Genomic DNA, 122,500 nt, shown 5'->3' with positions numbered 1-122,500 from the left:
GAGGCCTACTCACACTGGTTGGACTAGGGCAGAGGTACTTAATAGGCAGACTCCGGTCCGGATCCGGACCCAGACTCAATACAATTTGGACCGAAGCCAAAATCAACATTCTAATTTAATCATTTTCATTGGTGTGTGATTTCGCGCTATATATTTTTTCCCTACTCGATGTGGTTTCTATCTTCCGTGTCCAATCCAAAGGTCCAATCAGGAGCTGTAATAAAAACATCACAATGACAACTCACTCACTCAATGTTGGCTGCGAGCTCTGTGGATCACGAAGGCTGTGTGTCATTGGCAACAACGCGGGCAAATCGATTTGTGAACGGTATCTGTTTCTTAGCAAACGAAAATCATGCCGTGCTCTAAACTCGACTAAAAGCGAAAAGTTGATTCCGAAAATCGCAACTTTAAGACAGGGTGGACTGACAAGTATGCATTTGTGCTGCCTGTGGGGAGCACAAAACCGATCTGTTTAATTTGCAACGAGACGGTCGCCCTTGTCAAAAGTGGTAACATGAAACGTCACTATGAAACAAAGCATGCACACTTCGAACAAAATTGCCCCCAGAACTCTGAGGTCAGGGCCAGAAAAATAAACCGACTGCAATCATCATACCAAGCAACATGCAGTGTAATAGTTAGATCAGCCACACAACAAGAGCGTGCATACTCTCAACAGACAGAGGAGCATATTCAGTGGCAGACTCCTGTCACTGTCATGCTCATCGGACAGGCTGAGGAGGTCCTTTGTCCCCAGGGCCATTCAGCTTTACAATGCATGAGTCTACCTCAGTCTGCCCTCAGTCTGACCTCCCCTTCTCATCTCATCTCATCTCATTATATACCAACCCACTGTCCATCCCTTTACTGGCTATACTAGCCCCTTGCACAGACTTAACCACTTATATATTCTGCACCATCTCTTTGCTCTTTGCACTATCCACACACACGCAAGCACAAGGACACTATCTTTGCGCTATCCACACAAGCACATAAACACTATCTCTTTGCACAATCCACACTAGCAGCACAAGAACACTTTCCTCCTGGACATCGACACTTTTACAATCATTGCATTCTGTACCATAGGGTCAGACCCCTTCTTGTATCTGTACCCCCACTCCGTGTGAATATGTTCTCCCTATGTACAGTGGGGAAAATAAGTATTTGAACCCCTGCCGATTTCGCAAGTTTGGCCACTTGCAAAGAAATGTGTGATCTATAATTGTAATGGTAGGTGTATTTTAACAGTGAGAAATAGAATATCAACAAACAAATCCAGAAAACTGCATTTTATAACATTTATGACTTTATTTGTATTTGATGCAGAAAATAAGTATTTGAACCCCTAAGCAAACAGCAAGAATTCTGGCTCCCAATGACCAGTTATGTGCCCAAGAAGCACACAGATTAGTCCTCATTAGGCCTAACAAGGTACACCTGATCTCAACTGGAGAATAAAAGAAACCTGTCCAAAGAATCATACTTCACACCTTCAACCTCACCACCATGGGCAAGACCAAAGAGTTGACCAAGGAAGTCAGAGATAAGATTGTAGACCTGCACAAGGCTGGAATGGGTTACAAAACCATCGGCAAGCAGCTTGGTGAGAAGCAGACAACTATTGGTGCGATTATTCGCAAATGGAAGCAACACCAAACAACTGTCCATCGCTCTAGGTCTGGGGCTCCATGCAAGATATCCCCTCGTGCGGTATCGGTGATCATCCGAAAGGTGCAGAATAACCCCAGAACTACACAGGGGGAGCTTGTGAATGATCTCAAGGCAGCTGGGACCACAGTCACCAAGAAAACCATTGGCAACACACTACGCCGTAATGGTTTGAAGTACTGCAGAACTCTCAAGGTCCCCCTGCTCAAGGAAGCACATGTACAGGGCCGTCTGAAGTTTGCCAATGAACACTTAAATGATTCTAAGGAGGATTGGGAGACAGATGTGGTCAGATGAGACCAAAATCAAGCTCTTTGGCATCAACTCGACTTGCCGCGTTTGGAGGGGGATGAATGCTGAATATGACACCATCCCCACCGTCAAGCATGGAGGTGGAAACATTATGCTTTGGGGCTGTTTCTCTGCCAAGGGTACAGGACGACTCCACTGCTTCGAGGGGACTATGGATGGGGCCATGTAAAGTGGAATATTGGGCTTGAACCTCATTCCCTCATTCCCTCATTCCCTCCCATTGAAAACGCAACCTTAAGGATTTGGAGAGGATCTGCAAAGAGGAGTGGACCAAAATCCCTCCTGAGATGTGTGTAAACCTGGTGACCAACTACAAGAAAAGTCTGACGTCTGTGCTTGCCAACAAGGGTTATTCCACCAAGTGCTAAGTCATGTTTCGCTGGTGGGTTCAAATACTTATTTTCTGCATCAAATGCAAATTAAGTCATAAATGTTATAAAATGCAGTTTTCTGGATTTTTTTGTTGATATTCTGTTTCTCACTGTTAAAATATACCTACTATTACAATTATAGATCACACATTTATTTGCAAGTGGCCAAACTTGCGAAATCGGCAGGGGTTCAAATACTTATTTTCCCCACTGTATATGTGATTTATGTATGTATGTCGGTGAGGTGTATAAGTGTATAAACTACTGGAGGACCTAAATTTCCCTCGGGATTAATAAAGTATCCATCTATCTATCTATCTATCCCTCAACTTACTGTACAGGAGCACTTACATCAGTGCCTCCGCCTGGCCCTCACACCTTTTATACCCAAGTTTAAAGAACTGGTGACACAAAAAAGGTTTTACCTTTCACAGTAATAAGTGGAGCTTTTGTGCATTGTTCAAACGTTTCTGTTGGAGTTCTGTTTTGGGATTTTGATCGTCACTGTTCCTGACCCTGGACTGAATGTACATTTGGTGAGTGGACCTTTTGGGTTTCTAATTGAGTACCCCTGGACTATGGTCTTTACTGTGTTTGGACTTTGAGAGACAGGCTTTGACTGACTGTACATCATTCTGAAAATGTGAAATCAAATATCAGCAAGTACAATAAGGGATGGCTGTATGTTATTATTTATTTACATGAAACAAGGCATTAGAAACAATTTTATCATAAAAGTCAATGGTGTTCCTGATACTAACTTTAGGGGGCACTATTTATCCACTATTTAAACACTAAGCACAACCTCAGCGTTTGTCCACGTCATCAATCCTCTGTATTTATGCACCAAATTATTCATTGAAATGAATACATGTCTCTAACCGAGTATACTTTAATTGGAGACATGTGTTTATAGGTATATATAGACACATATAGATATGTGTGCATGTGTTTGATTCTCACTTTATTCTTTACTGTTTATGAAAACAGATGTCGTCATGATTGATTAGAACCAAAATAATATGAAGGCAAAAGGATGAACAATGTCCTAAGTATTAGGTTCAAACTTAATTTAGTAGAAATGTGGTCTTATAAACCACATCACTGTAATGATACAGCTTCCAAATACCAACAAACTTAAAGGTTTAACTACAAAAACACAGACCAACGCTGCCAAATACAAATAACGGACTCCAGTTTTGGATTAAAACCTTACATCATTTTAGTGCATAGTACATCAACACGTCCCTGTATTTTAGACACCATCACTGTGAAACTAAAAGGAGAACAACAAATTAGATAAAATGTGAAACTGGATTACTTTTCTAAATCAAATATATTTCATTGTGTTTATCAAGGTACTATAATAACTCATATCTGAGAGACCTGAAAAGGTAACTTAGGGTGGGGTTTCATTTCATAAAGTTTTTGTTACATTTCTATAATGACTGGTTTGTTGACAAAATTGAGATTGTTGTGATTGATCTCAAACATACATACACATACATCCAAACACATTCCAAATGAACACAGAAACCAACACAAACAAACAGGTTCATTTCCTCATACTAACCATGATAACTGTAATTGGGGACATGAGGACCCAAAAATAAGAAAATAATAGTAAAAACCTACAGGTCATCAAATGGACAAAACAAAATAACAGCTCACGCACTATCAATTTCAAAGAGAAAGTAAACATTAATATCATTCATTAAGTCTCACTATCATATCTATTGGAACACTACATGATCTAGTACTGGAACAACCTGCCAGAATCACATTTCAGAAGGACCTCTTATTAACAAGGGACTATATATTTGCTATAATTACAAAACTATATAACTAGTTGACACATTTTTTGTAATGCTTTGTAATCTGTGGGGTCCACTTTCAATGGCATCCAAACTGGCGGCGGCCATGTGACTTGGATGAAGGGGAGGGAGATTTGAGAGAGCTGAGAGGATAGAGGGCATCCCTGTCTAGGAGGCGGTGAACTTCCTGAGTGTGATGACGATGAGTGCCAGGAGCACAGACGCCCCCAGAAACACGGCGATGACGATGGCGGTGATGGCACCCGGCCCTAACACACCTACACACACATGACCAAACACAGCAAATCCATTACACATTAATAAACTCACTTTTGAACCATACATGGAATATTTATGAAGAAATAACTTCATTTTTTTATATAAAAATTGATTTACCATCCTATATTCTAAATATTATGTACTATTATGCTATTGCCTAATAGTGATAAGTAGGCCTATGTATTCCTGTCTCTAGTAGCATGTTTTACTAAATGCCATTGTTTAATAGTGAACGGTGTAAAATACTGCACTGCTAAGAATGTTGCCCATACATAATTGAGCAGATATACATACAGACAGACAGTCATACAGATCCATACAGAATGAAAGTTTACCTACAACTAATTATAGTGCACATACACATGGCTAATAGAGAGTGCTCCTTTGTGACGGTGTTGTTGAAACAGTTTGAGACTGCAAATATGAAACCTAAATTTAAAGTGTTAACCGAGTGGAGTACCACTGGCTTCTCAGAGGTTTGGACATGTGCTGGAGTTAAATCTACTCTGGCGAGTGCTGCAGTGGCCTCACCTTCGTCCTCCTCCGTGGCTGTTGGGTGTGTCATGTCCTCATAGTCAAAGGTGAAGGTGTTCTCTGTCAGCTCCTGAAAGGGGTCCTTCGTGGTGACATCTAAGGCACCTCCTCCGGACAGTGTATCCTGGTTATCACTTTGTAGTGTGGGATTAGGATCAGCAACTGTTTCTGTGGAAACAATGGCATTTTAAGTGCCATTTTAAGCGCCATTTTAAGCGTCAACACTCTTCTCACTCATTTGTGAACAGGCGAGCCCTTCATAAAGAGGCTCTTTGGTGTTCGGGGAAGCCGAGTTCTGAGAAGAGAAGACTGCGTTCCTTCAGGATGCTAACAAGGTGACTAAAGTTGTGCCGTATTTACCTCAACATAAAAGTAAGGCACTGGAGGCCAGCGTGGAGGGGGAGCAAATGTTCATCACAGGCCCACTTTGATGCCACTGGGAGGGGGTGTGGGACTGAGTAATGGCTGCTCTGTGTTGCCGTGCCGGCTGGCCATCGGCGACGCTAAAAGAGGGCCTTTGTGTCCTGACGCTAGCTGCAGGTAACTTCAGTCGCTTGCTCCTCTCTCCTCCATTTTCCCCTCATCCTCACATTTCCTCTGCTCCTCTCACATCTACCACCCACATTCCACAGCTCCTGGCATGGAGCAGCCACGCGACTTTTCACACCGACACCATAGCCATGGTAACATGACCCCAGCTTCCCGTGTCACCACTCTCCCCTTCTGCATGACTGACACAAGCGGGGGGTCCTCCTCTCCTCCTCTCCTCCTCTCTAAAGACAGCGAAGGGATCTGGGATCTCTCCTTCTTAGCTGTTCAGGGTCCGTCATGAATAACCCCCATCTTTTCAGCAGCCAGTGGAGAGCATGTTCTCACACACACGCAGCATTTATTACAGGGTACAGGGAAGTTCGTCAACAAAAAACAACAAACACAAAAGTGCTCACATCTCAGGATGTCATCACCCTTTCAGCGTGACACTCGGAAGAGTAATGATCTACTTTAACAAGGCCAGCGGTGTCATTTGGCGCGAGTAGGTGCGAGTGAAGCGAGGGGTATTTTTGATGCTGGCGTGTTTGCTCTCAGATACTCTGCTGCTTCCTGAGCAGGAGCGAGCCGCAGGTACGGGCCGTGGGCCCCAGGCCAGCAGCCCCATCAATAAGGCCTTCACTGCTGGGCACAAAAGGCTGCTTGTGCGGTCAGGGAGGGCAGCTCACTCCTGCAACGGCCAAGCCCAAATGCAGCCTGGGCACTGCATGTTAAACAACCTTGTTTATGAAAGTCTGTGGAAAGGCTCTGACTCTGGGATGAGCAGATTGAGAAATGAAGGAGCGTTGCCCCCCCCCCCCAACATATTCCATTTGCGCTAGCCAGGCCCTGTTTACACTTTTTTTTTGTTGGTATTTTTCCGGTACTCTGTATTTTGAGCTATGGCTTGATGGGTTCAGTATGGTTGGGGTGAGGTTGCATCTTACCAGGCTTTCCTCTGCTGTGGAACATCCATGTCCCAGGTTATTGGGTCTGCTTCTATTACAGAAACATCTTTTTGATCATTTGACTCAGAGCACCCTTGTTGAATAACCTGTTGAGTGACACATACACTGTTCCACAGTGTCAAATAGAGTTTCAAAAGAACTGCAATTGAAGTGCTATGGATTATTATTGATTATTGTTCCCGGCGCTATGTCTGTCTTTGGTCAATGGTGAATGCGATCATTTAGCTGCCACCTGATGACCTCCAGTCAGGATTTCACATTGAGCAGAGAGATGACAAAGACGACAGGCGTGTGTGAAGGCTGCATACGGCCTGAAGCGGGGGGCAAACTGGTTGTGCCAAACTGCCCATGTCCTCAGCTCACCTCTGTTTGTTGGGTGTGGTGACAGCTAGGAACAAAACCAGCAGAGAGACCCTGCTTGTTTGGGTGGTTTCAGGAGCCATCTTTACTGCTAGCCTTGGCCACGCCACGCCACAGATCAGGACAAAAACAAGCTGGATGTTTTAAACTCAACCCACACGGCAGTAGATGGCCGTGTTTGCCACCAGCAGTGGCACAGAACAAATGTTTAGACGTCTTCTAATTGTAGAGTTTTGAAGTGGATTTTGTGTGCTACATTCAGAACAAATGTATACAAATACCTTGTCTTGCACACACCCACACGCAAGAATGAGTCAGAACAATTGAATCTAGCAATCGAAAAGTTAAACGCCATCTGACCCTCTTTTTTCAATGAAATATTACTTCACTATAACCTAAAAACTTACATCAAATTCCATCTTTTCCCCACCATCATTATAAAATCACTTTAATCTCTCTACTAAGAATTTGATGTCATAAGAGTACAATGGCTGCTATTGTGGAAGACTGAGCAGAGTGAATGACAATAAGCATGAAGTTACTGTGCTTTTGTTCCCTTGTTCTGGCCTTCACCTTTGGCCTCTAACCTTTGCGGAGCTGTTTTTGGGAGGCTAACCACGGCTACATGTGCCTCATTTCTGTTCCCACAGCACTTCTCAGGATTAACACTAATATGCCAGGAAGCAGGAGCCCACAAGGCTTTCATTCCATCCGTCCTCAGATAGAACTGCCAACAGTCCAATCTATTAGACATGAACATTTTCTGTAGCTAAAAATGAGACTTCTATTTCTGTGAAATGGAATGTAAAACTAAATGGTATATTTAAAGACATACAAAACAATTTGGCCTAAGATTAGAGAGCGGAGTAATATTGTTTACTTTGTCCTAAATGATCACTGGAGCAGATCGGCAATTTTGTGAAGGTGACCATTCACTTTCAAAACTGTTCCGTCGCTAAGGTGTCTAAGGAGAACGAGAGTGTTCTCCAAATCATACCTTTGTATCAAACGGAGGGAAAAACAACATGCACCTTGAGCACACAGAACAAGCAATACACATAAATATAGACTCCACCCACTCCCACAGTCTCCAGAACAGCTAGAGTAGAAGTGGTCATTCTGTAGACAGAGCTTCACATATCCAATTAGGGCATGAAAGTCCTTCAGGCAGAAAACAGCGAAGAAGGCCTTAGCATGCATTTCCCCCCCCCACAGAATCTAGCATTATGCTATTTGGCGTTGGCTGCCTAGAGCAGGGTAGTAGAAGCACTGTACCTGTCCTTGTGAGAGCCACGCACAGGCCAAGGAGAGCCAGGAGGATGAGTCTGGACCCACTGGAGCTGGAGTGGCTGTAGATGGCCATGGTTCTTCAGAGACGTCTGAGGGCAATCTCCAGAGCTCTTCAGGCTTGGGTCTGGTGAGGGCCAGCCTCCACACGGGAAGGAGGGAGGGAGAGGAGGGGCGCTGTCTGGGACAGTGTGGACTTTGTGAACACCTTCGGCAACAGCCCACCCACTTCAACCCCACTCAAGACACGTAGTGGAGAAGCCCTCGCTCCTCACTAGGCCACCCCCACCCTCTGGGCAGAGACGGTGTGAACTCAGTCTCTCTTCAGCCCTGTTGTGACATCACCACAATATTTTATTGACGTTACTTTTAGACGTAGACTTGCGCACTCCGCCGTTGTCTGATGGCTCCCTCCCCCCTGCACTTGGAGGTGCTGTAAGCAATGCTAGCATTTCTTTAAAACTTCAAGACGTGTGAGAGCACATCTCTCCTGCAAAATAATTGGCAGGAAAACATCCCTCGTCTCTTTAGGTTTCCTGACTTGGTCACACAACTGGACTGTGTGGAACCTTCAGCTACTGATCATAAAAGCGAATGATGACAGACCCATATTTCTTTATCATCACCCAAATATAGCTGTTACACTGTAAAGAATAGATACAATTACTTTCAATTACAGAATGTTTACAAAATATAGCTGCAAGCAACGATAAGGGGGCCAAGCAGCCCATGATGTCATTATGTCAAGTGCACAGCTGTAAGCTCTCACAGCAAGTTTCATGTCAATTGACCAAAGATTGTCTATGGTCGTGTCTACTACTGCGCACTTGTGCACTTCAAACACTGACTTTCAGTGCTTAGGGCGTTCACACTGACAGAACCAGCAGAATTCAGGGCACTGAAAGTACCCGGATGGCGCACTGCAAACGGTAAAAAAATGCAGTGTGAAGCGATGGACGCTACTCGCCCTGAACAGCGCCATCTTGGCTACGTAGCGGAAGAGGAGGAGCCCTTTCGGCAGCTTTTCAGTTTGGAAAGTTGGCTGACTGACGCCTCGCAAATCACTTCAACCATTATTGCTGGTTACAATAACTGTGTTATCTGATAGTAGTGTCTATTTCTCGGTAAGTTAAGGCAAAAGATGTACATTTACATACAAAACACGTTCGTCAGTGGAGTTCGGTCCGACATATTTGTTTAAAATTTCCAGTTGGCGCACAGACTTATGGGTAAAAGGCTTGCACATTTGCATCAGTCAGTGTTCCATTTGAGACAACACTAATCAGCGACAGAACGCACTACAGCTGTAAGTGCTTAGTGTGCACTACGCACTGTATTGCAGTGTACTCCGTAAAGTGCTCGGTAGTAGACATAGCTGATGTCTTGTTTGGCAGCTCTGCCACCAAAAAAAAAAATCTGTCTGATACATTTTGTGAGGCTTTGTCTTAGGCTGATCTGTGCCAAATTTGGTGGATTCATCAAGGTTTTCGGCCACTGAAAACTTGTAAAGCTTTTTGATTAAATCCAATATGGTGGCCACAAATGGCTCATTCTTGGGATCCCACAAGATATCACTAGACATAACAACAATCAAATTTGGTGAAGAATGGAAACTTTGTGTCCTGTGAAAATGTTTTAACCCTTCAATAAAATCCAATATGGCGGCCGCAAAAGTAGGCCAAGTATTCTTGTAGTTGTTATTATTATGATACAGCTACTACTACTACTATTATTATTATTATTATTAATATTATAATGGCAAAAAAATGCAAGGAAGCTCCTACACCATGAGTTCATGTTAACATATGGTTACCTAATGTGCATCGGTGATGACACGAGTCACGAAAGGTCCTTTACAGAGACGCAAGAGATGTAAAACAGCCCACACAAGAGACTGTTGATTTATTTCATACTGCAATAAAAAAGTATGACTCCATTAGTTCAACGTTTCCATATATTACAATACAGATGCAGATTTGAAAGTTTATTCTTTAAACAGCCTAATATTTTACAAGAAATGGATAACTACTTGGAACTTTCAAAAACATGTCCTTAAAACAGGACACTGGTGAATCACATCCTTAGGTCCTACAACACCATCATCATCATCCACGAACAACCGTCAGCATATGGGAAGGACGATGAAGAGGAGGAGGGCATGGCAAAAATGGTTGGGAAAACATCAATAAATAATAATAATAAAAAAAAAAAAAAGATATATCTCTATAATCTTCATCTTTTTTTTTTTTCCTCTTTTTAAACGTATGATCCTCCTCTTCACAATTCAAAAAAACTGATCGTGGGGCTGCCCACTAGCTGCTGGGACTGATGCTGAGGTGAAGTCCTGTCCTGAAGCAAGCACCTGGTGATCAAACAGAGGTCTTCTCCCAACGCAGACTGTCAGTCCAACTTCAGCTGTTATACTGGGTGAAGGCTAGTCTGAGTTGAGTTGGGTTGGGTTTTTTCCCCCCTGGTAAGAATCTCTTGGCGGTGGGGCATGACACGGGCGTCAGGAGGCTCCCAGGATCTGTTCACTGCTTGGAATTTGACACGGGGGGGGGGGGGGGGGGGGGGGGGGGGGGCGGGGGACAGCAAAAAGAAAAACAGAAGAGTAGTGATGTGGGTGGGTGGGTGGAGGAGGTAAGTGGCAGCTGTCCAGATGGGAAATACTCTGAGGGGTGAGTTGAGTTGAGCACTCCCTTCCCAGGTCCTCAAAGGTCCTCCACTGTCTCAATTTCCCCCATGTTCAACCTCTCAGAAGCGGCATTCACTGAAAAACCTGCAGGGGAAACAATGGAGACACTTACATTCCCAACGTCCTCTCCTCTTCATTTTTGAGATGCGTTTATGTATGGATTGTTACTTATTCAACCAAAGAGTATGTATCATTGCAGATGTCTCAGATCTAGGGGCTATAATAACCAGACAAATCCAATTCAAATGGTTTAAAGGATTAGGTCTGAAGTTGACACTACTGTGGGTGAACCTCATGGAAATAAACCACAGCATACTTCAACGCAACACTCCGTGCAGACGGTGTGCTTACCAAGGAGACTGGGGTCTGCTCGAACCATCTTCTGTTTTTTCTTCTTCTTCCCTGATGTCACAGTCTCAAAGCGCTGCTGCTGCTGCTGCTGGAGGCTGGTGTGGTTGGACTGGAGGACCTGTGGTGTGGTCCCTCCCCAAACAGAGTCCTACAGGAGGAGAGTACAGCAGGCAACACACACACACACACACACACACACACACACGTCAGAGCTTCCACCCAGGTGCACCTCACATCTCCTCTCTAACTACACTCTCAGGCTCATCCAGACCAGACTGCCACACCCCAGAGGGTGCTCCGTGCCCAAGAGCACAAGGAATCGTGTTGGTGCATCGGAACACACACACACACACACACACACACACACACACACACACACACACACACACACACACACACACACACACACACACACACACACACACACACACACACACACCTGCTGCTGCTGCCGTTTCTGCTGCTGGATCTGCTGTGGTTTCTGTTGATTGGCATTCTGTTTGGCACGACGCTCCAGGAACTGTTTGGCAAAGTCCTTGGCCTGGGGCGTGTCACCGAGGTAGGCTCTGACGTAGTCGTGCACTTCATAGGGCGAGTCCACCTCCTTCAGGAAAGAAGCGAACGTGGGAACTGTGGAGGACAGAGTCAAACATTAAAACAGCCAATCAGGAACAACCCCTGCATCTGCCAGGAACACACTGCTAATGAATACTTCATTATTCAAATCAAAAAGTTAGAATTGTGATACTGTCTTCTTTTAGAGCATTAAACTTATGTAATGAAACATAACCGCCTCAATCTAGGCTAAGATTTATTTGTCTGCGAACAGAAACAAAGATCATAGTCAAGGATGTAGTTAAGACTACCAAAGCACAGCCATACCCATTACTAACTGGGGCTCATTTAGAAGGTCGGAGCTTCAGGAGGGCGACATTTGAATGTATGCGTCACTCCAATGTGATTTGGAAATGGACCAGTTATGCCAGGTTAACTGAGACTCACAATCATTGAAACACTGAAAGATACAAAAATAAACCAGTGCCAAATCACCCACAATCATCATCTTATCATTGACAGCACTTAAGGAGGGTAGAGGGTTGACCTGTGACCTTCAGGAACCACTTCATGTGAGATGGACCCAAACAGTAGGCAGATGTTTCACCCTAAAACCCCAGAAGTGCGTGAGCGTGTTTCAGCTCACCGTCCAGGTTGTTGGCGGTGTTGAGCGTGTGCAGAGTCTGCTCACACCACTGCATGAAGCCATCTTGACTCTTATTGGCTGTCTGGAACAGTTTGAGCAGCCTTTCCTCTTCCTCCATCTTCTTATTGGCTTTCGCACTCACCGAGTTACTGCCACACACACACACACACACACACACACACACACACACACACACACAGCGGAAATTAGGGCAAAAATATACACAAACTTCATGTAAATGTTTTTAATGCCATTATTACAGCACAACAAATACTACACAACTGAGAAACAAATCCTGTGCAAGAAAACACACACACACACCCCCACCACCACCCACACACACCCCCACCACACACACACACACACCCCCACCACCACACACACACACACCCCCACCACCCCACACACACACACACACACACACACACACGTGATGCATGACAGAGCGGCCTGAGTGTGCGTAAGCACAGGCCTGTGGCTGTACCTGAGGTTAGCGTTTCCCTTGTTTTTCTGAGAGGTGGCCTTGCGTGTGGGCGGTGGAGCGGCCTCCTTCACAGCCTCGTCCCAGAAGCCCACGTTGGAGTTGGGACTGTCCCCCCAGATGCTGCTGGTGTCCGAGGCCCAGGTGGACCCCCCGCCGCCGCTCACAGAAGCCCACACCGAGCTGCTCACAGCGTTCTGTGGGGTCAACACACAAAGCCAGAGGATACGCTCAGTCAGATCACCATCTATGATTTCTTGCGGTAAGCACAACACGGACTATAAAACCACACCACTCATTTCCTCTAAAATGTCAGACTAGCTGGCAGGAACCCTAAACGCCCACACAGGTCTCTGCTGAAATGATTCTTTTTTTGAATGCTAATCTGAAGTTAAAGCCACAGAGCTTCCTCAGTTCCCCAACTGAACCTCCACAAGTGAATGTTACTTCAACTGAAGCTGTACTGTATGCTAATAGTCCAGGCAAAGTGCAAATTAGGACATATTCAATAAGTGTGGAGCTCATGTGCATATTCAAATTAATTTCAAAAGAAACTTGTAATACAAAAAAAGTTACTTTTCATGTATACTTTTACTATGTAAAGTTTTATTGTGGTAGGAGTAAAGGGGAAAAAAATAAGCCTATTTGGGTGTATTTTGGGCATATTCGATTAGTGTATAGCTCATTTGCATATTCAAATACATTTTTATGAAACTTGTAATACAAAAATGTTTCTTTTCATGGGTACTTTCATTGTGTAAAGCTTTATTTTGATAGGAGTGGGGTGTATTGTCATTATTAGCACATCTCGGATTGATGAGAATTAAACATATTTCCTCAACTAGGATTTCTTAGGACTTTTAGTATGTTGTTCTGGACACCTCATAGAAATGATCTATGCTGAAAAAAAATTATTTTACAATTAGTTCTATTTTTGGCTCCAAAATGAGTTACTTTGCCTGGACTATAAGCCCTTCATACATCCTCAGTTCCCCAACTGACCCTCCAGAAGTGAATGTTATTTCAACTGAAGCTGTACTGTATGAAGCTGTATTATATGAAGCTGTACTGTACTGTATGAAGCTGTACTGTATGCTCAGCTCTTCATACATCCTCACATGTTGGGACTCAGGTCTGTGAAACATCCCATGAGCTGCTCTGAGATGGCATTTCACCAGAGATCAGAACACAGTGCATTGGATGCACTGAACAGGATCCTCAGCATGACTCGAGACCATATCATGTATAATTCAGGCCTTTCAGCTAGAGTGGCCCTGATTCCCAAATCTCTGAATTCTTCCACTTCCTCAGACACACCCCCCCTACCCCCTAGATTAAAGCTCCAAAGTATATTTGAAGAGTGGCGCTGGACTCACGGTGCGGTTCTGCTGGACAGGCGGCTGCGGCTGCGGTGTTGGCGGCTGCGGCTGTGGTGCCGGCTGCGGGGGTGTCTGCTGCTGAGGCTGAGGCTGAGGTTGAGGCTGAGGCGGTGTCGGCTGCTGCTGCTGCTGCTGCTGCTGCTTCTGCTCCCTCTTCTGCTCCTTCTTCTGCTCCATCTGCTGCGCCTCCTCCTGCTGGATCTCCAGGAGGGACTTGGTGGCGGCCGGCTGCTTGGCCACGTTGCCCCAGCCTGAGAGCTTGGCTTGGGGCTGCTGCGGCAATTGCAGCTGCTGAGCCTTGAGGAGCTCCTGCTGCTGCCGCCGCTGCTGTGGAGGACGAAGGCCAGTCAGATCAGAGGGGGGCACGAGGGCAGATGGGCACACATGTTCTCAACTCAAGCTTGGAGGTGAATAACGTTAAACAACTTCAGTGTGAGGAGCACGCGCACACACACACACGCGCACACACACACACACACGCACGCACACATATACACACACACGCGCACACACACACGGACGCACACATACATACACACACGCACGCACACACGTTAGGGGTGTAAATCTCTCATGACAAAGACGATCCGATTCGTATCTCGATACATGGGCACGATACGATACAAGAAAAGATGCATGCTGATAAAAACGATTCAGTACGATTCGATGCGATTCAATAATTGAAAACACAGAGTTGTGAGGAAACAATGGACCTCATTCTCGAAACATTTTCTTACTTGTCTTATTCAATATCTTCTTACCAACCTCAAAAGAACAACCTCAGAAAAGATCTCGGCTGGATTCATGAACGCCTGGAAATGTGTTCTTAATTGAACGCGCTCTCATGCACCTGAACTTGCATACAGAAACACCCCGCCAGCTCCTTATATGCTATTATGCGCACACTCCACAGGCAACGCAAAAGCAACTTCAGAGACTGATCAAAATCATTTCAAAGCAAGCACCGGTAAACCCAGACCTAATTACACCAGGGCAGAGGTGGAGGTACTGTTACAGAATGTATTTATGTCCATTCTATTCCACTATGGCTATATCCACGCGATTGAGTTTAGTGGTTATTTATTTATTCACTGCCATTTCCAGTGTTCATATAGTGCTTTTATTTATGTTAGGACATCACGATGGCTCGGTCTCGGAATCATGACTATAAATGTTAAACATAATTGTTAATGATACAAATATTCTCCTATTTATTATTATTATAATTATTGAAATCCGAGGATGTCTGTAGAATCACGCAATCAACAACGATGTATCTTCCTTGGCTGAAGTAGCTAGCATAGCATTGGCTGTTGAAATTAATGGGAGTTGTAATCTGTCATTCTCTCCAGGTCTTGGCGTTATTTGTGAGAATACAGCCTGATTGGTTTATGCTATGCGGGCTTTGGCCAATGACAGGCTGTCATTGTTCTGACTGAGATCAAATGCAACAGGTCAACGCTTGTGAACCGGTTCATAACCTATTAAATCGGGCAAAGACCGGTTTATGCCATTTTAATACCGATACGGGATCCCACGCATCGATGTAGTCGTATCTTACACGCTAAAAACGGATATCGATACGTATCAGGCTTTTTTTTACACCCCTAACACACATACATATATACACACACACACACACACACACACACACGGGCACCACTGTGACTACGGACCTCCTGTCGTGCCTGTCGTTCTTTTTCCTCTTCCAGTTTCTGGATCTCGGCAAGTGACAGGGCATTCTGGGACTGGGGGGGCACGGAGGCAGACTGTTGACCCCACTTTGAAGACGAGGGAAGCTGTGAGAGATCGCAGAGAGAGTGCAGCAAGAAGTCAGCATTGGCATATACGCACACGCATTTCCTGTTCTAGTTTCCACTTCCTGTTCAACATCAAGAGCCTGCATGTGGTGGCAGACAAGTGCACTGATTGCATTCTGAGTAATGAGCATGAGAGTCCAACAGGATTAACAGCCAACCTCAAACACCTTCATGCAGTGAGCTGTGCATCTCCCCTGGCTGTGTGTGTGTGTGTGTGTGTGTGTGTTAACTTCATGCAGTGAGCTGTGCATCTCCCCTGGCTGGGCTGTGTGTGTGTGTGCGTTACCTTCATGTGGGCGAGCTGCTGCTGCTGCTGCTGTTGCTGCAGACGTCTGAGGGCCTCCTGTTGCTGCTGCCGCTGCCGCTGGGCCTCCTGCTGCTTCTGGGCCTCCTGTTGCTTCAGCACCTCCTGCTGCTTCAGCACCTCCTGCTGCTTCTGGGCCTCCTGTTGCCGCTGGGCCTCCTGCTCACGCCGCCGCTGCTCCTCCTGCTGGAGCTGTTGCCGTGCCAACGCCACAGCCACAGCGGCTGCCTCCTCCTCCTCACGCCGCTTCTCCTCCTCACGCTTCCGGAGGGCCTCCTGCTCCTCCTGTTTCTGGCGCTCCTCTTCCTAAAGTCATGGCAACGCAGAAGCCATGTTTAACACCACACTACAACTAATACTCAACTGTTGGGTCCAGGCCCATTATATATGGGATCAGATTAGGCAAGGTTCTACCGTCAAGGCTAACTGCAGTCCTAATAAGGAAAACACATCATTGCCATTAAGACTGAACACTAAACGTTGAATCGTTAATCGATCGCGTGCCCTTATTCACTAATGTGACACTGATATCAGAAAGAGCCCTTATTCACTAAGGCCCCGTGCACACGGAGTCCAGTTTGCCTGAACCCGGACTCATTTTTCACACGGATACACTTTTTAATCGCGTGCACACAGAGCCGGGTAAAGAGAAATTTGCGTGCATATGAACCCAGCGAATCCGATTGAATCCGCTGTAGTACATCCCCCATGCCTGTTGGTGGCGCTTGAACGGTGCTAGATGTAACTGCAGAAAACGGAGAAGAAGACAAGAGCATGCTAATAAATTGACATATGACAGTAGTCGAAATCCAACTAGCAACGTTTAGCCTAGTCGCATAGCCTACATTTAATCTGCACAGTAACACATTATGGTGGTTATTAAAATCAGTGGTCAGAGCAGACTGTAGGTTAAGCAAAAAGTAATTATATTTTGTATTTTTGTAGAGCAGTGCAACAAAGCGATGTGCAACATGACATGTCTGAGTTGTTTAAATGCCTGTGCTTTATGGAGATGCTGAGCTTGAGCACGAGAGACCACAATGCAAGTGCTGTGGATCCTGGATGTTTCATGGTTTACAATTGCTTCCAATTTCATGGTTTTATTACTAACAACAAATGTAGGCTATTGTTGAGGGCTTTGTCCTTCACGTACTGTACCTCTGAAGTAATGTTAACGCTAGCTAGTAGCTATCGCTATCGTTGTCTGACAGGACTAGAGCTAAGTAACATTCATCTTTATTACAGCCGTTTTGAAATTTCCGTCTATAATAAAAATCTTTTCACGTCAGATTTGCTCATATAGGCTATTGCTGACACTTTTTAAAAACGATTTTGTAAAACGGTCTGATGCAAATAGATTAAACAGTGATAGATTAAAGTGTGGTTTGTTAATGTCATCCCTTTCCTAACAACATCGATTTAGATAGATAAACTTGTATTAATCCCGTTAGGGAAATTCACGTGTAATAGCAGCAAGGTAATAGATAGATTTAAAATGCTATAACAGGCTGCCACACTCTGCGCCATGGCAACCCATTCAGTTATTTAATAATGACGGTGGTGTCCGTTGTTCTGGCTGGTCTCAAAAATTAAGTCCAACTGGCTAAGTAAGACCACGAAAATTATCCACATGTAGGTAGAGCAGCACACTATCCCAATACAAACAACTAAGCACAGTAGAAAAATGTAAGTCACGAAAAAGGAGCCACGTCAGTGGGGTTAATACGGGTTCAGCCTGAGGTTGCGAGGCGATCACGTGGGGCAATGACATGATCAGATTAGAAAGGGTTTGCGGATAGGGCACGCGTACGAACACCAACCCGCGAACAGATTCAAGTTTACTCACTTTGGACCCCCGATTCGAAGGAGTGCGGATACAGTGTGCGGATACAGTGGGTTCGTGTGCACGATAGGGCTATCCGGAGACGTTTCTCTCCGGGTTCAGGCAAACTAGACTTCGTCTGCACGGGGCCTAATGTGACACTGATATCAGAGAGCCCTTATTCACTAATGTGACACTGATATCATTATTTAATGTCTATGTGAAGCCACTTAACATCACCTGCCAGCGGTTGTCTAGTTATGTTTGCCAAGAACACTTTTTTAGAACCTTAAACGGTTTAAATGGAAGAGTTTCACTTCTAACAGGATAGGATAATAGGCAGTTGAAGACCGTCTGCTGGTAATACACCACATCTGTTGCTTGTTTTATCCATCCCATTTAGTGTTTACCTGTTACATTAATGGGATTCGTATCTGAAAGGGCGAGAGACACCCTCATGCTTCCCTTGCAGCGTTGCTATGCATGTTACTAACAACCAGGCGGGGAAAAATGAATTCCAGCGTGTAGGACGCACCTGAGTATTAACCACAGGGCTGCAGGAATTTAGCTCAAATCAATGTATAAACCGCAGTTAATAGCAAGGGACGGTTGAAGTAGCAGCATGTTCAGATTTTCTGGAAGGATCTACCTGTTTGCGGAGGAACTGTTCCCTTTGCCTCCTCTCTTCCTCCTCCTCTTCCCTCCTCCTCCTCTCCTCCTGGGCCAGCCGCTGCTCCTCCTCCTCCTTCTGCCGGCGCTTAGCCTCCTCCTGCTCAAGCTGCCTCCTCAGAACCTCCTCCTGTGGAGACGGACCAGTCAGCACTCCTCACTACTACAGATCACTCCTCCTCTCCTCTGACCAGTAAACACACAGATCAATACTCCTCCTCTGACCAGTAAACACACAGATCAATACTCCTCTGACCAGTACACACACAGATCAATACTCCTCCTCTGACCAGTACACACACAGATCAATACTCCTCTGTAGGGCTGAACGATTTGGGAAAATAATCTAATTGCGATTTTTTACCAAAATATTGCGATTGCGATTCGATATGCGATTTTTTTTTTATCCTCTTTTTTCCCCAACAAAACGTAATGAATGATTTAAATATGACTAACACAATATTAGATACATTTAGTGTCAAATATTCTTTCCCACATTTTACATTTTTATTTAACTGCTCATTACAGAAACAAGAACAACAAATCGGTGGCTTTGCCACTGTGCATTTAAGTAATTTTAAAAAAGTAATTTTAAGTATAAACACTAGGCATGCACTTTTTAAACACTGTGTGCAAAATGTACCATCTTAAAAAAAAATATTTAAATTTTTTATTTATTTATTTATTTGTGACCACGTTTTTTAATCGCGAACGTTGCGGTTAGAAAATCGCGTTCTATCATATCGCGATTAAATCGCAAATGCAATTAATCGTTCAGCCCTACTCCTCTGACCAGTAAACACACAGATCAATACTCCTCTCCTCTGACCAGTAAACACACAGATCAATACTCCTCTCCTCTGACCAGTAAACACACAGATCAATACTCCTCTCCTCTGACCAGTAAACACACAGATCAATACTCCTCTCCTCTGACCAGTAAACACACAGATCAATACTCCTCCTCTGACCAGTAAACACACAGATCAATACTCCTCTGACCAGTAAACACACAGATCAATACTCCTCTGACCAGTAAACACACAGATCAATACTCCTCTGACCAGACCAGTAAACACACAGATCAATACTCCTCTGACCAGTAAACACACAGATCAATACTCCTCCTCTGACCAGTAAACACACAGATCAATACTCCTCCTCTGACCTGTGCAGTTCACACTGGCGGAGGAAAGCCAATTCCATTCCAAAACAATTATAACGCAGAAGGTTGCTAGTTTGATTCCCTGTCGAAGCGTCCTTGAGCAAGACACTGAACCCCTAATTGCCCCTGATGTGCAGTGTGCCATCAGTGTAAATGTAAAATGTGTATACATCCTTGTAAGTCGCACATATGTAAGTCGCTTTGGATAAAAGCGTCTGCTAAAAAACAAAAATAAAATAAATATCAAAATGCTATAAGTTCCATTGCATCTCCTTGTGGGAACATCAGAGAATGGGAACCCAGTCAAGCCGCCAGTCTTCGGCTCCTCACCTGTTTCCTGCGCGCCAGCTCCTCCTCCTCCTCCAGACGCTTCTGCAGCTCTTCCTCCTGCCGTGCTCGCAGAGCCTCCTCCATCCTCTTCCTCTCCTCCTCCTCACGCTTGGCCCGCAGCTCTGCTTCACGTCGCTCTAGCTCCAACTGTGAACGTGCACGGAAGCACACAAACACAGACTTTACACACAGCCTACTCCACACAAACACAGACTTTACACACAGCTCACTTCACTCAAACACAGACTTTACACACAAACATAGACTTTACACACAGCTCACTTCACACAAACTTTACACACAGCCTACTCCACACATACATAGACGTAACACACAGCTCACTTCACTCAAACATAGACTTTACACTTTACTTTGGGAATGGGTTTAATGCTTTGAAGTCAAGAGTTCCTAATCTGAAGACCCCGAGTTCTCCTCACCTTCACAGCCTTGGCCTTCTCCAGCTGCTGGATCTGTTCAATGGTAGAAGCTGGTGCCGTCGAATCGATGGGCAAATCCCACACACTGCTGCCTTCCCACGCAGCTGAAACACATAACTGAGTTTCAGTACAATCAACAGAAACGGAAGTGCATCTTGCTGTTCAATTGATAATCAGTTTCAATTAGGTTGTGGTTCCTTTTCACAAGTTTAAAACACACCACTATCCATGAAAGGCTATTTCTGCAGCGGCCATTTGAGTGATTTCCACTTTTATGAATCTCCCTCTAGCTGGGCAACATTACTAAGGAACAGAAGTGTGTGTGTGTGTGTGTGTGTGTGTGTGTGTGTGTGTGTGTGAGAAACATACTGCTGGGCAACATTACTAAGGAACAGAAGAGTGTGTGTGTGTGTGTGTGTGTGTGTGTGTGTGTGTGTGTGTGTGTGTGTGTGTGTGTGTGTGTGTGAGAAACATACTGCTGGGCACTGCAGGCTGCAGGCTGGGGGCACAGGAGGCCTGAGAGGGGGGGTTCTGCATGTCCCACACGGAACCAGAGTCTGGGACAGACAGGGAGCGCGTGACGGGGGGCAGCAGGGGTTCAGAGGGCCTGAGAGGAAAACACTTTGAGTTCAGAGAGGCAGCGCGCCGTGCACACACACACCCCCGACGGACGTGCAGCGGATCATCATCAGCAGCTAATCACCATGGCCACATGACCTTCCTGCCCTCGCTACACCATGACAGACACTCGGAGCTCTCACCTCATCTTCAGGGCCTGGTGGAGGAGTAGGTTGATCTGCTGCTGCGGTGGGGGGGGTGCCGGGGTGAGAGCTGCTGCTGCTGCTGCTGCTGCTGCTGCTGCTGCTGCTTTCTGCTGGGCAAGGGCCTGCGCCTGCACAAACTGCTGCCTACAACACACACACACACACACACAAGTCAGAGATGAAGACTTTCAACACTACACCTCCTTAATAAACTTCCGTTTATTTCAGGGATCAATGCGGTTTCTTTTCTGTATGGTTCAGAGGAGCCTCTCAAACTTCTTTATCCTGAGGGCCACTCATGTCAGACACTCTAAGAGTTCTAAGAGCCACCCACACTGCCCCATTACTATTATTATTATTATTATTATTATTATTATTATTGATCTATCTGCCCCTAGAACATTATTAAAAGTAGTCCTCTGGCTGAAACGGTTCTCATTCACGCTTGAATACGTTTAGATATCCAGATCTGACGAAATCCGCTCAACGCTATAGAAAATCCAGGGAGTTCTCCACTCTTATAGCAGGTTCTTATCGCCATGGACCGTTGGACACCAACCTCACTCTAATTATTACATTTTTCTTCTTATTGGTCAGAAGAACAGTTGATTGACTATTTTTACGTTCCCAATAAGCTAGTCACATCATGAGTAGTATGTGCTACCAAGCAATTTGCTGCAACAAATAGAATTCCACCATCAAATTCGACCATGGCATCACTTGCTTTGTGTGGTAGCCTACCACCAAATGTTCCCTGCAGCTCCAGCGGTCTGTTTCTCTGCTAGAGCCCACACACGTTGCATAAGCGAGCGGTTGTGCTAAGCTCATGAAGAGGGAACACTGTTCTATGGTCCTACGACCACTACACCCAACTACCTATAGAGTACCTTTATGTTTGACGCCGCCTCATTAGTAGGTATAATTCCTGATCGCTAAACTTCCTGATCGTTTTTGCCTTTCAGACAGTCGCCTTGTGTCTTAAAAAAGGCTTATTTTTCATGAATACCCTGGCCAATCAAGGGGTCTCCGCTAGTGATGTTAACTGGGCAGAGTAAAATAGAATTAACCAACTTATCTGTTAAACTCGGTGGAGTTTGGGTTAGGACATTTCCATGACAACACAGGCACACAAACAAGCACAGCAAACAGGAACAAAGGACCTACCTGATAAGGTACTGATACTGAAGCTGCTGCATCTGATAGAGATTGATAGCAGTCAGCTCCTGTTGCCTCTTGAGTCTCTCCTGATCAACACCCCCCTACACAAACACACACAAACACACACAATCAGGATGGAAGACATCTGATGGCACCCAGGGTGTGGAGAATGTAAAACAACATGCATGCAGACTTTGAGCTTGCTTACCAGGATCGGCGGTGGCGCTGGGCCAGGTGTAAACGGAACTCTCCCCCAGATCTTGATGATCTCCCCCAGTGGTTGGAAGACCTCATCACAGCCCCTCTTGACCAACAGGGTCATGGTGAAGTAGCCAGCCTGAAACCACTCGGTCATCTCCTGGTTGCTGAAGGGTCCTGGAGAAAGGTGCAGGCGAGTTGAGGATTAGTTAGGCCAGGCTCGTTAGACCTCTCATCACAGTAACCCATTATTAGAACTCTAGTTCTATAGTAGTTCTATTGTGATTGTGTCATTGGACCTCCAATAATGACCTCTACACAGTTACCCATGGTTATACACGATCACTGTTCTGCAACTTCAAGGGATATCAAGGGATTGTGGAATTAAGATGAACCTACTATGGTTTGAAACTACACACTTTCTCAAGCTGGTGAAATAAAAAAAAATGTGTGCGTTTTTCATAATTCTTAAGGCTAGGTTTCATGCAAACTTCCAGTTGAAGCGTGTTCAGTCTTTCAGTAGGACTGCTGGGACAGTGTGCCTCTCCTCTCCTCTGCTCTGCTCTGCTCACCCTGAACCTCCCCCTGTGGGTCCTTGTAGAACCATTTAAAGGCAGCCTCGTGGCTGATGGGCAAGGCGGTTGGTTTGGGCCGCTCTTCGTCCATCACACCGTCCTGAAGATAAGCCACCATCTTCTCCGCTTCCTGTAAGGTAGGGAGGGTCAGTCACATTCCTCTCTCTATTACAAAGCCTTCAGTATCCTGACTTCAATCAGCAATCTTACTGCCAATCGAACCAAGCGCATGAGGCCTAGCTGAGTGTGAACCTCCTTGCCCACCTGCTCAAAGTGCTTTAGTCCCTCATCTTCATCTGCAAAATGCGGCATGCCGCCGGGCCTGCCAAAGGGTGGCATACCGAGCGCTGTGAAGGGTAGACCGATGGGCACTGCTGCTGGCTTCTCCAGAGGCTGAGGCAGTGCTGGCTGTGGTAGTGTGGCTTTGGGTGTGGGGGATGGCATGTCTGCGGGGACACAAGCCACAAGAGAAGTTATTCAACACAGTGGTTTCAGCACACCCATCCATAGGAAGACTCCACTGAAGCGATTGCACTGACCTTTGATGGTGGAAGTGACGTGAGGGAGCGAGACGCCCTCCACCAGGCCAGTGGGTGTGGAGGAGGGCTGGGGGGCTTTGCAGAGCTCAGGTGGGACGTCTGGGGCCCTCTCTGACGGCCTCTGACCGTCCTCAGCTGGCACTGGCGGCTGGATGGGGGATCGAGGCGAGGGAGCGGTGGGCTTGGGAGGGGTGGTGGCCACCGGGACGGGTGTGGGCGTGGCTGCCTCCTCCTCGGGTCTTCCCATGTCCAATCCTGAGACAGAAACACGTTCAGAGAAACACCACACGTCAGGGGCAATTCATCCTGCTTGCCTAATAAGAGCACAAATACCCCAGAGGTGGGGCAACTACTGCGGAGATGCTTCTGCCATTTACACGGGAAACATTACTGTGGGCTATGGGTCAGGCTTCCATTACTGTGGGCTATGGGTCAGGGTTCCATTACTGTGGGCTATGGGTTAGGGTTCCATTACTGTGGGCTAGGGGTCAGGGTTCCATTACTGTGGGCTATGGGTCAGGGTTCCATTACTGTGGGTTAGGGTTCCATTATTGTGGGCTATGGGTCAGGGTTCCATTACTGTGGGCTATGGGTCAGGGTTCCATTACTGTGGGCTATGGGTCAGGGTTCCATTACTGTGGGCTATGGGTCAGGGTTCCATTACTGTGGGCTATGGGTCAGGGATGATTTCTTGTCATGGTCATTGTACTTCTGCACTATCAGTAATGTGTCAGACACCTTCACCTCTGACAAATTATTTGGGGTCTAAACCCAGATGTATGCATGCATACAATGGCCAATAATATTTCACGTGCATATTTCACTGAACTTCCTGTGGGTTTGTGAAACACGTCAGGTAAGTAACATTCACACCGAGTTTCGCGGTTTTGAACATATCCGCACAACCCTTTAGGAGCAGCAGACTTCAGTGGGCACAGTGTGCTCACCGTTCTTCCTGGCACTCCCCTCCTTTCTGGCCTCAGCGGCCAGGTCTTTGGTCTCCTCCGACTCGCTCTCGTCTCTCTCAGAGTGCTCGTCACACTCCTCCAGAGGTCGGAAGTCATGCTCTGCCTCCTCGAGGATGGGCTCTTTGGGCCCCTTCTGCATGAGGGGGGAGAGGGGGAGAGGACAGCTGTGAGGCATCGCCAAGACTCAACAGAACAAGAGACGCTGGATCAATTCACCACAACAAGCCAGAACAATTCCTAGAGAATACAGTATAGTATAGTTACTATGTGGGGTATAGTTGGATGAAGGTTTCTGAAAACAAAACTCCTGCATTTATGCAAGTCATGAATAATTCGAAAAACACCCGTCATGTGAGGCCAACATAAACCTTTAGTTATGACTATACAGTCATGTGACTATTTAATCACACAACCCTTAGACACTCATCACACAAATACTGTGGCAAACATTAGGCATGTGCCACGAAACTCAATTGCCCAAAGAGGAAATGAAACGTTTCATCAATGGCTAATAAAATATAAGGTGATTAAGTAAATCAGAGTTATTAGTATAGTATATAGTATAGTTACTATCTGGGGTATAGTTGGATGAAGGTTTCTGAAAACAAAACTCCTGCATTTACACAAGTCTCATATTGATGAATGATTCGAACGAGAATCAAAAGTAAAACACCGTCATGTGAGGCCAATATAAACCTTTAGTCATGACTATACAGTCATGTGACTATTTAATCACACAACCCTTAGTCACTCATCACACAAATACTGTGGCAAACATTAGGCATGTGCCACGAAACTCAATTGCCCAAAGAGGAAATGAAACGTTTCATCAATGGCTAATAAAATATAAGGTGATTAAGTAAATCAGAGTTATTAGTATAGTATATAGTATAGTTACTATCTGGGGTATAGTTGGATGAAGGTTTCTGAAAACAAAACTCCTGCATTTACACAAGTCTCATATTGATGAATGATTCGAACGAGAATCAAAAGTAAAACACCGTCATGTGAGGCCAACATAAACCTTTAGTCATGACTAAATAGTCACATGACTTTGTATAATCACACAACCCTTAGTCACTCATCACACATACTGTGGCAAACATTTAGCATGTGCTGCGAAACTCTATTGCCCAAAGAGGAAATGAAACGTAATAAAATATTTGCTGATAAGCAAATCAGAGGTCTTCATTTGTCTGATTCAAAATAATAATAATAATAATAAAACACAATAATGGACTAACTCCTGACTCCTAAATGCTCAAATCTGTGTTGGACAGAAAGCTAGTAGATGACACCAGGTTAGGGCAGGCCTTCACCTTGAGTGAGTGGAAGGCTCCGGAAGAGTCAAAGATGCCCGTCTCCTCCTCGGCGTCCTCCAGGCACCACTCGGGCAGAGCATCCCGCTCGTCCTCCAAGCTGCCGCTGCCAGAGCGGGGCCTACGGTAACCGCGCTCCTCCTCCCCCCGGGCGTCGAACGGGAACCGTCTGCGCTCTGGGTGTTCCCGCCACCCAGCGGAACGAGGCGTGTCTACTCAGAGAGACAGCGAGAGACAGCGAGAGCAGAGAGAGAGGAGAGAGAGAGAGCAGAGAGAGAGAGAGAACAGAAAGAGAGAACAGAAAGAGAGAACAGAGAGAGAGAGAGAGAGAGAGAGAGAGAGAGAGAACATGAGGCTACAGGAAAATGCATCTCCCAAAAATACAATAATAGGGGAAGAGTGCCAAGCATAAGACAGTTTTAGACCTTGTCATGTTGAACTGTGGACCCCTTTCAAAAGTGTGCTACAGGGCTAACCATGGCTACATTTGGCACCATCTCAGAGACACACATCCATTCTCCACTGTGAACACTGTGTGTGTGTGTGTGTGTGTGTGTGTGTAAGTCTAGTGCCCAAAGCACACAGGACTGAGTTGTCAGATGTGGGGAGGGGAGTATTGTGTCTGCCCCATGTATTCAGTGTGCAGCTCAAGTAGAGCTCATGCTGCTGAATGTGCCATCGGAATCTACCCCCTTATCGGTCTGCATGAGGGAGGGACAGTAGGCAGAGGGAAGGGAACATGGGCCATCTTTGGTGCGGTGCATCAGCTGGTGCAGACGCGGTGTGTGTGACGTCATTAACTCAGTCACTGCCAGACTACCAACACAACACCTGAATGCCTTTGCAGCAATTCTTCTCTCTCAGCCCCACTTCAAACTATCCCAGAGATAAATAAAACATTGGATTTCCTTTTATGCAAATGTGAGGAATGCCTACGGCTCCATGCTGGCACTTCTGACCCCCCCCATCTACACACCCACTGTTCAGCAGCAACCTGTGACCAATAGGATTGGGTTCAGCAGCAACCTGTGACCAATAGGATTGGGTTCAGCAGCAACCTGTGACCAATAGGATTGGGTTCAGCAGCAACCTGTGACCAATAGGATTGGGTTCAGCAGCAACCTGTGACCAATAGGATTGGGTTCAGCAGCAACCTGTGACCAATAGGATTGGGTTCAGCAGCAACCTGTGACCAATAGGATTGAGTTCAGCAGCAACCAGAGGTCAGAGGTGACAGGAAGCCAATGAGACTCAGTCAGCCCCAGGGAGATGACACCAACTCAATGACTGACTGCAGAACAGACTACATTCACTTCTGTGTTGATAACACCCTACACACCAGCCAGGACAGTGCAATGCATCCCCAATAATAAACCCTGGATCCCCAGTGACCTAAAGGAGCTGATGGGACAGGCAGAAGAGAGATCGCAGGCATGGGGACAGAATTACTGAGGCAGGTGAACGTGAGACTGAGAGCGATCAAGCTCCAGCAACACAACGCGAGGGATGTGTGCTTGGGAATGAAGATGATGATCACTGGGTTTAAGGTGAAGGGTCATTAGGCTGAAGCCTGAACAGAGCCTCAACCAGTTGAATGTGTTCTTCAACAGGTTCAGTACAGGACCTTCAGCTGCCTCCTCCCTCTTCCCTCCCCCCAGCCACACAGATCGCGCACCTCCACAGCTGGTGAAAAATTACTGTTTCTACAGTTTCTGTAGTTTCAGTTCCTGTAGAAAGTCATTTCCTACATTTTCTTTATAGTTAATGAGGTCAACAGACACAGGTATATCTCTGTCTGATCCACATTGTACATCATTGAGTAGATGTTTTGTGATTGCCGCTTACAGCATTCCAACTCAATACTGCAGCGATTTAGATCGTTAATTGTCCTTAGTCAAATTTTGGACCCAAAAAGATCTAGGGTTGAAGTTGTTTGTTTAACAAGGGAAGCAAGGGATGCAGGCAGACACCTCCACAACCTGCTGAATGATTGACTAGCTCACAGGCAGACCACAGTCTACGGGTCTGAGGCGATGTGTGTCTGAGGAGGTGGTTAGCTGCACACGAGCACCGCAGGGGACTTTCCTCTTCACCCTGTATACCCCAGACATGCAATACAACTCGAAGTCCTACCATCTGCAAACATTTGTGGATGACTATAGTTGTGGGTTGTGTCGATGGTGGACAGGATACTGGGGAAAGTGAACTGGTGAACTGCTTTGTAGCGTGGGAGACCAACCATCTCCCCTTAAATGTGACCAAGACGAAGGAGATGATTGTGGATTTTAGGAGGACCAGGACTGAGCTGAACACCGTTTCAACCCTGGGAGAAGAGGTGGATGGCTAGATACCTAGGTGTTCACCTTGACAACAGACTGGACCCCTGAGGCGGTCTACAGGAAAGGACGGAGCAGACCATTTATTGAGGAAGCTTAAGTCCTTCAATACCTGCAGCAAGATGTTGCATATCTTTGACCAGTCTGTTGTTGCAAGTGGAATTTTTTTTGCAGTCCTCTGTTAGGACCGAAATCATCCGAGCCAATGACACTAAGAAACTGAACAAGCTGATAAGGAAGGCATGCTCTGTGCTGGGGACTGCTCTGTTGAGTTGATGGTGAGAGGAGGATGTTGAGAAGAAGAAAAAAACACAACTGCTCATTCTGGACAACACTTCATATGCTGCTCGACACACTGTTCAGGCAGCAGCAGTGTTTTCACAGTTAGAGGCTCCTTCAACTCCGCTGTAAGACGGACGGCAACAGGAAGTCATTCATGTCCACTGCAATAGCAATATATAATGACTACCCTCTGTGCAGGGAGAGGAGGCATATCCAATGAGTTGCAATGCACATTTCATTTGCACAGTTAGAGTTCTATCTTTTGTTATTCTATTTATTTTATCTAGTAGTAGTATGTATATATACATATTTGTTGCTTCAGTGTCTGGTTTTGTGTGTGTTTTGTGATTATTTTGCTGTCTGTCTGTCTGTCTGTCTGTCTGTCTGTCTGTCTGTCTGTCTGTCTGTCTGTCTGTCTGTCTGTCTGTCTGTCTGTCTGTCTGTCTGTCTGTCTGTCTGTCTGTCTGTCTGTCTGTCTGTCTGTCTGTCTGTGCTGGGGACAGCTGGGCGCACCTGGACTGGGGGGGCACCACCGGTCGCCATCCCGCCTTGAGCCCGCTAGCAGCCAACCCCCCTCGTCTTCCTCACCATTTTGCTCCTCGCGTGATGAGCGCCAGTTCTCGATCTCTGACCGTGTGGAGTCGTGCTTACGCACAAGGCCCGGCCCTCCGTCCTCACAGTTGGCCCGTACTGCAGAGGCAGCAAACAGTGCTTATTACACCTGACCTGATCAACTGGATCACACAGATAACCAACACAGATTCTGAGAGGTAGCTATATCTTCCAATGGTCTCAGGAGAGTGACTTACTGTGATTAAGCTGATAATGAGCTGGGGCTGCCTCTACAAAACGAGAGAGAGAGAGAGAGAGGAGACAGAAAGGTGAACAACAGAGACTACTTCTCACAGCTAAATATCATAGAATCATTTACTAGGTCTATACACAGAGTACACAGTATACAAAGTAATCTCAGTGTTTTCCCACATACATACATTACATACTCTGAATGTTTCCATACAAACCTGGATCTTTTCGTCCTGGCTTTTCAAACCTTCGGTCTCCCCTGGATGGAAAAAAACACACAAAACTTGTTAAGGTGACTTGATCTGTGCAAGTTAGCACATACAGCTTCAAAAAGCATTGATCTAAACTAACCACTGGCATTACATCAGACACGCAAAAACATCCAATGTTGTCTTTCTATGGTCTTGTGTGTGTGAATGCTATGAGGAGAAACACGGTAAGGGTTTGCATGATAAAACAAACTCAACAGTGTGTGGACTACCTCTCCTCCCAGCTTTGAGAGCGGTGCATTTCCCTTGCTCCACGGCCGAAGCCTCCCTCCACATCGTCAAAACTTCTTTGGTAAAACCCTCCGTCTCCTCTGCCCCGGCCTTTTGTTCCACAGATAGACACAGAAAATGGAATGAATCACCAACGATCAGAAACTCAAGAGATGTAATATAAAGACAACTGAAGAGACCTGGTAGTGTTTCAACCAGATGGGATTGAGTGGTTATAATCTAAGACAATTACAAAATATATATATTTGATCTATTTGAAGAAAAACGCACCACAATTTAACAGTTTGTCTGCGAAAGTGGCAATAATCCCAATATATTGCAAAGCTCACCTCTCTTCTCCTATTTTTCTGTGCATGTTAATAAACAGGTGACAATGTACAGACTAAAGAGTTTTCCATCCAGTCTTTTTAATCTAGATTTAGTAGTAGGCCAAATCAGAATATTAGTAAACAAAGAATTTGAGGCTACTTTTCCGTGTGGTAAGAATCTTGCGCTTAGCAGCGAAATAGCTAAGTGACTGAAAACTCTACTAACAAACCTCGGCAGCTAGCAGGCAAGATGAAGTGAGATGTAACACCAAATTTAAATAAATCTAAATGTTTAGCTTTACACTATGCACTGTGTGAATTTAAGGGTGTCAACGTTTATTTGATGGGCTCCTTCACTTATCGTAACAACTTTACAGAGTGTACAGGAAGATGTAGTGTAGGACATTTCATGTACACATCATTCAAATGGTTGAATCAGATCAGTGAGATTGTCCATCAACATACTGTTGAATTACTCAATAAGTTAACGTAGGCTGTTCAACTAACATTACATATGCAACATAACAAAAGGTGGGGTAATTGACAGAGCAGTCAGGGAAATTAACTGTTAAACTGTTTATATAGTAGTTAATCATTATCGGTTTATAGCTCAAACAGACCATGCCAAAGGCAACAGGTCTTACTAATTACATCGACCATTGTTGCAGTAGACGTGGCGTCTGTGTTTGTGTCTGGTGCTTTTTGGACGAATTATCCACCCGTAAGTGTGTATGATGATTTGGTGTACAGCCTACAGTTGTGTAGTTGTGTCCACTAATGAGACACTGATGCAGCTCATGGATAATCAATGAGGGCCCACTTGCAACTCAACCAAATTAATGTTCAATGTAACGTAGAAGGTGGATTTAAACAGGCATTGACACACCTCTGCTTTGACTGGTATAAGGTGAAATCCCCACATACCAAGTCTCTTATATGGAGACAGCACTCACTCACTTAAATAACTGGATTCCCAGCAGAGATTCTGCTACCTATTTCTTTTTTTACCACCTCGTTTATAGAACACTCATCTTCAGAGAATATTTCAGAACTAATTTACTCTTTACCCTTTTTTTTTTTTTCAAATAAAATAAATAGAAAATGGAAAACTCTCTGAATCGAATCAAATCAAATCGATCTGTGAGAAACACTTGTACTTGTGCAAGTTCCATTAGGCATCAGCTCAGTTCAATGAGGATCTCTGAAAACTGACTCAGCCAAAAAGAGGATAAGGCGAGCTGTAGTCGAGGAGGCACTTGCATGAGCTCAACCTCCATGTTTACCTCGTCCCCTCGAAGAACTTCGACCTCTGGGCACCCCAACTACAGGCCCCCCACCTCTTCCGGTCAGCCGAAGCACAGCCGAACTGTTTACAGACATAGAGAAATTTCTCTGTGGAGACAAACAGACAAAACATCAGCACAATCTTCACTTTCCACACATATTTTCACCCATCATGTTTCTAAACAACAAATATGTGTTTATGTGTAACTGACGTGGCATGTGTAAACTCTATGGTGTGCATGTTTGTTGGTGCACAGAAATCACCTGCTCCTCTTCTGTAAAGGGTACAAGGGCCAACGGTGGTAAGGGATCCTCTTGTAAAATGGGAAGAAATTCCTTATCATGTAGATCGATGGGAATCTAATGAGAGCAAGAGGTTGGTCAGCTAAAAACAAGCAGGTACAGTGACAACAGACAACCAAAAATTATCACAAGACAACACTTTTATTTATTCAATAATTTCCTTACCTTGTTATCCTTTACATAAAGTGCTAACATTTCTTCCCTCCCATAACGGTAGTCTGCTAGTTTATACTTTGGCAAAGCAGGGGAGAGAGGTGGAGAAGCAACACTGTTGTTAGCACCACCACCTCCACCAGACAAAGCCCGGAGCCTGAGGGAAAAGGGCGAGGGGGACAAGAACAGTGAACATGTGAACAAGTCCAGACACATACCAAGGGAGTCAGAGCTAGAGTTCAACTCATGAAAATGGCACAAGCAGAAGATTTTCTTTACCATTCTGGTCCAAAGTTAAGTGTCTGGGTTTCTGCCATTGTTCTTTTCCTAGATATTCTGTGGAAGACAACAAGCATGAGAGCAAGGGTAAGTGTTCATAAGCACAGCTTTTCAGGCAAGCCGTCAAGAGGGATGCGCAGTATGAGGTTTCACCTATCCCATTCACAGCTGACTGCTTAACGGTGCAAAACCATGACAGCGACGCGATACGCTTCCATCACTTTGAGTGGGCGTGTTGTAACGTGTGGAAATAGCATTTTCAAACTGTCAGAGACGACACCAAACATTCTGATTGGCCGCTGCGGGAAAAATCGCTCCTCATTTGCATAGGATTCAACATTTTTCAACTTTTATCGGTCGCGTCGCCCAAAAAGGTGGTCTACGTCACAATGGATTGGCTCCCGTTGAAATGCATGGGATTAGAGTATCGCGTCGCTCGTAACGGTGTCATGGGTTTCCACCGTAAGGTGCCTAGGGAAGAGGGGCTGAGGTTAAGCCTGCTATAACCAGACCCAAACTCACTTTGTGAATAGGTTGGGTCTGGCCACGCTCAACTGGGGATTGCTTCCAGTCGCTGCATCCAGCTGCTATATTAGCCTGTTCCTAAATGAACAATGTATTTGCCCTTGATGAAGACATTTACACATTATTTTGGTTCTGGCCTCAATTCTTCAATGTTTGCTAGTGTTGCTATAATTGTTTCTACTGCTTCCAATTGCTACAACTACATTTCAAACCAACGCTTCACTTCTACGTCATCGCACTTAGCCATCCACACTGGTCCCTGATTGGAGGGCACAGAATGGCCCAGTTATCCATTTTGCAAACAGAGTTTCCAGACTAAAGACCCTGTGAAAACTGAGCTGTGAGCAATAGGTGTGTGAAGGCCAGTTAGCTGAGGTTGACACTAGACAATGGGACTGTTGTAGGTTTAGCAGGGGGGGGTTTCTATGGTATTTAACAATAAAGGCCCACGAACACCCCAAAACTGAGAAGCACAGGGGAATTATGTATAAAGCAAATCTTATACTTCATCTGCATTCCCTGTCAAGACAGCAGCAGCCATCATCAGACTGACATAAATGACAAAGTTAAGTGAAGCATACAGGCTGTCTAATTTATTTTCTTGCCATGTTAAAATAATCTGGGGTACCACACATGCCAACGCTTTAAGACAACTATAATCATGATGAACAACACATTTTAAGTCTTATCTGGATCACATGAATTTGGTTGACATGGGTATCGATTCAGACCTCACAACTATCAGATATTCCCCCTCACTGTAGGGAGTAAAGCTGCCCTCTCACAGGGCAATGAATATTACAACACACTCTAAAAGTTATTTTAAGATCCCTTCCCGATTAGGAAGGGAGTTCTCTGAGAACCCTGTTGAACAGAGGGTATCCCTCACACTGCCATTACCTTGTCAGTCTGCGAGACTTTACGAAGCACAATGACTACACCTTAGCTTTCGATGTTATTTACAAGTATTTTGCAACATATTTGGTTTCAGGTAATAAAAACAAGAAACTGACGACTGAAACAAAACATAGTTCATAGTGTTACTGTTCTGTATACGATCATTCAAAATGAGGCTAGACATTTCATGAAGTGGTTATCGGGCATTTATCAGTAGAACGAAAGCAGTGGCGTACTCTCCACCATACTGACAAAAAATGTCTGACGTCTGTACAACATCCAACTAGCGTAGATCCTAGGACAGACCCTCCATACTTGAACCCACGTGTACTTATATCTCAGTCTTTACCCTGCCAACAGATTACATGGTTGCAGGTACAGTCCAATCGCTTCAACAGGCAGATTAAAAACAATTAGGCTACTCATTTTGAGGTAATGGTTGGTGAGGTGGACAACTGGAGGCCACATGCCAACTTCCAAGATAAACCCATGGCTGAACGCCATGCGCCAATGTTGCTCACTCGGTTATGTGCAAATTAGTAACTTAGTGACATCCTGCGTTAATGCAAGTGGCTTATAAATAAAACGGTAACATTAACTGAAATTGCGTTCAGTCGAGTAAGATATTTCTAAACACTTAAAGTTACCTACCTAGCCTAGCATTAGCTACCGTTAGCAGGGGTCTATCTAAAGCTAGAACCGGTTACAGCAGATGACTGGGTAGAAACACCCTTGCAAGAGGCCCTTTTAACTGACAGTCAATGTTACATAAAAACTGGCGACGAAGCGAACATCTAAACATCTTTCAGCGGTGCATATTGAGACATTACATAACCAGCCAAAAGAACACATATTTGTCTGATGTTTATAAGGCAAAGTTAGTGTCCAAGTTACTACCAAGCTAATGATAAGTTGGCTTCACTGGCACCATGCTAACAAACTAGCGAACCAAGTTATCCATCGCTACAGCTGCTATTTGTAAACTAGCTAGACTTGCGCGAACTAAATTAACGTTAACTACGTTATTCTCCATTTGGTAACAAGTAACTTAACACTGCTTCCCATTGACAACCATGGTTGGCTTGCCACATTTCCAACAGTAGACATAATTAAGTTATGGATTTCAGCTATCGTTACTGCTAGGAACAAAATACGCATGACATTCTTTGGCAACGCAATTTTTAAAACCTGTCAGATTAACCAGCTTGGTTAGCTAGCTATCTAGCTAACAAGGATACATGAGGTTTAAATGGTTCTATTGTCACCATTTACATGATCACACCACACTTTGCTAGCTAGAATCAACAGCAATGTTTTGTGTCTGACTAAAGGTAGCTGACATTGACCTGATGTTCGTTAGCTTCCTTGAAGTACTTTGCGTTAACGTGGCTAATACAACGTGGTGATTGCTAGATGCAGCACCATGGACTGTTATGGTTAGCCAGCTAATGTCGCGGTCACCAGATTTATCGTAGCTATTGCTAAATTCCTTCTCGCTGGCTAGCAATAGATATGTGAACATACTACAGTGTGCTTATCGAATACGATAATTAGCAAGGCGAGTGAAGTTATTTACCAATAAAATAAACAGTTTGATTGCTAGTCAAGTAATTTCAATGTGTTCACCTGTAACACTTTAAGGTGGGAAACGTTATCGTTAACTAACCAAATAAGTACATCAGCTAACGTTAGCTAGCTCACATTGGTTCATGTTCAGAAAACAGCTGTTGTTAATTGTTTTACTTCAAGTAAATACTAAATACGTGAAAGTTGGTAATGCAACCAGCATGTCGGTTGATGCCAGACGTTTTATCACCCGTTATAACTGAATTACACGCAGGCTAGCATTACCATAACGTTACCTAGCTGATTTAGCTACGGTAAATACACGTCGTCGTTGCTAGCGGATGTTAGTGTAGACTACTGTGTCTTCAGTCATTAGAATACATAGGCCAGTTAGCTAGCATAGGTATTGGTTAGCAACCCAATATTACTTACTGACAACTTTTCACGCTAGCGTTAGGCTAATTAAACATAGCAACATTTAAATGGCCAACTGTAACGTTAGCCATGTAGGATGGGTGTTTACTTCAGCGTCATTCTGCAAATGGACATGTCAGGGGAATACTAACACTTCGCAGTATCTTCATTTTGCCAGACAAATCAGTAGCGTTGTAAAGTGACTTCACACGAGTTAATCCTTAACCCCCAACCCTCCGTGAGGCCTAAGAAGCCTACCGCAACAACAGGTTTTCCCATTAGCACACTTCCACCACGCTCTAATCCAAAGCGGCTACTGTATTTCACTTGAGACCGACGCTTCAAGGCCAGGCAGCCATGCGGATGTCAACACTTCGGCTAACCACATCGCAGAACTACGGGATGGGGGCTACACTACAGTAAATTAACTACTTAACAAATTAGCTTTATTTTACAACTAAATCGTCTATTTCAGCCTCGCTGTCTTACCTCTGCTTAAACTGACAGCGCAGGGTTTGTATGCGAGTTGACTCTCTCTTCGTTTCCACAAGATGGCTGAATTAGGGTCACATGACAACAAAACTCCCGGATGAGCAAGAAACTGGATCTGCTGACTAGTGCGATTCGTGGATCATTTGTATCACTTCATCCCAAATTGCCAAATGATCATGATGCGTTCCCCCTGTTATACTAAAGTTTAGGATTATTGTAAAACATTTCTAATTTATGTATTCAACTGTTACATTCTTCAAGCTAAAATACAGTCAAGGCGAATTGGGTTTCTGTAGCCTTAAAAGTTTTTGTAGGCCTACCCGAGTTTAATTTTGAGGATTCCTTCAGCCTAAATTGAGTTGACTAGTTCTAGCTATCGTGAAAATTAGATGAGATAGGATGGGTGATATTGAACGTCAGGCCAAGAACCGTTGAGCCCACAACATTTTTTCCTACTGATTAGGCCTATTCGACTGGTGCATAGAATTTCTGGTAGGAAATAGAGAAAGGGTGTTTCTCAAAGTCAAGGAAGGATCTTTGATGGCTGCGTTAGAGGATACTACGCCATCGAATCCCGCCGGACTGTTCTGATATTGTTGTAGCGAATTGACTTCTTCAAATCTTAAAGTTGCTACTTCAATGAAAGGCAGACGACCGAATGCGATGAACTGAAGTTTATTCAATCTTGCAGACTTCCATCCAATTTGAGCATTCGTCCATGAGCCAATCAGAATATTTTGCTCAAACCTAAACATTTATCCAAGTTGAGCCAATCAAAATATTCTGCTCATTAATTGACGAAGAACCTTTCAAGACATTGACGACTTATAATGAGCAGATGTGTCCTGGTCCATGTTTTCAAAACTCTGTTTACGACTGTTTTGGGTACTTCTGCCTGCCCTTGACTAATCCCGAATCCCCTATGCATAAACCCTTTAATTCATATTTGTCTGTCCCTGAAAGCCTGCACCTGTGGAAACAGCACTGTCATGGTTTTAGAAAACAGTCCTCTCTGTTTGAGCTGATCTTCATCTCTGCACGTAGGCCTCTCCGTCTTACCTTACATAACACTTGTTCTTGCAAAAACTTGCTAGACTGTTCAATTGTTTGTTCTCCAAATGCTAGGAAGAACAAAAGAACAGAAAAGATCGCTCCCTGTCCGTCCCTGACCAAGATTGGACTGAACACTTGGCCTGGTCCCCGGGCGCCAAAAAAAAGGCTGCCCACTGCTCCTGGCTGTCTTGAGGAAGGACAAGGACTCCAGGATGGGTTAAAGGCAAAAGGCAATTTTCACGGGCGACCTCATCAGCATGTGTGTGTGTGTGTGTGTGTCCTGTGTCGCCGCCAAACGCATGTGTGTGGTGTTGTGTGTCATGCTGTGTGACAATAAAACATGACTTTGACTTTGAAGGAGTCTTCCCTAGCCTCTGAACGACCCGATATTGAACTCAGAAGGACCCATCCTACCAAGGAAGCATCCTTGACTTTGAGAAACACCCAGTTTCTAACCTCTGTTAGGCCACACCCACCTGCGCATTGAACCAAAAAAATTCCACTCAACCTGACCAGTCAATAGAGTATGAGAGTCGACCAGAAGTTTATAGTTTTTGCATTTGAGCACTTCCTGGTTCCAAACAAAATCCCTATGGAAAATGAATGGGTTTTCACAATATTCTAAAGCAGAAAAAGAATGTATTACATCATGTCACAGGAAACATGAGGGACTCTACAGTGGTATCCATGGTTACAGACAACTCTTAACTCACACCCTGCAGTTTCTTATGAAATTTAACGTTACAGCTCTAGCGCTTAAAACATCAGATTTATTTTATTCACTGGATTCTGGATATCAAATCCTTAAGTAATCAATGTGCTTACTTAAGCTGATTTTGTGGTTGTTGTGAGAACACTTGCAATCCCTGTAAAGCTAGCTATGGATCGTTTCAGAGCTCTGGTGGGGAGCTTTGTAGGGTGGTGTGACACCAATCACGTCCAGCTCAACATCAGAAAGGCCAAGGAGCTGGTGATGGACTACCGGCGGAGCAAGAAGAGGCCCCCAACTCCTAACTGGATAATCTGGAGGCAGTTGCGGAGGAGAAAATGAGGAGGAAGCTGGACTATTTTTATTTGTATTTGTATTTATATATTTTATTCCTATTACCTTGCTGCTATTTCTCCTAAATATACCTACGGGGATTAATACAATTGTATCTATCTATCTACCTATCTACTGTATCTTTCTGCTCACCTTGTGAAATTGGTGAGACATTAAGCTCAGTGACTTGCCTTGTTGTTGGTTATTTTTCACCGGTATCAGAGAGGGATAGAAACACACATATTTTGGAGATATAGGTCTATGGTCTATACAGAGCCATAATGGGTCTGCGGTCTAAACAGCATTTGAATGAGCATAATCGAATGTGGGGTCATGATTTCACAGTTATCAGGTTGAAAACCACTAGGGGAAACCAGTCCTGTTTTCAGACATGTTTGTCACGAATGTCACGTAGCCTGTTGTAGTGTTGTAGGAAGTGCAGAGATGGCATTTTACTGTGTCATTACTATTTCAGAAATAATATGTGGGTTTGTAATGCAGTTACAGTGAAGCTTTAAAGTATTAAGGCAGTTAAAGCTTTTCTATTACAGTCCTTATCTTCAATTTGAATTAATTTTATGATAATTTCCCTAATCTGAATTACAATACAGTCTTACTTCGCTAATTACATTATTACATTTGTTATATAGAATTGTACAGTATCGTCCCATGATGTCATATTTTGCAATAAAGGAAGGTTGGCGTGAATTGAGTTTAACCAGTCACAATCTAGCCAGACATCAACAGAAGAAGGAAGTGGTCAAAGTGAACAGACGCTCTTTTAGCAGAACTGTTTCATCCTTAAACAAATGAGCTTTTGCTTTCAGAAGAGAAGAGTGGCAAGGCGTTGAGGTAAAATACTTTTGAATGTGTTTTCAACATGAGAACAGCTTCATACTGATATACAAAGTGACAGTGTTGGATTGCTTAGAGGATTCTAAATGTTGAGACAAATTATACCAAGAAATAAGTGGTAAAAAATGTGTCTGTAGTATTCATGCCGCGCTGACGATATTCCAAAGTGAACACTGATGTCTTGTTTGCTACTTACTTGGTGGAAGCTACTGCTTCAGTTATATATAAAAACACTACTGAGAAAGGGATGGAGATCATTGATGTTAAGCAGTGTGGTTACATGACTCAGAGACCCATCCGAGCCCATCTCAGGGCTAGAGAAATATATTATGACTAAATCAGTGAGCAAAGAGATTTACATGCATTTCTGTGATTAATCATTGGGGCTGTTCAGATCCACTGCATCAATCTGTGGCTGGTGTAAACCTTGAGCTTCTTGAGCATTGCACATAGAGTTAGATTGTGGGATCTCACTGTTACTAATATTAGTGTAATGCTTGTCAAGTGTTCTTGGTATCTCAAACAGATGATATTTACTGTATGTACATTTGCCATGCATTTGATTTTGACTGTCATCTGATTAATACGCTGGAATTGATGTCAGTTTATGCCAATTCAGTTACAGTTGTGTTTAAATGACTGTTTTTTTTTTTACATTTTCAATAAGCATTTTCCCATTGAGTTAACTTTTAGAATTTATTTTGTGACTAACTTGTAAGTTATTGACCCCTAATAATGAAGTATAAGTACAGACTTATAAGTACAAACAAAACATTTCAACTGTACCAGTGCATTTGCCAGAAGCATTGTATTTTCATGAATACAATATGTTTAGAGTTGCAATATGTCATTTTTGTGAAAATCAAGAATATCTCTGAAGATGATGCAACTCTGATGAGACACAAAAAAAGATAGTGTTAGTGTCAGATAGTGTTACGGTGCCGTTATGCTCCTACGACTGCGTTACTGCATGGTCATGCAGTTGCTTCGACGTGCTCCTGAACATTTAAGCCCAATTTATGCTTAATCTGGCGACACTTTTGAAACCGTCGCCACCAGAAATTACGTCTTGGTCGACACTTTTAACCGTCACCTGGAAGTGTCTGCTACCAAGAGAAAATTCTACTGTCGCTGACTACGTCACATAGTGTCGCGCAAGTGTGATTGGCTAGATAGACGGCACGCGCTGTTGACTTCCTGGTTTTGGTTTTCCTCGCTCAACAGCTGTTTTTTAAATGGAGGGGATAGAGGAAAGGCTAGTGGAGCTAGTGAGGAAATATCCCCACCTGTATAATGCCTCCCTGCCCTATTATAAAGATGCCCAAATGATTTTCCCTGATGAATCTGACACAAAAGACAACAATGTAACAGCAGAAGAATGGAAAGCCAGCGTTGGCGTCGTCCGCCTATGTCAGTATGTCGAGTGTCACTCGAACCGTTGAGCGGAGGAGACTGTTCGCTGAAGCATAAATGCAGCAACATGAGCGACACTCTCTTTTTTGTCGGCGACCATATGCTGAGCGACACTTTCCAACAAGTATTGGTTAGTGGGTGTCGGAAAGCAAATAAAAAAAAGATGGCGGACCAAACTCCGTAGATGGTCGTATTTGTACATTAAAGTTGTTTGTTTAATTTGTTTTGCTTAGATTTTAAAAAAAATACCGAGAAAGAGACACTGTGCTCGGACAGGGTTTGCAACGACGGAGAGGGCTCTGAGTATCTGCGTAAACGGACGACCATAAATTGGGCTTTAGACATTCCTGTGGCTTCAATGCATCTTGAGTCTTTGGTTTGGAGAAGGGGAGGGGAAACAATCAGAAACATGGCAGAAGAAATCATACACGTATCTGGATGAGCAGGCTAGCATACATGTGGTAAATGTACATAATACATACAAACATAACATGGTATATACATGATACATACAAAATTCCTAGAGGATAAGGTGGGGAGAGCATTCAAGTATTGTAGGACAGCGTAGTGGGTATACAATGTGCTCGTAAGGTTAATATTACAAGGGTAAGTAGAGTAATGGAAAACCATGTTGATTGTGGCAATTATTTACATTTGCAGGTAAATGCTAGTGCATAGTATGGTGTAGAATAAGTGCATGACACTGTGGTTGGGATGGGTAGGTGTAGGCCGAGGGTTTCTACAAGTAGATCAGGTGGAGAGACTACAGCAGCAAATTACATATTGCTTATTGCAGGCACAATATATAATAGGATATCAATGTAGAAAATAACCAAAAGAAATATAGCAATGTGTTAGTGAACAAATTCCTTTGATCTGTCATTACAATAAATATATAAATACAACAATGTTTTCCCCATTTCCAAATACTTATTAATCTATATTTTTCCACTAATTTTGTAGTGATATAATGACAACCAACTGCTCATTTAAGGATGTGGACGAGCTGATGCAGTCTGTGGAGTTGGTCATATATGTGCCAACCTTTGTGTTTGGGCTGCTCCTCAACACCCTTGTCCTGGCAGTCTTCTGTGTCAAACTTCAAAAATGGAATGAATCCACCATTTTCATGACCAACTTGGCTGTGATGGACCTGCTTTTGCTCCTCCTGCTGCCGTTCAAGATGCACGCCACACACCACTGGTGGGCAGCCAGCAGGAAGTTGGCCTGTTCTTTCTTGGAGACCATGTATTTTGTGGGAATGTATGGAAGCATTTATACCATTACCTGCCTTGCTCTGTACCGCTACATTGTCATTCGGTACCCGATGCGGGCCAAAGAGGTTCACTCTCCAAAGGCTGCCATCATTGTCTGCATGACCATCTGGGTTCTGGTACTGGGAGCCACATCACCGGTCTACAGTTTCCGTGACAACTCTGACCAACCCTTCCACTGTTTCCATGGCTTCTCAGACAAAGGCTGGAGCCCTGCTTACATAGGCTGCGTGGAAGTATTTGGCTTCCTACTCCCAGCAACTGTGCTCATGGTGTGCTCTTTACAGAGCATCCGCACACTCAAGCAGTCACACGAACGGAGCACCAAGAGCCGTGTGGGCGAGCAGATCATGTACAGCAATCTCTGTGGCTTCCTGATACCTTTCACCCCCTGTCACCTGGGAATCTTCCTGCAGTTCCTCGTGCGCCAAGGAGTTATCACAGCCTGCCAGTCTCAGACTGGGATTGCCTTGTTTCTCCAGGTTGCCATGTGCTTGGCCAATGTAACCTGCTGCCTGGATGCCCTCTGCTCCTACTTCATCATCAAGGAAGTTCGCTCCCCCCAAGGAAATCGCCAGACAATCTTCAAGCAAGAGGGGGACCGACACATCAGAACTGTAGTGCACTATTGTGAATCATTTATGATAAAAGACGAGCGACAGTGGTACAGGAGGTAGAGAAGTCGTTTAGTAATCAGAAGGTTGCTAAGGTTGCCCTGTCGAAGCGTCCTTGAGCAAGACACTGAACCCCTAATTGCTCCTGATGTGCAGTGTGCCATCAGTGTAAAATGTGTATACATTGTAAGTCGCACATATGTAAGTCGCTTTGGATAAAAGCGTCTGCTAAATGTAAATGTAAAAGCACCTTTTGTCTCCTTGTTTCCTCAGTGTGTTGACACTGTCAAGAGGGCCAGTAGACTGACACAATGACAAACATTAAGCATTGTACCTTGTGTCATTTGCAGTTTTTCTGAAATGTACACGAAATTCAAATGCATTAATGGTCATCTTGTTCACTCTACATTAAAGAGCCATAAACATTATTTTCATTTGTATGATATTGATATATAAAATTGTGATTGTGACTTGGACTACGATTATCGCTGCTTGCGGCTATATTTAAACTTGTGATCCGTTATAAATGTCGATACTCTACACTGCAAAAGTTGAAATCTTAGTTAGTTTTTTTTCTGACAAGATATTTCTTCTCACCAGTTATTTTTTATGTTAGAGCATTTCACTAGCCTTAAGTGTTACAGTCCTTAATTATCCTAATAAGGTATAATAACTGAGATTTTATTACTGGTTCTGAGCAAGTTCATGCTTGAAACTAGTTTGATCACCACTGACAAGTACAAAACTGCTTTGTCAGAATCAAGATAAATGTACTTGGTTTTAGTCTGGCCAAGTCAAATCTTCTGTTGGTAGAGGAGGTTTTTTATTGCTCTTAGCTCTAAGCTTGACTGTTCTCTCCCTTGTACGTCGCTTTGGACAAAAGCGTCTGCTAAATGACTAAATGTAAATGTAAATGTAAATAATTTTGCTTATTTTAAGTAATACATTTTTCCCTTGTTTTTGAAAGCTGAATTTTAGCAGTGTATATTAAATATGTTTCAAACATATTCTTGCCTTCAACCAATAATCTTACATTTTTCCCCACGTGCATATTTCTCAAAATGTGTTCCTTATGCATGCATGTAAATTTCACAAAATGCTCAAATTTAACACAAGAAAATGTCTGTTATAAATTCACTGTCATGCCTCATATTCACTAGCCTGGATACCAGACAGAACTTAGCCCCGCCCACAATTTTTTTGGTTGGGAAGTTCGGTCTGGCATTACTCCATTGGGGAGAAATTATCTGCGGCTCGATATCGGCCGTACCAATCAAATTGTTAAGGCGGGCTTTATACGATGATGGACAGATGATCAACAGTAACGTAACCAACCACGTCACCAACACACGAGTTGAATTCGTTTTCAACAAACATGGCTGCCGCTGGAGAGCTGAAATGTATAGATTCGAGTCCATTTAGACATTGACAGTGCATTCATTTTGAAAGAGGAACAGAGAAACGCGATTAAGGCATTTGTCAATCGAAAAGATGTTTTTGCCTTCCTTCCTACGGGATCCGGTAAAAGTTTAATTTATCAGCTGGCCCTGTCACATACTACGTTGTTCTGATTGGTTGTAGGTAACCAATCGAGCGAAGAGGCATTTTTTCTCCTGGTTCGGTTGAAACACGCCCCATAATCACAGCCCAATGGAGCGATATCAGACTCATATTCTGACTAGAATTATGAGTATGACATCGTCAGGCTACATATTCACTAGACAGGTTGCACAACCACAGAACGTTACGCACAGGTACGTAACTTCACACCATACAACAAGACATATCACAAACTTTTCAGTCTATTTCTGCCAGAAACATTATCATTCAAGGTAACACACTTTTCTTGGAATGGAAAATCTCTTATTCCACTTCATTCTGTTCATTCCCTGGCCTGCATTAGTGCATGGCCACAGGCCCAGGGACCCTAAAGACCTGACCCATGTATGTTTACTGATGTGACTATATAGAGATAGCCCTTACACCAACACTTAGCCTATGGTGCACTAAGGCCTATAGTGACTATCAAAGTGAAGGTTTCTCTCTCGCTCTCTCTCTCTCTCTCTCTCTCACACACTCTCTCGCTCTCTCTCTCACACACTCTCTCGTGTGTGCTCTCTCGCTCTCTCTGTTCAATTAAGTTCAATTAGACTTGCTTTATTTACATGACCATAAGCAACAGTCCTGGAGAAGCAAACTAGAGGAACAAAAACATACATATAGGCTACATATAGCCTGTAGTTGATTCTCCAAGGGAGGCGCTCTCCTTTGAGGGCCCACTCCAGCACCACGTGGTAGGGCAATCGACTACAGGCACCGAATGGGGTGCTACATCAGAGACCAGAAGAAGAGACTTACTGAACACTGACTGTGCAAACACTGAGGTAAACAGAAGCAGGTGTATCTCTGTAGGGATCATTTCCATGGCGTCAGACCCTTAACATAACATTTACGAGCCTGTCAGTGTCGATAACGAGCAATTGACTTTGATGCGCTGGCTTGCCTCATGGGATTCCATTGTACAGTCGGCTTTGGTGTTCTAACTCAACACTGGACCTATTTCGATCATTAATTGTCCTTTGTAAAAGTTTGGACTGAAAAACACCTGCAAACTGTCCCTTTCATATAGCTTACTGCATCATGTGTTGGTGTGGTGTGACTCCTGTCGGCAATCTAGAGGGATTAAATATGTCACGAAAGCACAGGGTGGTTGGACTGTGAGTTGCTGTGTGCACACCCAGGAGTTGGAGGGCCCAGGGCCCCTGATGTCATAATGTGTCCATGCTCATTCTCTCAGTTTGTGCGGCAGTCATACTACGCAACGCTAAACGTCTATAAGCTTATAGCATATGGAAAATATTGGATACATTTCACTATTGTTTTTTTATTGGTAATTTATTAAAGAGGACATTAGTGCACTGAAGAGACATTTGCAATACATGCACAAGAATGGTAAATGTGCGACTAAATGGTGCAATGGTAGTTTTGAGAATTTTACTGAAATGATATGAAAGTATGCTGAATGTGCTGTATATGGCATTGCTATGGTTCAGTTTTTTGTGTATTTTTGGAGGATTCTTGTTGTTTTGCTGAGACCTACATCTTCGGCAATATTCCTCGATTTACCTCTGAACATTGGCTTTGATATGGTTTTTGACTTTCTGGATGACTGCTGCCATACACACTGACCTATGTGTGCTTCCAGCTTGTGTCTCGAAGCTTCCTTTGTCATGAAGCAACATTAGAACATAAGCAACAACTACTATTAGCAACAATTATTTTCTTTTTGCCTTCCATGTTAGAAATGAAGTATACAGGATATTTTACTAACATCTCATCAATGCATGAGATGTAGTGACTTGTTAACTGCCATTTTCTGAGCTAGATATTTTCCTTCAAACTAAAATGGTATGGCAAACTCCTAGAGCAAGCTGAGAAGATAAATTCACACAAGAAAGTTTTAACATTAATTATACCGTACTCTGTCCAATACACTTTTGGTTAAATTCATTGAATTTCTCCCTGTGGTCCTCTAGCTGTTTTTTGCACACACTGTGTGTTTGCTCACAGTCCAGGCTCAGTAACTGTGAAATAAATGAACTGGTCAGACTGAGCAATACACTCCAGCCAAACAACAACACGGGCTCAGGAGCACTGAAGGTAAGGGTGTATTTGATTGGTTGTTGTGTTCAAACATCAACAACCTTTCACTGCGCCTTTAGCAACAGTGAATGATGGAGGAGTGTCCAGCAGATGGCGCCATTGTGTAAGTATAGGAATTTTGTACTTACGTGTCATGGATTAAAAATAAAAAGGTCGTTAAACTTGCTTTTTTTTTTTTTACCAAACTAGGTGCAGAACCATTTTCTGTGTAGCATTTTAAAAATGAGAAGTATTTAGTCTGTTTTATCATCAAAAATATGGGTATGGGTTTAGACAGTTCCTGGAAGTTGTGGTAGAGTTTTAATCTCTCTATCTCTGCACGAAATGTGTGCTATTGGTCTGCACTTTATATTTCCTGTCAGTCAACACTGAGGGCAATCATCAAAGAAGCAAAGCAAAAAGCGGAAGAGTAACATGAAGGACACAGACATGTCTAATGGCACTTGCAACATATCTCATTTCAGGTATCCACTCTTCACAGCAACTTACAGCTTGGTGTTGCTTGTGGGCCTGCCACTGAATGCTTTCTCTCTGTGGACACTTGTCCGTCGACTGGGGCTGAGGTCAGTACCAGTTATCTACATGACGAACTTGGCACTGTCAGACCTGCTCTTCACACTTTCTCTGCCCTTGAGAATCATCTACTTTGCCAGGGGTATGTGGCCCTTCAGTAATGAAGCCTGCATGATTCCTGGGACGCTCTTCTCAGTGAACCTCTACTCCAGTTCCTTCTTCATTACCTTCATCAGTGTGGACCGTATGCTGGCTGTGGTGTACCCTCTACGCTCACGCCCCTGGCGCACTGTGTCTGTGTCCTGGACAGCAAGTGTGGCGGTGTGGGTAGGCATCATTGGCCTGTCTGTTCCAGTGGCCTTAAACCACGGAGCCAACTGGGACGAGCACTGCTCTGTGCGCCGCTGCTTTGAGAACTACCCGGAAGCTGCGTGGCAGAATGGTTTTATCATCCTATGCATACTATCTGTGGCTGGGATTTTCATCCCTTTTGGAATCATCTTCAGCTGCACCATTGCCATCATCAGGAAGCTAAGAGATCAAGCTCCGTCCACCTCGGAGTCTACATCTGAGACCATGCTGAACAGGAGCAAGATGGTGAGGCTGTTCCAGATCAATTTGTTCATCTATGCCGTATGCTTTATCCCTTTCCATGTTGCCTTTGTTCTCTATGGATTGTACAAGCTGAAATTTCTGGAGTACAACTTCTTTGACGTCCAGACTGTGACCATGTGCTTGGCCAGCACCAACAGCTGCTTGGACCCACTCATCTATTACTTCGGCTCCAAAAGCATTCAGAGAAAACGAGTGGACACGGCAGTGCTGAGAACGCTTGGAACAGGGAGCTGAGTTAGGACACGTGTTCTTCACCTAAATACGTAAAGAAACTTTGAATGAATTTCACTGGGTAGGATTTATGTCACGCTTAAAACAAACTATTATTTATCTCAAAGGTAGTTGTTCCTGTTAACTTGTGTATGGTGTGCAAGATACCAAAAAAACGTTATATATTTTCTTCATTGCAGCTTTCTTTGAGAGAAACATTTCAGCCACGTAGTAATGTCGTTGCAGTAACGTAAAACAACTATGCAGTTTCTGACATCTCAAACTCAGTGAACTTTTCCTGGTGTTGAAGTGTATTAGCCTATTGTAAAAATCTAATCTTTGTTCATCATGTGTTATTCTAATCTGCTTAAATAAAATACAGTAAAAATAAAGTAAAATACTTACCTGAAATTCACTTATTGTGTGAACCTTTGCGTGCACTAAAGAACATCATTCAAGCCTCATCTATTAAAACACTGCTCATCTAAGTGTCAAACATCATCTATTAAAACACTGCTCATCTAAGTGTCAACCATCATCTATTAAAACACTGCTCAAAAGGAAACATTACTTTCAGTGGTTTATTTCTAAGTAGCAAGAATTTTACAAGCAGGTGGAACAAAAGAGAGACGACCAGTAATAAAAATAGGACTTTACATTTCCTTTCACCCATACCTTCAGCCCTAACTTTAGAGTCAATATTCATAAAAAGAATACTACCTAGGGGAAGGTGACAATCCAGGCCTACTCATACACAAACTTTCTACATGAATATATACACACGTACATATTACAGATATGCAATCACCACCCCATGACCCCCATCCCACGCCTTCGCCTGCTTCGTACCCCCAGTGTGACAGGCGGGTCTGTGACCAGCGCCTACCATGGCTGCTGGACCGGATGGCTGCTCGTTTGCGCTGGCTTACCTCCATCCCCCCTCCCCGTTGCAAGTCTTGAGTTCTGTCATGTTGTAAAATGTATGTGCTGAGGTGTTTTTTTCCTGCTCTCACACTGTACTCCTCTAGGAGCATAGTCTTGGGGTTGCCTTTTTTTTTTTTTTTCTCCCTTTCATGTTATGCTGCAATTCTTCCCTCAACCTTGTCTTCCCGTCCTGTCTACCCCCTTGTCAGATGTATGTGTATATGTATGGACGGGTGGATTGCCATTTTCGCTAGTTTACTATGCGACAGGCCATGTTGCTGGTACTTGTGTACTTGTGTGCTGTAACAATAAAGGACTACTACTACTACTTTGCAAGAGAGAAACATTCTGCCATGCAAAAATCAGAAAATCAAGAGGGAGGCGTCTGATAGCGAATAGCATTCTCCACAGTTGCAGATACCAATCATGGATTAAATCACATGAGGAGAGGTATACTTGACCTGAGAAGAGCTACCACAGCCTTCACATAGGGTTTCCCCTCCACAGCATTTAGAAGTCCGATGAGACCGCACAATCAACTGTACAATGATATCATGTACCGCACATAGTCTACAGTACTTCAAAACATTTACTGACAAGGTTGGGAAACTGCTTGACTGGAACCGGCGTACTATGTGAAGTTTTTGAAAGCGCGTTAGCACATAGAAAAGTGGGAGAAAATATATTAAGCTACCATTATGCAACACTGATCTTGATATATGGAATTCAAGATACGAAAATTTAAATATATTGCTTCTGTACACGGCAAAAGAATATTGAACTTGACAATAGGCAAACAAGTTAATTCTAAAATATGAGGTATGTTTTGGCTTCATGACAATATCTTCATATTTTGGATCTCCTAATAAACAGAAGTTTACATGCCTCCAGAAAATCTAAACCTGGAGGAACAGACAACATAAAAACAAACAAACAAACAAACCAAGGCCAGTGCATAGTACATGCAAAATGTTCATACTAAGAATCCCAATACCATATAGACTTTCCACATATTAAATCAAAGTGGCAAAAGAAAACAACAGAACACATATATAAAAATCTTCCCTAAATGTTAAGGAATATAAATCCACTAGCCAACTTGGAGGGACAGATTACTGTGGGTTCAAATGACTACACATCACACTTTACAGGTAAACAGAGTTTAAAAACAAAATGGTTATGAAAATCAGTCTAAGATTAAATTCTAACTCAGGTCAGGACAAACTAAAATAAGTACATTACACAACATTAAGTTTAACATGCAGTTTAAAGTGCAATAAAGCTGAATGGACGAGAGATCCAGTGGACAGTTTGGGACGTCACTGGATGGAGTGTGGGGAAGAGGAGAGGAGAGGAGCGTCTTTACACCCGCTCACAGATGACAGTCTCCACCACAAATGTGTTGGCAAAATGGCGAATACTGTGACATTCTCTGGCCTCACGTCTGTCGATGCCTGGAGAGGGAACAAAGCAGCTGTGGTCACTTGACCTGTGCTGCTGGAACAACAAGCACATCCCTAAACATTACCCATTTCCCCAAGTGTATTACTGTATACCCAAGATGACATCATCTGGCTAACTCATGTGAGAGTTCATAGAACATTCAGCGCATGAAGCCGAGGAGTTCCTGTTTGGTTTATAATACCTACTCATCCTTTTCAGAATTAAGCATTGGGGCCACACCGTTTCCAGTTTCCTGCTTCTAAATTTGATTTGATATCACAAATCCTAAACCTCAAAAGATATAGTTCCTTCCTTAGTGAGAGTGTACTGGAGAAGAGTTCTGCTGATAACAGATATAGCTCCTTCCTTAGTGAAAGAGCACACAAGAGAAGAGTTCTGCTGATAACAGATATAGCTCCTTCCTTAGTGAAAGAGCACACAAGAGAAGAGTTCTGCTGATAACAGATATAGCTTCTTCCTTAGTGAAAGAGCACACAAGAGAAGAGTTCTGCTGATAACAGATATAGCTCCTTCCTTAGTGAAAGAGCACACAAGAGAAGAGTTCTGCTGATAACAGACCCGTGCCGCCCCTGCAGTCTGTTGTGAGTGAAGCTCGCCCCCAAGCACACACGTACATGCAGTGCTTCCGGCTGCGCCCACACATCATGGCAATAAGGAGGTCCACAGCGTACTCTACTCCATGAATCACCCACTCACACTCGCCACTCACTAACAGCCCTGCCAAGACTCCTGCGTGACGTGAGCAAGCCACTGGTTGGCAGCCAGGCTGTCTTGTCTGTGCCTACGCATGACTCGGGGGGGCGGGATTCCTTGTTAGATCCGTCACCATTGAGAGGAGGATTAACCATTTCCTAGATCAAATCACCCATCCCTAAACGGACGCTCTCCTGTCCTGGCCACTTCTCTGGAAATCTTTTGAAATCTGCCACTGAAATGGCTCAACACCACGCCAACAGAAGTGAGATACGGAAGTGAGTACTCACGCCTCCGTGAAGTGCGCCTCTTCAGTCTGTAGGTGTCTTTGCCGTAGCAGAGCCTGTGGATGAAAGGCCCCAGCTGCCGCAGGTTACGCACACGGCCCGTCACCATCATCTCCTCCTGGATGATGTAGGACTGGGGCAAGTATGTACCCTTCTGTAAAACACACAAGTGCGTCACCACCTGGGAGGCTTGATCCAGTAAACCAACCTCCACCTAGCACTGTTGCATCTCATGTCTAAAGCCCATGGTAAAGTACATTTAACAAACACTTCCATCCAAAGTAAATTAGTGTGTAGATATGGCATGCATTTTATCAGTATGTGTGCTGCCTGGCAATAAAATCCATGACCTGACTGTTGTTCATTCTTTGCTCTACCAATCAATCTACAGGACACTCCCATAGAAAGCATCGGTGTGAAAGAGTTTATATACATCCCCTTACCTTGACATTAACAAGTAGCTCCCACAGATTTCTTGGCGGCATGACGATAGTGGTGTTGAGCTCGATGACGTAGCACTTGTCCAGTGCAATATCATAATAAGCAGTCAGGCCCTACAATGAGCAGGATGGAGAAGGACACCAGAAACAATGTTACAACCCTCTAGAGGAACACAACTACAAAAACACACTAAGTTGGAGCACAAAACTACATAGCAAAAAACCTGGGCAGCTTTACATAATATATATTTTTTTAAAGTTAAAACACTGTAAAAACCTACATAATATTGCTTTAACTTTCAAATCAGGGGTGACAAAAAGACATACTTTCTATCTAGCTTTCTTGGAAATCAAACTAACTAACTAACTAACTAACTAACTAACATCACTCCTTGGGTTGCAGAAAGCAGCGTACCCGACGAAAGTCATGGATGATATCCGCAGGGTCGCTCCCACCAAAGTCGGGCATTGGGACGCTGATTTGTTCATAGTTGTCTTGGAGGTAGATGCCCACATTCTCTTCCAGCTCCTGGCGGCCATGCAGTGGTGCATGGACACCCGTGTCCTCGTACAGCATGTGGCAGTTGAAGAGCACATCCTCAGGCATTTGAGAGAACTTCTTTGATAAAAGGGGGGTAAACAATATAAAAGTTAAAATTGGACACCTAAAGCAGGACTCACTGCATCATCGTTAAATGTCTGAAGCTCACCTGAGAAATAAAGTAGAAGCGGTACACATAGATGGAGGCCAGGACCAAACCCGACATGAAAACCACAAGACCAAAGGTGAGACAACACAGGCCATTTATCGGGGACTTCTTGGATTGAAGGGGAAGCACCAGCTCCTCCTGTCAAAAAAAATAAAAATAAAACATCATTACTAATTAACTGTACTAGCCTCCTTCAGGTTGGTCTACCCTGGTTGCTTCCGGTTATAGGCTAGTAATTGCCACCATCTTACACAGCAGGCAAACTTGGGCACCGTTTCTTAGTTAGATTGGATGTGTGACGCAAGCACCTCAAGACGTCAGCATGAGCGTGAGCGTGAGCAATAGCTGCCCACTACAGTCTCTCGATAAATCTGCCACCGACAGACTCGTCCCACGCGGGTTACACCGAGGATAAAAACGGCGAATAAAACAGACTGCCTACAGCGCCACTAGATTTGACTGGATGATATTTTTAGTTCTGTAGTACATCCACACTCCATATTTGTACAGAGGTTTCAAATACGTACGCATTCCGGGGAAAATGGATGCATTGGTGAAAGGACGCATTGCATGAATCGAGGTAAAAAAAAATATTTATTTAACGGTATTAATTATTTATTTAGCTGCAACCTACGTACTCATGATGGTTTACTTCCTTGAGCCCACTTACCCATTTCGCCACAACCATAATATCTTCACCATTTACGCCTATTTAACAGTAATATGCAACTAATGTCAGGTTCACGATTATGGCAGAAAAATATAACATGGCATAAATATCAAATACGATAAGAATTCTCTAATAATGAAGTAATACAAAAAAACAACATTGAAAATAGACCTTTCAGTCTACGTATGCCCAAACACACACACACACACAGTTTACCTACTCATCACTGGACAGAAATCATGGAATTAATTACACCAGTTCTAACGTTACATCATAGTTATTAGCAGGATACACTCAAAATGAAACGCAGCCGTTTTCTTACCCGCCAAGAAGTCAACCACTAGGCTACACAGTTCAGGGAATATGAAAACGCAACATTCTTGCATTGTAAAATTCCCCTTTTGACGTTTAATAACAATGTACTACATGAGTGCGTTTCACATAACGTAAATGACAATATTCTCCATGGCAAATAAATGAATGTAGTATCTACCATGTTGTCTACCTCAAACCGATCTGCAGTGGATGTGATGATGTAATGTCAACGTTGCAACCCAATCTGACACAACCAAGTTTCACAGCACAAAGCAGGACTATAACGCTCCAATTAATGAAAAGGCACCTCGTTACTTTTTATAAGGTATGTTGCACTCCTTTCCGTTGAAACTAAGTTACTGTTGGCCCCTGAGTATAACCTTCGAGAACGTAACATAGCTAGCCTGCTACATAACAATAGCTGTTATGGAAGGACGCGTTCCTGTGACATCCAAAAAGGGGATCCGCTGACGGTCATAATACGCCTCGAATATATTAATTTTAATTAATAACTCTATAAATATTCTACAAACCAAAACAATTAAACATTTTTTTGAAAAAGGTTACGTGCTAACTTTTGTTTTCACAACAAAGAGATGGCCACGTTAAAAGCGCTAACATAAGCAAGGTTAAGTTAGCGGGTTACTTACATGTGGATAAGGTATATGAACCTCCTCTTTATCTACATCGTTCTCCTTGTCAGGCTTTTGTGCCGACACCGGTTGAAAAGCTATCTTCACCATGATTTCTCTTCAATACCTTGATCTTCTGAATCGCTTCAAGTGTGTTGTTCAGACGAGCACCTCCACCAACTGAAATTAATTCTGTGAAGCTGGCGAGCTCAGACAGTTTTAAAAGAGCGCGTACACTTCCGGTACAATATCAACATAAAAGTCACAGAGCAGCGTCCTCTGTGACGTCAGACTGATTTCTCTAGCTCATTTGCTCTCTTTCTCTTACAGTTTACACTATATTCACCTACTTAAATATAGGTAATACAACTTTAACAATAGACTAAAGCCTAAGTATTTGATCTAACTGATGGGAAACAATTGTAATATATGAACTGCCTGTTATGGTCTAACGTTTGTCTGAAAAGTAAAGTAGGCTATAGCAGCGGTGCAGATGGGATTTTTGAACTGGGGGGGACGCTAACATCGCCTAATCAGCTGTGCAGAGTTATTAACTGATGATTGTCGCCTTACGTAGGGAGAGTGGTGGGGACGGATCGGGGTCACTATGAATCTGGGGGGGACATGTCCCCCCCCGTCCCCAGTGCTATCTGCGCCCCTGGGCTATAGCCTATAATATGATTGTCTTTAAGGTTAAAGGAGCCTGGTCATCCTCATTAATTTAACGACGTATTAAACCGCTAATGGTAAAAACTTTTAACTTGAAAATGACCAGATATGGTAGTGGATGCCGAGCCTTATTTAGGTGTTTATGGACTGGCGTGTCGTTCACTACGCCATCCGGAAATGATAGGTCTATTAATGGATCTGCTGTCTATGTTCTGAAATAGCATACACCTTGTTGTGCGCATAAAGATCACTGTTGAACTTTACATCACTGTTTCGGTGTCACTTTATTTAAGGGAGGCTGCTTGCAGATGGGAGATGGTCCCAGGCTTTTCCTGACGAGTTCCTGTAATTCCTGTAGACCTATGTGCTAACGTAGGTCTACTTTGCCACTTAGACTAATAATAATAATAACGCGTGTTATGCATAACCAAACAAAAAACTCCACTGGGATTTGGGTGATTATGTGGTCATAGGCGCTAAGAGTATGGGAAACAACACTGTTTGGGAGGCTTTGGCCTGTGTCGAATTCCTATAGTAGACCTTGGCAATTACAATTCTTTGCGGCCTGTTCCAAACTAAAAGTGGTAATTCAAATTTTCGGTAGCATATTCTTCCAGATTAGCATAAAAATAATAGGCTTGCAGTATGGTTCATCCTTAGTTTACAGTATGAACCAAGGGTGACACAACATCATTTTTATTCTGAATTGGATCTCTAGGCACAGCCTACGGTTTTGCACACGTTTCACTTTTCTCAGATGAAAGCATAATTCAGAATTGGCTGATAACTTACTATAGCCTAATGATGCGCTGTCTTGGTAAGAAACTAGCCAACTCCTCACAAACATTCAAAAAGGTTTAAGTCAAGCCTATCGATGTTTATTCATGACGCTTTCCATTGGATCTGGCTCCTGTTGTAAGGCGAGGCGATATGTTAGGTATTTTCTGCTCTGTAGCCTGTAGGCTTCAATTAATAGCCTAGCTTGGCTTTGTCCTATAAGGACAATCCGAGATGATGTAGGCTAATGAACCGTTTGCTATCAGTAAACTATTAACCGAGTTTTGGGGTAAATCGTTTTTTAACACTTTTTTATTCGTGTGCGTCAGGAACGAACATGGGTAGTTAGGCCACAACATAAAAGTCTCGTCTAATAAAATATACTAGCTAACGGTTGTAAGGTGTGAAATTGCTAGGGTGTGTTACTACCACTCACTAATAGTAATATCCAGTATTAACTAACCGAAGGCAGATGCCTACGTACGCATTTTAAAGAGCTATGGTTAAAAGTCTTGTCATAAGGTTGGACCTTTTAGATAAAGAAACAGGTTATAATTACTTGCGAATTGGCAAGAAAATATTGATAGTCCTTTGCATGCAAACACAACCCTAGGTGTAGCTTGTCTAACACGATTATTTTTTGATCGAATCATTAGAAATGCGACAAGGTAATGAGTGAAATTCGATGTCATGAGCCACGATTAAGACCATCTGCCCTTGGATTTTCATGTGGAGAGCTAGAGAAAAGTTCCCGATGTGCACAGGAAAGCACTTGGCCGAAATGTCCTTACACATTTTGAGCTTGGATAAGGAGACAAAGGCTCTGCCGTTGATTGGTTGGTCTCTCCACGTCCGCAGTCACCTCGTAGCGCAGGCAGCCAAGCCTTCCATTCACATGTAAATTGGGCCTCATAAATGCCTTCTACAATTGCCCACTTGCACAGAATCTGTAGTGCTTGTTAGCACGCAGTGTGTGGATCTTTGTCTCTAACGGCGCTCGCCTACCATCTGCCATCTGCACCATTCAAGGATCGTAACGGTAGTCTGCATTCTGTTCTCGACTCCTTTCCTTTCCACTGTACGGGATAGCAACATGGCCCCTGCCTCGAGCAGTGGTAAAACGGAACTCAGTCGGAGCGAAGATGAATATTACGGCATTAAAGGAGACAGAAAGGTAAGAATACATTTTCATAAAAATACAAACATCATGTTTACTGGTCAATTTGATTTGAATAGTGGCTCATCCGTTAAAATAATTTTACAGACGAGAAAGCCACTGGTGGAGAAAAAGAGAAGGGCACGCATCAATGAAAGTTTGCAAGAGCTCAGAACACTGCTCGTAGACGCAGAGGTAAGTTATTATTTTCAATATACAGATTAAAGTGGCCTGCTTATCCAGCGTCTAACGTTACGCCCGACCACCTCATACAGAGTTGATTCAAACCTCTATTTTAATAGTTCTCATATAACCTTTTCATTCTCAGGCACCATCAAAAATGGAGAACGCCGAGGTTTTAGAGATGACGGTTAAACGTGTCGAAACCATTCTTCAAAATCGTGTTAAAGGTGGGTGACTGTTAATATGTTCGGAAAACGCAATAGCCTAAACGCACCGTACCGTTCCAGTTTCTAACAAGAGTGGGTTTGTATTCGCGTGACACTCTTGTTTTGGTTTCAACAGAGGCGGAGAATGTTAACCGGGAGGCAAGCGAAAGGTTTGCAGCTGGGTACATTCAGTGCATGCATGAAGTCCATACGTTCGTGTCCAGCTGCCCAGGGATGGACGCGACGATAGCAGCAGACCTCCTAAACCACCTCCTAGAATGTATGCCTTTGAATGATGAAGATTGTTTTCAAGATCTTTTGTCGGATTTGATGTCAGAGTCATCAAACAGCTACAGCACTTGGTCAAGTGAAGCAATGCCGTCACCTGGGGGGAGAAGTGGGTCTAGTGGAAGCACCTCTGCCCTCTCCCCGTCTCCCTCCACTACCTCCGATGACCTCAACTCAGACCTGGATGAGACGGACAGTGAGCAGAGTCACATATCTACAGATGTGGACCACCAAGAGAGCCCTAGCACTGCAACCCCGTTTTATTCTAAGTCTATGTGGAGGCCTTGGTAGCCCAATTGTGACGGTTTTTTCTTAGAATAAGGATGATAATTAATTTATGAAATGGAATAATAAGTTAGCCTAGACAGTTTCAGGCATTAGGCCATATCTGAACATGTTCGCTTTATTGAATTTACTAATTTGCCTAGTGGGCTCTTAAAAGCTCTTTTTAATGTAAAAAGCCTTGTATGCATTCGAATAATCGTTTGTATTTAATGTTACCTATATGTAAACATTTGTTTGGTCTTTTTGTATCATTACTGAGCACAGATGTAAATATTTAATTGTGGGACTTTCCAATGTAGGCTGTTTGTAATTTGAAATTGAAAATGTCAACAAACTCCAGTAGGAAGTGTGTTGGGCTACTTCTGTACAGTAGAGTTGATGTTGTATTAGTTGCAGCCTAGTTGTTGAACCATTTCACTTCTTTCCCTCCCATGACCACATGACGACTTAATTTCTTTGACACAAAGATTCACTTTTGGCTTCCTTCATTAAATGCATTTCCCTAATCCACGTCTCACTTTGAAGTTGTTCCTTTCATCGTGCAAATTAGCCTACTCATAAAACACGTAGGTATATCTTACCAGAACATATTATGTTGTTTATGTGTATTAGGTAGACTCACAAGCCCATCACAATAGCTTGTAAATGGTTGTGTACGTCCACAGGCCAACATGTGGGCTACGCATTCAACATAAAAAAAAAATATCCTGTTCCAACATGAAGGGACAAGTAGTCTCGAGCCATGTCGCCACATCTTTTCTTAAAAGAGGTTTATGAGGTGTCAATGTCCGTTCTCTAACGTTTGATCTGGCAGAAGTGTCAAACAACACACTACACGCACATATTCGGAACTGCAGGGTCGATACTCAGATGGTAAATAGCAGGGCTTTCGAAATAACCAGGTAGTCTGTATCAAAAGAAAACTGACTAGCCTGGATGTTGCGGAAACATCGTGCAGCCTATTTTGGGCAGTTGAAAATCAGACTTGTCTTTCTCTGTCTGTCTTCGTTAGACTAGCTAGCACTTCACAAGACTGACATGAGCAAACCATTCTCTTTTCTTACTGTAGGTTAACTAGGTTGAATGTAATTGCCAGTGCAAAACATTACACAATCTCGTACAAGTTACACAGCCCAGTTATCCTTTAAACACACATAGCAATAATGTATTACATTTTCCTAAATCCACATTGTACCTTAGCCAATACCACAGCCTGTCGCCAGTTTTAACTGTGCATAGTTGTCAAATCCGGATCAGCGGCGTCCACAAGGTGGTAATCCTGGTAGGAGGTCTGTTACATTCGCATGTCGCCCCTAAACGTGAGAGGTGTGAACGGCGGGACGTGTAAATTACCTAGACCACTTTCATCAAAGCTACTGCCGGAGTCAAGTGTCACATTAGCTACATCTTAACCCTAAATTACAACTATGAGCGTCCAGATTCGGGATATTTGACGGATATAAGCTATGTTGTAAAAGAAGACCACTGTCTGCTCAGTTCCGAACAGATGGGATTTAACGGTCTACCCTGAACTTTCTATTGAAACATAACGGTCACTCTGCCGAAAGAGATTGATTTCACAATCACGTTTTTGACCCAATATTTAAATAATACAGAAACAGATAACATAAAATCACAGATGATAAATCCAATTGCAGAAAACATCACCAGGTTGTGTTTATAAACTCATTACCTTATTAGCCTATAACCTGCTTATTAGCAATAAAGACAATTAATTGATCCTACAGTGTAAGACATAGCTATTTGGTTGCGCAGCTTAATGAGGAAAGAAACCCATGGCATAGGGTCTGCACGGGTATCCGTATAACCATTTAGCAGCATATGTAATAAGTCTGGGTTTCTACTAGTCTATGTCTACATACACAGCATGGGAAGTTATGAGAAAATATGGGAGACGTAAACAAATACTCACTTAAAATAATTCTATTGTTAATTTGTGGAGATGGTAGAATGGTTAGGCTATATTTCCCTGACAATCAACCACATGGCACCATCAAGAACCCTTATTTCTAAGAGTGTATGCACACTCACAACAATTTTGTAAAGGGGGGAGCCGGAACGAAAGTAAAACTTTTTAAATGTGATTTAGCGCTACAAAGAGATTGCACGAGACTGAAAGCCAATATTATGTGACAAATTGGACAATTGTCCTCTGTCAAATGCAGTTGCATTTACAGACCTGGACAAAACAGTTTAGGTATAATTTGAGCAACTGTGGAACAACTGCAGTATCACTTCTGCACTTACTTCACTTATTATTATGTATTCGTGAGTCAAATTGTTGCACATCCAAATAGGAGCCCATCTTGACATAAGCCCACCTGTCTCCATAGGTTTTGGCCACTAGGCCTATACATGAAACCCCTAAAAAATGCCCAAGGATATTTACATAATCACAAACAGCTCCTCTATTTCTCACTTCCACGAAACACGGTATAGACCTGCATATTTATGCATTTGTTTTGAATATCTGGTGGTATACTACTGCATTGGTGGGGTAATAACAAGGGTTACTATCGTCCCTCCAGTTTCCAGTCAAACCCAGCTTGAATCCAGGGTAAACAAACACAAAGGTGAACCTTTAGGCTATACATGAAAACACTCTAGTACTCGAAAAAAACAACCGCTTATATGACATTTTCAGAGAAACGTCATCAATCTTTTCTGGACTATAACTCTGTGACAAAATGACATTAATAGGAAGATGCTTGGCAGATAGCTGAAGGTTAAAATGCCCTGTGTTGACCTAAGGATGTGTGTCTATGATCATTCTAGCCTGCCCAGAGAAAACGAGTGTAACTTTCGACCCAGCTCTCCCCTACATTGTGGAGTGAGATGAGCTGTATCGGTTGAAGTCACAAACCATATAGGGGCCATATTGGCAAGGAAAAGTTCAGTGGAGCACCGTTCTGTCAGCTGGAGTTCAAACCCTCTTTTACTGTCTGTGTTTCAAACCGCTAACTAGTAAGACAAACTGTATTGTCAAGATGGTAGACAAATACTGTGCCCCGGAATGCAACAATATACGTCGAGTGTCGTTTTCTTAAAGATCCCCCTAAAAATAATCAGTGGATTCACCTGCGGCTTATTGTTGGTCATTCATTGCGGCTCTATGGATAATTTAATGTAGCTGTTGTACACGAAATCATTAATGATTTAGATTGAAACCTTTAGCTAGAATATATGCATCGGAAATAACACCATGGCTGAATCAAGTTTTAGAAAAATAACTGCAAGCGTAGACGGAAGGGTGGTTTAGCAGTCAGCCTAGGCCTATATTTTCTGGGTAACTTTACTGGATGTCGGGAACTTCATTTGGACTATCAATTGATTTGAAAGAATGCCAGTATGGTCGCGAATAACCATCGCACACTCCTAGAAGGCTCATAGAGGACAATCCTTTATTCGTTATTTAACAAATATTAAACAACACTTTGAATGACAATAAGACGCACACAGAAAAAAAAACACTGAGAATGCGTCCACTTTATATGAAATAAATACATGTTTATTAACTTAACACATGTACAGGAAAAAAAAAAATCTAATATCTTGTCTCGGTTTTCCACTAGATGCCAGTGTAGTTAAAATCGCCTTACATTTCCCCACCCGAGACAATATCAGTCTTAGTAGGCCCTGGTCTTCAAGGATGCTGTGACCACAAACAATATAAAAAAAATGCTGTAACCAAGCTAAAATTGAGCCTACCACAGATTATTGATACTGAAGATATGAATATCTCCATCAAAGTCATTGTTAGGAGACTGTCATGTTTAGGATTTGTCAATCCAACAGTTTTAACCACAAAAAAAACAAAACATGTACTGTCAAATGCTACAGCACAATTTGGTCCAATCTTTTGGTCAAAAGATTATAGCTTTAGGTTCAGCTTAAGGCCTTTTTTCACAAGATCATTTAACTATCATGTATACATTCCTCCAGACAAGAAACTGACTACAGAAATGTGCACCTTTGTCGTTCATGGGCCTACAATCATCAACCAGACGCCTTATAAAACTAGCTTTCTGGTAACAAGTAAACCGCATTCAAATGTGTTAAAACCCCTGAATACCTTGCTCCACACTGTTTTATACATTGCTACCTACTGCACATTCTCAGTTTCTTCTCTTGCGAGATAAAAAAAAAATGTGCACGTCATTGTTTGTCACCATTTGTCTCTGTATAAAAATAAATACATATTTCAAGATTGAACTTGCTCATACCATGGACCAAGCAGAAAAAAAATCCATAGGAATTTGTCTGAAGGATTAAAAAACTAGACATAGTAAAACAGAGAGAGAGATAAACCTGTGAACAGACATTTAGACACATTTGAAAAATAAGGAAACTGAAGAAACAGTTGATTTCTAACATAGAAAAGAAAAGGGAACACGATCATCGTCTTGCACTACTGGTTCCTGGCAGGATTGCTCAAGATGGGTCAGCTGAGTGTTTGCAGTCCTCAAACCAGTACAAACGGGGACATTCTACATACATTCAAAATAACTGCTTACACAACTGTGTGCACATGCATTGTGCGCACACACACACACACACACACACACACAAATGTACAGTCACACTGTCAGTCACAACACCCACAAGAGTAGAATGTTTAGATTTTTTTGCCAGAATATTCTGGTTGTGGGTGTTATTCCGTATTCAGTCAAATTCATTCCTTTAATGTCTGTGTTGGTCCTACGTCCCTGTGGTCAGACCCAGGGCAGAGTCTGGCTGCTGCTGCTGCTCACTGGTCTTGTGTGCAGAGGCCTCCTCCCTTGTGTCTGCCTCACCCATGTCCGAGTCTGGCGACTCTTCCTCAATGAGACTTCCGGAGAGATGCTCACAGCCCACACATGCCTGTTCAGGACACACACACACATATCCATGACCAAACAGTCATTCAGCACCCTTTCAAAAAAGGACTCCATTGCACAGCACACATTATGAGAAGTGATTAAAAATGAGGCAAAGCTGAGCTGGTCAGGGAGTCACCTTGACGTCAATAGTTTTGGGCAGACCCCCTCTCCTCATCCAGGGATGCACCTCCACCAGTTCCCTCTTCTGGTCCTTAGTGAAGCGCGGCTGGCTTTTCTGCATCTGACGGAGCTTCTCGCGGTCGTCTCTCAAAATCTTTTGCATGTCACTGAGGGAGAGATATAAATAGACACTCAGCATACTTCTACTGCGATACACAAACAAACCACACGCTGGTCTGTTTGCACAGCCTCTGAACAGAGGAAGACTAGAGCGGTCTTCATCTCATCATCAGACCAGCACTAGGATATTATTTACAACATTTCACTTGTTTTCTGGTGATCTAGGGTCTTTCAATGGAGCGTGGTAATTGGTGTTATTTAGAAAAGAGCAGTTCACACTTCACTGCTAAGAGGAAATCAGGGCACCCACCGAGGTGTGAGCATTGTCTAGGCTGACAGTCACATTTGAAAAGTGCCTGGGTGTGTAGAGGAACACCTCCACAACGTTCCTTCATGCTCACAGCTAAATTACCATAAATACTTGGCTAATATTGGACATCTATTTGACACCTCACAGAACACTTTGGTCTCTTAGAGCTTCCCCTAAAATAGTGATCAACAAAAGCCCAAGCAGCATGGATAGAGACTTATTTAAATATTAGATGACAATTTAGATTTAGGTTATGCCAGACTGATCTTACCTTACTATTAGTTAGGTAGAACTTTAAAGAGCTTAGAATAAAATGAGGTAAAACGATATTGTTCTAGTGGTCTGAATGATCACATTACTGATTTAAAATGGTTGATTTTGTTACTCGGAGTGTTCCACCTGAATAATGACAGAAGTTATTAGGAGCTCATTGCAAAGCTGTCTGTGATGTGCCAGAATGTCAGTATTGAGCAGGGCAACATTTTCACGCGCGACTAGTCTGATCACAGCTCAGCCCAGGCCCGAGGGGAGCGGGAAGCAGGGGTGCAGTGGCAGGGGTGGGGCGGGGCGGCCTCCTGTCTCTCCTCCCGCTCACCGCGGGGGCATCTGGTACGTCTGCGTGATAAGCCCATCTACATTAGCCGGGAGAAGCCAGAGCGGATCCTGCAGTACGTACTTGGAGAGATGCTGCTCCTCCTCCACCTCCATGTCCCCAGAGAGGCCTATCGTCATGCCTGCATCAGGCTCCTTGGCTCGGCTATGGCTCTTCTGAGATGAGTCCACACTGCCAAAGTAGTTGCTGCTGTGGTTGCTTATATGGCTGCTCCCTGAAAGTGGAAGAAATGCAAGCAGGTTGAGTTAGAACAGTGCTTTGGTAGGGTAGCTAATGTGGGTGGCAGGTTGAGTTAATACAGTGCTTTGGTAGGGTAGTTAATGTTGAGTTAATACAGTGCTTTGGTAGGGTAGTTAATGTTGGTGGTATGACAGTGTTTTCTCAATACAAATTCTCTAACTGGCTCCTGGATGTCTGTCAAAAGTGTAAGACTGATTTCAAAACACTCCTTAGAAAATGTAAAGCTCTGAATGTACGTCATGGATTTAAGGGCTTAACAGTTCCCTTCTGTCCACCGTGTTGTTTTGTGCCGTCTTTCAAGAGTGGCGAATGCACACTGTTACGCAGAGCCACTTCTGTCACCAAACCCTTCTGTGGAATAATCACCCTACCTCTGTTCAGGAAGTGAACACTCTCACTCTCTCACTCTCTCACTCTCTCTCACTCTCTCTCTCTCACTCACTCACTCACTCACTCACTCACTCACTCACTCACTCACTCACTCACTCACTCACTCACTCACTCACTCACTCACTCACTCACTCACTCACACTCTCTCTCACTCACTCACTCACTCACTCACTCACTCACTCACTCACTCACTCACTCACTCACTCACTCACTCACTCACTCACTCACTCACTCACTCACTCACTCACTCACTCTCTCACTCTCTCACTCTCTCTCTCTCTCTCTCTCTCTCTCTCTCTCTCTCACTCACTCTCTCACTCTCTCACTCTCTCACTCTCTCACACACTCACTCACTCCATCTTTAAGTCTAGAGTTACACCACTCATCTTAAGTGTATCCCAAGGACATTTCTCACTCATTGTAGAGCCTGGTGGAAAGGACGGTCTTTGCTGTAGCCTTTCTAGGCCTGGCCTGCATGTCATAGCTGGGTATAGACATGGTTCTCAGGCCTGCAGCTCCACTTCTGTCATAACTTTATGAGCGCAATACATTCTCAATATTGACTGACACTGTTGTTTTTTCACTCTTCCCTAGGAGTTATCACTGGCATTTTTACGGAGTGTGTATGAAGGTATCTTTGCATGTATGCTTATATGTAAACTTCTTGACTGATATATGTACCAATGATCTGCTTGTCTTTGGATACCTTCTCTGCTCTTCTCCCTTCAATCCCCCTCTTTCTCTTTCTCTCTCTCTCTATAGGGCCAGCCTCAGCAAGATGGGCCCCCCTTTTGAGCTAGGTTCTGTTCAATTGAAGGAAGTTTTCCCTGCCACTGTCACCTGTGTGCTTGCAATGCTCAGACAATACTAATTGTTTACGACGCTACAAAAATGAATAAAACTGAATTTAATTCATCAACTCTGGAAAGGTGATAAAAACTATGAACTATGTACATCAGTGCTGTAAAATCATGGCATGGTTACGTCTCTTTGAAAAACAATCAGATGCTGTTACTGTTTTACAATGGTGTTACACTATGGTGTTGTGGTAAGTATAAATACCTGTTCCACTGGCAGATGCACCACTGGTTGAGGTTCCGTAGGCAGAGGTTCCGCAGCCATTAGAACCAGAAACCATGGAGCCCGAGGTGGCAGAGCCAGTGCCCGAGCGGGAGTCCAGAAGCAGGATGTCCAACATGTCACTGGATGAAGAGTTGCCATCACTCTGGTGACTGTCAGCTGGGGAGCCCACCTCCTGGGAGCGAGAGAACAGATGGCTCAGTTACAAAATATGGTCCTCTAAACTCCTTTAGTTCAGTGCAATGTTTCTCCCTCTCTCTCTCTCACTCTCAACCCATTTGAGTGGCGGAAGTTACAGGCCTCAGTAGTTTACCATGACCATCGTCCTACTCAATCACAGTTCTGTTTCACCAAATCATTACTTTACATAGTAGAGTTTCACTTGAATAACATTCCTCCATTTAAACCTTTGGTATATGCAGAAAGACTGGCAACCAGCACAAACCTGGTACTCCACAATCATTTATGAAAGAATGTTTACCTCTATAGACTTCACATAAAAAAAATGAAGGGGCCTGAATACTTCCTGAATGCACTGTACATACAGCATTCACACTTAACAGTCAGTCAGAATGTGGGGAAAGGAGGAGTACTGTGGGCAAAACATACGGAAATGTTTCTACTTCAACCTTCTCAATGCATAGACACTCACTGTGTCCACCAACACACAAAAAGGGCCCAGATTTCAGGGCAAATAAACGTCCACGATACTAATAAAGTTCCTCTCCAGTCTTGTGTGAATATTGTATTCCATGGGTGAATGTGACAAAAAGAGCGCCTTCATACACACACACACACACACACACACACACACACACACACACACACACACACACACACACACACACACACACACACACACACACACACACACACACTTACAGTGCGTAAAGAATGGAAGTGTGTGTGGCTGCTCTCCATGCAGACCAATCTTAAAAGGGGGGAAGGGGGCAGAATGAGAAATCAAAGATTGTGCAAAGTGCAGTGCCAAAGGACTGCCATAGCACCTGTCCGCCCTTTGGCATGCAGTCGGAAGGGATTCACTCCACACTCCACACTGTAATTCTTTTTTTTTTTTTTTTTAAAGATTTGTTTTTGGGCTTTTTGCCTTTAATGAGATAGGACAGTGAAGGTTTGGGCAGGAAATGAGATGGAGAGAAGAGGTGGGGAGTGGGATCAGGAAATGACAGCAGGTCGGATTCGAACCCGTGTCCCCGTGGGCGTTCAAGCCCGTATATGGTCGGGGCTACTGCTTGCGCCACAGTGCCCCCCTCACACTGTAATTCTGACAGCCAACAACAGTAGTTGCAGCCAGTGTTACACCCATCTCCAGATACATGGAATAGAGTTGCTGATGGAGAAGTGATGTAGATGCATGCCATGCAGAATCCAGGCTCAATACAAACACAGGCCACAAGTCTGAAACAGCCAGACCTTCTTAACTCAAGCATATGACATAAACCAAGGAAAAGTGCCAGAGGACCAGGAGACTAAAAACCCAAAGGGAAATGCAGTCTCATGGTCTCATGACATGGGAGAGGGAGGGGTGGGAGAGTGGCGGGCTGCGATGTTGGCCTACCTCTTTGCTGTAACACTTGAGTTTAGGGAAAAGCTTTTCCCAAGACAACCCACAGCCATCACTCTGCCTGAGGCCGCTGGGGCCCGGGGGGCCAGGGGGGGAGGCTGGGCGGGCCCTGACTAGACCAGGCTGTTTGAGGGTTCGCTAAAGGGGGTAAGGGACACATGTATTAGCATCCATCTGTTGGGACACTACATGCTCTGAATCATTCCTCCATGGGAGGGAAGATTTAATATTGTCCTTCAACATGGCAGTTCAATCACATTAGCATAGGTTATTTACACTGTATGCACAGAGACATTTGATAAAAGTATATAATACAATAAAAGGCTTTTAGAAGTCCTTATCCAGGTTCCTCAGATCCATTCCAATGCTTAGTGGTAGAGTATTGCACATTGCAATGTGATTTGTAATCTTTTGAATATAGAATATTAATCACATCACTATATATCAGGGCCTATTTTATTAACAAACACACAAGTCATATCAATGCATTTCACTTCAAATTATATTATATTGGTTTACTTTTTTCCTTGAAAGATTTAAAGCATGCTTAAATTGAAGGAACAAAAACTGTTAGTGCTACTGCAACCTGAACACAATCGTTTTCTACATTTGTGTGGTTTGTGCAGTGAGCTGCCTGTGACAGTTTAGCGATGACACAAAGCCCAAGACCACTTCAGTGGGTTTATACTGCCAAGCTGCAGGGCTTTAGCTCAAAGAACGCACGGGACACAAAAGGAGAAGCACTATGAGGACATGTTCTTGCTCACACACCACACACTGTGGCTCACTAACACTCTTGTGACTCCATGACGACAGTGTAGCCTCACAACTAACGTACGACAGTGCCATCTACTGGCATGCTGAAAGAGCTGCACTGTCATGATAATTACAGAGAGAAAGAGAGGAGGACAGAGAGAAAAATAGGGTGTGTGTGTGTGTGTGTGTGTGTGTGTGTGTGTGTGTTAGGGGGGTGGGGCAGAGAGGAAGACAGAGAGGGGAGGCAGGCAGTGTTGTATAGTAACAAAGTAGAAATACTTCGTTACTGTACTTAAGTAGTTTTTTGGGATATCTGTACTTTACTTTACTACTTATATTTCTGTTTACTTTTACTCCGCTACATTTTGCAAAGAAAACTGATACTTTTACTCCGATACATTTCCCCTTAAACCTTCGTTACTCGTTACAAAATCAAATCATCTTTAGAAAAAAAATTAATCATGAGAGTGACGAGACCAACGTCGGGGACTGTGGTAGAACACAGACTGCAAGCAGGTTTGGCGAATCAGTGGTCCTAGCGCACGTTAATGACAATCTAAAGTACAGTACAGTAACGTAGCAGTGTGGAGCAAAATAGCTGCTAGTAACGTTATTGTTCAAGGGATGTGTGTGCATGTTGCTGAAAGTATTTCACAGTCACTATACCGATAACTTGCTTGTAAAACTGATGATCCTGATGTAATGCTATGGCTTTGTATCAGATCGCCAGGTTATTGCTCTCAGGTTGTGCCTTATGCATACCTTGGGATACTCAGGAGCCCATTCACAAAATGTTACAAAGATTAAAATTGCTTTTTGGGACGTTTTGTTTGAAGATGAACAACATTTTTTTCAGTTTCAAGTAATGACTGGGTTGTTACTTTCGGTGCTGCTTTAGTATTGCCTATTGTGTTCAAATTGTGTTCAAATAAGGCCCAGTTTATAAGTATGCTCATTCTAGTCGGAATAAACTTCATAATTCTCAAAATTCTGACCCTTTGCTTTTTTATTAACAGCATTTACTTGTACTTTTACTTTCAATACTTAAGTACATTTAATATCAGAAAATTACTTTTGGTACTTAAGTACAGTAAAGATCAGATACTTTAAGACTTTTACTCAAGTAGTATTCTAAAAGGTTACTTTTACTTTTACTTGAGTCATTTTCCAGTAAGGTATCTTTACTTTTACTCAAGTATGGCTTTTGGGTACTTTATACACCACTGGAGGCAGGGATGAAAAGAAAGAAAAAAAAGAAGCAAAACCAGATAAGACTCTACCTGTTGCAGCTCTGTGTCAGGTTTGGTTTGCACACTGTTGTTGGCCTTTTCCACATTGGCACTGCAGTTCCCCTGCGCCCCAGCAGGGGGGGCTGCACTGTCCTGTCTCTCCTCCAGCTGCAGCAGGTTGAGCTGGAGCGGCGAGCTGCAGCGCGACTGGAAGAGCGGAGGCGAGGCCTGGTCCCGGGCTCCCAGGGACTGTGGTGTGGAGCAGCGCGACTGGCCCTCCCTCATCTCCGGGGGATTCGGGGGCTCAGCCGGCAGCATGAAGGAGAAGGGTTGCGGCGTGAAGGTCGGCGGCGGCGGCGGCGTGAAGGGGTTCTGCGTGGCGAACTGTGTCTGCACCGCAAAGGTGGACTGGACCGGGAACTGGGGCTGGGCCTGGAAAGCGGCCTGTGTGGGGAAAGGGCTCTGCTCGGGGTAGAAGGGCTGGCGGGGAGCGCTGGCCATCTGAGGGAACACGTAGTTGGGCAGCACCAGAGCCACCATGGGCGTCACCATGGGCGCCACCAGCGGAGCGGGGTAGGTCGGGGGCTGGAGGGGGCAGCGAGGGTCCTGGCTGCACTGGCTCTCGCCAAAGCGGGACAGAGATGGATCCACCTGGGGAGCCATGGCACTGGTGCCGGGGTACATCTGGAGCGGGTAGGCAGGCATGACGGCGGGGTAGGCGACGGGGAACGTGGACTGGGACGTGTCCGAGAGGGACCAGGAGGTCTGCTGGAGGCCCTGCAGCGGGGGCCGGTGCTGCTGCTGCTGCTGCTGCTGCCCCCTGTGTGACAGCGTGCTGTCAGACGACTCGTTCTGTTTCACACGCTTGGACTTGGTCTTCTTGTGGCGGCCGCCGCGCCGGGTGGTGGGCTCGCCCTGCTTGCACCCGCGCAGAGCTGGGACAGCTGCAGAGGACCAACAGGAACAAGACAGCAGAAACCAGAGTGAGTGAGCCTCATCTCCTCATCTCAGAAGCCTCAATTTCCCCTTTCTCACACAGCGTATGAGCCAACCACAATGCCCCCCATAAAGAATCATCAAAATGAAAAACCATGATGGTTTTGAGTTTTATATCTAATTTATTCTGAGGCTACAGCAATTTTTGCACCACAAAACACACTTATAATGCTCTAAATGGGAGAAACCTGAGCTGCTGTAAGATGAGTGGGAAACTAGTCTGGTAGACAGTGTCAAGGTCAAGGTTTAAGAGCGAGAGTGTTATTCTGTTCTTTTCTGCCTTCTCTGTTAACAGACATTGCAGCAGTGTCTGTCTCAGAGCAGTCGTTGCACAAATATTCATGTAGGGTTGGGACTAATGATTGACACACCTTCCACACCTGCCAGCCAGGAAGGATACTTAGAGTTAGGCTGTTTTCCTAATGGAATCCTCTATAAGGAAATTTCTTTAATGCAAATCATTGTAAAGAACAAAAGCATGTCCCTGCTTGAACCCCATTCCCAGGAGTGTCTGTTCATCTGTGGGATTGGAACCTTACCATCAGAGGCCATCTGTCCCTTCTGTCTCTCCAGGTAGTGAGAGCAGTCCGCCTTGAAGGCATGGACGCCGCGCAGCTCCCTGAAGCGGCTGAGAAACGCCTGCTCTTCCTTCTGCGTGTGTGCTGCCAGCGACTGCGTTGTCAGGCCCAGCTTCTTGTATGCCTCCCTCTCCTGGCTGGGAGGAGAAACTGCAATCGGGGGGATGGATGTCTGACACTCCACTGCCTCTCCACCACCTGAGACATCTTCGATGATCTCTGCACAGATGAAAGGAGGGAGACTATTACAAGACACAGTACAGACCATCAGGTGAAGGGCAGCTTCACTGCTCCAAAGACACAGTCCACCATCACCATTACCAGTCATTGACCATATCCAATGTTAGGCTTGACAGGCAAAGGTACCTGATTCAGGCTGTGGCTTCTTGTCTCCAACATGAACGATGGTGCTGCTGTAGCTGCACTGGCTGGTGATGGACACCACGCTCTCGGCTTTACTGGGCAGGGTCAGGGGGGCCAGGGACGTGCTCACCACCCCAGGGGCTGGGGTCTTCTTGGCCACTCTCAGAGTGGCCAGACTGGGCTGGGCTTTCAGCAGTGGAGCCTCTGCTGAGAGGAGAAGGGCAACAGTGGAGTGAGAGGCAGGCGTTAGATCATTTATCATCAATCCTTTCATTTCAACCACCTTAGACCTTAGTCACCTGTCTTAGAACACCCGTCAAAGACGTCATTGGCAGGTTACGCTACATAACAGGCTTAAACATACCACAAACACAATACAGCAGCTATAGCAAGAATAAGGGACATTTGCGTTTCAACCAACGTCCCACAGGTTAATCTAAAGGGGTAGGCCATTTTCAATAGGATTTTGACCAAGAATATCAACTAGAGGTTAAGACTTGCTGTAATGAATGTTACCATCCAAATGCCAAGATACACACACACAGTCAACTTTTGTCACTCAATTTGAAAGCTCAAATAAATATACTAGTGGGTTTCAAACGTGTGGATTTCCGATAAATATATTGGCAAATACAAGTCCATTTAGTCTGTATGGGTTAAGTCACTGTACTGAAGAGAAGGCTTGGCCAATGAAAGAAGAGGAGCCTATGGTACCTTCAGCTGCTGGCCTGGAGCTATCTGCTTTCTGTTTGTCCTCATCTGAGTTGGAGGACGCTGTGTTGGAGGAGGACTGGCATTTCCTCTTCACGGTGATGGGGATGTTACAGCTCTCCAGATATCTGGATGAGAGCACACACACAGAAATGCTCATTCACAAACGGCCCATCTTTTCTGAACACACCCACAGAACGGACAATAACAGGAATGTGAAGATGAATTAGCTGAATTTGAACCGAAAGTGTACTGGATGAGAATTGTGGACTGAACCTTTGAGGAAAGCACACCCATGGGTAGTGCGTCCTCACCTGATGACACTGTCCAGGCAGCTGATCTGCTGGTAGGAGTAGACGGTTTGGTCCTTGAAGGCCAGCTCCTCCTGCAGGGTCAGCCGTTCCTCTGGGTTCCCTGGACTTTCCCTCCAGCACGCCGGAAGGGCCTGAATGGCCGTGTCTTTGGGCCGACCCAGCGTGCTCTTCTGGGGCGGTTCTACTGGAGAGACGGCACGGTGATTGTTGGGCTCAGTTAAGCAGCAGGACATGGCTGCCATCATGACGTGGCTGACACTCGTTCTGCTCTCCGTGTTTCTACTTACTGTTGGGGCTCCTCTTGGTCTGCAGCTCTTGGTTCTTCTGCATGTGCACACCCTTACAGATCTCCTGGAACGAACGCTGTGGGGGGGAAAAAGGACAGAAATGTCACCGTGATAACCACACCATCACAAACAATAGTAGACAACCTATTTCCAGACCCCGGAATGAACTAATCCAGACTTAATTTTCAAGATGTCTTATTTCAAGGTACCAAAAGCGACCAGGAACAAAAATAGAATTGTTCACGTCCACCCACGAATTTTGCGTGTGGATCATTAGAACAGCTTTGGGAAGTGGAGTAGTTCGATCTGTGACTCCAGGCTATTAGTGGTGCTGTCAGGGAAGTGGTGATGAGTGCTACAGGCGACAGTGGTACAGGAGGTAGAGAAGTCGTATAGTAATCAGAAGGTTGCTAGTTCGATTCCCTGTCGAAGCGTCCTTGAGCAAGACACTGAACCCCTAATTGCTCCTGATGTGCAGTGTGCCATCAGTGTAAAATGTAAAATGTGTATACATTGTAAGTCACACATATGTAAGTCGCTTTGGATCAAAGCGTCTGCTAAATGACTAAATGTAAATGAGTGCTGTTCTGTGTGGATGGGGGACAGATAGACAGACAAGAGTGCTGACTGACTGGCTGACTCACGGGCTTGGCCTTCCCACGCTCCTCCTCCTCCTCCTCCTCCACCTCCTCTGATCGGGCCCGGCCGCCGTTCCCCGCGCTCTCGCCGGAGGAGGAGGCCACGCTCATCAGGTGCTCGTTGCTGCCGCCGAGGCTTCCGTAGCCACTGGAGCCGTTGGCGTGCACTGGCTGCGGGGGGGGGCAAGTAGCAGTGGTCAATAGTCAAAAGCTCACAATGCCTTCTTCCCAATCACCTGCCTGTTGTTCCTTCAGTTAGCTTTGGTGTTACTTTGAATGACTGAACATTAGGTGTTAAAATGTGTATATAAGTGTGTAGATCGAACAATGACACTATAGAAGTGTGTATCTCTAACAATGACACTATATAAGTGTGTATCTCTAACAATGACACTATAGAAGTGTGTATCTCTAACAATGACACTATATAAGTGTGTATCTCTAACAATGACACTATAGAAGTGTGTATCTCTAACAATGACACTATAGAAGTGTTTATCTCTAACAATGACACTATAGAAGTGTGTATCACTAACAATGACACTATAGAAGTGTGTAGATCTAACAATGACACTATAGAAGTGTGTATCTCTAACAATGACACTATAGAAGTGGCGTCCATGATTCTTGAACCCACTGGTCACTGGTCACCGGTTCCGTCTCTGTGTGTCTCACCTGCAGGAGGAGGCGGTGGATCTGCTCTGTGATGTCATGGATGTCTGAGTCCATGGCCTTCCCCTCGGCCACGGCGGGAGCGGCAAACACATCCTCATTCACCGGGCCACTGTGTGACAGAAGGGTTGAGTGAGTTTCTGACACAAACACATCCTCGTTCACCGGCCCACTGTGTGACAGAAGGGTTGAGTGAGTTTCTGACACAAACACATCCTCGTTCACCGGCCCACTGTGTGACAGAAGGGTTGAGTGAGTTTCTGACACAAACACATCCTCGTTCACCGGCCCACTGTGTGACAGAAGGGTTGAGTGAGTTTCTGAGACAAACACATCCTCGTTCACCGGGCCAGATTTGATTAGGGTGCGTTTGACTTGATGTGGTGGTGGTGGTGGTTTGTCATTAAAAATGTCCCAAAATGAAACCCCCTCTTCTTGCACTCACATGCGGACTTTGTGACGGCCAATGACAAAGGACACTTTTCGGCTCCAGGGGTTGACGAAGCTGGACCAGCTGGTGTCTAGGGTGACGTACTCCCCGCTGCGGGTGCAGAGGCGGATAGACTGGTCAAAGGGCTGACCTGCCTGCTGCAGGACTGAGGAGAGGAGAGAGAGAGACACGAAGTGCTGTTACAATCAGCCCCTGATGCTGTGTGCTGGCGTGCAATGGAGAACTCAATAGAAAAGCCTGGTCATGTCCTGGTAATGTCTCAAACAGAAGTCATTATATTCAGTCTGTGGTGTTGTAAGTGAGAAACAGTACTCGGTCATCCAATCCCTTTAGTGACATTTTAGGTTGAAGAACTCTGGCTTATGCTAATAACAAAAAGTCCCCATAATGTGATAATAATAATAAAGTCCCCATAATGTGATAATAATAATAAAAGTCCCCATAATGTAATAATAATAATAAAGTCCCCATAATGTGATAATAATAAAAGTCCCCATAATGTGATAATAATAAAAGTCCCCATAATGTGATAATAATAAAAGTCCCCATAATGTGATAATAATAATAAAAGTCCCCATAATGTGATAATAATAATAAAAGTCCCCATAATGTAATAATAATAAAAGTCCCCATAATGTGATGCTGAGACTCACTCTTCCTGTGGATGCTGAGCATGACTTGCCGGTCGCTGGGATGCAGGTGCAAGAGCACCGGGGTACCTATCAGATCCTGAGGTAGGTATCCCAGCAATGGAACAGCCCTGAAGTACACATGAATCATTGTTTTACAACAGTTCTTAACCAGTACACATGAATCATTGTTTTACAACAGTTCTTAACCAGTACACATGAATCATTGTTTTACAACAGTTCTTAACCAGTACACATGAATCATTGTTTTACAACAGTTCTTAACCAGTACACATGAATCATTGCTTTACAACAGTTCCTTGCAATATGAGAAGTACAACAAACCTAATGCAAGAACATCATCATCACTCACATCTTATATATAATGTCTATATGTACACAACATAGGTATTGGAATTTGGATATAGACACAGTTACATACTGCATCATCATACAGGTGACAGGACTAAAAAAACAAGCATCTCACCTCTCATCCACGTCCTGGAATACACAGTTAGGAGTATGTGTTGTGGTAAAGATCCGCTTGTCAGTTGGGATTCTAGGAGCTGGAAGCAGAAATCCAAACCAAATCCAATTTTAGAATGAGCGGAGTCAATGCATTGGCGCAGGATTTCTAAAACTGCGCAGGTTGATGGTGCAGTAAAAACACATCTGCTGGTTGCGGCCTTACCTTCATACCCGGAGTGCACCCTTTCAGCCAGCAGGAGGCAGCAGAACGGGTCCTCTGCATGCACCGAGTCTTGCACCTTCATCAGGTAGGGCGTCATTCGAAAGGGGTAGTACTGGAGGTCTCCCTCACGCTCCTTACCACCACTGAGTGCAGAACAGGGGAATAGGGCAGGTTGGCATCACATCACATCACACACCCACACACCATGTGGCTCATTATGTCAGTGGTGACAGCAGTGGGTAAATGTTTACAGGTGTTCACCCTGCCACTGCTATGAAATTCTGTTCAGTTTATTTTTGTCAGTCTTAAGTGAAAATACAAAATACACGATTCCTGAAACTAGCTCTGGCAGCAGTGAACTTGCAGTGATGCAGATAATTATTACTGCAGTTAGGATTGAAATTGATCAGAGTGACTATTGGTTAAGGTAGGCTCTAACTGATTTGTGGACTTTCTCTGTCCTTTAAACAGTCACAACAGTAATAATTTCTGCCACACTACTGTGAACCATAATGACACTGGAAAATGTGGAGCTTGCAGAAGAATATTATTGTTCTGTCCGGCTGCAAACCCACTCTATTCCCTCCTCAGAAGAGCACACGGATATCCATAAAGTGGTTGTGCATCATGGTCCATTATGGATGGTGTCAATGTGCATTCTGCCTGATGTCCTCAAGGAGGCAGCATTGGGTTTTTTTTTTCACCACAGTGAAGGCAGGTGTTTATCTCTCTATCTCTATCTATGTATAAACCAATTTCCTGACTCTGATTCAGAGCCAGACTAACAAATGAATAAAACCCTGCAAGGCAGATGGTGAGCGGGAACAACCCTCTGTGTAAATGCGCACGCACTCACCTGATACGACAGAAGAACGATTTTTCCTGCATGCAGTCTGAGGGGGATGACTCTTTTGAAGGAAAAGAGGGGAAAGGGATGTCATTAACATGTACGAGGGCTGATCTCTGACACACACGTCAGTTTTTCCCCTCTCCACTCAATCAGGTGACGATGTGTCACAAATGTGCCAATGCATGAATTAAGCTCCACACAGACCAATGAATACAATGTTTTCCAGGGTAACAGTTGCCTGCGAGAGAAGACCTAGGTGGTCTGTGAATTTCATCATCAGGGGCATTTATAATTTATTATATATTTATTTGGACATTTTTCTTTATCCTTATCTAAAGGCCTTGCTAGGCATGCAATGAATTGGTCTACTTATCACAACATACTACTTTATCAAAATAACTGACACTGAACCAACATTAATGTTTGTCTGTGATTATATCTGTGTCTATTATATATGTACATGTGCTCCTGTGTGTGTGAGCGTGAGAAAGAGAGGGACATACCTGCTCCAGTGCACATACTCCAGGAGGGCAGACGATAAGGCGTGGTGAAGCTGTAGAACACACTGACATCCTGAGGTGTTAAAAACTCCACAAACTTGGCGTTCTTAAACACCTCCCTCTTGCAGTTAAGAATGGAAGCTGCCTGGTCAGAAATGTACACAATCTTTCCTGTGATGAGGGACACCGCCACCGCAAAAATATCCTGCAGAAAAAAACACAATTTCATGTCAATGCAAAAGATTACACACAGCTCAAATGTCACATGTACAGCTTCACATTTACACTTCAACCACACTCTGGTTAAAATGTTTGAATCATATCATTTGGAGGCCCTTTTAGACCAGTTCTCAGCACCATATGTCAATGCAAATATTACACACAGCTCAAATTTCACATTTCAACCCAACTCTGGTTAAAATGTTTGATTCATATCATTTGATCATTTGGAGGCCCTTTAAGACCAGTTCTCAGCACCTAGTGTTGAGATATTTATGGCTCACTTTTTTTTTGACAGTTTTTTTGGTGTGGTTCCATGTAGTTCACTGAGGGAACCGATACCCATTCCGAAATGGGGGGTCCTTGTAGTTCGGTCATGTATAACTATACATGTTCTGTTGGTATACTGCTGGATAATGACAAAAACCCAAAAACCATGCTTCCAATTAGGGATTACAGATTTGGGATTACAGACTTGGGATTACAGAATTGTTTCTTTGTCCTGCTGATGCGTGCAGCACTAGACTCAAGACCCAAAGGGTGGAATCCACTTATGATGGTCATTTTGTTAGTCCTAAAACAGACGTGAACATGTTGTTCTTATGAATGAATGCAAATAACAGAAAACATCTATTTCAATTGGCAGGTCAATGCTTTATGTCCGAGTCTGACATTGTTATTAAAGTCAGTGGATCTGAACCTGCATAACCATATTCAAGGTGTTCTAGACCTAAGTCTAGGTTTGAAACCAACTTACAGTGTTTTTCAGTGTGTACTCGGAGGTAATACTGTCGATCTCCTCTATGGTGTACGAGGCCACATCCAAACCAGACGGCTGACTGTCGTTGTTCATGAGCAGCTGGTAGTACTCCTCATTGGCTGAAGTACAACAACACAAAAGGTTAGATGTGATTACAAGAAGAACTAATGAGAACAATGAGATCAGACTTTCACTCCATTTTCCACCAAGCATTGTTTCCATGCCTTTATTGCCCCCCCCCCCCCCCCCCCCCCCCCCCGCCCCAGCGTCAGGCAAGCCCACTGTCATGTGTTAACGCAGCGCGTACGTGTGAGCGCCCCGTGCGTCCCCTCCTCAAAGGCTCCTTACCTTCCACCTGTTTGACGCAGCGGAGGGCGTATTTGAGAGTGCTGAGGGTGTTGGACTTTTTCCTCTTCTCCGAGGGGAAGTGCCTCTTCAGATCCTTCAGAATCTTGATCAGCTCCTTCCGTGTTTTGGCCTTGGCAGACTCTTCGCTGCTGCAGGGGCACCAGAGGCACAGATGCACAAGCGCGTCAGTGGCGGTGTCTTGGTTATGTCAAACAGGATGTGCTGTTGTAGGTGTTGTTCACACACTTGACAGAATGTCTAGGTGTGATTTCACAGGAAGTCACAGCCGTCTGGGCTTCTTCCCATTATGCTAACCTCAGTGCTCAGAGTCAGTGCTAGCGGTGGGAAGGCCAGGTGTGTGTTATTGGCCACGGATCACACTCATGTTATTGGCCACGGATCACACTCATGTTATTGGCCACGGATCACACTCATGTTATTGGCCACAGATCACACTCATGTTATTGGCCACGGATCACACTCATGTTATTGGCCACAGATCACACTCATGTTATTGGCCACAGATCACACTCATGTTATTGGCCACGGATCACACTCATGTTATTGGCCACGGATCACACTCATGTTATTGGCCACGGATCACACTCATGTTATTGGCCACAGATCACACTCATGTTATTGGCCACAGATCACACTCATGTTATTGGCCACGGATCACACTCATGTTATTGCTGTTGTGATAAATAATGCGGTCATAAGCTCGCTCATTAAACATCCCTTCCTGCTACCAGTGAAAACAGCTGAAAAATACACAGGTTTCTTTCTATTAAAAAAGTGCCTGCTGTGTGTGTGTGCGTGTGCGTGTGCGGGTGCGCGTGCGCGCGTGTGTGTGTGTGTGTGCGTGTGTGTGTGTGTGTGCGTGTGTGTGTGTGTGTGTGGCACTAACCTGCAGCCACTGGTGGAGGGGTTATCCTGTTCAGAGCTGGCACTCAGTAAACTGAAGGCATTGGAACTGCTTGGTGGTGAGGAGCTATGAGAATTTGAGCTGTGAAGACAAATAAAAAGCATTTATTACAGTTAGTTCTATCCACACAATTGAACTGATAGTATAGCACCCTACTCTTATTATTTCATGATGACAGGAATGTGTCACCAGATGAGTCTGTACCATTTAGCTGGCTACCAAGCGAACATGTGAACACCATTTATTTCTTGCAGAGGGCCTGAGCCATGCATGGAGAACCACACACGCTCAGGCCTACAGGATGGAGAACCACACACGCTCAGGCCTACAGGATGGAGAACCACACACGCTCAGGCCTACAGGATGGAGAACCACACACGCTCATGCCTACAGGATGGAGAACCACACACGCTCAGGCCTACAGGATGGAGAACCACACACGCTCAGGCCTACAGGCCTGCTCACACCAGTGCTAGTGAGCTAATTACATAAACGAATATGTGCTAATACTTGGACCTTAGTGGACTAGTAGGTTAATGTAATCTCCTGCACTCAGCCAGTCCTGCTGGTAAATGCAGAGAGAGAGAGAGAGAGGGCGAGTGAGAGAGAGTGAGAGGGCGTTTTTACACTGCAGGAACTGGTTTGTTTTAAAACCTTTCTGCAGTTTTCCATTGCAGGAACCGCCCCTGGAGGACCTTTTTCAGAGCCGTTTTTGGGGGCAAAATAAGTTACACTTATATGTTATAAGTACCAACTTCTGGGTGAGGTAATTCTTTCCAGCCTTGAAACTGCTGAGTGGTGCTTGACGCTTATTGGTTAAACACAATGTGAGTGGAAGCGTACATTTTTAAATTCAATTTAAAAAAAAGATTTACCAGAGGTTATGCTGTGAATCCAGCAAAATAAAGTGTAGTTTACATAGTTAGCTTGTTGAGGTGACTGAGGTCACTGAATGAACACAAGCAAAACATCTGCTGATATATGGGCTCTAATGAATCATAGCGGTACTAGTATATTCATTTCTAAAGTAAATACAGCCGTGATGAAGCCATTGACACTCTAATATTGTTGCTGCTGCTTGATAAAATGTCGTGCTGGGACTGACATCGTCATCGAAGAGCAAGATATTAGGCTGCGTCATTGTAGGTCCGTAGTTCGCACCACCTGGGACGTGTCCAGAGACCCCTGCAGTGAAAACACCTAGAGCAAGACCACAAAAGGGCTCTCCAATCTTTCCAGCAAGCAGACAAATAGTTGGTTGCCCTGAGAACCAACTTGCTGATGATGGCATCACCATCTGGGGCAAAGTAAACTATCTCCTTTCACTCTTTGGCATTGGATAAGGTGACTCATGCTGCTTGTTCAAGTAAACTCCCACGGTGAACCAGTGAGGGGAATGGCTGAATAATGCTGTGACTGCTGAAAGCACCCCATGCCGAGGGACATTAGAGTCTCTGAACATCGACAAAAACATTCCCATTTTACGAAGAGGGGAAAAAAAAAAACATATTTCCCACTCTTCACCCACACCCCACTTGGGTTTGATAAAAAAAGTAAATACGTGTCTCAATCTGAGGCCTGCGCTCATCAAAACCCATCACAAAATGGATACTCTACGGGAGAAAACAGCAACTGTTGCTGCCAGCTTCACAGAGACGAGGTCAAGCATGAGTCAGTATGCTGAGATCAGCCTGCGTCATGTTCTCAATCATGAGAGGTGGAAAATGGAGCAGTGTGACCTGCTTGCTGTGTTTTGCACGGCGGCCTTTTTCACACAATGGGTCCGGATGAGACTTGACATAGGAGGACTCTCTTTCAATTCTGCAGGTTTAAGTGCCTACTGTCTCTTCACAGAAATCATTGTTAAAACTTCTATTTGCAAACATCAATTTCTACACCCCCGCTCACACACATTTCAGTGTGCCCGAGCATTGGGGGTTCAATGGAAGTATTTGCAGGTAGACCATAACTATCCTCTAATAAGGACCCTGTTGACATATGTTACATCTCAGCTCATAGTACTCAGAGGTAGCATCTAAAGAGATCAGAGGATGCTCTGACAATGTACAATTCAGTCTCAAAAAGGCAGCTGTAAATGTTTAAAACTTGCTGTGTGTTGTGTATATATATTTTGTTTTTGTGATTTTTACATATTTAAAAGACATTTTTCACTCATATTTGTTTCTAGTAAAGTTGTTGTTGTGAAGCTCCAACTCAGACTGACCTATTGTTGCTCCCGGACGACTCCTGCATGGCAGAGTCCTTGCTGTGGCCGTTTGAGCTGCCCGACGACTCGTTTCCATGGGACTCGTTGCCATGGGACTCGTTGCCATGGGAGTCGTTGCCGTGCGACTCTGACCCGCTGCCGCTGGAGCCGCTGCTCTTCATCTCCACATCCTCCTCGTGCAGCGCACGCGCCATCTTCCTTTTGCTGTGGGGGGCCGCCGGCGGATCCTGGCTGCTGCTGTCACTGCCCTCGGAGGAGGCCATGGAGCTGCCGCCGCCACCCTGGGCCTCCAGGGAGGGGAAGAGGTAAGGCTTGGAGAACGAATCCTCAGACATGACGCAGACGGAGCAGAAGTGTGGAGGACCAGTGGAGCACGTGGGCCACGTCTAATTACTCCATCAGTTTGTGGGTACGCCTTTGAAAATGGTGATGGTGCAGAATCTTCTGTGAATAAAAACAAAGGAGAATATGAGAGAGGCCTATATGCACACGATCAAAGGTTGTGACAAAGACACAACAGTTAAACACAGATGACTATTTGAAACCACACAATCCCCCAGTTGATTCTGGGGGAAAGTCAAGCATCCATACCAATGCCCTTTTGATACCCTCTTCTATAATTGGCTATAAGCTGAGCGATCTAGCACTACAGTCAGTTGCCCTTCTCACAGCAGACACTAGACACACATCAAAGCCTGAGAGGACTCCATGTTCATGCCTGAGCTCCCTACCGCAGGTTCAAACCCTGAGACCTCGCCAGGCCCAGATCACCTGCCATCAAAGGGGCCCCATTGGAGAGCTCTGGGCTGCCCTTTGCCTGCTGTTTACTGGGGTGCACAGGCCACCGTTAAGGCCTCGACACCATTTAAATGCACCATGTGCAGCATCCCTGCACCACAGACATGAAAGACGACCAACGCCAGTCTAGACAGACGTGTCTGGCAGTCTTTTTTTAAACATTCACCAAGGGAGGCCCTAAAATGAGGTCATGATCGATACTGACAATGGTCAGCTTTGAGAAGTAAAACATTGTCAACATATACATACAGTATAAACCTACGGGAAAAAAGGTTACATTCAAAGTGCAAAAGTAAATGTATGCATGCAAAACTGCTCCGGTAGCTGCTTCCTTATTTGGTATCAGTGTGAGTTAAGGAGCACAACATCTTGCATGTTTAAGGTCTGATTAAAGCTCTCTGCAGCTCCACATTCAAACATACAATGCATACAAATGACCATACAAATGAACACATGCATGTGAGAACCACATAACTCCCGTTGCAAGTTACGCAGCCTTCTGCCTGAACTTTGCTCGAGAGGCCTGGGCTAAGCACTCCATCTGACCGTAATAAGAGACACGCACGGCGCGTTAGCGTCTGGCACTTGGCCAGGGTAACCCAGTAACCCACAGAGCCGAGGGCGTGGCATGCCGTCACGGCTGCCACTCTACTACAGCGGGCGCTCAAAAAGATAATACTGATTACGTCATAGTTTGACACGAGGTTATGGTATAAACAACCTCTGACAAATGTCTTTTACCAGTTTTCTTTACCAATTATACCAACTTGTGTGACAACACTGTCTGCATTCACGCTGCAAAGCCAATTCCAAATGTGAAGTTTGGCAAGTCTGTTAGAAGGTCACCAGAAGGCAGAAAGAAAGCACAGAAGAAAATGAAACTTCTGCACTTGAGTGAGCTCCATGCATCATCACTATACCCACTGGCTGACAATGACAAGAAGCTAAATAATCATCTTTATGGGCAAGCATGACATCATTAACTCATAGGCCATAAGACATAGGCCAGGCATTTGTCTTGCAGAACCCCAATAAGCCCCAAACAGACACCTCCTGGCCTCGGGTGTATTTGTGCACTACTCACACGGGAAACTACTGAGTAAGCATGCGGTCTCAGCTAAGCACACTTAGCAAGCGAAGTAACGTGTGAAATTAGGAAAGTTAAAAGCTGGTCAAAGAAAGGCATGTGAACCTTGTCTATTTAGAATAGTATCCAGTAAAAGATCTTGGATCATTAAGATATAAAATGAGCCTAGAACTTCAAGATGTGTTTTCCACTTGTATCAAACCTGTTCATTACACAACAGCCATCCACATTGAATGGCACACGTTACATAAAGACAGCAGATACTTGAGTGCCTGGTGAGCTCACAGACACTCATGCTATTCTAAGACCCCACCGTGGATTTCATTACAATAACAAATGAACTTACACAAGCCTATTCATTAGTGTTCAGTATGAATTGAGTAATCTGAACATCCAGTGAAGTTGTTTTATAACTCAGCAGCCGGTTGGAGGCGTTTATGTAATTGAATGTGTAGCAATACTGCTCCCCACAGGCTCAACTTTATATAAGGTCTTACATCATTTGAGACTGGCAGAGGGGGGGCAAAACGGGGCATATTGTCAAGTTAATATGTAGGAATCATTCAAAACAAACTGGTGACCGTACTGTTCACAATTAAGATCTGTTTATCCTCATTACACATTACAAACATTTCATCGATTCTTCCTCCACTACCCTCAGATTATGACTGTTTGGGTGTCCCAGACTTTGCGTTCTCTTGATCTTCACTTTTTATTCACTATCTATATTCAGCTTTCATTGTCATAGAACAGTTGTCAGTTTAATCAGTTTTTCAACTTCATAATTCCAATTGTTCATTTGTTCTGTCTGTCTACACTGAAAAGGTACAACCACTCTGACATTGAGCAAATGTATGCAGAGTATCCTGCTCGGCTTGTACCCCAAAAAAAGATCTGCTCTTCAGGAACTAAATATGGTTAAACAGCCATTGATGAACAGTGATGAGTGGAGCAGGCTTCATCACGACTCTGTACAAATGGTGTGTGGCCACAAAAAAAAACAGAAGCCAGAGATTTCCCTCAGCATATCCCAGTGTGCGTCATCATACGCTCCATGCTACACCGTGGAATGTTCCGGGTACTACACCCGCATGACATAGCAACCGATAAATCATTTCCTAGCAACTCTTTAAACACTCAACTCAACTTCATCCATGTCGGCTCAGGCAGTTGTGACAAAGCATCTAGTAAAACTAGAGCAGTTTAGAAACAACTCAAATTACAGAATGCTTCCAGATGCAGATTGTAATAAAAAAACTAGAGCTGAATTTCCACAAGACAATGCAAGTGCAATTGGCCGCAGCAGCAGCAGCAGTCGGCTGATGCATACCATAATAACCTATGCAGTCATGTGGATGCTAACATACCATAATAACCTATGCAGTCATGTGGATGCTAACAGACCATAATAACCTATGCAGTCATGTGGATGCTAACACCTCACCCTATGGAAGAAAGGTTTGACTCTCCTACTACCTGTTGGACAAGCAATAAATATCACCTAACAAGGTGCAGGACAGCGATCCTCTAACACCAATGACCCACTGACATTCTGGCACACGTCGGCAGACACAACACTCCGCTCTTAAAATATGAATCAGTCAATGTTCAGAATTAGTTGACTGTCTCCATTCTTTGTGTGCAATGCACCTTATCGAGATCTGAGAAGAACTCAACTACTGGGTTCCTCTGAGGAGCGTCTGTTGTCTTTGCCTTTCTCTCCACAGCAAGAGGTGGCAATCAAGACTCTTTTCATTATTGGTACCTTGGTGGTGGAATGACCTACCTAATGCTATCCAATCAAGTGACAGCCATGGTAGCCTACATTCAAGGCTACATTTATTGCTGTTAATTTATTTTACTCTGATCTAATTTATATTACTATTATAATGCTTTAGTTGTTGTTCAAACTGTTTTTTTTTTTTTCAAATTGGATTTGTAGATCACTTTGGACAAAAGTATTCGCTAAATAAGGTTAACCATTTTCATTCTTTGGGACTCAACAGCACAGCTGACATAAGTTAAGTAATACATGCAAGGCTTGCACAATTACATAATACATGGGATTGACTAAACACTGTGTCAATGCAGCCTGGATATTAAAGAGTAAAATAGCCGGACCACAATGCACTTCAGCCCGGCCACACTTCACTGGGGATTGCTTCCAGTCGTTGCATTGCCTTTGGGTTCATTTTTAACCTCATGTAGGACTAGGTCACCTGGGTAGGTGGCTAGGTAACCTGCTGCTATTGAGGGGCTGATCAGTGTAGACCAGTGTCATTTCAGTAGGCCTATATTTCTATCAGTAGAAGGCTAAAACATTTTGTCTGAATTTTGCCTATAGCTGACATTACCTAGCATATATAAAGTATATGAGGCTAGGCTGTTTGTGCTTTAAGCAAAATGGCATGTCCTCAGGTGACATTCAATTACAACAACTGCTGCAACTACAACTTTTACTGGTAAATAATGGGTTTCAGAGTTCTTGAATGCAAACAGTTGAGGTGTAACTAGGGTAAGTGTTGGCAGAACTGGGCACAATCTGAAGCACCACTTCAACATGCAGTAGGCTACGCGATTCTGTTTAACAGCCAATCAAATGACAGCCCTCCCTTCAGTGCTCCAAGAGCACGGTGTTGATAGGATGGTACTGTTTTCCATTTAAAGGACAAGGCGCAAACGCTAAATGGACTACAATACTGTAGGGGACTACTACTACTGTAGAAGAGCAATTTGCTGAATTTGACCCAAAAAAGTGTATGGGATTACAATCGCAGAAGGCACCTTTAACACTTGCCAGATACTATTGCTCCTTCTTTTAAATCTCAAAACAGGTAAAGCACCTAAGTTATTTCAATTTACTAAGGAGACTGCCGTAAGAAACACTCTTACCTAATTTATTCAATTTTAGTGACTTCTATAAACCCAATGTAATCTAAAGGTTGGAGAGGTTCGTCAACTTTTGAGAACTTCCAGGAACGTTATGCAAGGTCCCCAAAACTACCACCACTACTACTACTACTACTACTACTACTACTTTCCTACTGCGTGGAAATCCGCATATTCTTCAAAAACATGTTATAACAACAGGGGGGAGGGCAATAAGTGTTTCTTTCACATGACTTCTCAATTCACTGGAGGTAAAACACGTTACAGTCACAACTCTCTTCGTTATGAAGCCCGCATCACATTATAGTTGCCAACATAAAACACATCCTTGTGAAGCCAACAATCATTTAAAGAGTTACAGAAGGGACTAAAAGAAAGAATTAGTTGAAATCAGTGGACAGGTCTAGCTCTACTCCAGTGACCGGCATTGACCTGAGCAGTGGCACAGTTATGCAACCCAGTTTTTCAATTGAAATTAAACGAAATGAGAATATATTTCCCTGCATTTTCTTCATAAATATGATCAAGTATTACAGTTTACGTTGAACTACATAAGAGACGATTCTTCCCAAGGCTGTTAAAGTGAGCAATGATCTCGTAAGAGTCACATTGCACTCAATGGATGTCAATATGTTATACAACTTCATCCTCCTTAAAACATAAAGGTTCTAACACGACCAATGAGCGCCAAAAACATACCTTAAAAAACACGTAGGTTTGCTGTGTGTCTTGAAAAGATTCCTCTTCCTGCAGTATTTAAATTCTTCAAACGCTTAATATCTTTCCGAATTCCCTCGATCCGGTAGTCTGCTACTGCTACTGACACACTGCACTCGCTGTCACGGTTCTGCCCTGAATCTTGAGCGCTCAGCATGACCTCAATTCAAACTCCGCCTACCGCTCCTCCTTCATAGTGTCTTCATTGGTTACAAGTGCTAGGTTACCAAAGGAAACATGCGGAAATGGAAGAGTTGAAAGGCGATTGGTGTATAATTCTGCAAGTCTCATTACATAAAGATGTCAAACGCCTCACGTGGAAAACCACGACCAGTGACCACATGCTAGACGCGTGGGCAAATCAGTAGTAGCGAGCGCTGCGAGTGAATGAAACTGTGGCAGGGGAGGAAACTGGTTGGTTCAAATCTGTGTTATCTAAACAGTTATACAAGTGTGCGTGTAGTCAATGTGGACGATGACTTTTCAATGTGGGGCATGTAACCAACGCCTAGAGGTAACCTAAAACGTTAACGTAATGTCTATAGAACTGAATAAGAAGCATTTATATTTGCTCGTAAACGCCTATTTGTCATCTCTAGACGATTCCACTGCACAGCAGTTACGCCATAAAATATATACAAGCTACAGCTTTTGCTAGCCTAAGACATATTAAAGCTTTTGCCTTACCTGCAAAATGCTTTTATACACTTATGCTTTGTAATGTCGTTGATTCCACAACACACCAATTAGGCCATAAAACAGGCTACGCTCATTTTATGTTAGCCTAAGTTAAGCTTTAGCCTGGTAACTTGTACTTTATCTGCAAAATTAGATTCTTGTGACGTAGCAGAGGAGGTCACCAGCCCCACGTCTGCAGTTTGATTGACGGCCGTCACAGCCTTTTTGCCGCCTTCACTACCCTTTTCTCAGGGTGTTAGAAACTTGGCTATGTGCATTTGTATGAGACAGGTTGCTGCTTTTGACAGCGCTATTAAATAGAATAGGAACCATGTTGCAACAGCATAAGCGGCTCATGTGCCGGGTGAACGGATCCATGTGATCTTATTTCTGACAATAAAAAACTACATGACCAATGAAAATGCGGGACATTACCTGAATATGTGGTCAGAGGGATAGAGGTTCAAAATGCAGTAAAAGGCAAAGGGGAACACCAAATCACCTTAGAGGAGGGTGGGTGGGTAGGGGGTGACTACAGTGAAGAAGTGGCCTCCTTGGATGGGGATCAGGATGCCCTGAAGACTGAGGCGGTGGATGCAATGGCATGTCAAAACGTTTGCCTCTGATATTGTGAGAATTTCTAGAGAACATTACATAACCCTCTGTCAATGCTTGCAGAATAAGGTCTGGAGACAGGAGAATATTGCCTGGTCGGTAACTTTGGGGTACAAGGCGCAAGACCTCTCGCAAGTATTACGTAATGCTTTATGGCACCCCCCAGGCAACAACAACTAGACCCATGCGATGAAGAAACCGAGGAAGATGTTGTCGGAGGAGTGGAAGAAAAAAACAGAGTAACCGAGCAAGAGACTGAATAAGAGTCCGTCTCGGACTGGCTTTCACTCGTTGGTGAGGGCTAAAAGAGTCAGTCTCGGAGTGTCTTTCACTAGTTGGTGAAAGCTAAAAGCTACAAGAGGATGCAAGTCAGATGCTGAGCCGGCCTTCTTTCTGTTGGACTAGTCAGTAATGACTTATTAGCTGTCTTGCTATGTCTTGTGTTGCGCTTGCTTGATGTTTGGCTGTGTTAGGAAAGTTGTCGACTCGCTAGTTTTTCATCATAAGCATCACTGCCAATGTTATTTATGAAAGAAATCGACATAGGCTGTAACTTTATTTTTAAATAATCTTATGGTGTTTTCCCTGCTATATGCTGTTTATAAGCCTAAAGATGTTTTACTTTACTCCTTTCATGCAATACAAACCAGGTGCCTTAGTGTCTCACTGTGATCATGGCCAACTCAGCAGTGAGATGTTTCATTCTTTCATTGTCTTCTCTGACACACAAGTATACTCTCTTTCGTGGTCTCCATCCCTGTCTAGCTCAGGGGTTTTCAACCGGGGGTCCGTGGCCCCCTGGTGGTCCGCGATGGCATTGCAGGGGGTCCGCGACATGAGCCTATGTTGATCAGTTCACCATTGAATTTTTTTATTTTTATAAATTCGCTTTGATATTTCAACACATTTCCAGATTACTCTTGAATATCGTGAAAAATATCGAAGAAATTACACTGACAAGTGCTACAGGCGGAATATGTGCGCAGAGGGGAGGGGGTGTGGCAACTGCGGTTACAACTGCGGTTAGTGGCGGCGGCTAGCGATGTACTGTATGCAGGCACATCAGTGGGCCACAAATTACGTTCTAGTCAGAATGGTGGTCCCTGGGACAAAACCAGTTGAAAACCCCTGGTCTAGCTCATAATCATAATTTTAAAAACAATCCCCCCCCCCCACACCCACACACATTCCATCTCTGAGAAAATCTGAAAAACAAACAAAAAACCCTTTTCACAGTAGGAGATGGTTAGAAATGTTGCCATCGAAGAACAACACATTGTTAAGAGTTCTCTGTCGTCAGAGAGCATGATGACAATACAGTCAAGCACAGCAATGAACAGTTCAATAAAGATTTAGAGTCCTTTGTCACACCTGATTTCAATACAGTATAGTATGATTGCAGTGCTCTGTATGCTGTGATTATAACTTACAGCTTACAGCCCTTTGGAGTCGGGTCGTTCATGTCAAGAGAAGCGCATTATGAAAAGTGCAATTAAACAATGCATTCTGTACAAGGTATTCTGGCAATACTAAACAGTTCTTTAAGGGTATTGTTCAACTAAGTGACAATTGCTTCTATTCCTGAGGAACTGGGTAATCACAAGCTCTCTTCACTGGGCCGGAAATGCTGGCAGCCTTATGCAAACATGCAGGGGGACGTGGGCGCTCCGCAGCAGCCTGGCGGAAGCACTCTGGCGAGTTCGCCGTGGCAGAAATCCGTATGACTCACTGATTTAAGTGGGATCATCCACTACAGTTTGATACAGTATGCGGCACATCATAAATAGGACTGCGCAGCGATGAGAAACAGGTAACTAGCCTTGTGGCTTTTGCAAGAAATGAAAAGTTCATCTCAAAGCCTGTTGTGGTCGAAATACAGGTCAGATAACACCCAGTAGTTGCTATGATTATGTTAGGCATGATATATTCAAAGAAATCGCTGTACTTTCTGCCATGTCAATGGTTAAACAGGGTTTTTTTGTACGACTGTCGGGACGGGATGGACTTGTGTGAGTTGGGCACAAACTCGGGTCGAATTCCAGGATTACATCATAGAACACTTTTTACAGAAGTAGACATGAGGAAACTTACTGGAGTTTGGCCTGGAATGAGTTATGTCTGCGGCTAAAGAGCTCTCTGTTCTCCTCTCCTTCTTGTTGGCAGGCATCCTGATATGGTAGAGCTACAATGCCTGTCCAGTTTGTGGACCTTCTCTGTCAAAGGCAATCCAAGTAAGGCACAATGACTCAATTCCAATTCCGACTCACCTTCAATTTCTTCCCTGTATGAAAAAAGACTGAAAATAAAATTGTATGAATGCAAGGCCACCCTACCAAATTCTACGTGCTGTCTAAGTATTATACATTTGAATTGTATTTCAATTAAAAATGTAATTGGTTTCTCTCTATACTTTTATAGTCTATAGAAATATAGATCCAGATAAACTGTCTCTAACAGTAACACACTGTCTATCAAGAGAGCGTGTGTGTCAGGGAAAAGGCCTAGAGGAAGAGTAAAGTAAACCTGAGGAAGAATGAATGACATTTTGATTAAAGGGAGATGATTGTTGGCATAGGAAAAGTAAGTCAACGCAGGACAGCAGGACATCTCCATGACGATACTGACCCTTAAATCCTTTAGGGTAGGTCTTTCCCTCTCTCTATTCCTTCTCATTCCTCTCGCTCTCTTTGACACACATGCACACTCACGTAAACACAAACACACACACACACAAGAGGCCTCCACCTTCAGTGTTAAATTAGATTTCTTGATTTATTTTTTCCCATCAGATTATTATGTAGATCAAGCAAGACTATTATTTGTATAATGCCTCCCTGACCACCTAAGGGCAACACAGAGACTGGACTCTTTTAAGACTGGCCTAAAAACCTTTCTATTCAGGAAGGCGTTTCTTACATTATGTTGAATCGCTGTCAGCTATTTCTTCTGTGTTTGTGTTCATTCACTGTTTTATATTATGCTGATGTTTACTAGTTTATTTTTTTATTTTGTATTATAGTTTGTTTTAACTATGTTTTTACTATGTACGGGCTCTGTGGCACTCTAAGATTCAACTGAATGAAGGGTGCGCCACAAATTAAATGCATTATTATTATTATTATTATTATTATTAACTACTTAATGTTTTGTACATAAAAAGTAGGCAAAACACGCTGGCTTTCATCATGATTATCAAGTATTGCCTCCATCAAGTATTCATCTCAGTGGTTCGCTGTTGCTAAAATGATGAAGCACATCTAATTGCACATGTGTCCAGTAATTCATTCCACATACGTACGTACATGTTCAGGTTTTTGGATAGGTGTGAACAGGTCATGAGCTATTTCTGTTTCTTTTAGAGGAAAACGTGTGCTTCCATTTCACAGCTTGTAGAGCAATGTGGTAAATTGGCATGTCACCCTGACATCACATGGCATCTATCTCCATCTTGTCATTCCCCCTTCCTTCCTTCCTTCCTGACCTCCATTTCAGGAGTGCCTGTATGCTGGAACCCAACATCAGAGGAGCACAGGAAGCCATTTCAGAATAGGAGAAGAAGCCTGTGACAGACAGACAGACAGACAGACAGACAGACAGACAGACAGACAGAGAAATGAAAGAAAGAAAAAAGGGAAGAAAGAAAGAAAGAAAGAAAGAAAGAAAAGAAGAAAGTCCAAATTCCTTACCTGAGCCCAACCTCACTCAGGGACATCTCCAGTGATAGGTCATTGAAGGCACAGCTGTCCTTGCCACGATCACTGCAGGAACCATTGGTTGGGAGTGTTTCATTTCCTCTTCCTGATGTCCTAATTACAGCTATTCAACTGGGCTCTCCTCTTTGCTCTCAGCCACTCTGGAATGGGTAGGGCTTTGGGCCGCTGGGGGGAGCAGGGCACGACACCTTTCCTCCTGAGTGAAACATGTTTGGGCCGCTGGGGGGGAGCGGGGCTCGACACCTTTCCTCTTGAGTGAAACATGTTCAGAAGAGTTTGACTGCTGAGGCCATGGGGCTGCACACATCCTGTTAGGCCCACGGCAGGTCACTTGGGAAGTGTTCCTCCATCCTTTTAATCATGACAGAGTCCATATCTGAAAAGTACCATTATCTGGGGTTTTTATTTTTTTTAGCAAAAGCTGACATTTACATATGTTAACCTTCAACCATCAAATACCGGCTGTCTGTGAAATAAGACATTTGAGTGAAATGAAAATGGATTGCACTGAATTACATCATCACTGACATACAAGTGGTAGATTAAGCCATTTACCTGCCCATTGCTGTTACGGAGTGCCATGTTCGCTCATTTTCTTTTCTTCAGAGTTGTGTCAGCCCTTGACTTATAGTAGTTGACCCCTACAGACAACCCCCTGCTGTGTTGCCTGGAAACAGAATGTATGATTCACTCTTTTGGTTGTGGCAGTGAATTGGGCATTGGGCAGCAGATGAAAACACATGGAACACTTCCCTTTGCTTTGCTGTGGTATTCAGCATTGAGCTGCAGTTGTAGTTTTCTCTCTGCCACACATAGACAAATAATGACCATGTTGTCAGTGCCTCCTCTGCCCAGTGTGCCTCATGCATATGCTGATAGAAATGCTGATTTCTGTCTGGTCACCTGCTCTTTCACTGTTTCTCCATTTCAGCAGTGAGCTCATCTGAACAGCTGTTGTGCCAGTTCCTCACACTACACACCAAGAGCATATCGGATGCGCCGTATGACTGGCTAGACAGCATTTCCCTTCTAAGGTGGTCATTATATGCTCCCAAACAACTGTCTTCTTGCCTCCCGCAGAGGATGAGCAATCGGAAGTGATTCAACCATCTGCCCCCCCCCCCCCCCCCCCCCCCCCCGTCCCCCCCATGGCGTGCGGGGAGGCCATGCTAACAGCTCTTTGACCTTGATTGGATGCACACAGGGCCCTGGCCACACAGGGGTCCTCCATCCCACCTGCTTGGAGAAAGGAAGCATTCATCAGTGACTGATCTACATACATACGGAGGAACATAGATTGGACTATGATCATACCCGTCACTGATCTATCTCTGCCTCTGCTATTGCAATGAGATTACAAATGCACCAAATTTCATAGGTTACTGGGATTGTGTAAAGGGCTCAAACATCAAGTCCTGCGCACTTTACAATGGAGACTCTATGTTCACAATGTTAGCCAGACATCTTTGAGCCAAAAATGAAAAAAAATATGCAGTGACCAACCAAAAACAGCAAAACGTAATGATAATAAACGTACCTTTCTATGATCTATTGAAAGTTAACCACGTAGCACAGAATTAAATCCACTGTTATTTCAGTTATGAAGCATAATGTGTGCTAGACATGAACTAGCAGATAGCTAGATAGTGGTCTGTTAAATGACTATGGAAGCTAGAGATTAGCCTGACCAGAGCTACACCAAATCTGACTTTAATGCAGCAACACTCTTTTTTATTTAGACTTGGCAAACAGAGACACATTTGCGATGGTAGCAACACTTAGAAACTCCGTAAGAGCATTTTAAAACCACATAAATCCAGGAGGACAATGTTTCTGACATTCGATAGAAAAGCATACAGCTAACAGCTAACAAACTGCTTTCAACTTTGTTTGAGAGGCTTTCTATACACCACAGGGAGATTTTATTTTCAATTTTCAAAGATGGGGATGAAATTGGTGATTGCAAAAAGTGGTGGGGACATTCACCCAGCCTAAATTACACCTATGCGTTTTCCTGCAGCAAAGATCAGGTGAGTTTTCATGTCTTTCATAATGAGGATTTTAAACATTCGTTTGACAGGCGGGGGCAGACAGGGGTATAGTTTGATCATGCCTCAAGGTCTTGTGTTGCACAGGGCAATAAGACTTTATTGACAGGAAGTGAAAATTGGAAGATGACTATATGTTCAGGTTTGTATAATTTGTCTTTCTTTTTTCTAAAAAGCATTGAAAACAAAGTATAAACAATAGATATGGACAAGGCTTGGAGTTTTTTTTTCTTCAAACCGACGGTAAAATGAACCCAACCCAATTAGCACCAATAAACATGCCAAATACGGCTGAGGCATTTGGAGAGTGTGTGCAGTGTACCGCAGGGAGATACTGAAAGCTGCACCACCTCGTATAGTGAAGCTACACCAACAATCTGCCACATACACCTCAAAGGCGATGTGTTACACGCTAGTACTAAAAATGGGTGAACATTCCCACAAAGGGGACTGGTTTGCGTGGTGCACAGGGGAGACGCGTGCTATTTGACGCAGATGGTGACGCGTTTTGTTTGGCAGCTTCTGGGATATCAGTCACTCGCCCACCCATCTAGCAAATATGCTGTGAACTGCGTCAAAGACCCAGATATTTCTGAACAGGATCATTCTACCATGTGACACATTTGACAAAAAGGAAAAAGTCTGATTCTGTTCCCCTCATTTGCATATCATTCTCATCAATCTCATGTCATCCGCCTGGTGGTCTGCTGATTTATCCTTTGCCAAAGCGCTTTGCTAATTGCCCCTCTATGACCAAAAAAGGACACATTTTAACAAATGTTAAGATAATGATAATTCAGTGATATCCAGTAAATTGGTTGAAGTACAGTATGGGGCACAGCTCATAGAAGTGGTGTAGTCTTTGTCTCAGGGCAATGTGAAACCCAAATAATGTAATTAGGCGATTATGAAAGATAGATACTCTTATTTCTATAACTAATTAAACAATACGTTGAATTTTCTTCAGTTGTTAAATCATTGGCTAGTTATGAGTCAGCCTGGTAAAATCTATTTTTCCTCTCAGGTGATGACATTGATTTAAGAGCTTGAAACCTATATTTAAAGGGCAGGACATCCTTCCTGAAGGTTGCTCTGTCTGTAATATGCCTGGTTATAACATCCAGGTTAAGAAAGATTTGTTATTAGTATTTTGTACCCAACCTCCAAAGACCAGTTGACAATGTAAATACAAAATATAACACAATTAAAAAGAATCTAACAACATTGCAAGACACTATTTCAACAAAACAAAATGACTGAATTTCTAAGAGTTGAGGTTGTTATCCTGTTATATGGCAGTGTATGCCCTTGCATGCAGTTATCATGTTGCACGCCTCATTTCTCCAGACGTAGTATCTCTCTGGAGGCTTTTTTGTCATTCCTGGAATATGGCTGCCTTCTAGTGGCGCATTTCTTCACTGCATCAAGCTGAAAGGCCCTCTGATTATTCTGATGATGTAGTTGGGCTACATCGACAATTCAATGGCCCTGGTTTATAAAATACCTCGGTTTTTTGCAGTATGTCCACAAGGAAATTACGAAACTATAGGCTACCCGTGATTGGGACCGTCGTTGCTTGAGAAAATGTCATGATGGTTCTGGCACAGACTCTTCAGTGATTGGGAACAGTAATGGGTACATTTGAGACGACTATGGAACCGTCAGATGAAGCCTACAATAGACCTATTAGGCTACTATGAAACAAATAATGCATAATTATTAAACACATTTTTTTTATATTTGTTGAACGAGTTATGCTTCTCTCACAAAGTAGAAAGCAGATGCGTGTGGCCTTGACCTTCACCCGCGGAATAAATTCGTGACGGAACGCTGGACTTGACTGTGGACTTGACTGGGACATTGTAAAACACATAACGTGAAAAAAGCTTCATCTGGCCTAATGTTCCAAAGCAGCGATCAATGTTTACCAAATTTCCCTCTTTCATCTCTTGTCAGAAACACTTTCATCTGTCAAAAAATCAAACCCCAAATCCAAAGAGAACCATTATAAGGAAAAGGCTTAATATGGCTTAATATCCCATAACAGCGATCACTGATCACTAGATTTTGTCTGAAATTTCACATGTCGTGAACACCATCTCCTATCAAAAATATAAAACTAAAATACAATGAAAGGGGTAAGACTAACTATCTTGCGTTAAGCCGTTCACTCTCCATTCATCCCTAGATAAGGAAAAAGCGTAACATAACAGTGGACCAACAGTGAACCAAAACAGCAACGTATCAGGACTACAATTCTCAAACACATTTCTGACCAAGAACACGATCAAGAACCACTACGATGAGCCCCTGGGTTTAATATAAATAGGCCTACTGACATTTACATTGAAGTTTAGCCCATTGGAACTCATCTAAAGACACCAGTTAATGTGGCTAGCCCACTGTTGACCTATTGGGAATAGTTTAGCGCTATTCACATCACTTCAGCTACAGCCTACACTGGGGTGGTGATCAGCATTGGGTATGGCGAATTTGACATTTGTTGTCTGGCCTACTGTTGCAATAAAGAACATTGAGGCTTTTCCGCATTAGGCTGTAAGAAAAAAGCTCAACGTGGCTTAATGTAGCCTACCTAAACATCCGTCAAACTTCCCTCTTACATCTCTCGTCATAAACACTTTCACATGTCAAAAATTGAAACCTAAATTCAAGGAATGTGGTCGTTATCTTACGACAGGCGTTTTCCTCTCCATTGACCAAATGTACGTATCTTCCATTTGACATGTCATAAACACTATGCCATATCAAAACGCAAACCTAAATCCAATGAAAGGGGTAACTATCTTGTATTAAACCTTCAACTCCAAGCCTTTTTCCTTTGGGCAGCAATATACAGATTTTAATGGAGCATTAATGAAGGCCTGACTACCATATTCCTTGGATTTCATTTTTAAAATTGTTGTTTTTGTTAATAGGAGAGAGTGTTTATGGCATGAAAGATGTCAGACAAATTTGGAGATGTTTTGGAACATTAAGCCACGTCAAGCCCCTTATAGCTAACGGGCGTCAGTGGAGATGAAACGCTTAACGTGAGATAAGGCTACACTCGTAGGATTTGGGTTTTGTTCTTTTTGACAGGTGGGAGTGTTTCTGACAAGAGATGTCCGAGAGACATTTGGTGATCAACAACTGCTGTTTTGGAACATCGAGCCACGTTAAGGTTTTTCACGTTAAGCGTTTTAGAATGTCCCGACTTGACTCTGTGTGCGAAAACGTCTCAGCAAGTACCCATTTTTGCCAGTAGATGGCACCCTGAGTCTTGATGTTGCAGTGAGAAATTAGCGTGCGACTGATGCTTTCTGGAACTGATTACGAGCACAAGAGATGAATCCCAGACTGCTCGTGTGTGGCTCAAGGATATGGCTTGTCACATTTGGACTCAGATATTGGAAATGGGTGAGTGCGGGGGGTGAATGTTAGAGATGAAAAAAAGTAATAGCATCGGCATGATCGTTGCTTGAGGGCATTAGAACATGTCATGATGGTTCTGGCACAGACTCTTCAGTGATTGGGAACAGTAATGGGTACTTACTTCCCCTTTCACAATGTGTAATGCCAACCATGTTTATCTAAGATATGCAATCATGTTTTTCCACTAAAGCTTGGCTTTATCTTGTGTAGTGGAGATCTTAATATTAACTTGAGTTGTAGGTTAGCTTAGCTTTAAGTTTTTTTCTATTGGGTAAAATTGACTTTTTATTATAATTGTTTTATTTTAGACTCTGGCAGCATTGTCTGTTGCCCTTTGCACTGTGTTTAGGCACTGTGTTGGAGGATGATAGATAGGCCCTTTGATCTTTCTCTCTCAATCATCTTTCCCATCCACACAAACACACACATGGAGGCACCCACCCACTTATGCAATATTAGTGTGTGCGTGTGTGTGAGTGTGTGTGTGTGTGTGTGTGTGAGTGTGAATGTGTGTGTCCTCCCATTTTACATCCAAACCATTACCCCCACAAGCAATCAGCACTTCAGAGAAAACTGGCATCCTTGGAATTTTTGTTTTTCATCAAAGTGAGGTCAAAACATAGAGTGCTAAGCTATTTGATTTGTTTTGAAAAAAAAAAAACGAACTTAAAGAGTAGCCCAAATCTGTGACAAATTGCCGTCAGAAGGAGACATTGGAATAAGGGGACAGAATGTACACGACACTGTGTGGCGTGCAAGACAGAGCCGCTGCGGCCCAAACCCCACTGCTGAGACGAGAGAGAGACAGGCTGGCTCCAGGACACGGCACGGACCTCACACCCCCGCAGCCCCACAGCCCTGGCCCATAGCACATGCTTTTTGACACTTGTCATTGGCTGTTCACCCCAGCCATTCATCTGGAGCCTCACAGGGCTACCCCTGGCGGCGAGACTGAGAGGGGGCAGAAGGAGTGAGGAAGGGAAGAGAGAGAGAGGCTGAGGAGGTTAAGAGGATGCAAATCATACCCATGTGCCCTGTGCAGTCAGCAAGAGGAGAAGGAAGTGTAAACTCAAAATACAGAGAGGACGGGCGAGCAGTAATAAGTTGCAGAGCTCAGAAAGATAAAGAGAGAGGACAATGATATGGAGAGATTGCCAGGTAGATGATGTTTTGGGTTAGATAGATTCAGATTGATTGATTTATTGATTGATTGATTGACTAACTGACAGACTGCCTGACAGATTGATTGAATCATTGATAGATTGATTGATAGATAGCATGTACCATTACCCCCTCTGCTCAGGTGTGTGTGTATATGTTGCTCGTTTAGACATTTGATCTGATTTGACTTTTCCTTGCCTGACAGAAAGAACTGTCCTCTGGCACTCATCTTTGACTCTTAAAAGATGCGTGTTTGTTTGCAGACACACTTCAAGCTGCTAGAGGGATGTGGAGTCTTCTGCCAATGGACAGGGGATGCAGAGATGCCAGCGCTGCACATTTAGTGGACTTGATTGCTTTGGTTGAAACAAGCGTGTTTTATTTGAATGAGATTTTTTTTTGTGTATGTCTTTGCAGGTTCTCAACAATAGCCGGATTTCTCAAAACTCAGCCTTTCTCTTGTGTTTCCATTGGTGTTTACTGTGTTATAAATAATGATGACCCCTATTCTTTCATTTGAATGGGACTGAGGTGAAATGTGCAAAGTCCAACTCAAACACAAGCTGAGAACGAGAGGAGGGAAGAGTCCTTCGTGAAGCCCCTGGGAATGCCGCATTAGAAACAAGTCCAAGAATGTCAAGAATTCAATTGTAAGGGGCAATGGTATTAACCAAACACATTGCATTTATATATCTAGACGGAACAGTTACATCACACACCATTGTCTGCATTGTTGTAGTCTGCACACACACATGCTAAATCTGGTGCATCAACTTGAAGACGAGCCACAGGACCACGAGCATGCAGTGGTCCCACTATCAGAGGGGCATCGTGGGATAGATGTGCAACACGGGTTAGTTAGGGGAGCACAGGAAAATAACTTGCTTTTTTTCATCCGTTACGAGACGTATTTTCGCAATATGTGAAGAATAATGGATGCAAGCTGTGATTATTACATTAGCCACCATAAAAACCCAAACTCTACTGTTCTACCCTGACACAGTGGTTAGGCTGCAGTAAACAGTGCAGAATGTGTCCAGAAAGTAAAAAAACTCAAATAAGTACCAAACAGAAGACTTTCAAACATAAGGCCTATTTCCTGTGAACATGACATTTTGTTGGCGTTAACATGTGTTACAAGAGTACAAAAAAAATGACATGTAAATGATATCTCAGGCTTGAGACAGGAGCCGGGCAACGAGAGCCTTTGCAAAGTGAGAAGCGTCCCCTTACCTCCGAAGTGCCTAGCCGCCCCATCTGATTCACCTCTGAGATGTTGAGAGACATTGGTCTTGCTCAGACCTCATGCACTGGCAGAGAATGTCCGACAAAGTCCATAAACACAGCCGGGGTCTCGAGGGAGCCACTATCTGCTCCCCACACACAACGGACACACTCTCATAGGCTACACACTCATACACACACAACGGACACACTCTCATAGTCTACCCACTCATACACACACAACGGACACACTCTCATAGTCTTACAGGCATTCATACACACTCATACACACTCACATTTTTCCTCTTCATTTTTCGCTGAATGATAAAAACAGATCATGACTGTGGCGAGAGGGAGAGGGAGAAAGAGATACTGTATGTCACTATGTTTGCTTACAAGTGCACTAAACAAGCCCACATCTTAAGCAGGTTAGGAACTTTATTTGCTTTTTCCATCAAACATCATGAATATCATATTATTATTCCAAATTATATATTATTCCATAAATTACATGAAATAATAACTGTCATGATCTAAATTTGAATGAAGAAAGATGATTTTTAAAGTATTTTTTAAATTATGAACAAAATAAAATGGTTACATCTCTACTGGTTATTTCACTAAAATGTGTCATAGAAGCCTACAATATACAGAATAATACAAATAATAGAAAAATTATAATAAATAATTGACACAAGAAGCGAAACCGACTAGATAGTCAATAACTTTTTCCCTTTTATAAAACGAATCAATAATGTATTGTAGAGTTGTATAGGCTTTTAGACTACTGTTATTGTTTTGTTCTTTTTGTTTAACGTTTCTCAGTACAATGTTTGTTTTAACTGGGTTCATTTGTGGGCTACATTCAGGGTAGATTACCACAATACAGTTGTTCTCCATTGGGCTTACTTCATTGTTATTAGAGAGAAGAAATATTACACATTATCAGTGCAAAATCTATGTGGGACGATGAAACACTGTATAAAAATGTGTTGATAGATTAAACACTCCTGAAATTGAGAATGTATCTGGGGTTTTTAGAGCGCACTGAGTTTTACATAGTAAGTTTACAGTTGAGTTTACATGTACATAATAATGTACAGCGCCTAAATTCGAAGGACGTGTCCCTGGCCCATCCTGAATGCAACAGTTATTAAATGTTCGAAAAGTATCCGCAATATGACGCTGGAGTTCCTGTTGTAGCGAAAATATTTTATATTAAGTGTTTGGTATTTGAAAGCAGTGGTATTTGGAAACAGTGCGGCATTATCACACATTATCATTCTCAATTACATAGACCCATTTAGCTACTTTACGACTTAAGAGCCAAATTATTAGTTCCACATTTACATAACAGCAGAATATGCTTGCACCCTAACGCACGACCATGGTGTTGTTCGCATATAAGAAGAACACAAAACGCTCAGATTTAAAAACACCATAAAAACTGCATGACGACTTCTTTTACTTTTTGCACAAATAACAAGACAGATTACCAACATAAACAGCAACATACATGGTCATACAGAGCTATTCTGTTCCACGTATGAAAATATGGGCCTTTACCTTTGCGACACCTCGAAATATTAAACACTATTAAACGCTATTACGTTGCGATTTTTTTATGGTTATCTTATGTACAAATAAAATGTCAAATTTAGGATGTGTATCATGTATAGAGCATGTGCATAAAAACCGCTAAAACTGAAAATGATCAAGGGTGACTGCGTGCTGCTGACCTGTCAATCAACTCCTTTCTGTTTTGGGGTAAACCCCCAGGAATACAGAGATTTTAAAGTCAAACCAAAGCTAATAGACTGATTGATTGATTGTATATTTTCGCATTACCCAGTTGAACATGTCAAAACACCTATATAGCCTAGAAGAGCAACTCCCTCGACAAGGACAACTTCGGCGCCTGCTATGCAAATAAGTTTTAAGAGGCCAAAAAAGCCATTTGAAAAGGATATTTTCGAGGATATTTCTTTAAACGTCAGTCCCTGCGTGTCATCAATATTTAAAGACATTACATATTTTTGTATTTTTAAAAGTATTTTTAAAACAAGCAATCGCATCATACTCTCATCACGTGTGCGTCTTATTCACGCTGCAAACCATGTACTGGGGCATTTCTGCATTAGTGCATGATATCTGTGACATTAGACTGAAGACCGATGTTATTGGGCAACAGAATTATGTATCACTTTGGAGCAGAAACCCGTTACACAGGGGCTTGGAAGACAACTGTTATTTTTAAGCTCAAATTAAATACGTGTTTTGTAAAATTGTAGGCTATGTTTGCCAAATAGGCCTTCAGTCTATTCAGAGGATATTTACAGACAGATGAAAAAACATAATAATAATAATAATTTAAATACAAAATAATATTTTGACTACCACTTTAAAATAGACTAAATCCCTTAGTGATATATGGCATCTATCAAGCAGGACGTTCAGGCCTACTGTAAAGCTTTATAATATAGAAATCAACTAAAATAACTGAAATAATTATTTTGTGAAGTAAAAGTTGAAAACGATACCACAGGAATTTCGATTGAAAATCGCATTTATTAAGAACTTCGAATTATAAAATAAGTGCTGGTTTAACATGGTCCCAACATTTTAGAAAGCATAAATCGACTTGACAAAAAAGCAAATCAAAAGGTAAGTCGCCAACTAAAGGGTTCTAACAAAACAAAAAATGAAAATTATTCTATTACCATCAAGAGACAACTTGAATTTAAACAAACAACAGGCAAAATTCTCAAATGGTCTAGACTCGGCTACAGGCCAGACATATATGTAATTTTTAAAACACAACCTAGAGGTAGACTGACATTCAAACAATTACCATAACGTCTTCGTGTAAACCAATTAGCTCATTAATAATTATACGAAGGTGTGCGGTTTCAAGTTGTGTACCCTGTTTTCGTAAAACGGTAAAAGTTGTGGCTTTGATAACTGGCGAGTGGACCATTTGTTCGCTTTTGGGGTAATTGGGATACAAAACAGACCTTTGTCAAAATGCAGGATAACCAGACGAGAGGGCCTTCTCTGTCGTTCAACCTGTACTTGAACTCTTCTTGGCAAGATGTAAGAATTACTTAAGACTTCCAATGTGTTGTATGTTGATTTCGACAAGTATTACCTTTCCAACCTCAGAAAACGACCAATTAAAGAGGCCACATATAAATACTTCGATCAAAATTCAACACGCCTGCACCACCTCTTGCATTTGATTTACATCGAAGAGGCTCCGTTTATATGTCAATCCGAGAGTGCAGCGAGGAGTGTTTAGCCTCATGGTCCCAGTACGAGTAGAGCTCGCTAGGCTGACGCGCGCAGGCAAACTGCAGGCCCGCCGGATTATTGGTGGGGACCGGAGAGGGTGCACCAGTGGCGGCGCTCAGCTGCTGGGCTTGGTGAGGATGCTGATGGTGACTCATTGTGTTGTAAGAGTTCATCATGTTCGGCAAACCCATAGCCTGCATTCGGGAGTAAGGGTTGTACGACGGGGCTGACAACCCTTTAACATTGATGGGACTCACGTTGCCACTTGTCATCTGGCAAGACGCGTAGGACATTGGCGCAGGCGGCTGACTGAGCGGCCAGGAGTTGTTCATGAAACTAGACTGGATGTACTTCGGAGGGGACAGGTAGCTGTATCCATCCCCGCCAAAGAGAGATTTTCCAGGTTGAAAGTGAGCCGCAGGAGGCCTGAATGGCCGCTTCATCCGTCGCCGCCTTCTGTAATTTCCTTTCTCGAACATGTCCTCGCAAGCTGGGTCTAGGGTCCAGTAATTCCCCTTTCTTTCGCCCCCGCCTTCCCGGGGAACTTTGATGAAACACTCGTTCAAGCTCAAGTTGTGTCGAATGCTGTTTTGCCAGCCCTTCTTGTTCTTCTCATAAAACGGGAACTTGTTTATGATGTACTGATAGATGCCAGATAAGGTGAGCCGTTTCTCCGAGCTGTCCCGAATTGCCATTGCGATGAGGGCGACGTAGGAGTATGGGGGCTTCTGTGACGGGTCCACTTTCTCCGAACTCTGCTCTTGAGCCGGTTCTTCTTTGATAAACTCCTCGGTTTTGACTGTGCTGGTGTCATGGACCATCAAAGCCATTGCGTCATCTTCTAGGTTATGGTAAGATGCCATCGCTTCTGAAACAAAACAAACAATACAAAACAAAACATCAAACAAAAAAGAAAAACATACATCAAGCTGTTAAGTAACAACTATAAGGTGGTTGTGAAGACAGAAGACGTGTGAACAAAAATGTGTGGCGGAGGAAGACATCTACCCAACCTACCTTATACTTTGAGCTTTTGTCTCCTTTTTGCATGCCTTTCTATGAACTGGTTATGAGCGCCACCATAAACAGGCGCATATAACAATGATTCCTCTGTGTTCTCCAAAAAAGACCTTCATTCGATTGTCTTTAGCACCTCCGAAATGCACGTAGTCCATAAAGTTCCCAGTTTTAAGGTCCGACTTAGTTATCCTCTCCCGAGGCACTCTGACGCCTTCGTCAGCCTCGCTCAAGTATCCAGTGGATATATGCGCACTAATTTGTGTGATGCTTTGTTCCGCTTTCGTCATTCTGTCGTTCAGCGAGGAGAGGGTAGAGTAGTTTCCCCCAGACCAATGTGAAGTCGCCCTAAATATTCCAGCAATTAGTTTTCAATGCAAAAATATAATTTGAATGGCTATTTCGGAGTTCACTCTGAGGTAGGTGTGTTTTAAAGTCTGGGAATATTTATGGACAATATTGACTGTTTTTTGCAGTTATTGTAACAACGAAGGTGATGGACTGAAAACATCAGCAGTTACATTTTTTTTTTAAATGGACGATATGGTTAAGACGTTTTATTCAATAAACAACAACTGCAGTGGGGCTAAAACAATGCAATTGTCCCAACGCTGCAGTGTTAGCCTTTACACAAATATCTCAAAGTTGTATTGACCCTTAATTGTTGTGGATGCTTTCATTAAAACTGTACTTTCGCCAGACAGATTAATTGCAATTCCAGAACCTACAGTGCCATTAAAAACAGAAAGGTACGGAGGAGTAGAGTTTCCTCGGCCACCCATGCCGTCCCCCCGGGTTTTCAGCAGGGCATTTTTCCCCAACCCACGCAGGTGCAACAGCATTGTTATGTGTGTCAACGCCTCACCGCCGACCTGCCGCGCGCGTCCTAGTTATTACCCAGCTGCTCCAGGAAACTCTGTAAGACGAGGAGAAGGAACCACTACTCCAAATTCCATCACTGCCAGTCCTAAAATGTAACTTTTAAACAGTGTGTTGACCTTTTAGTTTGACTAATATTATTGACTAAGGTAGGGTTTGGTTCGGTGTGTCGGTAAATCGATGCAATTATTAACTGAGCAGTCGATTGTAAATACAATGAACAACTAAATGTATCACTAATTCATAACGACATAATAATAATAACAATAATAATAATAATAATAATTTTCTACAGGTAAGAAATTGCATATTAATATGGTAACTGATTATTAGACATTCGTTCTACGTCCGTACTTTCAACTCAGATATGGCAGATATTCTTGGTTCTTCGTTGAAGCTCCTAAAGGCTAACTTATTTGCTGATTTTATACTGAATTCTTGGATCGATCGGATTGTTAGAATGAGTTTTTAGAAACATAGCCTACAGATATGGGCTATGCATTTGGTAAATAACCAGTAGGCATATATGAAATGTGCTAAACATTGTTATCAGAGATAAGCTATTTAAAGGTATAGAAACGTGTGGTATATTAAGCTCTTTTCAAATTAAAAGCTGAGAAAGTACAAACAATATGCCCGATAAACATTTGCCGTATCGTGGCTCAGAATTTTCTCAAATGAACGCGGATATCAGAGATTTAAATTCCTGTCCTTACAAACTTCCTGCCCTCCTCTTTGAAATGAGGATGTTTATGGTTTGGAGGGTAAGAATGTGGAGGGATACGCGCACCAGGTCATCAGGACCGCGAATATGCGCTTTATTTTGACCTAGTCTAGTTCAAGACACTTTAGACGTGCACAAGTCACAATATATATAATTATGTTTTTTATAAGCGCCATTACATTACAACTTCTTGATTTTCATTACCTGAATATAGAACTACACGGCCTGATAACGTATACATTTTGGTGCACCTTACAAGTATCATTGACCCATAAAGATAAAGTACTTTTAATAACATTATGTGAGGCTCACAAAACATTAAGCTACTTTTTTTTTTAAGTAACTTTTCCTTCTGCACTCTTCCTGTTTGTACCTGTTTGTTAACTGGTCAGTATTTCATGTCAAATTAGTTGGTGAGCGCTTAATTTAACACTTAAATTAACATTCAGATGGGGACTTAAAGTAAAGCAGGCAAAATTCAGTCCAGATACGACCTTTGTCGCCAAGTCTTTAAGAACGATCGAAGGCAAAATCATAGATTTATTCAGGAATTGAATGATACTGTTTGGGCAACCCTTAGGCCTTAGTGTCTGTGTTTGCGGTATAAATCTTAAAGCTTGAAGACTGAACATAAAAATTCCATCATAATTACAATATCCACATTTGAAATATAACACCTGAAATAACGTCACTCATCAGGCTCTACCCTTAATGGTTTGTCTGTAAATATTATGGTGACCCTGTTGTTTGCCTGTGATTAAGTAGATCTCTGTGGTATCACATCAGGCCTCATCAGTGTTCAGGAGCTTGTACAGGAGATTGAAATCATCAAACAGTTCAACTCTCACCCTCACACAGGTCGTGCATGTCCAGAGAGTGGGCCGGTGTGCTTAAGAGCAAGGCCTCATGACTCAACCTTTATTTAAGTAGGAGCTGACCTGTCCCCCTCTGCTCAAGTAGTGGGGTGAGGGTGTAGGGGGGGCTTCCTCACTTTGTAAGCCCCACACTGACCCCTGCCTTAAATTACAAAGCCCGCAGAGCCCCACAGCTCTTCCTGAAGGTGGCTGGGGTTTTTGTCAAAGCGCAGAGGCCGTGTTTACTTTTCTTATCACCTTGAGGAAACTTATGGGAAGTTCTAAGGCATTTTCCTAACAACTCCCCTGTCAAATTATTATAATGCATTGCACCCACAGCCAGTGCATGTTGCAGCACAACAGTGGATCGGTGCTATATGCTGCATTTGTGCAGTCAGGGGGTGTTACTTTATCATTTGTGCTCGTGTACAAGACTGTAAGACTGTTGCATTTGGCACTTTTTATGATAGTGTGCTGTGTGACCCACCTGATACAGATCTGTGATGTTGGATATTTAGAATGAGGTAATGGAAGAACTATTGATGAACCCATAAACGGAATTTGACATTTGAACGGGATCAAAACAATCCTGTCTGTCTGGGGTGATGATGGTTCTATTCGTTCAGAGATCAGCATATACCTTGTCATGTTTTTGAGCTATAAGAAAATGGAGAAGCTGGGTCGCTGTCAGTTGTTTTATTCAAACTTGGAAAAAGGCAGGAAGTGATGTCAGTCATGGAGAACCAAACAGAAAGAGAAATAGCGTATGCTTTTTGTATTATATTTCCAAGAGCACAAATTCACTAAGACATGCTGTTAAGATATGCAATGTGAGGTTTAAGACGCGATCCTTATCAGAGAGCAGCAACCATGGGGAGCTGCCGTACAAACAAGCCTTTGATCGCCACTATTGGGGCTGGGGAGGAAGTGTTCTCACCACGGCTATTTTTGGCTGGCCTGCACTCTTTTGTTTCACAGGAGGAGCAGGTGAAGCTCCATGGTTGACAGGCTTTGATGGGGAGGGGCCCAGTGTCACTACACACAGGGACCGTCGTCCACCTAACCCGTGCGACTCTACCATATCATAAGTCACTCACCCTTAAGCTTAAAGAGGTGTGGGCATCCACCTAACCCGTGCGACTCTACCTTATCATAAGTCACTCACCCTTAAGCTTACAGAGGTGTGGGCATCCACCTAACCCGTGCGACTCTACCATATCATAAGTCACTCACCCTCAAGCACTTTGAGCTGCATTCTTTTGCATGAAAGGTGCTATATAAATAACGTTTTATTATTATTATTATTATTATTATTATTATTATTATAAGCTTACAGAGGTGCAAAACACACAATAACCGCAGTGATTGCAAAAACCACAATAATTGCAATGATACTAACAAAAAAGGCACAAATTATAATATAATAATAATAACACTGTTATTATATTAGATATGGTCATGGATACTTGGATACTTACTATGGATATTAACAGTAATGCTTTCAAGTCAAATTAATTAATTAATCACTAAATCATCTAAATAATATAATTTGTAGACAATAAGGCCACAATCAGAGATTATTGAATAAACACCCTTGAAGACATTGGCCTGAGACATCATCAGAATTTCCTTATTTTGCCAAAGTAGTAAAATGGGGGGTTTATAAATATTGAGTTTTAAAAAGGTTTAAAAAAAAAAAAAGGTTTCAACAAAGAGTCAACCAAAACACCTCTAACTGTTTCCCAGTAACAGGTGTCTCTTTTTCTCAAACCCCAAACTTTAAGCAAACAGAGACTCCCGGTCTTGAATTATCACATGTAAGTAACGGTGTTGATAGGACAAGAAATAAAGATCAAATAGCATGAGCCAAAGCTGTGCTGTGAGATGTGAGTGAAATGTGAATGCATGGTCCTGAGGATCTGGACGTGCTGAGAAATGTAATCTGTATCAGCATAGAGGGACATTTTCTTCTTCATGACATCATGCCACATCAACCCTTACAGTAGTAGAAGGCAAAATACCTTTCATCATGCTGTTTTTTTTACACATACTTGGTTTTCCGAAGATTTGTGTTGGCATCCTTGATATCAGTCTGCAACAGAACTTAAATAGTATAGGTGTACATAACATTAATATCAACGTGTATGAATTTCGTTTTTTCAGTGGTAAGCAAAACAGTGTTTTTGTGGGTTAAACAGTCTGACCATTAAAGAACTGCAGTATAGCAGTGTCCAGTGCAATTTCAGTGCTACTGACAATCGTGATTTGTATCTATGGAAATGGGAGAGGGAAATTAACCTCATATATAGGCAAACTCATTTGAATAGATAGTAAACAGTTGCTGGAATTGAATCAAATTTGTAAATATCAAAAGTCTCTTTTACAGGTAACCCACGCTGATGCAAGTAGTCTTCTTTAGAGCTGGTTTCAAATGGTCAATGGAGTGACATGCAGCCAAAGCAAAGGCGCTGCTCAGTCTCAGCCGAGAGCCGTCCAGGTTAGCCGACCGATAGTTCCACAAGACATGAAAGCGTAGTGAGGGAAATGACCTTAAGCCGTCCCTTAAGCCGTCCCCCGTTGGCTCTGCTTTAAGCACAGCTGATGAAGAGCCGAGTGATAATGTTCAGACTTTTATTAAATCACCTAAGCTTTGGGTGAGAAATCTTTCATAAAACTAGTCATGAGGTGGAGGTACATCTATCATATTTCCACAGTGAGTAAATGAATAGACAGACAGACAGAGAAACAGACAGAGAGACAGACAGAAAGACAGACAGACAGACAGACAGACAGACAGACAGACAGACAGACAGAGAGACAGACAGACAGACAGACAGACAGACAGACAGACAGACAGATCGATTAATTAAACAAAATAAAAAAAATCAGCATGGTCACCCCAACTTCAGCCTTGTTTTTTCTTGAGGATTCACAGGGGAGTGTAACATGAGAGACGCTTCATCCAGCAGGGACGGGAGGTTTCCTGTGTCCGGCTTTTCTGTGGCAGAGCTGAGGCGCTCCTTGTGTCAGGCAGATGATGCGATGTCCTGTTTATGTTGTGCCGCGCTGCTCTCTTCCTGAGCGAGGCCGCGCCATGCTGTGCACCACTCTCCACTCTCCCTCACCTTTCTCTTCTTCCGCACATCACACGGCACTAAGCAAAGACAATTAAGTGCACACATGAAAGATCATACACAATGAAGTTCACATGCACACACACACACACGGACAAAGAAAAGCGCACGGGTGAATACACACGTACATGTACACACACACACACACACACACACACAGACACACGTACACACACAAGTTAGTATTAATGAAGTGCTCGTTCATACAACCTGTGAGTGTTACCATAAATACGAATACAAATTCACCTCAGCATTTCACTTCTGCACCCACAAATAAACCAAGCAGTACAATACTTGGTATACTGCGGTGGTATACTTATATAGTCTATACTTATTAGATAAATAGGACTGTACTTACTTTTTGTTTGTCCGACTATAAAAATAAAAGCAAATTGTATATAATACCTGCATATAATTAAATCATATGATACATGTATATATGAGTTCAACTGACCCAATCACAAAAAGGACACTTTCCCAAAGCCTATTTAGCAAAGATTTTGGAGGTCTATAATCTTTTCTATTTAGAATGTCATGTCTGCAAGTAGAGATGAACTTTAGTGTCACTGTGAGCAGAGCCACTCGTGTACATATGCATTCTTTTAGAGCCTTTTCTTACTATGATGGACAGAGGACAACACAATGAAGATGAACTGCTGAATTGCTGAAATATCACCGTTTCCACATCCTCACCATTCAAGCAACAAGGACATAGTGCATTGACCCAGATTTGGGTTTATTCAACAACTCAGTAAGTATCCATGCCCATTTCTAAAAAAGAGAAACATGGGACAACTCCTTTAAACTAGGACAGAAAAGAATTCATCCTTTGTTTTTAGTTGATATCGTGCATGAATGTGAATGCCACAGCAGAGCCGGATGTGAGTCCTCAGGCTCTTTGTACACTCCACTACCTGTGGGGGAGCTGGTGCCCATATTGGTAACCAGGTCGATGAGGTGAGCGTGTGGGGAGAGAGGGAGGGGATCGCTCCCAAACCAGGTTAAGGCAAAGCTGCTTGTGCGAAGGTCGCCCCCCGAACAGGGGCAGCAGAGGGTCAGGGAGCAGCGGGACCCTTCTCTGGGGGGTCAGGGCATGGGCCCCCGGCTGGGCCCGCCATGGCCGGGGCTCGGAGGGGAGGAAGAGGCAGGGGGCGACCCTGGAGAGGAGGGACCCCAGCCTCCCAGCTCTGCCCCGGGCCAATGTGTTCTCAATCAGAGGAAACACAAACAAGTGCCTGATTTAAGGGAAAGGCCACAGAGCTCACCGCAGGACCCGTCGGCCAGGCCTTCTTTCTCTCTGTCTCCTTCCCTCTCTAATCTCCCTCTCTTCTCTCTCTTCCACGCCACCCACAACCCACCCGCTACACCGCACACCTCCCGGGGAGCGTGGGGGAGGAAGGCAAAGGAAAGGAGGAAAAAAGACAACAAACACCTAAGTCGTTAACAAGACACAGAGGCGTCGGATTCCCCCACCCCCCCCATCTCCCCGACACCGTTCGTGTCTGTCTCCGCGTCTGTCTCCTCCATCCTCTGTGTGCGGCTGTGACGTGGTCTCACTCTCGGCTCAACACAAACAAACACTGGGATTAAGGACTTGCCTGTGCTAATGAGGCACAGATGAGCAGACAGGCAGGCAGGGAGGGAATGATACAGGTGAGGTGAGCTGCAATTACATGACCACAGGATTGGAAGTACAACTGCAGAAGTGAATGCATGGTTGTCTGCATGTGTGTCTGACCGTCTGTCCATCTTGTCTGTGTGTGTTTGTAGGTATTTTATTACTACTGCTCTTCTGAAGTTGTATCTTTATTATTTGGTTGTACAGCCAATCACATATTGTTTTCCTTAAGTTTTTTTATTGTTATTATTATTTTTTGGTGATAGCACAAGCAATATTATTCCGTGATTTTGTTGGCGCCTTTTCAATTCCCACTGTTTTCACAATATCAATTCCATTGCAGTGCTAACAGGTCCATCCTAATGCTTTGTAGTGTGCTTGTACGCAGCTAATTGATAGGTTCACTGTTTTTTTTTTATCACTTATTATCCCATTGAAAATGAACCAGGGGAAGTTACATGTCTCAAGTGACACATTTTGTCATTTGTCCAGCATATTTTGCACGTCCATGTTCAACCCAAGCTAAAGACATAAAATGTACGGACACTTGACAAAATGGCTTAATTGCTGTAATTGTCAGATGAAGACATCAGCATGCTTATGGGTTAATTAAAGCCTATATTTCAGTCATTCGAAAAACTTAATGAGGTAGGCTGAATGTCAGCAGCTAGCGTAGTTAGCGGTAAGTAGTTAGCGGCTTTGCATTGCTTACGTTGCTAGCAAACTAACATAAGATATTTTAAGCTGACCTGAAAAGCCAATAGTAAATAAATTGGGGTCTGACAAATTATAGTTTCTAACGTTACAGTGTGTTAAGTTACATGTGTAACATTAGGTTGTGATAATTATAAAGATTACAAAGATAAAGATGACAAGGTAACTCGAAAAGCAAATTGGCTGTTAGTTAGTTAGCAAGCAGCTGCTAGCCAGTTAAGTTACCGAAAGCCTCTGTGTTAGTATCACACATAGGTAAGTTTGGCTAGGTAGATGGATATCTTACCTCAGCTCTGCAAGTCATGTGATTGGTACACACAAAGATAAACTTTTTCTGTTCTCTCCACACAGCATTACAGTGTGTACATGTTTAGAAATTTGTCAGCAGGATATTGCAGCCAGCTGTATCAGACACAGCCACTAACTTTCATGGCAATAAAAACGTTCATAAAAATGTGTGCTTTGCCTATTATCTTAAAGAGATATCCTAAATGATTTGAGGCTTTATTAACATCTAATGGTGCAGTAAAATCTGTGGGCTATCAGTATGATCTAGTAAAAACTGTACCTTTAATGGTATCTATTTAGCACGCATGCACACGATCCCACTGCAACAAATGCTCTGGTGCCTATCTTTTATTGTGAACAATGTGTAAGTACGGTGTATTAGCCCCTAAATAGGCGTCATAGTAGCCTACCTAAGATTGTTAGACAATCGTTTTTTCTCTCTAAAGTGATGCACAGCCTGCACATTCAGAGTAGTCTGCTTGTAGTTCTGCTCTGTTGGCGCAGCATATCATAAAACTGAGATGCTACTGTAGCCTACATGTTGCAGCCAGCAATGTCAGACCAAAGCAACGTATTATAACCGCAAGCGTACCTCTTTTTTTTCTATGTTACTTTTCACTCTCTTAAAAATAATAATAGAAATTCCATTCTATGGACAGACTTTGTATTGCTCATTTTATATTCGTTACATGTTGTATTATTATAGGAATGCATTGTGATTGCAACTAGCTAGGATTGCTTATGCCCAACAGCTAACGTTAGCTTACTTAGCTGATAAGAAATTTCGGCAGGGCACTAATGTTTGTTTGCGTGTACATATCCGCTCATACAGTGCCTTTAACTCACTTCAGCACAGGTCAGTTATGAATTTAAACATGTCTGTCACTATCATTTTGATTGGTAATCAACAAACAGCCCATGAATGGTCACATAGGAAGTGACAAGCATTAAGCTACTAGCATAATGCTAACCCACGTTGGATGTCAGCATTTAGTTCAGTCTGTGTATTATCTCAGCTTATTACACGGCTCTTCTTAATGCTGTAGAATGCTCCATTCACTTGAATGGGGCTTCCCAACGTTCTGTGGTCAACTATTTTTCCATATTTGACCGTTGCTATGCATAATTGACCACTGTCAAGGGAAGTGGCCTTTTTGCCTCGGATTCACGTCTTTCGTAGCACTCTGCAAGTAGTCCGGTAATTTATCAACCTCAGTGTATTCCGTTGCTTAGCGACGTCAGCTGATCTGATATTGAGTTTCAGCTGACAGTTGAGCAGCTGTGTTCTAAAGAATGTTCAACGTCTTTGAAGTTCAAAGTCTTTGGCGAACTATTTCTCTGCTTTTTAACACCACGAATGGTAACAAATAAATTGTAATTAAAATGATATTATAAAAAGACACACTGTGTTAAGTTATTTTTTTCGTTTTGGCAAGTAGCCGTGTAATAAGCGGGATAATGTATAGAACGCCGGTCATTATCGGGAAAATAAGCCCCTTCAGGGCGAAGCAACACCCGTCCGCTTCGCGTCGGGGTGCGGTTCGCCCTGTCGGGGCTAATTTTCCCGATAATGACCGGCGTTCTATACATTATCCCTTACATATTGGGTGACATCTACCTAACTGGAGTCGTTGGATCAACTGGGGTTCATTTTATCTGGGGGTGAGAGACCACAACAACGCATTGTGAGCAGAACAGCACCACATTGCACCACAAGACGTGTTCTTCTGAGGCATCTTGTGCCCGAACCTCAAAGGTGTTGTTGTTTGGCAATGCCTGTGATCAACTTGCTGAACTTTATGTGTAGGCTAGCCTGCATAACATCAAACAGTTTGCAATAGGAAAATCCAACGAGTTGAGGGGAAGACAAGCTTGTTTAATACAGTCAAAATACATTACAGTGGCAGAAAAACCCTAACCTCACCTCAACAACTTTTGAGAAAAGATACCAGTCTGAAGCAAGGTACTTATGTCAAAATGTTTTAATAGCCATTTCATGAGCTGCAATATCAGTGTTTCCAGCTTTTGCAGCATTTCGAGTCCACATCATCACACAGTGACAGCCTACACCAGCAGAGTAACCAGCAGGTAGTTTACCCTAACTGGCCTACTGTTTAGCATCAGTTGGCTTAGACATTAACTAAGAGGGCAAACGCCAGGTAGATTCAACATTACACATCATCCCATTTCCCCATGTTAACACGGGCGTAACAAGATTACGTTCTGTCTATTAATTACCATGGACATGAACAAAAATTACATTGTGAAAAACACAAAAAATAACACAGCACATAAAAACCAACTTGTACGTTTTCCCATTTGTCGAATCAGTGTCACATCTGCTGTCAAATAGGCCTAAGGTAAAAGTACGATTATTGTGGCCACATGCCCACACTCATCCCCAGTTAAAATGAACCCCAGTAGATCTGTAACAGAGGATTTCATACACCGTCTTTTTTCTTCCATTGAAATGGGTTAAATGGTTTATTTGAAAGAGATAATTGAACCATATTTCTTACATTAGAAATACTTTATTGTCCAAACAGTCAAACTTTGCTATTGACATGTACCTCTTGGGGGAGAATTTATGTCAATCAAATACAAAACAACCCAGTATACTCAGCATACATCATAAACTCGCATACAATCAGACTCATTCTCAAAGACGTATGGATAAATCTGTCCCATCCAGTCGAATGTTCTGATCAACAGTGTCACTATTTGTCCGCCCCTTGTTTTCCACTCATTGTACCAGCAGACTCAGTCACATTGATTTGGAGGATTTCAAAGTACTCTAAGGATCAGTGACATTCTTAACACTTAAAGCATGAAGGATGGCTAGAATTGTGTGACACTTGAGTCTTTTAACACTTTACACCTTCAACTTAGTTAAGGGTACATGATACAAATTGTGAATACTGTTTTATCAATCATAAAGCCACCTGTGTGCTGTATGCTCATGTGTTCCAGATTGTGTAATTACAATAATCAGCATCAGGGCTGTATAATATGTCATTTGTTGGGCAAAGGTTAGTGATCCTGCTGTTGACACTCACTCACACACTTCACATTTTCTTGCGGGAATGCATCTCTAGTTTATGCATGTCCTCTCAAACAATATACTGTCACATTATAGGTGTTTAACTGCTTTTAACAGATAAGTCAGAGTGTGGAATTCATTTTTACTAATGTGGTAGGTGACTTAAGTATAGATGTTTTTCTTGTTGAGGTATGGCATTAATGCATTTAATCCTTTGGCTCTTTTAAACAGTCTGAAAAAAAAAATCAAAAATGTCCATTGAGGAAGTTAAGGTCATACTAGTCTCTGTGACTTGGTGATATTATACTATATTTTGACCATAGCCCACATATTTGTGGGTGATCAGTCATTTTGGCACGTCGTGTGAAACAAGGCATGGGGCCCGGGCGGCAGACACAATGCAAGGACACGGAGCACCCAGGTAGCGAGCTGAGGGGAGCCTCTTGTTATGTCTCACCTAACTGATAAGAGCAGATTAAGGTAAAGCAGCCCGTTCCTGTACAGTCATCCCCTTTCCCCCTCCCACACGGCCTATTGTGCGGAGTGTAATTACCCGTGCACTACGAGGGATCCATGTTCGGTCAGACCACTGGATTGATGGAGCTCACTGTAAGCCTTAAAAAGAGGATATTATAATATGTGTTGAGACGGACATCACTAATGTGGAGATTAAGCCATATGGATGTTGTGAATGAAAACTCAATCTGTGTGTGAAGAAAATCAACAATCAATGTTACCACCATGACAGTGTGGCAAACTACTAAACTACTCAAAATGATTTACACTATTGAAATGAATTAGATGATGTGCACTCAGATTATGTTCAGTATAGAAAACACACTGATGTGTGAAATGTATTAAGAGGTGTATCAAGGGGATTATCCTCCTGCTGGATGAAACCACCCCACCGTCTCCCAGAGGCCATTCATTCTTAACCTGAAATCAGGCCCTTTCTCCCCCATGGGCTACTCTGTCTGTTGAGCCTGGGCCTTGCAGACAGGCGCAGGGGGCTGACCACTTGCTTCATCACAAACCTACAAATCAGTGTGACTCCTTTTAAAACTTTAAAACTTTTTATACATTCAACGATCATGCTTACACTTGATTTTCACATATATGATTTGGTGTGATATGGATATTCCTATCATAGTTTATAAGTGTTTTATACAGTTTTTATTTAGTTCATTAAAAAAAAAAATGCAAAGCAATATGCTGAAAATAATTTTCAAGTGTTAATGTTAAAACCATGTTGTTAATCATATTGTTAGGTTAAGTGTTACTTCTAATGATGTAAAACCATGTTGTTAATCATATTGTTAGGTTAAGTGTAGATTGGCCACTGGTAAGAGACAACAGGAGATGTTGAAGCAGACAGACAGACAGAGGGAACACTATAGACCTGTAAGGGCAACTCCCTATGGAAGAAAACACAATCCTCCCTCTGGTGTCAATGCCATCTTCTATCTACTCATGTAGACATAACAATTCTTTTCAGTTTGGAATTCCTTTTGCCTTTTTTATCAGCTACTTATAACACCCTGTGCACCACAAAGCTATAATATTTTTTTTCTGATGAATTCTCTTCAGATAGGACAAAAAATTTAGAGTTTTTATTTATGTTTAGAGTTTTTATTTAACACCCTGTGCACCACAAAGCTATAATATTTTTTTTCTGATTAATTCTCTTTGGATAGGACAAAAAATGTAGAGTTTGTATTTATGTGAGAAATTATTTGTAAATAAATTGTGTCTTTTGAGCAATAATAATAATAATAATAATAAAACTTTATTTATATAGCACCTTTCATGCAAAAGAATGCAGCTCAAAGTGCTTTGAACAAAGGACTGTTGAAAATGCGGTTGAACAGCTAGTTGTAAAGGTCATAACCCAGGCATTGATTTAAACAACCACTCTTAGGGCAATTATGGGAAACAACATGGACATTCACACACACATAAAAACACACACACATGTACACACACGCATATGTGCACACACACACACACACACACACACACACACACACACACACACACACACACACACACACACACACACACACACACACAGACACACACACACACACACACACACTGCACACTCTGAAATACATGTTCTATTGTTTCAGATACTTCACTCTTACTTGACTCCAGCCCATTGTGTTGTCAAAACAATAGGCTCAGGTTCCTCACACAAAGAAATTATTCTCCTAACATTTGTTTTATTCTGCAAATTCTACTGTTAACACTGTCAAGGAATGTTAAACACACAAAGAATATTCTGTAAAGAATATTTTATCCTTGCTCCTACTCTGTGTTGAAAATTAAAAAAATTACAGGCTTTGTGTATATTTACTGTAAATTAATTTTTTATCTCACATCTTAACCACTTATGTGGAGAACTCTAAAAATAGTTTAATGTTGTTCTTGTGTGTGTGTGTGTGAGTGAGTGAGTGAGTGCGTGTGTGTGTGTGTGTGAGAGTGCTGTTTCCTATGGCCTTTCACCCAAAACTCTTCTAAAAACAGTTATTATCCCCCAGGATTACCAAAACAAACAAACAGGTCAATCAAAGGGTTTTACTTGGCTAGCTGTTTGCATTAAAACAACAGACTGTCTGTCAAACTCTTAGCCTTCCCTGATCTGCAAATCTACCAACACTCTCCCGTCCACTAAGAGGGACTCTTCCATCGAGCCGACTGCCTATCGGACCTGTGGCTGCTCACGCTGTTCCCGGCTGTATCAGGGAACATGTTGTGACCCGATGTGGTGTTGACTGAGCAAGCGGAGCTCAGCCGTTCTCAGCTCTGAGAAAGAGGCACGTTCTGCTATCAGGTGTTGGCTTGCTGATGGAGATTCATTGGCGAGCGTCTGCTCAATCTAGCTGCTCCTGCTGCAGGGACAAATCTCACTGGAAGCTAAAGAGACAGAAAGAGAGAGAGAGAGAGAGAGAGAGAGAGAGAGAGAGAGAGAGAGAGAAAGAGGCAGAGATAAAGAGTCCTTCACCTCTGTAAACCTCTTCACCTTGTTCCCCTTTTCCCACCCCCACCCCCTGACTCTCTCTCTCTCTCTCTCTCTCTCTCTCTCTCTCTCTCTCTCTCTCTCTCAATCCCTCCCTCCCTTTTTTCTCTTTCTTCTCTCTGTCACTTTCCCTCTCTGTGTTTTCCCTCTTTCTTTCACCACCACCACCCCTTCCTGCCCGTTGTTCTTCCTAACCCCTTCTCTGCTTCCCCATCACTTGTGGTTACCCCGTGATGGATCCAGTGAAGTCAGTTCAAGAGTGAGCCCAGAGAGCGGACCTCACGGTGCATTTGAGCTTAATTGAAGCTTCTACGAGCGGACCTCTGGTTCTCATCAAAACAGCCTCCTCCGTCCGAGAGCAGCTGAAATCCGAGAGATGCCCAAAGGCCTGTTTTACTCCTTGGCCACTCAAGCGCCATTACATGGACTATTACTCTATTACTATTACGGCACATGACATGTAGAATACTTTTACCAGTTGTCAAAACCAGATCCAACCTGATCTGTCCCATTGTTGTGTGATTTGTCTATGAATCAATTTATCAAATCCACTGTGCCATCATGTAGCCACTGACAGGAAGCTTCTTCAGAATATTGTAATATGATATATGTCTTTTCTCAAGGTGCTTCGCAACTTTTTATCATTCACTCACCAGCTCATTCAGAGAGGAAAAAAAGGAGGCGCGATGAGGAACGCAGGTCCTTTCTCCTAATCCTCAGGTGGCTGGCAAAACAATAGCACGGCCTCACAGCATCATTTTGTCAAGTTAGAGTAGACACGTTCCTTTTCTCCTCTCTCTCTCTCTATCCCAATCTCAAAGCTCCTCTAAAGGCATCCCCCCCCATGCTTGGCAGTGTGGCCCGTGGAGAGGAATGTTAAGCTAGCACAGGAAGCAGCTGAAGTGGCTGCCCATATCAAAGGGCCCAGGTAACTGACAGGCAGGAGAGTGGGAGCGAGGACGTGACCCTCTCTCAGCCACAATAGAGGTGTGCACCTGTGGGGACTCAGGAGGGGTGTTAGAGCCCTATCTCTGTGTTCCTGCGGAGGGTGACGGAGTCTCCCATGCTCAGACTTGACCCTGGGCCCCCGTGACCCTCTGGCCTGCAGGTGTTTGGTCCCATTGTCTGGAGCAGGCAGGCAGAACCGCCAGGCTGACATCTCAGGTATGTGCTGCTGTGGATGGGCTGTGGGATGGCCGTGTAGGTGTCAATGAGACCCACACACACACACACACACACACACACACACACTCTCGCTGTCTCTCTTTCTCTCTCTCACACACACACACCCACGAAACATTGACTTACTGACACTTGCTGACACATGTAAACACAAGATACAATAGCAGTTTTCTTTTGATCATTTCAGCATGTAAGACTGAGAGAACACACACACAAACATACAGATAGCAACAACAAGAGAAGATTCAAGGGCTTGAGGCCCCTTTAAAGACGGCTACAGATTTTAGTATTATTTTTTCATTTGAAAGAAAAAACTTTAATTTATGCTTTAATATTCATGCTGCTGTGGCCATGTATGTTTATGTGTGTTGGAAAGAGAAGGAGAAACGACCACGTCCATCTATTGCATCTGAGGCCCTATTAATGTACTATCTGAGGCCCTATTAATGTTCTATCTGAGGCCCTATTAATGTGCTATCTGAGGCCCTATTAATGTACTATCTGAGAATGATCCAGGCAGAGGGCCTCAGGACACGGGCCCCAACCCCAGGACGGTCACTCTTAGAATGTCAGGAGGAAAGCAGCTCCACTGGAACCCTGAGTTCTGGTTTGGCTGGCAGCGAGGGCGGTTGGTTTTAGTGGTGGAGATGGAGGATGGAGAGGCAAAGAAAAACAAAAAAGATTTGTATCTTCTCTTCCAAAGTAGATACGCATGCATGGTTTTCAGAACTTGGACTGTAACCTGGGGAGGAGTGAATAAGAGCGCTCTTCACGATCATTGCCTTTGACAGATACCGGGCATTTCACTGTACTTCCTATGACAACACAGCTGCTCTGCACTTCCAGAGAGGGCACCACGCAGCCCCGCAGCCCCGCAGCCCTGCGCCGCCGCCGCTGCTGCTGCACTTCCTCTTCCATTGAAAACAATGGTTTACCTCACGCAGCACTACGCGTCAGCAGCGGGGCCAGGAGGTGCTTGTGCGCTCGCTCTCTCGCTCGCTCGCTCGCTCTCTCGCTCTGGGGCAGCCGCCCGGCACCCACTGAAAAAGGAAAGTGTTAAAATGGTGGAACCGCACAGAGACTCTCAGGAGCCTGCTGGTTTGGCATTCACACACAGACACACACACACACACACACACACACACACACACACACAGACACACACACACACACACACAGACACACACACACACAGACACACACACACACATACACACACACACACACACACACACACACACACACACACATACACACACACACACACACACACACACACAGCGCCACACACACACACACACACACACACACACACACACACACACACACACAGAGACATACATATGCACACACGCACACACACACACACACACACACACACACACCCACACACATGCACACTACATAGACACATGCATATACCTTACACTTTATCCAAAGCTTACTTTTTAAAGAATGATATTGTTCACATATATAGTTGTTCATCGTTAAACACACCTCTGTATGCTGGCACACGGTGACATACAGTATACTGCATATGGGACGACACTTCGCAACTGTAAAGCCATATAACATAAATGTTTTATATATTTTTCACGATGTGTGTTTTCTTTCCAGAATATGTCAATACACAGTGAATGCTTTGTTTACTTAGCGCACAGCCCCTGAGGTAGCCCATCACAGATGAAGCATGTATTGTTTGCTTGAATGTTTTATTAATCCCATCAGATTACTGGGCCTGCTGTGGGGTGTGAGCATGACATATGTCTGAGGCAGAGTGTTCAGAGCTTAACTGCTTTCCAGGTATCCATCTGTTACCAGAGGCTGGTTCTCCCCCACGCAAAAGCAGCCCTCCTCGGTCTCCCCCTAAACTAGAGCCGTGATGCAGGGGCAGATAGCGCTCAAAGTGCCCCAAGGATGTTTATGCAGAGAGATGGCTTTCCCCTGATAGAGATGTGTGTAAGCCCAGTAAATATTACCAAGCTACTCGGCCTCACAGAAGGCTAAGTCTAACGTGCTAGGATGTTTTCTGGTTGTAGTAGGAAAAAATGGCTTTGGAAAAAGCTGGAAACTGGAAATAGCTGAGGCCGGGCCAGGAAAAGAGAGGTTAACAGTGAGGCAGATTCAACTCGTGTCTGTGTGTGGAGAACCGGACAGATGGCTGGATCCATAGATGGGCAAGCAAAAGCGTGGATGACTTGTGAGATGAAATAAGGTTTGGGGAAAAAAGTCTTCCTAATCCAGCTGTCTCAGCTCTGCTGTGATAACAAGGGCCGGCTGGGAGAGAATAAGACAAAGAGAAGGAAAGAATAAAGATGTAAAGAGAGATAAATAGTGAGTCGGAGGGAGATAAAAAAGCTGGAATGTCCCCTCTTAGCCCTCAGTGCTGTGAGGCCTTATACCCGCTGAGGAGACATGTCTCTGCCTGCAGCTCTGAGCCCTATCCCTCGCTCTCTCTCTCTCTCTCTCTCTCCCTCTCTCTCCCTCCCCCACTCCCCCTCTCTCTCTCTCTCTCCCTCCCCCACTCCCCCTCTCTCTCTCTCGCTCTCTCTCTCCCTCTGCAGCTCTGAGCCCTATCCCTCGCTCTCTCTCTCTCTCTCTCCCTCCCCCACTCCCCCTCTCTCCCTCTGCAGCTCTGAGCCCTCTCCCTCGCTCTCTCTCTCTCCCTCCTCCTCTCTCTCTCTCTCTCCCTCCCCCTCTCTCCCTCTCTCTCTCTCTCCCTCTCTCCCTCTGCAGCTCTGAGCCCTATCCCTCGCTCTCTCTCTCTCTCTCTCCCTCCCCCACTCCCCCTCTCCCCCTCTCTCCCTCTGCAGCTCTGAGCCCTATCCCTCGCTCTCTCTCTCTCTCTCCCCCTCTCTCCCTCTCTCTCTCTCCCTCTCTCTCCCTCCCCCACTCCCCCTCTCTCTCTCTCTCTCTCTCTGCAGCTCTGAGCCCTATCCCTCTCTCTCTCTCTCTCTCCCTCCCCTCTCTCCCTCTCTCTCTCTCTCCCTCTCTCTCTCGCTCCCTCTCTCTCCCTCCCCCACTCCCCCTCTCTCTCTCTCTCTCTCTGCAGCTCTGAGCCCTATCCCTCTCTCCCTCTCTCTCCCTCCCCCACTCCCCCTCTCTCTCTCTCGCTCTCTCTCTCCCTCTGCAGCTCTGAGCCCTATCCCTCTCTCTCTCCCTCTTCCTCCCCCACCTCTCTCTCTTTCTCTTTGCTTAAGTCTGTGAAATGGGCCAAACTATCTCACAGAGAGGCAGAGTCAGTTCTCATGGTAGCTCCTCCGTCTGCCAGAGATTGGGCTGGTGTGGCTGAGTCAACCGAATCACAGACAAGAGACGGCGGGTGCTTGTGTGCGCCTCCTCTCAAGTCCCAGGTGCAGTTTTGGTGTACCGGTGTGAAAGACACTTACTGTGAAACTGTACTGTGAAACACCATTTTATTCATAGCAAATGTACAGTTATATACTACTATATCTATTGAAATGACATCAATGCCTAAATATTTGTTCATACACTGTCTG

General features: G+C 43.6%; 8 protein-coding genes across 24 annotated transcripts; 3 read left to right on the top strand and 5 right to left on the bottom strand.

Annotated features, from left to right (window-relative positions):
- Positions 1 to 4,339: 4,339 nt before the first annotated feature.
- Positions 4,340 to 8,203, bottom strand: snorc (secondary ossification center associated regulator of chondrocyte maturation). Its single transcript, XM_012820251.2, has 3 exons — positions 8,116 to 8,203; positions 4,982 to 5,152; positions 4,340 to 4,449 (listed from the first exon to the last, which is right to left on the bottom strand). Exons 1-3 carry the CDS (start codon positions 8,201 to 8,203, stop codon positions 4,340 to 4,342), a joined length of 369 nt encoding a protein of 122 aa, XP_012675705.1.
- Positions 8,204 to 9,994: 1,791 nt separating this feature from the next.
- On the bottom strand, positions 9,995 to 36,551 carry gigyf2 (GRB10 interacting GYF protein 2). Of its 6 annotated transcripts, none has more exons than XM_031559413.2 (29): positions 36,443 to 36,551; positions 32,552 to 32,608; positions 32,285 to 32,429; positions 32,081 to 32,176; positions 31,816 to 31,924; positions 30,206 to 30,314; positions 29,943 to 29,983; positions 29,730 to 29,762; positions 29,434 to 29,610; positions 26,303 to 26,514; positions 24,963 to 25,116; positions 24,016 to 24,270; positions 23,741 to 23,922; positions 23,474 to 23,606; positions 22,912 to 23,078; positions 22,710 to 22,804; positions 21,543 to 21,689; positions 21,258 to 21,388; positions 20,782 to 20,885; positions 20,345 to 20,491; positions 18,830 to 18,979; positions 16,341 to 16,664; positions 15,911 to 16,033; positions 14,232 to 14,561; positions 12,859 to 13,052; positions 12,375 to 12,523; positions 11,613 to 11,803; positions 11,174 to 11,321; positions 9,995 to 10,906 (listed from the first exon to the last, which is right to left on the bottom strand). In XM_031559413.2, exons 2-29 carry the CDS (start codon positions 32,587 to 32,589, stop codon positions 10,839 to 10,841), a joined length of 4,152 nt encoding a protein of 1,383 aa, XP_031415273.1. In that variant the 5' UTR covers positions 32,590 to 32,608; positions 36,443 to 36,551; the 3' UTR covers positions 9,995 to 10,838. The 6 variants fall into 6 exon arrangements, with proteins under 6 accessions (XP_031415273.1, XP_031415274.1, XP_031415272.1 ...); XM_031559414.2 differs by having other exon boundaries at positions 36,106 to 36,539; XM_031559412.2 differs by lacking the exon at positions 36,443 to 36,551 and having other exon boundaries at positions 14,232 to 14,558; positions 32,552 to 32,751.
- A 5,227-nt stretch (positions 36,552 to 41,778) lies between these two features.
- On the top strand, positions 41,779 to 42,759 carry LOC105893792 (G-protein coupled receptor 55). Its single transcript, XM_012820250.2, has one exon. The coding sequence runs from the start codon at positions 41,779 to 41,781 to the stop codon at positions 42,757 to 42,759; it is 981 nt and encodes a 326-aa protein (XP_012675704.2).
- A 3,002-nt stretch (positions 42,760 to 45,761) lies between these two features.
- Positions 45,762 to 48,394, top strand: lpar5a (lysophosphatidic acid receptor 5a). The gene has a single exon (XM_012820249.3). It carries the CDS (start codon positions 46,774 to 46,776, stop codon positions 47,719 to 47,721), a length of 948 nt encoding a protein of 315 aa, XP_012675703.1. The 5' UTR covers positions 45,762 to 46,773; the 3' UTR covers positions 47,722 to 48,394.
- Positions 48,395 to 49,192: 798 nt separating this feature from the next.
- On the bottom strand, positions 49,193 to 54,049 carry itm2cb (integral membrane protein 2Cb). 2 transcript variants are annotated; one of them, XM_031559926.1, is made up of 6 exons: positions 53,851 to 54,049; positions 52,216 to 52,353; positions 51,921 to 52,121; positions 51,509 to 51,619; positions 51,069 to 51,219; positions 49,193 to 50,075 (listed from the first exon to the last, which is right to left on the bottom strand). In XM_031559926.1, the coding sequence occupies exons 1-6, from the start codon at positions 53,941 to 53,943 to the stop codon at positions 49,984 to 49,986; spliced, it is 786 nt and encodes a 261-aa protein (XP_031415786.1). In that variant the 5' UTR covers positions 53,944 to 54,049; the 3' UTR covers positions 49,193 to 49,983. The 2 variants fall into 2 exon arrangements, with proteins under 2 accessions (XP_031415786.1, XP_012675746.2); XM_012820292.3 differs by having other exon boundaries at positions 51,921 to 52,124; positions 53,851 to 54,048.
- A 790-nt stretch (positions 54,050 to 54,839) lies between these two features.
- Positions 54,840 to 57,902, top strand: hes6 (hes family bHLH transcription factor 6). The gene is made up of 4 exons (XM_012820293.2): positions 54,840 to 56,452; positions 56,543 to 56,629; positions 56,763 to 56,844; positions 56,960 to 57,902. Exons 1-4 carry the CDS (start codon positions 56,372 to 56,374, stop codon positions 57,400 to 57,402), a joined length of 693 nt encoding a protein of 230 aa, XP_012675747.1. The 5' UTR covers positions 54,840 to 56,371; the 3' UTR covers positions 57,403 to 57,902.
- A 3,001-nt stretch (positions 57,903 to 60,903) lies between these two features.
- per2 (period circadian clock 2) lies at positions 60,904 to 86,490 on the bottom strand. Of its 10 annotated transcripts, none has more exons than XM_031559716.1 (24): positions 86,352 to 86,490; positions 80,876 to 81,322; positions 78,634 to 78,732; positions 77,727 to 77,875; positions 77,376 to 77,497; positions 76,403 to 76,604; positions 75,906 to 75,957; positions 75,050 to 75,192; positions 74,846 to 74,924; positions 74,383 to 74,489; positions 73,724 to 73,874; positions 73,282 to 73,390; positions 72,601 to 72,777; positions 71,969 to 72,044; positions 71,682 to 71,865; positions 71,371 to 71,495; positions 70,660 to 70,863; positions 70,255 to 70,512; positions 68,771 to 69,663; positions 66,729 to 66,872; positions 65,132 to 65,324; positions 63,503 to 63,653; positions 62,413 to 62,563; positions 60,904 to 62,277 (listed from the first exon to the last, which is right to left on the bottom strand). In XM_031559716.1, exons 2-24 carry the CDS (start codon positions 81,211 to 81,213, stop codon positions 62,116 to 62,118), a joined length of 4,269 nt encoding a protein of 1,422 aa, XP_031415576.1. In that variant the 5' UTR covers positions 81,214 to 81,322; positions 86,352 to 86,490; the 3' UTR covers positions 60,904 to 62,115. The 10 variants fall into 10 exon arrangements, with proteins under 10 accessions (XP_031415576.1, XP_031415579.1, XP_031415578.1 ...); XM_031559719.1 differs by having other exon boundaries at positions 70,660 to 70,860; XM_031559718.1 differs by having other exon boundaries at positions 71,682 to 71,862.
- A 14,198-nt stretch (positions 86,491 to 100,688) lies between these two features.
- foxl2b (forkhead box L2b) lies at positions 100,689 to 103,783 on the bottom strand. 2 transcript variants are annotated; one of them, XM_031560260.1, is made up of 2 exons: positions 103,549 to 103,783; positions 100,689 to 103,399 (listed from the first exon to the last, which is right to left on the bottom strand). In XM_031560260.1, the coding sequence occupies exon 2, from the start codon at positions 103,392 to 103,394 to the stop codon at positions 102,501 to 102,503; it is 894 nt and encodes a 297-aa protein (XP_031416120.1). In that variant the 5' UTR covers positions 103,395 to 103,399; positions 103,549 to 103,783; the 3' UTR covers positions 100,689 to 102,500. The 2 variants fall into 2 exon arrangements, with proteins under 2 accessions (XP_031416120.1, XP_012675732.2); XM_012820278.2 differs by having other exon boundaries at positions 100,689 to 103,396.
- Positions 103,784 to 122,500: the final 18,717 nt, after the last annotated feature.

This window comes from Clupea harengus, chromosome 22 (genome assembly GCF_900700415.2).
Source record: "Clupea harengus chromosome 22, Ch_v2.0.2, whole genome shotgun sequence".
NCBI classification, from domain to species: domain Eukaryota; kingdom Metazoa; phylum Chordata; class Actinopteri; order Clupeiformes; family Clupeidae; genus Clupea; species Clupea harengus.
This window is presented reverse-complemented; position numbering and strand designations above follow the sequence as displayed.

Excerpts from the sequence above, each read along its gene's own strand:
- lpar5a (XM_012820249.3), top strand. The coding sequence starts at position 46,774 with ATGAAGGACACAGACATGTCTAATGGCACTTGCAACATATCTCATTTC.
- itm2cb (XM_012820292.3), bottom strand. The coding sequence starts at position 53,943 with ATGGTGAAGATAGCTTTTCAACCGGTGTCGGCACAAAAGCCTGACAAG. Across the intron at positions 52,354-53,850 it reads TTCATATACCTTATCCACAT|GAGGAGCTGGTGCTTCCCCT; the intron begins GTAAGTAACCCG and ends TTTTTTTGACAG. Across the intron at positions 52,125-52,215 it reads GCTTCTACTTTATTTCTCAG|AAGTTCTCTCAAATGCCTGA; the intron begins GTGAGCTTCAGA and ends CTTTTATCAAAG.
- per2 (XM_031559716.1), bottom strand. The coding sequence starts at position 81,213 with ATGTCTGAGGATTCGTTCTCCAAGCCTTACCTCTTCCCCTCCCTGGAG. Across the intron at positions 73,875-74,382 it reads GCTCAGCATCCACAGGAAGA|TCCTGCAGCAGGCAGGTCAG; the intron begins GTGAGTCTCAGC and ends TCCTCTCCTCAG. Across the intron at positions 72,045-72,600 it reads CCAAGCCCGTGAGTCAGCCA|CGTTCGTTCCAGGAGATCTG; the intron begins GTCAGTCAGCAC and ends TCCCCCCCACAG.
- snorc (XM_012820251.2), bottom strand. The coding sequence starts at position 8,203 with ATGGCCATCTACAGCCACTCCAGCTCCAGTGGGTCCAGACTCATCCTC. Across the intron at positions 5,153-8,115 it reads CGTGGCTCTCACAAGGACAG|AAACAGTTGCTGATCCTAAT; the intron begins GTACAGTGCTTC and ends TTGTTTCCACAG. Across the intron at positions 4,450-4,981 it reads AGCCACGGAGGAGGACGAAG|GTGTGTTAGGGCCGGGTGCC; the intron begins GTGAGGCCACTG and ends ATGTGTGTGTAG.
- LOC105893792 (XM_012820250.2), top strand. The coding sequence starts at position 41,779 with ATGACAACCAACTGCTCATTTAAGGATGTGGACGAGCTGATGCAGTCT.
- gigyf2 (XM_031559411.2), bottom strand. The coding sequence starts at position 32,628 with ATGCTTGTTGTCTTCCACAGAATATCTAGGAAAAGAACAATGGCAGAA. Across the intron at positions 30,315-31,815 it reads AAGTTCTTCGAGGGGACGAG|GCCGGGGCAGAGGAGACGGA; the intron begins GTAAACATGGAG and ends GTGGAACAAAAG. Across the intron at positions 16,034-16,340 it reads AGCAGCTCGCCCACATGAAG|CTTCCCTCGTCTTCAAAGTG; the intron begins GTAACGCACACA and ends GATCTCTCACAG.
- hes6 (XM_012820293.2), top strand. The coding sequence starts at position 56,372 with ATGGCCCCTGCCTCGAGCAGTGGTAAAACGGAACTCAGTCGGAGCGAA. Across the intron at positions 56,630-56,762 it reads CACTGCTCGTAGACGCAGAG|GCACCATCAAAAATGGAGAA; the intron begins GTAAGTTATTAT and ends TTTCATTCTCAG. Across the intron at positions 56,845-56,959 it reads TCTTCAAAATCGTGTTAAAG|AGGCGGAGAATGTTAACCGG; the intron begins GTGGGTGACTGT and ends TGGTTTCAACAG.
- foxl2b (XM_031560260.1), bottom strand. The coding sequence starts at position 103,394 with ATGGCATCTTACCATAACCTAGAAGATGACGCAATGGCTTTGATGGTC.